Source organism: Pleurodeles waltl, chromosome 7, assembly GCF_031143425.1.
Source record: "Pleurodeles waltl isolate 20211129_DDA chromosome 7, aPleWal1.hap1.20221129, whole genome shotgun sequence".
NCBI lineage: Eukaryota > Metazoa > Chordata > Amphibia > Caudata > Salamandridae > Pleurodeles > Pleurodeles waltl.
Window position 1 is genome coordinate 1,457,341,842 of NC_090446.1, and position 121,896 is coordinate 1,457,463,737.

Here is a 121,896-nt window from a genome sequence, read left to right on the forward strand (position 1 = left end):
TAAAAGTACTCACTTTTGAGAATGGTGTTACATGTTATATAATGTTGTAATTTTTGGCTTGTCTCTTGAACTTCAGATCTTTTGAAGGGGTCAGAAGGGGTCTTTTTCTTCATGTATACCTTCAGTTTTAAGCCAGATGCATGGTTGTTGGCCATGTTTGGTAAGGGTCGTGTCACGCTTTTATAATATTTTCATACCCTATTGTGCCTGGAACAAGGGAAACGGTTATCCTGTGGAGATTTGCATGATTGGTTCAAATCTGGGAACGTTAAATCTAAAGATCTATGTAACAAGTGTTAGCGCGTCTGACTCTAATAAGTAAACTTACAAGGGGACGCAAATAGGTCGATGAACCTTTTGACTCGCAATTAAGATGTTCCCACCATAATTCCAGTACATGCAGATCAATAATCAATAACCAATACACAATATCAATAATCAACAATAATCAATTACATTGTTAATCAATAGAGCCATTAGTTGTTATGTGCCATGACCTTTCAGTCATGAATAACCACACCTTTCAGTAAAAGTTAGAAAATTTCTTTCCCTATTTTAACAATGCTAAAGTCATGTAAATTAACCTCAAAATCAAATGATGCACACACACAGAAACAACACTGGCTGTCCAAAGCGACAGGAAAACGTAATCTAATCAAAGCATGAACTATTACACATTCTAAGGTTACAGTGCAGTTAATAACAAGAACAATTCCACAACGAGATCACATAAAATTAGACTCGGCAAAGAAACTCATCAAGCATTATTCCCTATTAGCAGATTTTCATTAGTGAGGATCCTTAACTTACACCAGATTAGCATCAGCATGTTGGGCTTCATGCAAAACAATTTAGTAACACAAATTTGGAAAAACATCTAACTATGGCTCTGTCAAAACAGAAAGAAAAAGCAAATATGCATAACAGACACATAGGTACGATTTATACCTCTCCTCAATTGGATCGGCAACACAAGATAGTTTTCGTCATCAGGACATCAGTCGATCAGCAAGGCATCCGGATTCAGCATCAAAGTTCAAGAAAGGCAAAGTCTGTAAGCAATAAAGTTAAGCACGTCTCTGGTCAAGACGCATAAGAAATTATTGACCTTTTGGACCGCAAGAAAATGGGCAATGACGGTGTCTTTTCCCGGTTCAGTCTTGTTAAATTAAATTCACTAAAGCTATTTCCCAAATCCCTATTGGTCAGGGAATTGCATGTTCACACTTTGTCAAATATCACTAAAACTCCAAATCCATGAATTCTACTATTATTCCATTCACATGTCATTGAATGGTTGTCCTGCAATGTCCTCATCATCTGCTCGTCAGGTAACAATATTGTTGCAGTTTCTGCTCCAGTCAGTGTCTCCATTGTTCCCCTCCTGAGAAAGTCAGTCTTACACACATTACACACAAAATGTTACATTAGCAAGAACAGCATATTCTAGCAGTTGATTCTAACGAGAAAAAGATTTTCAGCTGTGAGCACATTTCACAATACAATGGAAAATCACAGTTTAACTCTCCAGGGCAGCCATTTATTAAATGTTAAGAAATACAGCTTGACATAATACCTGGTAAGTAGGCCAAGACCTTCGCTAAGTTAAGGCCTACAACTAATAAAGATAATACAAATGCATAACCCTTAATATGACATGTTACCACATTAGTCAAACATATGCTCGAAATTTCATAGTATTAGACTATTAATAAGTACACTTTGTGAACATTGGCGGCCACTCATCGTAATCACATTTTCAAATACGTGCATCATTTTTCTATGTTATAATATTTTCTACACAAATCCATTATTTAGAATATATTAACACTCATTGATAATTTTTATTAAAACACCTGCGCTAGCACATGCATGAAATTCGCCAACATTTCCTGGGTTATCAGGGGTGACTGGTGTTTATTGGCAGAAGGGGCATTGCCCTCCTACCCTGGGAGAGAGGCAAGAACAGGGAAAATAAACACAGAGCTGCTGAAAAGAAATTACCGCTCCAAGGTAGTGCTGACTCTCCTGGGTGAATGTGAATAAACTTTGCAGATGTCGTATTGCGCAAGGCTACCTGCAGGCACAATCTACAGTACTTCCATCATCGGAGACGGAGTGCTGATTTAGAAAGCCATGGTTCCAGTTGCTTTTAGGGCACATAAGCAGTGACCTGGGAGGAAATAGCAAAGCACCTTTCACTTCAATGGCTGGGGTGGGGCAGGCCATTAAGACAAGAAGGGAGTGGGTGGCAACCATTTGTTGGTCATCACAGAGGAGCAGGCTGTAGGAGGGGTGAGGGGTCTGCTCTCCTGCAGTAACACGTGTTTAGAACTGCATTTGGTTTCACTTTGAAAAAACATTATGGAGCTGAGTATGACAGAGTGCTACTTATCTGGAGTGTAGAGGCCCAAGAGAAGGAAGGAACCATGTGGTATCTTAGCAATGTGATGAATGTTCTAGGTTCGGATTCTGGTGATGTGATTGAGAACTCTGGGAGAAGGATCGTGAGACAAGGATAGTTGAAACGAGGAACAGAGTTGGTGGATGGCGTAGGGCTGTATTATGATCTTATCTTTACACTAAACACTTCTTTCACCACAACGCTGACTCGCTGGACTTTCGAGTGTTCTCTTGTATTACACGGATGCAGCACCTTTTACATTGGCGACGAGCGATGTGCAGGCGGCAGAAACGGAGACAAGCCCTAACAACACAACACTCCTTTGGCAATCGCTGACTTGGGAGATATCTCCGCCCGCAGAAACCCTTGTTAACTTGAAGGTACTTTAATTTTATAAGTTGGATTACCTCTGTATTGGTGAGCGCTCTGCAGAGAACAGTTTCTGCACGAGCGCACATAGCTGGAACGCGAGCTCTGGAGACACGAGCTCTGGCGGCTGCACGTTGCGCACGCTTGGTCTCCTTGGCAACGGAAATCAACAAGGCGTGCACAATGTGTGTGGGCTGAACGCATTGTGCGCGCTTGGTCTCCTTAGCAACAGAGGATCTACAAGGCATGTAGACTGGACACCTTCAGCACACAGTAAGTATTTACAGCACGTGTCTTGCGATGATGCGCACACCTCCGCCCTAACCATTTGCTCTGCGTGTCTTGCGGTGATATGCACACCTTACTATTTAAAGTGCGTGTCTTGCCCTACTTTACAGTACTTTCGCACTATCTGGATTTACGTTTCATTCAGTGATATGCACACCGTATAGAACGCACCTTGTAAAGTAACGGAATCACTGGACAATTCATCTTTGGTCCTGCCAGCATGCAAAATGTACCGGCTGCTCCATTTTTCCTGTCATCTCCTGGTGATCTGCCAATTCCATGGCAGAAGTGGAAAAAGGTTTTTAACAATTATGCCAGGGTGTGTGGAACTTCGCTCAGCGCAGAAAGGAAAACATCTCTTTTAATGCACTGCCTGGGCACCGAGGGCCAAGAGGTCTTTGAAAATTTACTGGATTTATCGGATGGAGACTCTACAGGTCTCAATGAATTTGAAATATGTGTAAAACAACTTGACTTGCACTACTTACCCAAACTGAGCACTGTTCTCAAACGGTATCAGTTTGGGAAAAGAATGCAACTTCAAGGTGGGACAACGGAGCAATACATAACAGAGATCTGGAAACTTGTGTCTACCTGCATGTTTGGGAACTCTTACGAGGAACGATTAAGAGGCCAGTTTATGTTAGGCTGCTCTCTAGAGAAGGCAAAAGAGAGTATGTGGCAAAAAGACAACCCATCCTTGGAAGAAGTTTTAGTTGTAGCAAAGCCTGTGAACACTTGAGAAAATCTGTTGATGTACTTCGTAAAGACACTGTCATGACTGACACGGGAAAGGAAGAAGGCTCTACTATAAAAATAGTACAGAGCGGCTCAATGCTGTATAGTGAAAATAGAAGTAGTAGTGAATCTGTGAAGTTAAGAAAATAATTTGCTGGGAAATGTTTTAGGTGTGGGAGTGTTGGCCATATGGCCAACAACAAAGAAAGTCCTGCTTGGCGGATGACCTGTAAAAATTGTGGTAAGACAGGTCATCTTGCAAAGTGTTGCAGGACAAAGAGCAACACTAAAAAAATAAGGAAGGTAATGTGCGATTGTGACGCAAGTGATACAGGGGCTGTAAGTGAGGTGCAGATTTTGCAAACGGGATATGGGTCTTTCGATGGTCCTGTAGAAGCAATCTTAGTTAATGGGAAACCAGTCAAGATTCTTTTTGATTCTGGGGCAAAGATCACATTGGTACCAAAATCATTCAATGATCAGCATCTGACGGGGACAGTTGACTTATTGAAACCGGATGTGAGACCTAAAGGTTATGGTGGTGAGCCAATCAAATTGCTTGGTTACTTTTTGAGTAGTATAGAATTTAAGGAGCGCCTCATTCCAGCAAACGTGTATATCTCAGTGAAGGGAGACTCTTTGATTAGTTTGTTTCATCAACGTGATGTGAGAATTCTATTAGATCCAATTGAAGATCCACCTGTTAGACTTAAATAAGCCCCTGCGGTTCAAGCTGTGTCAGAGGATGTAAGTGAGTGGATGAACGAGTTCCCTGAGGTGTTCAGCAAGGATTTAGGCTGCCTCAAGAACTATGTGCATGAGATTAGACTCAAGCCTGGAGTGCTACCCAAAGCAGCAAAGCTGAGAAATGTCCCATTGATGGTTAGAGACAAAATGAAAATTAAGATTGATAAACTCATTATGAATGGGATTATTCAGGAAGTTGAAGCTTCAGAATGGGTGGCACTGGTGGTTATGGCAAGGAAGGCCAGTGGGGAGGCCAGGATTTGTGTTGATCTCAGAGATTTAAACACGTCGATTATAATAGATCACTATCCTCTTCCAAATATTACGGAGATGTTGTGCTCCCTTGGTGGAGCAAAGAACTTCTCGTCACTTGATTTGACGTCTGCCTACCACCAGATAAAATTACACAGTTCTTCTCAAGAGCTAACCACCTTTATAAATCCTTTTGGCACATTTAAGTTTCTCAGGATACCGTTTGGCTTGATATCCGTGGCCTCAGTGTTTCAGAGAGCCATGGAGAAAATATTGAAGGGTGCAAGGGGAGTGAAGGTATACCAGGATGATCTGTTGATCACTGGGGGCAATTTAGAAGAGCATAATGAAAGTTTAAGGGAGGTTTTGGAGAGGTTGCGAATCAATGGTCTAACGTTAAAAGTTGAGAAGTGCAGAATCAACATTCCAAATATTGAGTATTTAGGTCATGAAATTTCAGTGGAGGGGATTCGTCCCAAGGCGGGCCTAGTTGATACAATCAAAAAATGACCTAGTCCACAAAATAAAGAAGAGCTAGTGAAGGTTCTTGGGATGGCAGAATTTTATAATAAATTTGTTCCACGGTTTGCAGAAAGGACAAATTAAATGAGACTGTTGTTAAAGAAAGGTTCAGAGTTTAGGTGGAATCAGGAATGTGAAAGGGAGTTTCTGGACATCAAGGATAGTCTGGATAAGGCAGCTGATCTGGGAAGTTTTGATACACATGATGAGATTGTGTTGATGACTGATGACTGATGCTAGCTCTAAGGGTCTTGGCACTGTTTTGTTACAAAGAAGGCAAGGGCAAATCAGAACTATACTCTTTCCATCAAGATGTTTGAGAGGGGCAGAGTTTAACTATTTGGAGTATTTTGGGCTGTGAGAAAGCTAAGGAAGTTTTTGTAGGGACACAAATTTGAGATAATAACGGACCTCAAGCCGCTCAGAGAGGTGTTTTCCAGGAAAGGGATTGATATGGTCTCGCGTAGAATCAGGAAGTGGGGAGTGGCCTTACAAGAGTTTGATTCTGTGATTTCCTATGTGCCTGGGGCGTTGAATGTTCAGGCTGACTGCCTTTCAAGACTGTGTGTAGAAACAGGAGAGGAAGAAGAAACAGTTGGAGGAGGTTGTTTTGCTGATATTGTGTCTGACGAAGATATAAAAGTCTCTTTGGTAACTGAAGGAACGATACAAGAGTCGGTGTGGATGGAAGAGATGTCAAGGGACATCATTTTGCAGGAAATACCAAGCAAGGATAAGAATGGTTGGGGTGTGAGGGAAGAACATGATTAAAATATCTTGGCTTATTGGCAGGTCAGGAATGAATTATCAGTTATGGATGGAGTGTAGATGAGAGGCAGCAAATTAGTTCCACCTATTAGCTTGAGAAAAAAACTTGTTGATCAAGCTCACGCAAGTCATATGGGCATCTCTAAGACGAAAGAAAGGATAAGGAATGCCTACTGGTGGACTGCCATAGATATAATGCTTGAGAGAGAGGTGAGGAATTGCCATGTGTGTGCGCGATCGGACAAAGTGTTGAAACATATGACGCAACCCATGGTCACAAGAGAAGAAGTGTCTGGGCCCTGGGTTGACATAGCTTTGGACATTTTGGGTCTAGTTAGGATAAAATCTGTTGATCGATATGTTGTAGTCTGTATTGATATGTATTTGAGATGGCCTGAGATTAAGATTGTAAATTCGGTTGAGTCAAAGGACAAAGTCAACTTTCTTGAGGAGTTATTTGAGAGGGAGAGTTTTCCCTCTTTGTTGCTAACTGACAATGGGGTGCAGTTTGTCTCTGAATCAACAGACTCTTTCTTAAAAGAAAGAAACATTGTGCATAAAAGAACAGCTCTGTATCATCGAGAATCTAATGGAGTTGTTGAACGCTTCATAAAAGTTCTGAAGGAGAGTTTACAGTTAGCGCACGTTATTGGTGCAGAGTAGGAAAGTGAGTTGAGGAAGAAAGTCCGTGAGTATCGAATGACAACGCATTCCACCACAGGGGTGACTCCTTTTCAACTGTTCAAGGGTAGAGTACCATGTAGTGAGATCGAGCCCAGGTGGGTACTAGAGAAAAGGAAAGTAGTTGATGATCAGGTCGATACTATTGAAGGTTGGAGAGAGAGAGAAAGGGAAGTGAAAGATAAAAGGAAGATTCGGTATGACATAGGGAAGGCTGTGAAAGAAACTGTGTTATGTGAGGGGCATTGTGTTAAAATACGGTCTCCAAGAAAGGAGGGAAAAAACGTCTAAATTCAGGGGTCCTTTTGAGGTTATAAAGCTGTTTAGGAATGCAGTGAAGACGAGTGATCACAAAATATGGAATTTGAATAGGGTGGCCAAGTGTGTCAAGCCTAATGTTGATGCCCAAGACACAAAACACATTCCACTTGATTCAGGGTTACAAAGTATGGAAGGTTCTCGGCCAAAGAGAAATGTAACGAGGCCGTTGCGGTTTAAGGACTATGTATAGCAGTACTTATTTATGTTATGTTTAAGCATGAAGGTTGATATGGGGGAGCTGGTGTGGTATCTTACCAATGTGATGAATGTTCTAGGCTGGGATTCTGGTGATGTGACTGAGAACTCTGGGAGAAGGATCGTGAGACAAGGACGGTTGAAACGAGGAATGGAGTTGGTGGATGGCGTAGGGCTGTATTATGAACTGCATTTGGTTTCACTTTGAAAAAAACATTATGGAGCTGAGTATGACAGAGTGCTACTTATCTGGAGTCTAGCGGCCCAAGAGAAAGAAGGAACCACCTGTGGACAACAATTGCACTAGTGGACTAAAAGGTAGGTGTGCATTAAAGCTTTTGCTGAAGGGGCATTGTCAACCCCCTTCCCAAACCCTCTTTAGCAGCTACAGTGGTGTGGCATTGTTAATGGGCCTCTTCTGTCTGCAGCTCTGCAGACAAAGGCTCATAATTAACTTGGGAGGGTGAGGGAGCTGAATGGAAAGGTGGGTAGATGGATGGATGGATGGATGAAATGGTAGATGGATAGATGGATGGATGAATGAGTGAAAGGATGGATGTAAGAATGGAAGAGGGAAAGAGAAAGGATGTATGAGTGAAAGGGAGAGAGGATGGATGGAAGGAAGGATGGAAGGATGGATGGATGGATGGATGGATGGATGAGAGAAAGGAAAGATGGAAGAATGAGTGAAAGAATGAATGGGTGAGTTGAACTGTACATGGATGGATGAGTGGATGGATCTATGGAGTAAAAGTATGGATGGATGAGCGAAAGGATGAATGAGTGAAAGGATGTATATACACATGGATAAGTAAAACAATGGATGGATGAATGAAAGGCAGAGTAGATGGATGATTGAGTGAAAGGATGGATGGGTGGATGAGTGAAAGGATGAATTGATGGATGGATGAATAGATGGATGAGTGAGTGAAAGGATGGAATGCTGAGTGAAAGGTTGAATGGAGGGATGTATGATTAGATGGAAGGATGGATGGATGGAGGAATGAAAGGGTGAATGGATGGAGGAGTGAAAGAATGGATTGATGGATGATGAGAGAAAGGACAGATGGAAGAATGAGTGAAAAGATGGACGGATGAGTGAACGTGTAAATGGATGGATGAGTGGATCGATGAATGGATGGTTGGATAGGACAAAGGGTGGAGTGGTAGGTGTGAGGATGGATAGCTGAGTGAACAGGTAGACAGATGGATGAGCCAAAGGGAGGATGATGGATGGAGTGAAAGGATGGAGCAAAAGGGTGCATGGATGAGTCAAAGGATGGATGATTGAAATAATGCATGAATGGATGGATGAAAGGGGTGGATAAGTGAAAGAATGGATGATTGAGTGGATAGATAGGTGTCCCTGGACCTTATGGGCACCACCGCTGGAGTACACCCTCCTTGTTTAAAATGCAGACCTGCTTCGGGTCCAGCAGCAAACTGAGGCAGCTACTGACAATGTTTGATTGCTAACACAGGTGCAAGAAGGTGTCTGGATCATTCCAGCACTGTGAGCATTTCTGTGTGACTATTTGGGTGAGTCAAAGTGAGAAAGAGTCAGTGAGTGAGAGTTAGTGAGTATGAGTGACAGTAAGGATGAGTATGTGTGATAATGAATGTGAGTGACAGAGAATGACAGTGAGTGTTACCATGTGTGAGACAGTAAGACTAAGTAATTCACAATGAGTGAGATTGAGTCAGACTGACTGAGACAGAATGGGTCACAATAGAACGAGTCAGACTGCGTAAATTAGTGAGATTGAGTGAGACTGAGTGAGCCAAAGTGAGACAGTAAACTTAGGGCAAGAAAGTGTGAGAGAACCCTTCAAGAAAAGCTAATTAGACTTCGAGCCAATGATTAGGTCCCACCACCCTGAAAGGTCACCATCTGTCACTGTGGGTCATGTGGCAATAGAACATGGGCAGTACTGCATTTTCTTATCTGATCAGTAGCAAGATCCTGTTTTACACAAATCACGAGCTATGTGAGGAGTATTGATAAGATTAAGGGCCACATTTACAAGGAACTGGCTCAGCGCTGCACCAAAGTTGGCAGCGCTGCGCTGTGTCAGTTCTCAAACACAGGGATGTGCCGTATTTTCAAAAATACAGCGCACCCCTGTGTTTCCCCTGGCACTAAATTTAGCTGCCAGAGCCAAGCAGGCATCCTTGCACCAAAGGGAATGCTTGTTTATGTGCAGGATGGTGCCCCTTCCTGCACATAAACAATCTACAATGGTGATTTTCGTCGTTATTGAATGATTGCTGCACATAATCATTCATGGTATATTGCTCTTTCTATGTGTGATGCAGAATAATGCACACATGGGAAAATGCAAAAACTAGGAGAAATAAGAGTATTTCTCCTCATTGCGCCATGCTAACATCACCTCACCCATAGGGTGGCGTTAGTTTTTGGCTCTGCCTCAAATTTACGATTCCTTGTAAATCTTTGGCAGCGTCAAAAGCAGTGGGTGTTCAGGTGGACCGCCCACAGGAATACCCATTGTACGCCCCTCTGCCGCAGAAAATTGCCTCGGAGAGGCCCAAATTTACAAGGAGGCGCTAAGCCACAAAAATGTGGCTTAGCGCCACCTTGTAAAGATCGAGCAGTGCACAGTGCCACCAAAGCATCACAAAAAGTGCTAGGGGCTTGTAAATATGCCCCCTTAATTCCCACATAAGCAATCCCTGGATTCAGATGCCTCTAGGTTCACGATCCTCGAGTTCTACATTGACCATTTAAGATATTCAGAAACATTGTGTTGTCCACAATCTTAATGTATTCCATTTCCATCCCTGTCAGTATCAAGTGTGTTTGCGTAGTTTGTTTTCGGTTGAACTTTGTCTCTCCTGCAGGTTAGCCCAAGGCCCTTCTTATGCTTGCAGGAGTTTGCCTCAGTCAGCATTTGGCTTATGATACAGCTGTTTTTGATGATTTTTTTAATGATTCTCCAAGATGGGTATCCTTTGGGCTCATTATGCTGGGGTCAGCCTGCATCTGGGGCGTCTGTGGCCTGTAATTTCGAACTGCATTGATTTACTCTGTCTATTCCAGTTGCGTCATTTAGAGACCTTTTTATTTCCAGATCCCTTAATATTGCTCTAGGAGGCTAGCAGTTTACATTGTGTGATGAGCCTGGGTTTTCAGTAATTGTTGAAATTTCGATGACTTTACTGAGTTATTTAGGTAGTCAAATTAAAAAGACTTGCTTTTGTCCATGGAGGTTCCACGTTCACAGGAGAAAGCCTATGGTTGTGCATGCAGATAAAATAGGAATAGTACAGCAATTTAAACACATTTTTTACTTGAGAACTTTTGCCAGTTTAATATTTTCTTACAGATGTCAGGGAGAGTTCCTCTTTTGAACTAGTTCACTTCAGAAGTGATGATGATCTATAAATCGGACACGGATAAGGCTAGTATCTTGAGAAGCCCCTAGTTTTGTTTTGTTATCCTCTGCAGGGAGTCTTGAGGTTGGACACCATTCTCTTATGATCTGCTACCTATTTTGTTCCCTTTTTCCCTCTTACCCAGAGTTCAACAGGGTAATGTCTTACTTATAGAAGATTCAGACTTCACAGAAGCCTACATTGAGTCGAGTGTTTAATTACCCTGCAACTCCTACTGTGACTGATGTTTACGCCTTTTTTGTGGCTTTCTTTCTGGGTGTACCTAACCTATTTCCTCGGTTCTATTGAAGTCTTATTCAAAGTGAAGACAATTAGAGACTTCTTTGAGATTATGCTCCTCGGGTGACCTCTCCTTGCTTGCCTCCAAATGCATTTCTCTTGAGGATTTTTTTCATTGTGATTTTCGAAGGATTTGGCCTCTTTCTTCCTCGAGTGGTCTGCTTTTGTTTGTTGTCTGTCTGCCTTATGGTTTTCTCTCTTGTAGCATTCGAGAAAGTTCCTATTTCATTTTCTCCTGTACGTTTGTTTTCAGTTATTATCACCCTGCCCATTCTTTGAACGAGATAATATAAATTTCTATGTCGTTTTCGGAAGGGTCTCAATACCTCTTCTTCTACTTTAGTATATTGAATACATTCCAGAATCTATTTGGATGATTAAGCTGGGTTGTCTTTCTCCTGGTATTGTTCGCAAGCAATACGAAGGCAAGTTGGCACCTTCATGAGTTCAGAGACTGCGCCTGCACGTTCAGTTTCCACTACAGTTTTGATTTGGTTCTGGTGGCCGGGCAATGTTTTTGCAATAGTTGCTCTATTATGTATTATTAAGTATGGCACTGTATTACTTTGGATTTCTGCATATCCTATGATCAGTCTGGTTGATCTCAGCATCGTATGTCTGTGTGATGAATGGGTTGAAGGACCAGCATGGCTAGCAGCTCGTTGTGCCAGGAATGCAGTGCCCACAAATGGACCTGCCTTTTCATGCCAGTCGTGCCCCTTGAGACTAAGGCTGATTCGCCAGGCCACTTATGAACCGCCCTTGGTGAACGATCTGGCTCTTTTTGGTGCTGTGGATAGTGCCGCCCCTGCAGAAGGTTCTGCACAAGTGACTGACACACACTACAGCTCCGTGGATCCGTCTGCCTATCCTGTCATCGATCTAACATCTGACGATTTGGCCTCCTTTCTGAGGGCTTTCCATTTAATGGCTTCGGAGACACTCTTTATGATCATGACTACTGTTAAATAGATTCAATGATTCGCTTATCTCACCAAATTCAAAGATTGTCTTTTACTTTAGCCTGCTGTTCTCATCATGGTCAACATTATGGGGGTCATTCTGACCCCGGCGGGCAGCGGGAGCCGCCCGCCTGGAGGGAACCGCCAGAATACCGCTGCGCGGTCAAAAGACCGCCGCGGGTATTCTGGGTTTCCCACTGGGCTGGCGGGCGACCGCCAAAAGGCCGCCCGCCAGCCCAGTGGGAAACACCCCTCCATGAGGATGCCGGCTCCGAATGGAGCCGGCGGAGTGGAGGATGTGCGACGGGTGCAGTAGCACCTGTCGCGAATTTCAGTGTCTGCTAAGCAGACACTGAAATTCAGGGTGGGGCCCTCTTACGGGGGCCCCTGCAGTGCCCATGCCAGGGGCCCCACGACACCCCATACCGCCATCCTGTTCCTGGCGGCCGAAGCCGCTAGGAACAGGATGGCGGTATGGGGGTCAGAATCCCCATGGCGGCGCAGCAAGCTGCACCGCCATGGAGGATTCTACAGGGCAGCGGAAAACCGGCGGGAGACCGCCGGTTTTCCCTTTCTGGCCGCGGCTGAACCGCCACAGTCAGAATACCCTGGGGAGCACCGCCAGCCTGTTGGCGGTGCTCCCGCCGACCCCGGCCCCGGCGGTCCTTGACCGCCGGGGTCGGAATCAGGCCCTATATCTCTTTGTATGTTTTTAGCTATTTTTTAACATGTTTCTTAATTTGATTTTTCAGCAAGTTTTTAATGATTTTTAGCTTGTTTTAGTCCAGAGCTTTTTTAGCTTGGATTCATTCACCTTCGGTGGCGTCCTCTTATGGCGTCATACTTCTTCTGGCAATAGGGAGGGTGTAGTGTATCCTATCTTGTTTTAATGGGAAGCAGGAGTTAGCCTAGCCTTCTGGCTTGTAGACTCGTGCCCCCGTCACCCAGTGACTTTTACCCTACTTAGTTTGCTCTGTGTTAGCACAATTAGGTCCTAATTTATTAAAAGTTAGTGCCGCCTTTGCTTCATTTGAAGCAAAAGTGGCGCAAACTTGCTAAATATAATCTGGGTGTAGAAAGCTGGCCTGGTGTTGGTGGGAATTAGCGAATCAGAGTGTTTTTAGTCACGTGTGTACACAAGAATAAAATACATGTGTATTGGTTTTCTTTTCTCATCCTACTGCAAAATTAGCCTGTCGCTGTACCCAAGATTAAAAGGCCCGATGAAGCCTCATTTTTAGGTCTAGCGTAAGCGTTCGCCGTACTGTATACTTATAAGTATACTTATACTGTGGGTTCCAGTGATTTCATTTGTTGGTTCCAGTGTCCTTTAAAAAGCCTTGCATGGTAGTGGTCAGTTCTGCCTCTTTGTCCTGCCTTTTTCACTTTGGGAGCAGTACCAACTACTGTATAATTGCGCTATGTCCTGTTTATGTCTTCTGTAGGTAGCTTTTTTTTTTACTATTTGCCTGTTGGTCTTACACTGTGGGTGTGCGTCAGTCCCTCCTCCCCACCAGCTCCCTCTGCAAACATAAAACCAACAGCAGAGGGAGGCTTTTCCATTCGCCCTCATTTATCTTAGCTCCCATGTTTGGCTTGAAATGGAGAGCTTTAAGTTCCTTATTGCCCCTGCCATACCTGGAAAAGACTAGCTTCTGTGCTCCGATCGGAGCTGCTTCAAGGGTGTGCCCTCCTGATTAGTGACTCAAAGTGCGATATTTTTATGAGTATGATCCGACAAGCTTGCATTTAAATACAGCGAAAATGCAACTTACAATTTATTTAGAAAACTAAATAAACTGTAAAAAATGAGAAACAGGCACAAAAACGTACAGAAAACACTGCGAGGGCAGCTCTGGGCCCCACAAGGCTATAACTGGCATTGCCTCTTTAAGGGGTCCCTGGAAACTGCCCTCGCTTTCTACATGTTGTCCTTCCTGCCCTCCCGTCCCTGCTAGTTTTTCCTTTTGGCATGCTCCCATTTAAACCCAACTGCCTCATACAAAAATACATCAGCTAGGAATTGTAATGGATTTTACTTATATAAGTTGTGCAAGAAGCCGTTTCTATTTATATTTAAAGTAAAGGGAAACCTTTGTTTTGATTCACCATGGATGTTTCTTGGAAGGATTCCCATGTCAGACAGAGCCTCTTTTACCAGCGGTGATCTCCACATTAGATTGAAAAAATCCCTTCTTAGTGGTAAAATATGGAAACCTGTAGTAGGGTTATACTACTTTTGAGTTAAGGTAGGCAAAGATGCAACGTAGCACAAAAAACCTTATAGACTTAATTCCAATTACAGAAAATGATAACACGCCACAGAAATATGGGATGTAACCTTGGAGGCGCATGCACACATATTTGCATGCATGACCTCACGTGCACTGGTTAACATTTTTTATACCGCTCAACTGTCCAAACAACTCTTTCTATGGCCCAGGTCAGTTCCAGCAGCAAATCAGACCTTCCTCCTCCTCTCCATGGCTCAGACAGTCCCAGCAGCTCTCTTGCTCACCCTATTCCTTTGCCTGACTCACTGCAGTCCCAAAAGCTTCTATTACAAGTCACGGCAAATTGAAGGTCTTCTTTCTTTAATATAGATTCAAGCTACCCTGGGTGAAGGGGTGATACCCTGAAACCGGTCCTAGGATGCTTGTTTCTGGTCCAGGGAGGAACTGGCCTTGCAGTTGAGGCTGGACTGTTTCCATGGGGATCAAGGTCAAGACTGATTTGCACATGGCTGGGTCCAAACTGGAATGGCATTGTGAGCAACAAAACTGATGGATTAAACCCAGATCTGTGACAGGGGGAGAAGGTTTTATTTGGTCTACATTCCGTCCATCAACTGTTCTTTTTGCATTTCTTGCCCCAAGTGGGAAGGGTATTCCCAAACGTGGGTCCCATGCTCACTATGCCACTGGATTCAAGCTAGCCTGGTGGAAGAGGGGTGATACCCGAAACCGGTCCTAGGATGCTTGTTTGTGGTCCAGGGAGGACCTGGCCTGGCAGTTCGGGTGGACTCTTTCTATGGGGAACAGGGTCAAGACTGACTTGCATATGGCTGAGTCCAAACTAGAATGGCATGGTAAACAAAACAACTGATGGATTAAACCCAGATCTGTGACTGGGGATGAATGTTTGATTTGGTCTACATTTCGTCCATCGACTGTTCCTTTTTCACTTTCTAAAAGTGGCATTTTCAGAATTGTGACTTAAATTCCAACTTTACCATGAAAGAGGATTTTAAACTACTATTCTTTAGACACAAAACGTGATATTTTGACCTGCTCCCAAACAAACATTTTCACTTATTAAATGTAATAAACAACATCAGGAGTTTTTCACTACCAAGAAATGTAAAACTCAAAAGTACATGTTCAACTTTTCATATACACTGCACAGTGCCCTATGGCCTATTGAGGGTCTACTCTTGGGGTAACATATATGTACTAAAAAGGACAGTTTAGACCTGACAAAGGGTTTATTTTGCCAAGTCGAGATAGAAGTTTAAAGCTGTGCACAGGCTGCAATGCCAGGGTTGGGACTTGTTTATAAAGTCAAGTTGAGTAGGTGGCACAATAAGTGCGGCAGGCTTATTAGTACTATTTAATTTACCATCCTCTGATATATAGTATACTCCTTTACTAGGGACTTATAAGTAAATTAAATATGCCAATTAGGTGTAAGCCAATTGTAACATGTTTTAGGGAGAGCACAAGCTCTTTAGCACTGGTTAGCAGTGGTAAAGTGCACAGAGTCCTAAAGCCAACAAAAACAAATTCAGTAACACTTGAGGGCCGAAGGTAAAAGATTTGTGGGTGATACCTCAGAGGCATCTAGGTTCAACAGTCCCTTGTCCTCTCAGGGATAAGAGGATGAAGACTGATGACACCTGGGTTAATTGTACTGAAGAGGAGGGTGATAAATGCCACCCTAATCTGGATGACCTGAAATGTGTACCTCCAGCGTTGTTGTGCCTTCTGTTATTCTTCATTGTCTTCTGTTGCTAGGTTTAGCATGAATGCAGCGCCAGCATGGCTGGGGAGCCTGTGCTGGTGTCCCAGTGAATTCTGGGACACCACAAAAGGAGTGACGAGCAAGGCGGCAGGCGTCATTGTTGGCTAGAGCGGTCGTAAAGGTAAGTGTTTCATTGCTCCCCCCCTCCCAGTCATCCCTTCTGCCCCCCACCACTGACATTTGCAGCATCTGCCACTGCTCCTCTGGCTGCTACACCGTTGTGTTATGAATGCATACTGCTGACTTACCTCAACTTTCTGCTGTGATCATTTGAAACAATCTAAAACTGGATATTTGTCCTGTCTCAGATCTTATCTCCTGATGTCTGCTATAAATTGAGATCTTCTCTAAGTGCTACCTTTCCTGATTCCTTCATCTCTGTACATCCTTACATCATGGAATAAGTTCAACTAAGCACTCATTGTCATAGTTTTGTATCTTTTCTAAAACTCTTTAAACATTTTATCATCATATTTGTAAGCTTTCTTTCCTACTATTGTTTGATTACTTCATTCTCAAAGTGCAGTATAAATTTTTAAATAAAATGCAGACACATACACAGAATTAAGAGATATGTTACTACTTGACCTCTCCGATCCTCTCTTGACAACCAGTTTAATGATTCTTATAACCAGTTTAATGATAGTTTAAGCAACAGAGTGCAGGGGGAAGGAGCTTCTCTGTATTTTCAGACCGTGGCAGTTTAGGCAAGCTTTTCATTAGCCTGAACTCTCTCTCCAGGAAGTCACATTGCCAAGAAACCCTAGGGTGTACATGCACTCTATAAATCTTCTTAACATAACATAATATAACATTATTTATTAATCATTTGGAAACTCTCTGGACATACATGTTGCCATCAATATATGCAGCTCATAGGAATTAATCACCCAATTAACAATGCATCTATAGACTGATAAGAGGGATGTGGAAAATCCTGGTCCAGCACACCATGCTCAAACTCCTCAATTTACAATGTTCCCGACAACTCCCATCCGTGGGTGTTGGTAACACCCACATTGCATTTCTAAAAGTAACAGAATTATTACCCCCACCATTAATAATGATCAATCCTTAGTGCATAGATGATGGCCCTAAATCCACACTGTCGGCAATGCTAAATTATTCCCCCTTTAAGAAATTGGGTTATTAGTTGAGGGTAGTAGAAACCTCACTCAGGCAACAACCACAATCTTTGTGAGGGTGAACCACAAAAGTCACTAAATTAACCTGTGCTTAACCCGCTAGTATCGTGGCAAAAAGCAGTCAGGCCTAACTTATGAGCAATGTGTAAGGAAGGTATGCAGAACACAAATAGTAATAAAGTGAAAATCTGACATGGAAAAATCCAAAACCAACTTAGGAAAATGGAGTAAATTTTAATAATGAAAATGAGCCAAAAACGACAAAAATCCAATCAGTAGAACTGGAACATGTAGCTTTAAAGTTTATGTAAGTGTAACATGTAAAAACAGAAAGCTGTACTTGCAGTTATCTGGTCGTGCTAGATCAGGGCAAAGTCACAAGCTCAGACCAATTGCTAAGGTGTGCAGGCCGGATACAGGGACCAGGTCAGTCTAGCTGAAAATGTTACCTTCTCAAAGTCTGGCGTAAAAAGTCCAGTTTACGGTGGAGGAGGCCATGGAGTTGGAAGAGCATCGTGGATGGTCATCACTGTAGCTTGAAGAGCAGGCTGAGTGTTGCAGGCTGCCATCACTGTAGCTAGATGAGCCGGCCGGGCATTGCATTGCTTTATGTTCGCGGTCAGCGTGGCCCATCGTTGCTGCAGCATGAATTGTGGATGTTGCATTGCTGGTTGTTGCTGGTGATCGCAAGCAACAAACAAAGTAGAATGGGGTAAGCAACAAACAATGTGAGATGGGGGCAAGCCACAAACAATGTCGGACAGAAGGAGGTGGGCAAGCAACAAAACAAAACAGGACAGTCCCAGAGGCATATCAAGTTCAGTTGTTCTGTTGGTTGATTGAAGTTGTGAACCCGACTGTTAAAAAATAAAGAGATTATAGCACATCCTGTAACTCAAACAGCGTTGATTTCTGAGAGCACTGTCAATGTGTTGGTACTGGGCTGTCAGTGGTTTCTTCAATCAGGATAGATGTGCACTGAAAGAGCTCCATGGTGTCGGTCTACAGAGGTGCATCATAAGAGTACTGTGAATGTCTCTTGACCTGAATCAGTGAATGATGCAAATCAGAGTAGGACATTGTTAGAGCTCTGTGGATATCCTAGCATTGGTACCCCTATGTATGTAGCAGGTTAGTATAGGTATGCATTATGAAAGTTCTACTGATGTCAACAGAGGGATACCAGTGTGTAGCGCAAGACACAACAGATGGGCATTGTTAATCTACTCCGTGGCTTGAAGTTTGATAGTGAAAGCAACAGATGTATTGTAACTGGTAAATGCCATTGTTTCATTTTAAAACACTTAAACCAACATTACAGCAGCACTAATTGTGATGCAGTAACTTCACACCCAGAATTACAGACTGCTAATTGAATGATGCATAATTACCTCATGATTACAAGAAATGCCATATGCCGCTCTCATGCAGTGTGGAATAACACAGGATATCTTTGTTAATTCGCCAATGTCTGGGCCTTTTCTTGTGGACAAGTTAAACAATAATGTTTATTTTTCAGAATAACGTCTTCCCTCCCCTTGGCACCCCCAAACCCTCTAGCTTCTGGCTTCACCGTCTCCTTACCCCTAGTCATTACATCATATTTTTCAATTGGCTACCGCTACCCTGCGGAATTTTAGAATCGTACACCAAACATCCCACTAAAACAAGACCCTGGCCATTCACCCTGGTCAGAGCAGGAAGTGGAAGCTCCTTTAAGCACCAGAGGGCGTAAGTGATACAGAGAGACTGGAAGGAAGCCAAGAACTGAGCTTTGGAAAGGGAATAAATCGGATGGGGGGTGTAGCAGGAGAACGTGTGAAAACAAAGACAGGTTAAAAACTGCTGAGCTCCCAGGAGCTTCCACCCATTTTCTCTACTACTGCGACCATTTCCACTTCTGAATGCTTTGGAAACTCCAGGGGCCAGATTTACAAGGCCCTTGCGCCTCCTTCCACCACACTAGTGTAATTTAGTTTTTTACGCTAATGTGGAGGCCATTCACAAAGTGGTGTAATGCTTTCATTGCGCCGCATTGCGCCACATTGCGCCACTTGTAACCCCTTGTGCCACATTATGCCTGTGCCAGGCATAATGAATGCAAAGGGGCGTTCCCATGCAGGGAGGCTGCAAAAAATGGCGCATTGAAATCTACAAGATTTCACAACAACATTTTTTGCATCATTTTGAATGTCTGCTCGGGGCAGGCGTGAAGGTGACGGGCCCATGGTAACTTTGCTGCACTAGTATGACGCTAATCGAGCAAAGCACCACAATAGCGCCATGAATTATGACTATTGTGGAAACAACTACCATGGTGCTTTGTATTGTAAATACGGCAAAGCAATGGTGTCATTAGGTAGGGTAGAGGCGACGCAAGAAAAGTGTCACATGGGGACCGATGCACCACTTTCTTGTAAATCTGGCCCTAAGTCTCTTTTAATATCAGGTAGTCTCATTGACAGCTTAAACCCTATGGAAATAAATTTTATTTGATGGCTTATAAGGTGCTCCACGTGACTTCAGGATGCAGCTACTGAGAGAAGGAAAGCAATATCATTAATGCTTTATAGCATTGATGGGTTTACAAGCATTACCGATTCATAGGTATCTATAGTTTCACAGTTGGCACAGGTAATTAGTCCAGGCGTTTTTAGGGCATCAGTGGGCCATAAATGGTAAATATCACAGCCATCTGAGAGGCGCTAAAACAACGCCCCTGATCTCTATATGATGTGCATGGCAAAGGCCAATATAATATCAACTTATGAAACTTTAAATGCATGTATTAAATCCAGCAGATTGGGGAGAAACCTACATTTAAAAGCTCTCAGAGACACAACGCCAACGCCTTAAAAACGAATTTTAATCATCATAATCCACCTGCATCTGATGCCACTAAGACCAAATTGTACTCAGCTTTGTAGTTGCAATTATCACATATGAGGGTGACTGCTGGTCACGTTTGAGTTGTTGCATGAACACACATCGTTGCTAAGGGGCCACATGTCATTTTCAACACTTTCAGTAATTTCTAGTATTTTTGCCAAAATCACTGCATTCTAGGGTTTCTGGTTTTGTTTATAAAGGAGAAGCTGAAAGTGACACAAATGATACTGTGACACTTGGTTGCTGTTCAACTGAGAAACATTCCATAAGCCACTCAATGATTAAAATGAGGGATATGAAGGGAAGATTCCGGACTCCAGGACTTTACAGCTGCAGTGTTGAGGCTTCAGGAACAAGCGGATGACATGGCAGACAGCTCACATCGAAATAACCTTCGGATAATAGAGCTCCCCAAGGAAACTGAGGGCCAATCAGCGGAGCTCTTCTTTGAACAATGGCTCATGAATTATATCTATGATGGCACTTACTCTGCCCTATTCTCTCTGTGGAGGGTACACTGTGTGCCCCAGATGCCCCCTAGCTCTGGGGACCAATCCGAGACCGATGGCCACACAGGTGTTGAATTTCAGGGACCAAGAGAGATCCTGATATATTCCCTGATTTTACGATACTGTTCCACAGACAGAGGAACTCCTTCCTTGAGATGATAGTGAAGCTGAGACAATTAGGCTTGCACTATGCTCTCTCTTATATCCTGCTAAACTGCGGGTCATCAAGGATGGTACAGTCCATTTTTTCACATTGCCGGGAGATGCTTGGCACTGGATTGAATATGAGGGAGTAGCGGTTGGAGAAGGCACTCGCCAGCTGACTGACAGGACAAGATGCAGGCAATGGAAAAGGGCGGCCCCTCTGTTGGACAGCCACCCTTCAATGTCGCAGGCAACAATTGGAGAGAACCAAGGTGGTGGCAGCTTTGGTGATTATCCACGATTCCCAAAACTCAATGCTGGCCCCCAGCCCGGTGACTCCAGAGGCAATCTCTGAATCTGAGGTGGACTCCACACTGGATCGCTTTGGCCCAGGTCCAAACATGACTGTTATGATTGCTCAGGTGCGACTCTGAACTGGGTGTATCCAATTCTCTGTTCTAAGGAGGATAGCCAGTGGGGGTTCAAATGATTCATGACACTGAAAGCTGTCACAGGGGAGAGCTGGGTTAGTTCTCTCACAAATGAAATGGAATGAGGATGGGTGGCAGACGGAGTCCCACTGGTAGGTATATTATGTAGGAGGTCTTCCCCACCCCCGACAGGGAGAACAGAAGACCTGTCTGCTTGATTGTTTTCCAGTGCCCAGATTACAATACTTTCTTGTTATTGACTTTCTTGTTTGTTGGGGGGAGGGTGGGGACAGATCTTTCCTGTGCTAGGGATAAGCATGTTCTTATTTTTTGCTAGGAAATGTAGCATGGGGGAATAGAAGGAAAGTAGGGGTTTGTTTGTTTTTTTGAGCAGGCATTTGAACCTTAGAATGGACATGAAACTCACTGTGGCGAATTGGGATGCTGGGGGGCAGGGGGGCTTGAAAGAATATTGATGACATATCATTGCATTGGGCTACCTTAGGGTAGACCACCACAAGCTTTTATCCTGGAATGTGAATGGGCTAGGGAACAAGATAAACAGGGGTGGTTTCCCAATATATTCAATGACTCGCCCCAGATCGTAACTTCTTACAAGAGACGCATCTCCTGGGCACAGAATGCAGATTTCTAGGGAGGTACCATTATGTCTCATTGGGTCATGCTGAGTTCCTCAGGTGCTCCGGGGGTGGGAGATACTGGGCAAAAACACCCCACCCCTTTTAGATTCATGCGAAAAAAGCATGTATGGTGCTTGGGATACAAGGGACCAGGGGCACCCAGGCCTACAACATTAATGTTTATGCCCTCCTTCGACTGCAGTGGTTGGCAATGGCAAAAGTTGGTCCAATACCCCACTGGTGGGGAGGGATGGGAACAATATGCTGATGCTGACCCTCGACAAATCATAACCCATGAGGGGAGTGATGCCCCATGACATGCCACTAATGCAGTTTGCCAGGGCACTGGGGCTGATGCACCCTATCACAATAGCATCCTCCCATTACTCAGGTGCCCACGGATCAGTCTCAAGATTGGACTACTTATTTACACTTGTTGGGGCAGGATTGTCGACAGATGGGTCACTATTAGAAATGGGGTCTTTGGTTGACAGTCAGGTTACCCCCGTTCAAGCAAGGACCCTCACTATAGTCAGGGTAAAAGAGAATCTCCCTCAGCTAATCTCTGCTAACCCCCTTGGTAGCTTGGCAGAGCAGTAGGCTTAACTTCAGAGTGCTAGGTGTAAAGTATTTGTACCAACACACAAAGTAACTTAATGAAATCACTACAAAATGACACAACACAGGTTTATAAAAATAGGAAATATTTATCTAAACAAAACAAGACCAAAACTAAAAAAATCCACAATACATAAGCCAAGTTATCAATTAAAAAGCAAAAAGAGTCTTTTTGCAGTTTAAAACACACGCTAACACTGTTAGCGTGAAAATGTACCATGGGTGAGTCAAAAATAACCCCACACGGGCGACTGTGCGTCAAAAAGGGCTTGTGATGTGTCAATTCCACTCACGAGCGGGACCTAGCGTCGGTTCTCCTTTCGTCGGATCGGGGCGCATCGTTCCTTCTCTCCGCATGAGAGCGATGCATTGATTCAGTCAGCACTCTCGGGTCCGGGCAGGGCTTGTGTTGTTTTTACATGCTCAGCGGTACGTGCGTCGGAAATCCAGCCTCACGATGATCCGAAAACCACGCAGCGTGGGTTGCGATCTCCCAACTACCGTCAGCGATGCTGCGTGTTGTTTCTCCAGCTCCGTGTGTCGATTCTTCGGTCGCATTGCAGGCGAGCGTTGATTTTCTGCAGCGGCGCGCCATTTCTTCAGCCGCTGATCGGAGTTGCTTCAATCTTTTCCCCGCACGGCGTTCTGTGCGTGGATTTCTTCCTCTTAGGCTGCCAGCTTCTCCTTTCACGGTCCCAGGATCTAGATGAGCACCACAGGGCAGAGTAGGAGTCTCTCCAGAGACTCCATGTGCTGGCAGAGAGAAGTCTTTGCTGTCCCTGGGGCTTCAAACAACAGGAGGCAAGCTCTAAATCAAGCCCTTGGAGAGTTCTTCTCAAGATGGAAGGCACACAAAGTCCATTCTTTGCCCTTTTACTCTGACAGAAGCAGCAACTGCAGGAGAGCTCCACAAAGCACAGTCACAGGCAGGGCATTTCTTCTTCCTCAGCTCTTCTCCAGGCAGAGGTTCCTCTTGTTTCCAGAAGTGTTCTAAAGTCTGTGGTTTTGGGTGCCCTTCTTATACCCAATTTCTCCTTTGAAGTAGGCCTACTTCAAAGTAAAATCTGTTTTGAATGTGAAATCCTGCCTTGCCCAGGCCAGACCCCAGACACTCACCAGGTGGTTGGAGACTGCATTGTGTGAGGGGAGACACAGCCCTTTCAGGTGTGAGTGACCATTCCTCCCCTCCCTCCTAGCACAGGTGGCTCATCAGGATATGCAGGCTACACCCCCAACACCATTTGTATCACTGTCTAGTGTGAGGTGCAACCAGCCCAACTGTCAAACTGACCCAGACAGGGAATCCACAAACAGGCAGAGTCACAGAAATGGTATAAGTAACAAAATGCTCTACTTTCTAACAGTGGCATTTTCAAACACACAATCTTAAAATCAACTTTACTAAAATATGTATTTTTAAATTGTGAGCTCATAGACCGCAAACTCCACATGTCCATGCGCTCCCAAAGGTAATCTACACTTTAATCTGATTTAAAGGTAGCCCCCATGTTAGCCTATGAGAGGGACAGGCCTTGCAACAGTGAAAAACGAATTTAGCAATATTTCACTTTCAGGACATATAAAACACATTACTATGGCCCTCATTACAACCCTGGCGGTAAATCCCGCTTACCGCCGTGCTGAAGGCCGCCAACATACCGTGGCGGCGGCGGAAATCCGCTACCCATATTACGACCCACATCTCGGAATCCACCACAATACAGACACTCACACAAGTCTGCCACACCATAGGTCAGTGATAAACTGGTGATATCAAAACCTACACCGGCATGCCAAAAAGAATACGCCCACACTATCACGACCCACGAATCAACGCAACGGTCTTTCAGTTGCAGTAATCCATTGGCGGTACACACCGCCGCGCTCAAAATGCACACTCACTTACAAAACACAACCACATACACACACCACACCCACACACTCACACCACTATAAAAAACACACACCCACATTACCCACAAACCCTTACAACGACAATTTTGTGAAGAAGCACAGAGAGAGAGAATAGCAAACACAACACCAGCACCCACAGGCACACCACAACATCACTCATACAACATCCACGCACCTCTAAGAACACACCCCAACACAACACACACACAGCACAACAAACATCACCTCACACATCACCCACACCACACCATGGCACCTCAAAGACACCCCAGGTTTTCTGAGGAGGAGCTCAGGGTCATGGTGAAGGAAATCATCCGGGTAGAGCCACAGCTATTCGGATCACAGGTGCAGCAGACCTCCATTGCTAGGAAGATGGAGCTATGACAGAGAATCGTCGACAGGGTCAACGCAATGGGACAGCACCCTAGAACACGGGATGACATCAGGAAGAGGTGGAACGACCTAAGGGGGAAGGTGTGTTCTGTGGTATCCAGACACCAGATTGCTGTACAGAGGACTGGCGGTGGGCCCCCACATCCTCCCCCACAACTAACAACATGGGAGGAGCAAGTCTTGGCAATAATGCATCCTGAGGGCCTCGCAGGAGTAGCAGGAGGAATGGATTCTGGTAAGTCAAATATTTACTATTATATCCCCCCCACCCTACCTGCATGCCATCACATACCCCCACCCACCCACTCACCGCCATCACTCCAACACCTCACATATGCCCCACTATCTCAACCCAAACATCCCAATACCAAGCCCTGCATGCAAGGCTAAAGCATGGACACCCATTGGCAAAGCATGCCCAGTACAGATACCCACACAGACCCCAAAACACTAATCACACAAGGGCAAACACAATAATGCAAGCACAGGAGTAGAGGCTAACTCACCCAATGCACAAGATGGCACACACAGATACTAAAACTCTGCATTTAAACCACAACAGGACCTATACCCAATGTCACCAGACAGGAGGTGCCAGACATATCCAGTCCCCCCACAGAGGAGGCCCACAGTGATGACAGCAGCTCTGCACGCCTGGATCACGTTGATCTGCCCGGCCCATCAGGGACCTTGGGACAGTTGGTTCCCCTGCCACAGTCACAAGCCACCACAGACCCTCCCCCCTCAGGAAACACCACCACAGCACCCACCCGGTGGGCCCATGCCACTGTCCCCAGGACACGTCAATCAGTAGTGTGTCCACCACTACAGGGACACCAGGCAACCCCACAAACCCAGGACAATCAGGGACCTGGGTTCAGTGGCAGTGGGCACACGGTTCAGGGCCCAGGACAACAGGGAAGCTGGGAGGACTGCTGCGCGACAGGGCGAGGACAGGCCCAGGGAACCCACTCTCCACGAGGCACTCTCCAACATCATGGGAGCATACCACCATTCCCAGGAGACCATGGGCACGGTACTGGCCGAGTTTCAGGAGACCCAGCGGCTGCAGGAGGAACACTATCTTGGGATCAGGGAGGACTTGAAGTCCATTAACAACAGGATGGTCACCATTGCAGTGGTGCTGGCAGACCTGGCCAACACCATGAGGGACACAGTGGCACACAAACGGGCCCCTGACACTAGCCTGGACGATGAACAGTCCTCCGCCTCCGCTGGCACTAGTGGACAGGAGGCACCGCCACAGCAACAACAGGCCACCAGCACCCCACCCCCTGCAGAAGGAGAACCACCACGCAAACGGTCCCTAAAATCCAGGAACAAGACAGAGAACATTGCCAAGACCCCACCAGGAAATAAGACCCTCCTGATTGTCCCCCTTCTGTCCCTCTTTGTCACCCTGTCCACCTTAAACTGCCATTGCTCCACTTCCTATGCCCCCATTACAATGCACCTGTGAGACCAAGAAACTGAACTCTACCATGGACATTCCTCCACCATCACCCCAGCCCATTGCACATTCCACTCCACTTATTAGCACAGAATTAAACACCCTAGAATCACAAATCAATCTGGAGTCAGTCTATACTTTCACAAATGTGTAATTGCAACCTCTCTGAAATATAGCAATGTCAATGTTCATGTTGACATACCAGTGTCACACAGTTGTTGGGCAGCAGTAAACATAGCAGAGGGCCCAAAGTGGGACCCAGATCTGTGAAATGGAAAGGCAAAGTGACATGTCAGGGTCCATACACAGAGGTAAAAAGACAGATTTATGCCATGTCCTACAGTAGTATGAGATGTGTGAAGCAGTGCCATCCTCTTACCTGTGTCTCACTGGAAGTATTGCATGATGATGTTGTTTCGGTTGTCTATATCTTCTTCTTCTGCCTCCTCTTCTTCACTGTCCACAGGCTCCACAGCTGCCACAACACCAGCATCAGGCCCATCCTCTTGCAGAAAAGGCACCTGGCGGCGCAATGCCAGGTTGTGCAACAAACAGCATGCCACGATGATCCGGCACACCTTCTTCGGTGAGTAGTATAGGGAGCCACCTGTCAGATGGAGGCACCGGAATCTGGCCTTTAGGAGGCTGAAAGTGCGCTCTATTATGCTCCTAGTTCACCCATGTGCCTCAATGTAGCGTTCCCCTGCCCTTGTCCTGGGATTCCTCACTGGGGTCAGTAGCCATGATAGGTTGGGGTAACCAGAGTCACCTGCAAATATCGAGGGACAACTGTTAGACATCCTCCAAACAGTATGGAATCTCCCATACCCAGACACCTTATTAAAATGCGTGGGGACCTTGGGCTCACCTATTAGCCACACAACGGTGCCTCTGGAGTTGCCCCATCACATAAGTGATGCTGCTGTTCCTCAAAATGTAAGTGTCATGCACTACTGGTCTGCCAAACACACCATCTGCACATTCACAGAATGGTAGCTTTTGCGCTTTCTGTACACCTGTTCATTCCTGCGGGGGGGGACAAATGCCACATGTGTACCATCAATGGCACCAATGATGTTGGGGATATGTCCCAGGGCATAAAAGTCATCTTTCACTATGTGCAGATCCTCCACCTGAGGGAAAACGATGTAGCTGCGCATGTGTTTCAGCAGGGCAGATAACACTCTGGACAACACGTTAGAGAACATTGGCTGTGACATCCCTGATGCCATGGCCACTGTTTTTTTAAAGGAACCACTTGCCAGGAAATGGAGCACTGACAGGACCTGCACTAGAGGGGGGATTCCTGTGGGATGGCGGATAGCTGACATCAGGTCTGTCTCCAACTGGGTACACAGTTCCTGGATTGTGGCACAATCAAGTCTGTAAGTTATAATGATGTGTCTGTCTTCCATTGTCGACAGGTCCACCAGGGGTCTGTACACTGGAGGATGCCGCCATATCATCACCTGCCCCAGCAGACGTGCCCTATGGAGGAGAAGGGTGAGTAGAGGGTCATACACCACATAGGTTTCACAAGGTTGTTTAGGACAATCATTAAATTATCTCTGTGTGCCTTTGTCTGTCCGTATTCCTGGCTAAAATAGCTGTGACGCAGTTAGTTGGCCTGCCATGTGGCCCCCTGAAATGGCAGCTGCCTGACCTGTAAGGAGGGACAAGGGGAAATGAGGTAAGTGCGTTGGCCAGCGTCGCAGTAGGTGGTCGAAGACCGCTGCACAATTCAGCATTGGTTATCATTGGGACCTATGGGTTCCAGGAGCCAATGACAATGTACGACGGCGGTGACGGTACTCACCTCCCCGGACGTGACCGCCATTTTCTATCAGTTCCCTCACTTGATACCTGACTATAAACAGGAGAGGACCTACATTCCAGGTGCTGCTGTGCCCTGCGTCAAGAAGCAACAATGGCTACAGTGTCTGGGGAAAGGGCCCCTCCCTTCACTGCGGAGGAGTTGGAGAAACTGGTGCATGGGGTCCTCCCCCAGTACACGTTACTCTACGGTCCTCCAGACAAACAGGTGAGTGAACCGTATGCATGGTGGATAGGACATGATTGTATGGAGAGTCGTGGATGGAAGAGACAGGGAGGGGGCACAGGCCAGCATGTGAGGATGGTGAGTGTATGTTTTCCTGGGACAGGGTGGGAGGTCTGTGGCCAATGTGTGAGAAGAACTGTACGGGGGAGTAACATCCTTTTTAACTTCACTCTTCCTATAGGTCAGCGCCCACCAGAAGAAGGGTATTTAGCGTGCCATCGCCAAGGGGCCTACCATAGACGGAGCACCCACTGCCACAAAAGATGGGAGGACCTGCGCCGCTGGAGCAAGAAGACGGCAGAGGCCCAGCTAGGGGTGGCCTCCCAACGTTGAAGGAGTGCCCGTCGCACCATGACCCCCCTGATGTACTGGATCCTGGCGGTGGCATATCCTGAGTTAGATGGGCGCTTGAGGGCATCACAGCAGCCACAAGGGTGTGAGTACACTCTCATTCAGCTGACTCTGTGCGCTTGAGGAGGTGTCTGGGGGGGCCGGGCTGTGGGTTCCCCTAGGCCAGGGCCGACGCGCAAAGGTAGATACATTGATTTGCAGGCTCAGTCCCACTCCAACCCCAAAGGTGGTATTTGCCCTCTACACCTAGTCAGGCTCCTATGGGTTCCAGCTGTGAATGAAATGGGTCTAGACAGAGTCCCCCATGGGCATGTGCTTTTCCCCTGCACTGTTAGTGCATGGCTTAGTGCATAGGGCTGCTTCCTGTGTTCTGTGTCTGCCAACGGTAGTGGTGTTGCAGGCACTGACCATGTGTCTCCTCTGTCTTTCCCCCCTTTTTGTTTTGTCACGCTGTCCTCGTGTGCATTAGCATCATCTGGCGGAGGAGCATTGGCACCGGAGCAGGAGGGAGCTGCAACCCACATGGCCCCTGGAGGGTGAATTTACGGAGTCAGAAGGCACCAGTGGGACGGAGGGCGAGGGGAGCTCCACGACAGGGACCGGAGCAGATGCCAGCAACAGCGACTCCTCCACTGATGGGAGCTCCCTTGCGGTGGCGATCACCTTTGTGCCCACCGCAACAACAGGTACAGCGCCACCCCCCCACCAGCGCCACCCTCCCAGCAGCCCCTTATCGAGTTTCCCGTGCCCGCTCACCCAGGAGGGTGGGCATCTCCTTCGCCCCAGGCACCTCAGGCCCTGCCCCAGTCAGCCCTGCTGCCCTCAGTGAGGAGGCTGTTGACCTCCTGAGATCCCTCACTGTTGGGCAATCAACCATTCTGAATGCCATCCAGGGTGTTGAGAGGCAATTGCAGCAAACAAATGCAAACAAATGCATACCTGGAGGGCATTTCATTCTGGCGTGGTGGCCCAACAGAGAACCTTTCAGGCTCTGGCCTATGCACTGATGGCAGACAATGTCCCTGTGCCCCCCACCCCTCTCCAACTTCCTCTACCCAGACCCAATCCCCTGTACCTTAGCCTATCCCAAGCACACCATCGGACCAGCATGCACACTCATCAACACACAAGAGAGTACATGGCAAACATAAGCACCACACATCCCACAGGCACTCACACAAGTACCATCCCCATGCAGACACACCAACATCCACTGCCTCCACTGTGTCCCCCTCCTTCATGTTCTCCTCCTCCCTCCGTCTCGTCTCCACTCACACCTGCATCCACTACCTCCATCACCAGCAGGCCCATCACCACACACCGCTCACGTGCAATCACCACCCCCACTACCATTCACACATCCCATGTGTCCTCTCCCAGTGTGTCTGTGAGCCCTCCTCCAAAAGTACACAAATGCAGGCAAACACCCACCCAACAGCCATCCACCTCACAGCAGCCTCCGACCCATGCACCTTCACCCAAATTCACCAGACGTACACCTCCTACAACCACTACCTCTTCCTCCATCCCAAACCCCCTCCATCTTCCCGTTCCAGTGTGTCTAAGAAACTCTTCCTGGCTAACGATGACCTCTTCCCTACACCTCACCCCCAGACCTTCCCCTAGGGCCAGGATGTCCAGGTCCCAGCCCAGCACCTCAGCCACCAAATCGTCCAGCACTGTGGTATCAGAAAGTTCGGTCACATCGCATGCGGCAGCCATCAGGGCTGCCAGTGTGCCACCTATCGAGGCCAAGGATCAGCCCATCCCGCCACCTGCCAAGGTGATGAAGGTGTCCACATGCCGTAGGGAGAAGCTGCGCCAACCACCCAGCAAGGGCTCCTCCAAGCCAAAATGGGACAGTGCCAAGGGACCAGCAGCGACATCAAAGGTGGGGAAGGGACACAAGGCGAAGGGCAAGTCAGGACAGGGCACGGAGCCTCCGGCTGAGGGACTAGAGTCACCCCTTCTGGAAACCAGATCAGCAACCTGTACGGCAGTGGACACCGCCACCTGCAAGTCTGCTGCCTGAGAAACAGTCCCCAGGATCATCCCCAGTGGGCAGCCGTCCGAGGATGCAGGAGACATCCTGCTGTGTCCCTCCATGCTCCATGGAGTATCATGCTACCTGTTCCCAGGCAATGTCGTGGCACAGACACCCAGGTGAGGGAATGTGACCTGCCACACTGCATGTGACGCACTCTGGGCACAATGCCCCCTCCAGAACCAGTGGAGAAAGCATCCACTGCCCCAGTCCTTGGCAGGATAAAGCACTATGGGCACAATGCCCCCTCCAGAACCAGTGGAGAAAAGCATCCAGTACCCCAGTCCTTGGCAGGATGAAGCACTCTGGGCACAATGCCCCCTCCTGAACCAGTGGAGAAAAGCATCCACTTGAGAGACTGTGGCTTTGCACTCCCCAGGCTACAGCAGTGGGCAAACCACCCACTGGAGAGACTTGAGAGACTGTGGCTTTGCACTCCCCAGGACCAAACAGTGGGCATGGAGCCCCCTCGTGGAGCAGTGGTGTCATCCGGCTGAGGTACCCCCCTCCACCTCCCCGTGAGGTGCCTGTTTATTTTCGATCTGATGCCCAGCAGTGTTCTCTCCGTTTCGAGTCAGGTATCATGTATGGGCTTCACCCATGCATTTTGGGACCTCTGGACCACTGGTCCACAGACAATGATTTCATTACTATCCAGACTTGTGTAGTTGGTGTACATATTTGTATATACTGATGATTTTAATTTTGGCCTATCTGATTTTTCGATGATTACACTAGTTACAATCATATGTGCCTATATGTCCTACCTTAACCATCACTGCACCCTGCCCTTGGGGCTACCTAGAGCCACCTTATGGGTGTCTGACAGGTAAGAAAAGTGAATGTTTAGGCCTGGCAAGTGGGTACACTTGCCAAGATGAATTTACAGTTCAAACTGCACACCCCAACACTGCAATGGCAGGTATGAGACATGATTACAGAGCTACTTATGTGGGAGGCACAACCAGTGCTGCAGGCCCACTAGTAGCATTTGATTTACAGGCCCTGGCACCTCTAGTGCACTTTACTAGGGACTTACTAGTAAACCAAATATACCAATCATGGATAAACCAATTACCTACACATTTTGTAAAGGAGCACTTGCACTTTAGCACTGGTTAGCAGTGGTAAAGTGCCCAGAGTACCAAAAACAGTCAAATCTGAGTTCAGCAAACATCAACAACCTGGGGAACAGAGGCAAAAAGTTAAGGGAGACCACGCCAAGGATGAAAAGTGTAACAGCCACAGTACCTGGCGAAAGGGATCTTCGACTATTCCCCGTTACCTTGTGAGGGAATAGGTGACAAAACAGTCCCCAGTGGTGCCTCAATCCATGGGAACCACAAGATTCTAACACAATGACTCAGGTGCTTGCTGTCTCCATGGCAACTTTTCAGTAAATAAGGATTCAATTGACTCTCCCGGGTGGTATGGAAAGCCTATAAGGTGGTCTTGCAGGATAGGCTACAACCCTTAATAGCTCACAAGAAAAAGGCCCAGAAGGCACAAATCCTAACCTCAGAATGCTGTGTGTCACTTCTGGAGCAAGAGATGTCACTACAACTTATGGGCAAGATGGCTCGCCTCCTAGAACAAGCTAGAAGTGAATATCGAGATGCTGTAGAAGATAATGCCTGCCAGCATTACCTTTTGATACAGAGGAAGCTGTACCATGTTGGGGACAAAGCCTGATGCCTGTTGGTGTGGTTGAGCCGCAGGAAGGAGGAAACAAGATGGGTAGGTGAGATCACCAGAGTTACTGAGGAGCAGATCACCCAGGCGATGAACATTGCTAGGGAGGTTGCCCAATATTACAGTGATTTCTATGCCTCCAGTATGCAGAGAGATAAGGCGGGCATAACAAGGTTTCTAGACTTCTTGAGCCTCCTGTGTCTTGAGGCAGAGGCAGTTGAAAGATTGTAGGGCGATCTTACCCTGGAGTACTGTTCAGGAAAATGCCAACCTGGGCCAGGCCTGGTTACAGGTGCGTAGTACAGGGCGCCAGGGCCAAGTGACATAGTGTATGCAGTATGGGACTAACCCTGAGCGGTTAGCTCCCCATTTATCAGCTTGGCCACGCCGGCCGAGCTGTTGAATGGTGACATCACCCAAGTACCCTTGGAGCCGGGTGGCTGACTACATCCCATCCAACCTCAAATGCTTGCTGGAACCTGCAGCTGTGCACACAGTCTCCTGATGGGTCCCAGGCCACATCTCTGACCAGTGCCCTGCTGAGATATCAGTGGCCCGTCATTGGGCTATTCATGGAGTGCAGAATCTCTGACTGTCGGGCCATCTCTTTTCCAGGTGGTCGGCCTTCTCCAACATTGCCTTCTGCAGGACTTTACTCTCCTCATCAGGGGCCATATGTACAAACACTTTTTTCCATAGGCACAGAATGGGTAAAAACCTTTGCTACATCTGGCCCTAGGAGTGGAAATCACAGGACGCCTCCATCTTGCGTCCTCTCATTGGCCAACCCCTGCAACTTGACAGAATCATGACACATTTCTTGTCACCACTTCTTGGGCCTTCTGGGAGAATTTCCCTTGACTGCTGTCACTTTGTAAGACCCACTTTCATAAGGAGTGCGAAACTTCCATCCAGGGTGGCGGTCACACAGGAGGACCAAGTCACTAACCCTCAGTTGGCGGTTAAAGGCATGCTGGGCCCTCATTGAGGGTTGGAGGTTGCCACCCAGGTCCTGTGGGGAGGCTGTCCCAGGCAGGTCGCTGGAACATCAAGTCCACTGGGGTGCACTTGTCTGTGGAATGCGGCGGGTTGCTGTAAGCTCACAGAAACCACTGTAGCTCCGTCTTGCAATCCTGGCCTCTACCAACAGCTGCTCGAAGTGCCTTGTCCAGCGTTCTCATGAATCTCTCCACAGTGCCATTGGCCTGGGGCCATTATGGTGTCATCTTCTGGTGTCTGATGCCCAGCATAGTGAGGTGCTGGACAAACTCAGTGTCCTGGAACGCAGGTCCATTGTCCATCTTGATGACAGACAGCAGTCCATAGGCCGAGAAGGTCTTGTCCAGTAGCTGTTTGACATGTGACGACTCCGTGGTGGCCACTAACTCCACAATGGGGTATTTTGATCGGTTGTCAATGATAACCAGGGTCAGCCCCCCACCTGGGAAGCTGCCAAAGTCCATACTCACTTGCTCTCAGGTGGTCTTTGGTGCAGCTTCGACCAGTATCGGAGCCGGGGCCTCCCAGTAGTTGGCAGGTGAAGCAGGTGTGCATGACCTCCTCTATCTTGCTGTCCATTTGGGGAAACCAGACTTTACTCTGGATCCTGGCTTTGGTTTTCTCTACCCCTTGGTGCCCTTCAGAGGCTAGGGCAACCATGCGGCCCTCCAGTTCTCTGGGGATGACAATGCGCTGGCCTCTCATGGCTATCCCTTCCACCACTCGACTGAGCACATCCCTCACCTTCCAGACTTCCTAGAGTCTGGCCTCTTCACCCAGGTCCCACTGATTCACATCCTTCAGGAACAGTCACCCTGGGTGCCCTTCATAGGCTAGGGCAACCATGCGGTCCTCCAGTTCTCTGGGGATGACAATGCGCTGGCCTCTCATGGCTATCCCTTCCACCACTCGACTGAGCACATCCCTCACCATCCAGACTTCCTAGAGTCTGGCCTCTTCACCCAGGTCCCACTGATTCACATCCTTCAGGAACAGTCACCAGGGATTGCTCAGGATTGCTTCTTCGACGTGCTTCTGTCCCTCGTCTATAGTCCCAGCTAGCCTAATTTCCTAAATTGTTAGTGCCTTCTGGGATGCTGCCAAGGCCATCATGTTCACAAACTCTTCCACTCCTGCGTCCTCAGATACTGCCCACTTTTGGGCCACTGCCAGGTGTCGTGATAAAAATTCCATGGGGTTCCCTGCCCCTGGCTGGTAGACGACAGTGAAGCGGTAGGGTAGCAGTTGTACTGCTCAGTACTCGATCCATGGGGAGGAGGAGGGTCAGTTCCCACAAATAGGCTCACCAGCGGTTTGTGGTTAGTGACCACCCCAAAGTCACGGCCTTATACGTACAGATGAAAATGGTGGCACACCCACGTTATGGCCAGGGCTATATGCTCAATTTGTGCAACAATTCCTCTGCTGATGAGATGACGAAGTTTAGCCTTTTATAGCGGCCTAGTCCCAAGTGAGTTGAAAAGGTGGTTATGTATCGACTGTTTGGGTGGAGTACCGGCTGGTGATACCTTGCATTCAGGTCCAGCTTAGAGAACCATTTGGCACTATTTAAGTCTGCGATTATCTCATCCATCGTTGGTGTTATGTGGTGCTCAAGGTGGATTGCCTTGTTGGGCAGCCTCGTGTCTATTCACAGTCTGATAGCTACTGGTTCATTGGGCTTTTCAGTGATCATCAGCAGAGAACTTTTTCAATTACACCTATTTTCTCCAGTTTGTCCCGTTCCTGCTCCACCTGCTGGAATAAGTGAAACGGTATCTGCCTGTGCCATAATGCTATCAGTTGGATTGCTTTGTTGATGTGCAGTCTGATGGTTTGATCTTTTCTGCAGCCGAGCCCTGCAAACAATTCTGGGAACTGTTCAAGTGTGCCATTAATTTGCAGTACGTGTATCTCCTTTGCGAAAAACACAAGGTCTAGGTCCTCAAGCATATGGCATCCAATCAAAGTGCCTTCTCCTACTCTGTGATGTGGAAGCATGCATTGAGTTACTGGTCTCCATTTTGTACCATCACCTCCATGGCACCAACTAGGGCCAGTGGTTCTTTTCCTCCATAGGCAAATACCCGGGTTCGCAGTGGAGAGAGAGGAGGATGGGGCATAATGACATGTATTGCCACAGGTCATTACATTCACTGACACTCCAGTGTCAATTAGTGCTGGTATGGGCAACACCCATGATCATCACAATGCAATGGGGCTGGGGCCTCTGGCCTTTGCTGGATGGAGCGGTGTAGGATATGAGAAATACTTTTTCCTCTTCATCTGATTCCTCCCTGTGCCCATCTCCGGTGTACAGCTCTTTGCTCCTGGTGGTGACAGAGGGCCTGTCTGTGAGCAATAGCTCTCTGAGTGTTCGGGTTGGTGGCCGACATCCCCGACCTCTGCGTCCTCTTTCAGTGCTTCTGCAGACCCTAGCAAAATGGTTTGGCTTGTTGCACACTGAGCAAGGGTGGCCTGCTCAGTGTGGTTCTCCAGCGCACAGTTTCTGCATGATGAGCCATTCACTGTGGACGCTCCTGCTCTGTGGGTTAGGGGTCTGCTGCTGACTGCGTCCACTACCACCGCTTTCCTAGCACTCTGTTTGTGTGATGCCCATCCTTTGGTTCCATTTGGGCTTCCTCCATCTCCACCACTGGGGCGCTCGACAGGTCATAGGTGCGGGCCAAGATTAGCATATCCTCCATTGTGATTCCTGGCTGCCGCAATATGAAGAGCCTGAGTTGTGTGAACCAACACCCTTGTATTATCTGGGACCTAACTTCCTTGGCCTGATCATCATCTGTGCAGGTGCTTGCTAGTGCTCTCAGGCAAGTGTAGGATGCATACACCGAGTCCCCTTCATTCTGCCTCGCTTCTCATAGCTTGAACATTTTGAAAACTGGGTTGAGTTGGGGGTCAAAGTGTGTATTGAGAGCTGTAATGGCAGCATTGTAATCACCAACCCCTCCTGTGCTGGGAAGGTGCTGGAAAAGCCGGTAGATTTTGTCACCCCCCAAGTGTAGTATCAGGGATCGTTTGACCACATAATTTGCTTCTCTTGTTGCTCTAAAGTAGTTCTCCAGTCTGCCCACCCAGATCCTCCACCTAGGGGCAGTGGTTGTGGGTCCTCTAGTTCACTAAATTGCACTATGGTGCTGACAGCAGTGTGTACTGGCACTGGATTTGTGCCTGGTGCGCCTGCTGCTGGTGCGTTGTCTACCATAGTGGTGATTGGAGTACAGATGCTGTGAGCCCTTTTCTGTAACCTCTTGTTCCACTTGTCTAGGTGCAGGAAGCTATCCTGTTGTGTGGTGGGTACCTAAAGTACTTACACCTTATACCAGGTCCAGGTGCCCTATTAGTGAAATGTAGGCAATGTCTAGGAGACAGGCTCTCTAGAGGTAGCTGTGGATAAGCAGTCAAGGCTTATGTAGGAGACATGCAAAGCTCGTGCAAAACCACTGTAGTCACACAGCACTTACACACCTGTAAGAAAACACTAAGTTGTACAATAATAAAGGTACTTTATTTTCGGTCACACAATACCACAAAATACTAGAAGGGCAAGCCTCCAATAGGAGGTAAGTAATACACTAATCATATAAACTAGTAAACAGCAATAGGCATAGAAAAGGTTAGAAAAAACTGCAAATTTAGTTAGACAATAGTGACCCTAGGGGGAGCCCAAACCATATACTAAAAACTGGAATGCGAACACAGGCCCCCCACCTAGGTAAGTGGAATGTGTAGAGGGGAGCTGGAAGTACTTGAAAACCACAGAGGTAAGTAACACAATACCCCCAGCGACCAGGAAAGCAGGAGTAAATCACTGGAATCACTGGAATTTATCCAAACTATCATTAAGAAAGGAAAAGAAGAAAAGAAGACACCCAGACAAGACTGCAAGAAACCAGTGGTGGATTCCTGGAGAGGAAGACCAGTGGAGAGAGGGGACCAAGTCCAAGAGTCACAGTGGAGTCCAGGAGGAGTAGGAGCTACTACCCACCCAGCTGTACTTGCAGGAGTTGGTCAATGATGATGAAGAGAAGGTCAGCACTGCAGCCATGGAACCGGAGAAGAGTTCCTGAGGAATGCAGAAGTTGTCCCATGCTGGAAGGAACATTACAGATGGGTGTCAGTGCAGGAATTCCACCAACAAGCCTTGGCAAAGACAAATATCACAGTTGGCAGAAAGTGGTGCTGACGGGGACGAGCAAGGCCCAGGAGGACTCAACCCAGGAGGGGGAGCCAGAGGGGGCCCTCAGTGATACGGAGAGCCCACAGGAGCAAAGGCAATGCTCACAGGAGTCCCACAGGACGGGTACACAGGAATTGCAGAAGAGCCCAGCAGCACGACTGAAGAAGGGTCCCACGCCACAGGAGAACCACGCAGAGGGCTGTGAGTCACATGAAGGAGTGCTGGGGGCTGGAGCTATATGTAGCGTGAAGATCCCTTGGAGGAGATGCAAACATGCCTTGGCAGCTGCAAGAGACACGGTGCACAGGGGTTACTGTCCTGTGTGGGAAGGCAAGGGCTTACCTCCACCAAATTTGGAGAACTGTCAGAGAGGACCAAGAGGACTACTCCGGACCACCACCCGTGCTGCAGAATCCATGCAGGTCAGGATGAGAGGAGATCCACGCAGCCAGTCGTCGTTGCAGCAGGTGCCTGCAGATGCAGGGGAGTGACTCCTTCACTCCAAGGGAGATTCCTTCTTCCTTCTCGTGCAGACTGAAGACTTGCCGCCCTACGAGAATGCACAGCTGGAGAAATGTTGCAGAAGCTGGAAGGAGCTGTGGAAACAATGTTGCTAGAAGAGACTTCTTCGTGGATGCAGATTGTTGGTTCCTGGAGGGTCCAGTAGCAGTTCCAGTGGGTAGAAGTCGAAGTGGAGGTTGCAGAGGAGTCTTGCTGGAATCTTGCAAGCGGAATCTGTGGACCCACCCACAAGAGAGACCCTAAATAGCCCTGAAAGGTGTTTGGTCACCTAGCCAGGTGACCACCTATCAGGATGGGGCTCTGACGTCACCTGCCTGGCCTCTCCACTCAGATGCTCCTAGATGTCCCTGCCAACCTTGGAAACAAGATGGCAGAACGCAGGGACCCTCTGGAGGAGCTCCCAGCACCACCCCTGGGTGGTGATGGACAGGGAAGTGGTCATTCCCCTTTCCATTGTCCAGTTTCACGCCAGATCAGGAACTGGAGTTCCCTGAACCGGTGTAGACTGGTTTATGCACAGAGGGCACAAAATGTGCCCTTTAAAGCATACCAGTGGCTTGGGGAGGGTACCCTTGGGGAGGGTACCCCACCCAAGCCAGTCACACCTATTCCCAAAGGGAGAGGGTGTTACCTCCCTCTTCCAAAGGGAATCCTTTGTTCTGCCTTCCTGGGCTTGATCAGATCAAGAAGCAGGAGGGCTAAAAGAACCCTGTCTGAGGGGTGGCAGCAGCTGGGCCTGCCTGGAAACCCTAGAAGACTGGTAGGAGCAATGCTGGGGGTCCTCTAAGAAGCCCCCAGAGTGCATGTGATCATTATTCCAATATTGGCAACAGTATTGGGGTATGATTCCGACATGTTTGATACCAAACATGCCTAGGTTCGGAGTTACCATTATACAGCTGGACATAGATAGTGATCTATGTCCGGTACACACATAAAATGGCATCCCCGCACTCATGAAGTCCATGAAAATGGTATTAAAGTTTGTGGAGGCACCTCTGCTAGTGCAAGGGTGCCCTCACACACAGGTACTTGCACCCTGCCCTCTGGGCTAGAAGGGCCTGCCTTAGAGGTGACTTATAGTGACCTGGTGCAGTGACTTAAGGTGAAAAAAAGGATGCATGCCCCCTTTCACGCAGGCTGCAATGGCAGGCCTGCAGAACACTTTTCATGGGCTCCCTGTGGATGGTATAATACATGCTGCAACCCATGGGGATCCCCTGGTACCCCAATGCCCTTGGTACCTATGTACAATATACTAGGGACTTACATGGGGGTACCAGTATGCCAAATGTGGGGTGAAAATGGTACAAGTTACCAAGTTAGAAGGGAGAGATCGAAATCACTGGGGTCCTGGTTAGCAGGATCCCAGTGAACACAGTCAAACACACTGACAAACAGGCAAAAAGTGGGGGTAATCATGCTAAAAAGAGGCTACTTTCCTACATAACTCCCCCCCCCCAAACAAAGGACAATAAGGCTAACCTTGGACAGATGAGTCTTTATTCTCTAAGTGGTGATAGCTGGAGAGTAGCTCTGCATTAGAGTGGTTACTCCCAGTATCATCCACTGTGTGGCCTCTTCCCTGTGGGGAGGTGGACCACCCTTTCCATTTAAGATTTTCCATTGAAATGGTTTTAAACTGTGGGCCCTGTGGTTCCCTATGTTTAGGTTGTGGATTAAAGGGTATCATTGCAGGGCAGGAGAGCTCTCCCTGTGGCTCTGTGGTAGGGCAGGGCTGCTGCCCTAATGGGTTCAGAGCAGGACTGAGTTGCTGTCCTAAAGGCTCCAACGGAGAACAGGGCTGCTGTCCTATCAGGGGTAGAGCAGGACAGGGTTGTTGTCCTAGAAGCTCTAAAGGAGGACAGTTTTTCTGTCCTAAGTTATCAGGGGAGGTGCAGTGTTGCGGATCCAAAGTTTCCCTGGCAGGGCAGGAGGGCTGCTCCACGTTTTCTAAGATAGGGCAGGTTTGCTTTTCTGTCTTAGGTTCCTTCCAGAGGGGTTATTTTACCCCTGGGAGCTCAGCTTTGGTAGCCAGTGCCACCCTGAGAGACAGAAGTTGTCTTAGGGGTCTCTGTACCTACCCCAGATCCCACTACAGACCCAAAGGTGAACCCAACTACACATTTGGGCTGACTACCGCTACCACTGTTGTTGCTACTACTAGGGGAGCTAGGGTTACTAGTGGTAGTGGGGGTAGTAGTAGTGGTAACAGGTTTGGTGCTATTTTAGGGCAAGTGGTCTCACCTGCCCCGTGACCTGTTTGTCTACATATGTAGCACCAAGATTTCTTGTTTTTAGAGGGAGTAGAAGAGGACTTAGACCCACCCCCAGAAGAGTTTTGTCGGCCTGAGGAGGAATATTTTTGTTTGTCTCTTTCCCCGCACTTGACTTGATACTTACCTGTATCCTTATTTTTGTCTTTGTCATCCCCTGTACGAGCTTTTCCGCTCACCCTAGTTCTGACCCATTTGTCTGCCTTCTTTCCTTATTCTTTGGGAGAGGTCAGATCTGAGTCAACTAAGTACTGTTGCAACAAACCAGACACACAATTGTTCAAAATGTGCTCTCTCAGAATTAGATTATACAAGCCCTCATAATCACTGACTTTGCTGCCATGTAACCAGCCTTCCAAAGCATTAACAGAGCAGTTCACAAAATCAACCCAATCCTGGGAGGAATAGCAAACAGGAAGATAGTCATAGGATTAGGGCGCTCACAGTGAGTTCACATAGTAACATTTACAACCCATTTGTGGCACGGTGCTCCTGGCAAGAGGATCTTCCTTATTCCTCTAATGTTTCAAGGGAAACTAGCAGTGAGAAAACAGCTGTCAGGGCACTCATGAATCCATGATTAGAAGTTAGTGATGTATCCAATCTTCAGTATATAGTGACAATAACACCATGTAGAGTTCGAGCCCAATTTATTCTTGAAGCATAAAATTCATCATAGCAATAAGAGGCCGTCCTTGAAATCAATATTCATGTAGCAACCACAGCCAATATTCATTTAGCAACCACAGCCAACACGTGTTTCATCCTATGAGATAATAATCTCTTAAGGACTTCATCAGGGCTGAAAATAAATGAGAACAATGACTACATATGTAGTATATAGTCAAAAACTGTTGAGAGCAGAACACGAACAACTCATATCGTGATATTTGTGAGAATAAAACCATGCCATTCGTGACTTATGTGACATCAAATCCAAAAGAAATTAATCTGTAACACATCAAACAAATACAGAAAGTCACCTACAGAAGAATACCCAAGTCAGTCATACAATAAAGCCACCAAAAGGGAACCCCATATGCAACGTCTATATGTGCAAAAGGTTATCACAACATGAATGTGCAGGTCTCCATTTTAAAGAAATTATTAAACAAACACCCGAGTGAAAAAAGAATGCGAGAGAACCGAAATACTGTGAAACCTATCAAGAAGTACTCAAACCTACGCAAAATTCCCTTACAGGAAATCTTTGATAACCAATAATAAACCCCCGATAACATCCAGGACATACCTTAGCTCAAGTATGCATTATAAGTGAAAACAGTCTTCTCATAACACTCGCAATGTCTGCGGAAACAACAATAAGCAAACTCTGTAGCTATCCAAGTATCCTGAAATGCCCGAGATAAAAACCGCCACCAATTAAATAAATAAACATATGGCCAATGAGCCCAGACTGACCTTAATAGGCATAATCAGTCCAAAGTAAGTAGTTTTTTTAAGTAGTCTCAAATCGTATCCTAAATGTAAAATAGATGTAAGATAAACATCAGTATGGTGAGCCTAAAACGTAAAATTTCAAAGTTGGACCCAAATAGCGCAAAAGGAAGTAACAAGTTCTATATAACTCCTTAGGTCACTCACCTATCCTTAGAGGATAATATCTGTATTGTGGGGAAACACACCGCGATCAAGTAATCCCGCGGCGTTCCCAGTATCGGAAAACAAAGTCGAAGCCGACCGACCGGGGAAGATTCTATTTAAAGCATCCTCACGTTAGCGACAAGAACATGGAAAAGGGACTAACCCACAAACCACGGGCGCCATCTTGGAAAGGTGTAAATACTTAGCCACGAAGTAAAATACCAAACCGGTACGATCACCGAGCGGAAAACATGTCCCAAAGTTCATATCATTGTATAAGGAAATCGACCATAACCTGCCGGGGAAAGCTCTAATAGAGCGTCCCCATATTTAAAGGCAGGGTAATGACACCAGGAGATAACGGAAACACAGGGGCTCCATATTTCTAATATTAACTGCAAATGTCAGAAATCTGACATTCAGTACAAAAGTATACGGATCCTAATTGCAATGTCAATCCAACGTCCCAACAAGATAAATAGATATAACCTTAGCAATAGGGTTACTAAGTAGCTCTCTAAAGTAATACAGAAAGGGAAGATACACAAAAAGTAAATGGGACGTGCCACATTCATATCATATGTAAACCTTAAATGGCAAGTATAGACACAAAACCAGATATACAAAAATATACATTATTGATATACCACTGAAGTGCTGATGGTAATTATATATTACAATGAATATAAAACAATGCATACAGCGAAATGTGTGTGAATAATAAGTCTATAGAATATGTAAAAACATAGGTAAAGCATCACTCAATATAATCAGAACAATTATCAGTGTATAAAACATCATAAGGTAACTAAGTCACAATATAATACAGAGGCTACTTGGAATGAGCTAATGCTCAATGCAGTATTGATGTACTTTATAAGTCTACATAAGTAGAGAACAAGATACAACAAATATTTCAATAATTATTTCCAAAATTTCATTAATCTCCCAAGTAGTATTTAATTTCAAAATTGTGTTAAGACCATCTTCCACCGCTCTGAGTTTTAGGATCCAGTAGCATTCTTTTCTCCTGAGGGCTAACTCTCTGTTACCTCCCCTAGGGTCTCTATTTATAAGATCAAATCCCAAAAATTCGAAACCACACGTGTAGTTTCGTTTTGGCCAATGCCGCATATGGCTTACTATAGGGTATCTCTCATCCTCCTGTCTCAGGGCTCTGAAATGTTCACTCGCCCTAATTTTGAGTGGTGTAATAGTGCTACCTATATAATACAGGCCACATTTGCATATAATCATATAGAGGACAAAGTTACTATCGCATGTAATATTATGATGAATGTTAAATTGCACCCCAGTAGAGCTCATGAATGTGGAGATACCTGACTTGGCCCATCTACACATTCCACAATGTCCACACTTGAAAAAACCTTTGCCATGGCTAGTAAGCCAGTTATCTTGGTTTTGTTTACTGCGAAAATTGGGGCATAGAATATTCTTAAGAGTTCTACCTCTTCTAAAGGTAAAAACTGGGGTATCCGGGATCACCTTCCTAAGAATAGGATCAGCTGTTAAAATATACCAATATCTGTTCATACATTTACGTAGTAAAGTAGCTGTTTTCGTATAATTGACTATACAACGAATAGCATTGTCTCTTGGTCTAGATTTTTGACACAGTGTGTCTGGCCTTTTTAAATGCATCGCCCTCGTACGGGCTCTGTCAATCACATTAGAGGAATATCCCCGTGCTTTAAATCTATTGCTCATGTCCTCAATACATAGTCCAAAATCTTCTTCAAGGCTACAGTTACGTCTTGCCCTCACCATCTCACCATATGGTATTGAGTTGATTTGATGGACTGGATGTGCGCTCTTTGCATGTAAAATAGAGTTACAAGAAGTACTTTTTCTGTATAACCGACTCTCTATTTTATTGTCGCGGATAAGAAGTTCCACATCTAGGAAGGCAATGTTAGTCACACTGTGTTCCGAAGTGAAATGAATATTAAACTCATTCATGTTTAAATAGTTTATAAAATCGTCAAGTTTTTGTAAGTCACCCGTCCAGATCATCAAACAATCATCTATATATCTGCCCCAATAGAGTATATCTGAAATCCAAATACTACTCTCTTAACTCCAGATCTTATTTTGCTCGAACAATCCCATAAAGAGATTAGCATAAGCTGGTGAGAATTTAGATCCCATAGCGACACCTTGTTTTTGGCGATACCAGTCATTTTTAAATAAAAAAACATTGTTGTTCAAGATCAGATCTACCATATTTATTAACATTTTAGTGTGGCCATATAGGCTCGCTGGTCTCATGTGAAGAAAATGATACAGTGCTTCCTTTCCTTGTTCATGGTTAATACTAGTATACAGGGAGGTAACGTCTAGTGTAACTAAGATCATTCCTGGTTCCCAAGTAATGTCCGTTAATATGCTAAGGATATGTATGGTATCCTTAATATAAGATGGTAAGTTTCCTACAAATGGCTGTAAAAAGATGTCAACATATTCTGAAAGTCTCTCTGTAGGACCACCTATACCTGAAACAATGGGCCTATCAGGTGGGGAAGTAGGATTCTTATGTATTTTTGGTAGTGCATAGATACAAGGATTCCTGGGTCTGTGAACACGAAGGTACATATATTCTTCCTCTTTCAAAAGCAAGTGATCCAAACAATCATGTAAGAATTTATTGATTTTATTTGCAAGTGCGGGGATAGGGTCTGAAGAAATCTTCTCATAGCAGGTAACATCTCCTAGTTGTCTATATATCTCTTGATCATAATCTGAAGTATTCATAATCACGATGTTTCCCCCTTTATCTGCCTCCCTTATGGTAATATCCTTATTAGTTCGTAATTGTCTCATGTTAACGACCGACCGCCACTTCCCCACTCCGACAGCCACGGCGGTCATGACCGACGGGCTGGAGTCTGCGCACTCCAGTCCGGCGGTCGACCCAAGACCGCCAACGGTATCATGACCCTGCTTACCGCCGCGGTTTCTGGCGTCCGGGAACCGCCATGCGAACCATGGCGGTAGGCACTATCGGGGCCAGGGAATTCCTTCCCTGGCACTGATAGGGGTCTCCCCCACCCCCCACTGCCCCCCGAGGGATTAATTTACTGAGACCTAACTGTACCTATGTGGAGGTTAGTGGCTTGTTGCTAGGTTTAGGAACCTACCTGCCCTACCAATAACCCATTTTCCAACACTTGGGAACCAGGAATGATCTTAGTTACACTAGACGTTACCTCCCTGTATACTAGTATTAACCATGAACAAGGAAAGGAAGCACTGTGTCATTTTCTTCACATGAGACCAGCGAGCCTATATGGCCACACTAAAATGTTAATAAATATGGTAGATCTGATCTTGAACAACAATGTTTTTTTATTTAAAAATGACTGGTATCGCCAAAAACAAGGTGTCGCTATGGGATCTAAATTCTCACCAGCTTATGCTAATCTCTTTATGGGGTTGTTCGAGCAAAATAAGATCTGGAGTAAAGAGGGTAGTATTTGGATTTTGGATATACTCTATTGGGGCAGATATATCGATGATTGTTTGATGATCTGGACGGGTGACTTACAAAAACTTGACGATTTTATAAACTATTTAAACATGAATGAGTTTAATATTAATTTCACTTCAGAACACAGTGTGACTAACATTGCCTTCCTAGATGTGGAACTTCTTATCCGCGACAATAAAATAGAGAGTCGGTTATACAGAAAAAGTACTTCTTGTAACTCTATTTTACATGCAAAGAGCGCACATCCAGTCCATCAAATCAACTCAATACCATATGGTGAGATGGTGAGGGCAAGACGTAACTGTAGCCTTGAAGAAGATTTTGGACTATGTATTGAGGACATGAGCAATAGATTTAAAGCACGGGGATATTCCTCTAATGTGATTGACAGAGCTCGTATGAGGGCGATGCGTTTAAAAAGGCCAGACACACTGTGTCAAAAATCTAGACCAAGAGACAATGCTATTCGTTGTATAGTCAATTATACGAAAACAGCTACTTTACTACGTAAATGTATGAACAGATATTGGTATATTTTAACAGCTGATCCTATTCTTAGGAAGGTGATCCCGGATACCCCGGTTTTTACCTTTAGAAGAGGTAGAACTCTTAAGAATATTCTATGCCCAACTTTTCGCAGTAAACAAAACCAAGATAACTGGCTTACTAGCCGTGGCAAAGGTTTTTTCAAGTGTGGACATTGTGGAATGTGTAGATGGGCCAAGTCAGGTATCTCCACATTCATGAGCTCTACTGGGGTGCAATTTAACATTCATCATAATATTACATGCAATAGTAACTTTGTCATCTATATGATTATATGCAAATGTGGCCTGTATTATATAGGTAGCACTATTAGACCACTCAAAATTAGGGCGAGTGAACATTTCAGAGCCCTGAGACAGGAGGATGAGAGATACCCTATAGTAAGCCATATGCGGCATTGCCCAAAACGAAACAACACGTGTGGTTTAAATTTTTTTGAATTTGATCTTATAAATAGAGACCCTAGGGGAGGTAACAGAGAGTTAGCCCTCAGGAAAAAAGAATGCTACTGGATCCTAAAACTCAGAGCGGTGGAAGATGGTCTTAACACCAATTTCGAAATGGAATACTACTTGGGAGATTAATGAAATTTTGGAAATAAATATTGAAATATTTGTTGTATCTTGTTCTCTACTTATGTAGACTTATAAAGTACATCAATACTGCATTGAGCATTAGCTCATTCCAAGTAGCCTCTGTATTATATTGTGACTTAGTTACCTTATGATGTTTTTTACACTGATAATTGTTCTGATTATATTGAGTGATGCTTTACCTATGTTTTTACATATTCTATAGACTTATTATTCACACACATTTCGCTGTATGCATTGTTTTATATTCATTGTAATATATAATTACCATCAGCACTTCAGTGGTATATCAATAATGTATATTTTCGTATATCTGGTTTTGTGTCTATACTTGCCATTTAAGGTTTACATATGATATGAATGTGGCACGTCCCATTTACTTTTTGTGTATCTTCCCTTTCTGTATTACTTTAGAGAGCTACTTAGTAACCCTATTGCTAAGGTTATATCTATTTATCTTGTTGGGACGTTGGATTGACATTGCAATTAGGATCCATATACTTTTGTAATGAATGTCAGATTTCTGACATTTGCAGTTAATGTTAGAAATATGGAGCCCCTGTGTTTCCGTTATCTCCTGGTGTCATTACCCTGCCTTTAAATATGGGGACGCTCTATTAGAGCTTTCCCCGGCAGGTTATGGTCGATTTCCTTATACAATGATATGAACTTTGGGACATGTTTTCCGCTCGGTGATCGTACCGGTTTGGTATTTTACTTCGTGGCTAAGTATTTACACCTTTCCAAGATGGCGCCCGTGGTTTGTGGGTTAGTCCCTTTTCCATTTTCTTGTCGCTAACGTGAGGATGCTTTAAATAGAATCTTCCCCGGTCGGTCGGCTTCGACTTTGTTTTCCGATACTGGGAACGCTGCGGGATTACTTGATCGCGGTGTGTTTCCCCACAATACAGATATTATCCTCTAAGGATAGGTGAGTGACCTAAGGAGTTATATAGAACTTGTTACTTCCTTTTGTGCTATTTGGGTTCAACTTTGAAATTTTACGTTTTAGGCTCACCATACTGATGTTTATCTTACATCTATTTTACATTTAGGATACGATTTGAGACTACTTCAAAATACTACTTACTTTAGACTGATTATGCCTATTAAGGTCAGTCTGGGCTCATTGGCCATACGTTTATTAAATTAATTGGTGGCGGTTTTTATCTCAGGCATTTCAGGATACTTGGATAACTACAGAGTTTGCTTATTGTTGTTTCCGCAGACATTGCGAGTGTTATGAGAAGACTGTTTTCACTTATAATGCATACTTGAGCTAAGGTATGTCCTGGATGTTATCGGGGGTTTATTATTGGTTATCAAAGATTTCCTGTAAGGGAATTTTGCGTAGGTTTGAGTACTTCTTGATAGGTTTCACAGTATTTCGGTTCTCTCGCATTCTTTTTTCACTCGGGTGTTTGTTTAATAATTTCTTTAAAATGGAGACCTGCACATTCATGTTGTGATAACCTTTTGCACATATAGACGTTGCATATGGGGTTCCCTTTTGGTGGCTTTATTGTATAACTGACTTGGGTACTCTTCTGTAGGTGACTTTCTGTATTAGTTTGATGTGTTACAGATTAATTTCTTTTGGATTTGATGTCACATAAGTCACAAATGGCATGGTTTTTTATTCTCACAAATATCACAATATGAGTTGTTCGTGTTCTGCTCTCAACAGTTTTTGAATATATACTACATATGTAGTCATTGTTCTCATTTATTTTCAGCCCTGATGAAGTCCTTAAGAGATTATTATCTCATAGGATGAAACACGTGTTGGCTGTGGTTGCTACATGAATATTGGCTGTGGTTGCTACATGAATATTGATTTCAAGGACGGCCTTTTTATTGCTATGATGAATTTTATGCTTCACGAATAAATTGGGCTCGAACTCTACATGGTGTTATTGTCACTATATACTGAAGATTGGATACATCACTAACTTCTAATCATGGATTCATGAGTGCCCTGACAGCTGTTTTCTCAATCCTGGGAGGACTCTTCCTGGTCTCCCTGAACTTGATCCTATATTGTTCAGTGGTGAGACCAAACCCATCTAAGAGTACAGATTTCAGAACTGTATAGTTATCAGCATCTTCCTCCCTGACAGTGAGAAGTCTATCCCTCCCTTTGTCAGAGAAGGAGAGCCAAAGGATAGCAGCCCATCGGGGTACCCGTATGCCAAATGTGGGGTGAAAATGTTACAAGTTACCAAGTTAGAAGGGAGAGAACATAATCACTGGGGTCCTGGTTAGCAGGATATCAGTGAACACAGTCATATACACTGACAAACAGGCAAAAAGTGGGGGTTAACCATGCTGAAAAGAGGCTACTTTCCTACACATAGTATCACCAGGTTCATAATATGTGGACACCCCTGAGGAGTTCCTGCAGCATGGCCTAACTCAGTCCGAGCAAGGCGTTGAGGGTGCATAGCCCTAAAATGTCACCACATCTTGTGGTGCTCATGCTGTATTGGTTGTTCATGCTGCCCCTGCTGGACTCCCTTTTGTATAGTTTACAAATCCTCAAAGATACATAATAATTTGTAAAGGTTGTTTTTAGTGTTGTTGTTGAAGTTTACTAATGTTGTTATTGTTTGTTATGTTGTTAAATAGTTTTTAAAAAAGTCTTGAAGCTACTACTGATTTCTTTACTTAAAAGCTTTTAAAGGTTTGAAAAGTAATACAATCTTCTAATATTGACGTGGGGCCAAATGTACCAAAGCATTTTCCCATTGACACAGAATGGGTAAAACCTTTTGCTACATCTGGCCCTTAATGTGGCATCTCATTCTTCAAGAAATGTAACTGTTCTCCTGCATGTACATGTATGTTTAAGGTACTACAGAGAGATTAGTGTTTCTTCCCTCTGTAGAAAAAATATTTGAATACAAGAGTCAGGTTTTGGTGCAGAGGCAATGCATTCTCACAGTATACAGCACACTGCTGTCTGCTGGTGGAGAGGGCAGTTCTTTTGCACATCTTAGTATATATGCTTGTCACTCTGGAGAGACGTTTCTTTCACAGGTCTGTCTTTTCTTTACAGTGTACTACACATTCCTGTCCCCATAACGAGAGGTGAGTGTGTCCTTACATTCAAATGTGCACACTGGTTGTGCAAGACACAGTTGTCAACAAAGAGGATACTCCATTATACACTCTACTAATTACATTCATTATCATGTAGCGAGATATGAATAGAGATTGCAGTCTCTACCCACATTGTATTGTGCGTGTTCGACTTGGCATCCTTGGTGTGGTCTCACCCAACTTTTTGTCTCTGTTTCCCAGGCTGTTGATGTGTGCTGGACTCTGGCCCTCATTCTGACCTTGGCGGGCGGCGGAGGCCGCCCGCCAAAGTCCCGCCGTCAGGTTACCGTTCCGCGGTCGAAAGACCGCGGCGGTAATTCTGACTTTCCCGCTGGGCTGGCGGGCGGTCGCCTTCAGACCGCCAGCCAGCCCAGCGGGAAAGAGGCTTCCACGATGAAGCCGGCTCGGAATCGAGCCGGCGGAGTGGAAGCTGTGCGACGGGTGCAGTTGCACCCGTCGCGTATTTCACTGTCTGCTCAGCAGACAGTGAAATACATGTAGGGGCCCTCTTACGGGGGCCCCTGCAATGCCCATGCCAGTGGCATGGGCACTGCAGGGGCCCCCAGGGGCCCCGCGACCCCCCCTACCGCCATCCGGATCTCGGCGGTCCGACCGCCGGGATCTGGATGGCGGTAGGGGGGGTCGGAATCCCCGCGGCGGTGCAGCAAGCTGCGCCGCCGCGGAGGATTCAATGGGGCGGCGGTACACTGGCGGGACCCCGCCAGTGGTGCCGGTCCGACCGCGGCTTTACCGCCGCGGTCGGAATCCCCATTGGAGCACCGCCGGCCTGTCGGCGGTGCTCCCGCGGTCCTCCGCCCTGGCGGTCAAAGACCGCCAGGGTCAGAATGACCACCTCTGTCTTTGCTGTTTTTGGTTACTCAGGGCACTTTGCCACTGCTATCCTGTGCTAAAGTGCAAGTGTTCCTATGTAAAATGTATGTGTAATTGGCTTTCCATGATTGGCATATATGATTTACTAGTAAGTCCTGAGTACAGTGCACTAGATGTGCCCAGGGCCTGCAAATCAAATGCTACTAGTGGGCCTGCAGCACTGGTTGTGCCACCCACATTAGCCCTGTAAACGTGGCTCAGACCTGCCACTGTAGTGTCTGTGAGTGCAGTTTTAAACTGCCAATTCCACTTGGCAAGTGTACCCACTTGCCAGGCCTACACCTTCCCTTTTCTTACTTAAGACACCCCTAAGGTTGGCCCGAGGTAGCCTCATGGGCAGGGTGCGGTGTACGTTTAAGGTAGGACATATACTAATGTGTTTTATATGTCCTGACAGTAAAATACTGCCAAATTCAGTTTTCACTTTTGCAAGGCCTATCTCTCTCATAGATTAACATTGGGTCTGCCTTTAAATATGATTAAAGTGATTAAAGTGTAGATTGCCTTTGGGAGCAAATAGACCTCTGGAGTTTGGGGTCTCTGCACTCACAACTTAAAAAAACATCTTTTAGTGAAGTTGGTTTTTAGATTGTGTGTTTGAAAATGCCACTTTTAGAAAGTATGCATTTTCTTACTTAAACCATTCTGTGACTCTGCTTGTTTGTGGATTCCCTGTCTGGGTCAGTTTGGCAGTTGGGCTGTTTGCACCTCTCCTCTAGACAGTGACACAAAGGGAGCTGGGGTGTAGCTTGCATATCCTGATGGGCCATCTGGGCTGAGGGGAGGGGAGGTGTAGTCACTCACCCCTGAAAGGGCTGTGCCTGCCCTCACACAATGCAGTCTCCAACCCCCTGGAGTGTGTCTGGGGCCTGGCCTGGGCAAGGAAGGATCTTACAAGCAAGAGAGACTTTCCTTTGAAGTTTGCCTACTTCAAAGACAGAAAGTGGTATAAGAAGAGCACCCCAAACCTCTGAAATTAGATCACTTATGGAATCAAGATGAAACTCTGCCAATGAGAAGAGCTGAAGAGAAGTGCTACCCCTGCCTGTGACTGTGCTTTGTTGGCCTATCCTGCCGTTGCTGCTTCTGCCTGTGAAAGGGGACAAAGACTGGACTTTGTTGTGCATTCCTGCTTGAGAAGAATCTCCAAGGGCTTGAACTGAGCTTGCCTCCTGTTGTTGAAGTCTTAGGGCCATCAGAGACTTCCCCTGTCAGCACCTGGACTCTCTGCTGAGACTCCTACCCTGCCAAGTGGTGCCCTATCCAGTATTGGGCCCTTGAAAGGTGAAGCTGGCGGACAAAGACTGAAAATCCACGCACAGACTGCTGTGTAGGGAAATTTTTGACGCACCTTCCGTGATGCGCCTTTTAAGCGACACGCCGCCGGCTTTGGAGCTGAAATCAAAGCTCCACCTGCATCACGGCTGGAACATCGACGCAACGCAGCTGGAGAAACAACGCACAACACCTGCTAACGGAGGCTGATAATGATGGAAATCCCTTGCAGCACGTTTTGTGATACCGTGTGACTGGATTTTCGACGTAGCGTCACTGGGTGTGGAAAAACAACGCAAAGCCTGCCCGGACCCGAGGTGCCCGTCTGGATCGACACATCACTCTCTTGCGGGAGAGATGAAACGACGCACGTCGTCCGACTTGCGGAGGAACGACGCATGGTCTCGCTTGACAAGTGCAACATCGATGTATCGCTGGCCTTGTCTGACGCACACTCGCCTGCAGTGTTATTTTGATGCTACCCAGGTACTTTTGTGCACTAACAACGTTTTCACTGTTTTCTAAAGGATTCAGGCCCTCATTATGAGATTGGTGGCAAATGCCGCCTACCGCCACGGCAACGGCCACCAAGATACCACCACCGTGGCTACCGACCATCCATGGCATTATGACCGTAGCTGGAATTCCGCCAGCAGGCCTGCAGAATTCCGGCTACGGTCATGGCGGCGGACGATGGTAAGGTGGCGCTGCTGCCAGCAGCAGAGCCACGCCAGCAAAACACTGCCTATCGTATCATGTTCCTGGCGGTGTTTTGCTGGCAGACGCTGCTCCAGGCAGGAGCGCCGCATCCCGTCTCCTGCTGGAGGGCCCCCTGCAAGCAGGTATGTCCGGTTCTCCAACAGGAGAGGGGGGTGGAGGGTGTTGTGTGCGTGTGTGGGGGTGTGCGTGACTGTGTTTGAATGCGTGCATGCGTGTGTAATAAGTGTGTGCATGAGTGGGTGTGTGTGTGTACGTGCATGTTGTGTCGTGTGATTGCGTGTGTGCCTGGATGTATGTTTGTGAGTGTTGCTGTGAGTGTGTATGAATGTATGCATGCATGTGTATGCATGTGTGTATGGGTGTGTATGTATGTGCGTGTATGTGTGTGCATGTATGTGTGTATATGTGGGGGGTAAGAGGGGGAGGTCTCTGGGGAGGCGGAGGGGGCAGGGGAGACCACTCTCAGTGCCAGGGAAGGAAGTCCTTCGTACTGATAGTGCCTACCGCCATGGTTTCCGTGGCAGTACAAAACCCACGGAAACCATGGTGGTGGGCGGGGTCAAAATGTCATGGGCGGCCTAGTGACGCTGTGGCAGTTGGTGTGCTAACTTGGAGGTTTTGATTTGGCCAAACCACCAATGTCAGAATAGTGGAGGTATGTACCGCCAGCCTGTTGGCAGTAATACCTCCACTATAACACTGACCACCGGGTTCATAATGACCCCCTAAGACTCATTATTTTAAAAATTCATATCTTGACTTGTGTATGTTGGATTTTTGTTGTTTTGGTCTTATGTTGTTTAGATAAATATTGCCTATTTTGGTAAACCTGTGTTTTGTCAGTTTGTAGTGTTTTCACTGAGTTACTGTGTGTGTTGGGTACAAAAACTTTACACATTGCTTATTGTTAGAAATTGGGTCTTTGGTTGGCAGTCAGGTTACCACTCTAGTCAGGATAAGTCACACACAATCCAAATTATCCTGTGCCCACCCTCTGGTAGCTTGGCACTGAGCAGTTGGGCTTAACTTGGAAGGCAATGTGTAAAGTATTTGTGCAATAAATCATACAATGACACAATATAGCACCACAAAAATACACCAGTGTTTAGAAAAATTTATAATATTTATCTGGATATTTGCAGGTCAAAACGATCAAGGATGCAATAAGAAAATGTAAAGATATCACTGAAAAGTGATATAAAGTGTCTTAAGTCTTTTAAAAGCAAACAAAGGCCCTCATTACAACATTTGCGGTAAAAGCCGCTTACCACCGTGCAGAAGACTGCCAACACACCGCTGCGGCAGCGGAATTCCGCCACGGTCATTGTGAACCACTGCTTGGAATCCAACAAAATTCAGACACCCACACAAGTCTGCCACACCAACGGTCAGTGATAAACTGGCAAAAACAAAACCTCCACCGTCACACCACCAGAAATACCCCCACACTATCACTACCCACGAATCCACGCGGCGGTCTTTCAACCCCGGTATTCCATTGGCGGTACACACCTCTGCGCTCAAAATACACACACATTTACAAAACACTGCCACATTGGACAATTCCAAATACACACACCTGATACACATACACACACCACTCCCACAGACTCACTACAATATAAAACACACGCCCACATCACCCACAAACCCCTACGACAAAATTACCGAGAGAAGGCCAGAGAGAGACACTACAAACAACTACCAAGCATCCACAGGCACACAATACCATCACCCACATAACTTCCACGCACATCACACAACACAACACTACATATCACCCCACTTATCACTACACACACCATCCCACACATCACTCACACCACCCCATGGCACGGCAAGGACACCCCAGGTTCTCTGATGAGGAGCTCAGGGTCATGGTGGAGGAAATCGTCCGGGTAGAGCCACAGCTATTCGGATCACAGGTGCAGCACACTTCTATAGCTAGGAAGATGGAGCTATGGCGAAGAATAGGGGACAGGGTCAACGCAGTGGGACAGCACCCAAGAAATAGGTATGACATCAGGAAGAGGTGGAACGACCTACGGGGGAATGTGAGTTCCGTGGTCTCAAGACACCACCTTGCGGTTCAGCGGACTGGCTGCGGACCCCCACCTCCTCCCCCACAACTAACAACATGGGAGGAGCAGGTCTTGGCTATACTGCATCCTGAGGCCCTCGCAGGAGTAGCAGGAGGAATGGACTCTGGTAAGTCAAATCTTAACTATTACATCCCCCACCCTACCTGCATGCTATCACATACCCCCACCCTCACCCCCACCCCCATCACTCCAACTCCTCACAAATGTCCCACTATCACAACCCACCCATCCCAACACCAACCTCTGCATGCAACTACAAAGCATGGACACCCATCACCAATGCATGGCCACTGCACATATCCACACACACCCTTAAAAAATGATCACACAAGGTCCCACACAAGAATGCAAGTACTGGGGTACACGGTCACCCACCCATTGCACACCATGCCACACACAGATGTAATAAACATCCTTTTATACCCCTGCAGGACCCTTACCCAACGTCACCGGACAGGAGGGTCCACACATGTCCACACCACCAACAGAAGAGGCCCACAGTGATGACAGCAGCTCTGTCCAACTGGATCTAGATGACCAGCCCAGCCCATCGGGGACCTCTGGACAGTCGGTTCCCCTGACACAGTCACAGGCCACCACAGAGCTTCCCACCCCTGGAAACACCAGCACAGCACCCACCAAGCTGGCCCATACCTCTGTCCCCAGGACACGTCAATCAGCAGTGTGTCCACCACTACAGGGAACCCAGGCTAACCCACCACCCCAACAACAACAGGGACCTGGGGGCAGTGGCAGTGGGCACACGGTCCAGGGGACGGAGGCCCAGGAACACAGGGGAACTGGGAGGGCTACTGTGCGACAGGGGGAGGACAGGCCAAGGGAACCCACTCTCCACGAGGCCCTCTCCAACATCATGGGAGCCTACCACTATTCCCAGGAGACGATGGCAACGGTACTGGCCAAATTTCAGGAGACCCAGCGCCTGCAGGAGGAACAGTATTTGGGCTTCAGGGAGGAACTCAGATCCATCAATTCCACCCTGGGCACCATCGTAGGGGTGCTGAAGGAAGTCCTCAACACCAGGAGGGAGACTGTGGCACAACAAGGGGCCCCTGACACTAGCCTGGATGATGAACTGCCCACCACCTCTGCTGGCGCTAGTGGACAGGAGGCACCGCCACAGGACCACCACACCAGCACCCCACCCCCTGCAGAGGGTGAACCACCCCGCAAACGGTCCCTGAGATCCAGGACAAAGACAGAGAACGATGCCAAGACCCCCACCAAGAAATGAGACCACCCTGAATGTCATCCATCTGTCCCACTTTGTCACCCTGTCCATCCTCAAACTGCCCCAGCTCCACGTCCTATGCCCATTTGGGCAATGCACCTGTGAGACTAATAGACTGGACTCTGCCATGGACATTCCTCAACCATCACCCCTCACCATTTTACAACCCCCTCCAATATTGAGCACTTACATAAACACCCTTGAAGCACAAAACTATCTGGAGTCAGTCTGTGATTTCGAAATAGTGTATTAGCAATTACAGTGTCAAAATGTCCTTTTAAATGTAATGTCAACATACCTATGTCACACAGCTCTAGTCCATGAGGAAACAAAGCAGATGTCACACAGTGGAAACCACATCTGTGAAATCGTAAGGGAAAGTGACAACTCAGTGACCATACACTGGGTGAAAACGACAGACAGTTGAGAGGTAGTAGTGTTAAAGTACATGTAGTAAGCAGGTTTGTATTCTTACCTGTTTCTCACTGGAAATATTGCAGGATCACCGAGTTCCTGTTGTCGATGTCCTCTTCTTCTGCTTCCTCGTCTTCACTGTCCACAGTCTCCACAGCTGCAACAACACCGCCATCTGGACCATCCTTCTGCAGAAAAGGCACCTGTCATTGCAAAGCTAAGTTGTGAAGCATACAGCAGGCCTCGATGATCTGGCACACCTTCTTTGGTGAGTAGAATAGGGATCCACCTGTCATATGGAGGCACCTGAACCTGGCCTTCAGGAGGCCAAAGGTCCGCTCTATAATCCGCCGAGTTCGCCCATGGGCCTCATTGTAGCGTTCCTCTGCCCTTGTCCTGGGATTCCTCACTGGGGTCAGTAGTCATGACAGGTTGGGGTAACCAGAGTCACCTGCAAATGGTGAGGGACAACTGTTAGACACACACTAACCTGTAGGGATATCCCCAGACCCAGACAACCATTCCCACTGACTTGCTTCCAGGTGCTCACCTAATAGCCACACACGGTGCCTCTGGAGTTGACCCATCACAGAAGGGATGCTGCTATTCCGCAGGATGTAAGCGTCATGCACTGAGCCAGGGAATTTGCCATTCACATGGGAGATGTACTGGTCTGCCAAACACACCATCTGCACATTCATGGAATGATAACTCTTCCGGTTTCTGTACACCTGTTCACTCCTGCGGCAGGGTACCAAAGCCACATGTGTCCCATCAATGGCACCTATGATGTTGGGGATATGTCCCAGGGCATAGAAGTCACCTTTCACTGTAGGAAAATCCTCCACTTGAGGGAAAACGATGTAGCTCTGCATGTGTTTCAGCAGGGCAGACAACACTCTGGACAACACGTTGGAAAACATAGGCTGGGACATCCCTGATGCTATGGCCACTGTTGTTTGAAATTACCCACTTGCAAGGAAATGGAGTACTGACAGCACCTGCACTTGGGGGGGGGATTCCTGTGGGATGGCGGATAGCTGACATCAGGTCTGGCTCCAGCTGGGTACACAGTTCCTGGATTGTGGCACAATCAAGCCTGTAGGTGATGATCACATGTCTTTCCTCTATTGTCGACAGGTCCACCAGCGATCTGTACACCGGTAGATGCCGCCATCTCCTCCCATGTCCCAGCGGACGGTGCCTATGAAGGACAACAGCGAGCACAGAGTCAACCAACTCAGAGGTACATACCCACAGCTTACACAGTACACCATTCATAATCCGAAATAAGCATGTATGAGTGTTGAGGCAAGGCCTAGGTATGTGTGACGCAGTTAGAAATTAAGCCATGTGGGCCCCTGAAATGGCGGCTGCCTGACCTGTAAACTGGGACAATGGGATGTGAGGTAACTGCGCTGGCGTTGTACACTGTCGCAGTAGGCGGTCGAAGACCGCGGCGCAATTCTGCATTGGTTAACATTGGACCCTATGGGTCCCAGGGGCCAATGAGGATGTACGCCGGCAGTGACGGTACGCACCGCCGCAGACGTGACCGCCATTTTCTATCTGTTCAATTACTCGATACCTGATCTTCGACAGGAGAGGACCTACACTGCAAGTGCTGCTGTGACCTCAGTCTGGAAGAGACAATGGCTTGTGCGTTTGGGGAAAGGGCCCCTGCCTTCACATCGGAGAAGTTGGAGAAACTCGTGGATGGGGTCCTCCTCCAGTACACGCTACTCTACGGTCCTCCAGACAAACAGGTAAGTACACTGGGAGCATGCTGTATGGGCTATGCCTGTGTGGAGTGGGGTGGATGAAAGATGGGGTGGGGGGAGATTGTGGCGTGCATGAAACAACGGTGAGTGCATGTGCCACATGGCAAGGGTAGGGATGGGGGCCAATGACTGTGACGGTGCAGTTGTTAATAACTTTTCTTTTCCCCCTGTACAATTCATGTAGGTCAGCGCCCACCAGAAAAAGGATATTTGGCGTGCCATCGCCAAGGACGTCCGGACCCTGGGGGTCTACCACAGACAGAGCACCCACTGCTGTAAGAGATGGGAGGACATTTGCCGCTGGAGCAAGAAGACGGCGGAGGCCCAGCTAGGGATGGCCTCCCAACGTGGGAGGGGTGCCCGTCGCACCATGACCCCCCTGATGTTCAGGATCCAGGCGGTGGCGTACCCGGAGCTGGATGGGTGCTTGAGGGCATCACAGCAGCCACAAGGGGGTGAGTACACTCTCATTCTGCTGATTTTGCGCGCAGTGGAGGTGTCTGGGTGGGGGAGGTGGGCTGTGGGTTTCCCTAGGCCAGGGCGTGTGTGCTAGTTAGGTCCCCTTCTTCTGGCAGACCCTGTGGCACCCCACCCCACCTGTGTACACTGCCAAGTACACCTAGTCAGGCTCCTGTGTCATCCATGTGTGCAGATGTCGGCCATAGCCTTGTAGGCCATGTCCCAGGGATTGAACAGTAGACTCCAAGTGCGCGGCGGAGTGCAGGGGGCTTCTGTGTCTGTCGTGTCTGCCAACGGTAGCGGTAATGCATGCACTCAACATGTCTTTCTTCTGTCGTCCCCCCCTTTTTGTGATCTCCCTGTTCTTGTGTGCATTAACATCATCAGGCGGAAGAGCAGTGGCACTGGAGCAGGAGGGAGCTGCATCCCACATGGCCCTGGAGGGCGAGACAACGGACTCGAAGTTCACCAGTGGGACGGAGGATGAGGGGAGCTCCACGGCGGGGACAGGAGCTGAGACCAGTGATACGGACTCGTCCTCTGATGGGAGCGCCCTTGTGATGGCGACAACATCTGTGCCCCCTGCATCTACAGGAACAGCCGCCACCCCTCCTACCAGCACTGCCCTCCCAGCAGCCCCTCAGCCTTTGCCCCATGCCCGCTCACCCAGGAGGGTGGGCATCACCTTCGCCCCAGGCACCTCAGGCCCTGCCCCAGTCACCCCTGCTGCCTCAGTGAAGAGGCCATTGACCTCCTCAGGTCCCTCACTGTTGGGCAGTCTACCATTTTGAATGCCATCCAGGGTGTAGAGAGGCAGTTACAACAGACAAATGCATTCCTGGAGGGCATTTATTCTGGTCAGGCGGCCCTTCAGCGAGCTTTTCAGACTCTGGCCTCAGCACTGATGGCAGCTATTGTCCCTGTGTCTAGCCTTCCCCCTCCAACTTCCTCCTCACAGACCCAATCCCCTCTACCTCAGCCTATCCCAAGCACACCTTCAGACCAGCATGCACACACCTCAACACACAAGGGAAGCTCTGGCAAACATAAGGACCACACATCCCACAGGCACTCACGCCAGCATCACACACATGCAGACACACCAACATCCACTGCCTCCACTGTGTCCCCCTCCTCCTCATCTCCCTTCACCCTCCCAGTCTCGCCTACACTCACACCTGCATGCACTACATCTACAGCCACTACTTCCATCACCAGCACGCACACCACCACACCCCGCTCATGTGCAGTCACCACCCCCACTGCCATTCACAAGTCCCCTGTGTCCTCTCCCAATGTGTCTGTGATGCCACCTCCGAAGACACACAAACGCAGGCACAGACCCACCCAACAGCCATCCACCTCACGACAGCCTCCAGCGCATGCACCTTCACCCAAAGTCACCAAACGAACACCTCCTACAACCACAACCTCTTCCTCCACTCCCAAACCCCCTCCAGCTACCCGTCCCAGTATTCCCAAGAACCTTTTCCTGTCCAACCTTGACCTCTTTCCCTCACCTCCCCAACCCCGTCAGTCTCCTAGGGCCCGACTCTCCAGGTCCCAACCTAGCACCTCAGCCACAACATCTCCGGGACCAGTGGTGCCTGTAGTCACCGGAATCTGGAGTGCACCGGCCACCAGGGCAGCCAGTGTGGCACATAGCCAGAGCACGGACAGTCCCCCACCTGTAAAACATCAAAAGTTGGCCAGTGCCCGGCGGGAGAGGGGGAAGACTCCAGCCACCAAAGCCGCTCCCAGGGGTACAGGTGGGAGTGTGGAGTCAGCTGCCACACCTTCCAAGGTGGGGAAGGGCCACAAGAAAGTCTGCAAGTCTGGGAAGAGCAGCACGGCGGAGAAGACCGCCATCATCCCCACTGCCCAGGAGGCCACCTCCAGCACCAGCCCAGCTGCCCAGGAGGCCACCACAATCATACCCGCTGCCCAGGAGGCCACCGCCATCATCCCCGCTGCCCAGGAGGCCACCGCCATCATCCCCGCTGCCCAGGAGGCCACCGCCATCATCCCCGCTGCCCAGGAGGCCACCGCCATCATGCCCGCTGCCCAGGAGGCCACCGCCATCATCCCTGCTGTCCAGGAGGCCACCAGCAGCCCTGCTGCCCAGGAGGCCACCGCCAGCTCCAGCCCAGCTGCCCAGGAGGCCACTGCCAGCACCAGCCCCGCTGGTCGCCAGCACCAGTCCCACTGGGCCAGACAGGACCGCCAGCACCAGCCCCGCTGGGCCAGACAAGAGCGCCAGCACCAGCCCCGCTGGGCCAGACAGGACCGCCAGCACCAGCCCCGCTGGGCCATGAAGGACCGCCATCAGCTGAGTCACTGCCAAGGACCACGCAGCCACAAGCACCGCTGAACAGGACACTGCTGGCACAAGCACCACTGAACAGGACACCGCCGCCACAAGCACCGCTGAACAGGACACCGCCGCAACAATCACCGCTGCCAAGGACACCGCCGCAACAGGCACCGCTGGCCCATGAGCGCCAAGGGCACTGATGCTACTGAGTCCGTCACAAGCAGGATGAAGCACTCTGGGCACAAGGCCCCCTCCAGAACCAGTGGAGAGATACATCCACTACCTCTGTCCTTGGCAGGAAGAAGCACTCTGGGCACAAGGCCCCCTCCAGAACCAGTGGAGAATCACATCCACTACCTCTGTCCTTGGCAGGAAGAAGCACTCTGGGCACAAAGCCCCCTCCGGAACCAGTGGAGAATGACATCCACTACCTCTGTCCTTGGCAGGATGAAGCACTCTGGGCACAAGGCCCCCTCCGGAACCAGTGGAGAGATACATCCACTACCTCTGTCCTTTGCAGGATAAAGCACTCTGGGCACAAGGCCCCCGCCAGAACCAGTGGAGAAAGGCATCCACCTGAGAGACAGGATGGAACAGTGGGCAACCCACCCACTGTAGAGTCTTGAGAGACTGTAGCTTTGCACTCCCCAGGATAATGCAGTGGGCAACCCACCCACTGTAGAGACTTGAGAGACTGTGGCTTTGCACTCCCGAAGATGGAACAGTGGGCAACCCACCCACTGTAGAGACTTGAGAGACTGTGGCTTTGCACTCCCCAGGATAAAGCAGTGGGCAACCCACCCACTGTAGAGACTTGAGAGACTGTGGCTTTGCACTCCCCATGATAAAGCAGTGGGCAACCCACCCACTGTAGAGACTTGAGAGACTGTGGCTTTGCACTCCCCAGGATAAAGCAGTGGGTAACCCACACACTGTAGAGACTTGAGAGACTGTGGCTTTGCACTCCCCAGGATAAAGCAGTGGGCAACCCACCCACAGTAGATTCTTGAGAGACTGAGGCTTTGCACTCCCCAGGATGGAACAGTGGGCATGTGGCCCCCTCATGGATTTGGCGTTGTGCACTCAACCGGCTGTTGTGCCCCCCTTTCCCTTCCCCCTGAGATGCCTGTTTTATTGCTATCTGATGCCCCTGCAGTGTTCTATCCGTCATGTTCGGGGATTGAGTGTGGGCCTCGCCCATGCCATGTGGGCCCAGTGTTCCACGGACTTCAATGGAGCAGTACCTGGACTACTCTTCTTGGTGTATATATTGGTTAATGGTGTATATATATTTTTGCGTCCTGGATTTTAATAGATTACATTGGTTCCACTCATTTGCTTTTGTCTTTGAATTCTTCCTGGGGGTTTGGGGGGTGTAACTGTAATGTATCATGCTGTATTAGTGTGTGTGTTGTAGTGGGTGAGGGTGGGGGTGGGGGTGTTGCGTGTGTGTGTGTCCCTTTTTTAACTCCCCCTCTCCTGTGTCGTAGGTGCAGTACTCACCGTTGTCTCCGCTGCCGGCGTTCGTGCTCCTGGTAGAGGAGCAAGAAGATGAGGGCTGGCAGGATGTGGAGCTCGGGTTCCATGGCGTCCGGATTCCTCTTGGGGTATGTAGAGGTGAGCGTTTTCCCTTCGGATTCCTGTTTCCGCCGTGTTTTTGTCCACGGTGAATCCGCCCCGGAAAAGGTGGCGGATTGGTAGGTTGTGATACTGTGGGCGGTACATTATCCTCCGCCTGTCTGTTGGCGGTGACCGCCAAGCTGTTTGTTTGTACCGCCGTGGCGGTCGAAGTGTTAAAGTGGCTGTCTTTGTTGGCGGTTTCCGCCACGGTCGTAACTGCAATTTTTTTACCACCGGCCTGTTGGCGGTCTCACTGCCGCTTTAACACTGACCGCCAGGGTTGTAATGACCACCAAAGTTTCTTTCAAGCACAAAGTATCTGCTTTGATTGAAATATCTCCGCAAAGGGCCGCAGAGGAGGAGAAGTGTGGAAACAAAGGCGTGTGCCTTGATTTCTTGGGCTGCACACGGTCGATGCGTCATTTAGTTTACATGCAGGGACGGCTGGGCGTCGATTTGCAGCGCTTGGTCGTGGATCCTCTTCAGGTTGCGAGGTTTTCAGACGTCCCAGGGGCTGTGTGTGGAATCCTGGGCTTGTGACAAGCTCTGCGTCGTTCTGGTGGGCGGTGTGGGGAAATTTCTCCCTCACGGCAGGCACTGCGTCGATTTCCTCTCTGGAGGTCGGGTGTCATCGTCCCAGGTCAGCTGTGTGTCGATCTGGTGGGCCGTGCGTTGAAGTTCCGGTCGCACCGCAGGTGCCGCGTCGATCTTTTCCTTGCGAAGTCGAGCGGTGTCGTCCCGGTTCGGCGTGCAGTGAACTATTCACCGTAGAACAGGCTGTGCGTCGTTTTTAGCAAGCTGTACATCGAATTTTCGCCGCACAAGGAGTCCAGTTGCAAGAGAGAAATCTTTTTGGTCCTGAGACTTCAGGGAACAGGAGGCAAGCTCTATCCAAGCCCTTCTTCACCACAGCCAGGGAACAGCAAGGCAGCAGGGCAACAGCAAGGCAGCAGTCCTTCACAGAAAGCAGTCAGGTGAGTCCTTTGGGCAGCCACGCAGTTCTTCTTGGCAGGATGCAGGTTCTGGTTACAAGTTTATTCTCCAGGAAGTGTCTGTGAGGTAGAGTCTCTACCCCAATAAGTGTCTAAAGTCTGTGGTTTTGGGTCCTCTTCTTATACCCATTTTAGCCTTTAAAGTAGGCTTGCTTGAAAGGAAAGTCTCACTTGATTGTGAAATCCTGCCTTGCCCAGGCAAGGCCCGAGACACACACCAGGGGGTTGGAGTCTGCATTGTCTGAGGGCAGGCACAGCCCTTTCAGGTGCGAGTGACCACCCCTCCCCTCCCTCCTAGCACAGATGGCTCATTGGAATATGCAGGCTACACCCTAGCCCCCTTTGTGTCACTGTCTGGAGAGAGGTGCAAACAGCCCAACTGTCAAAGTAACCCAGGCAGGGAATCCACAAAAAGTCAGAGTCACAAAAATGATTCAAGCAAGAAAATGCCCACTTTCTAAAAGTGGCATTTTCAAACACACAATCTTAAAACCAACTTTACTAAAAGGTGTATTTTTAAACTGTGAGTTCAGAGGTCCCAAACTCCACATGTCTATCTTCTCTCAAAGGGAAGCTATGCTTTAATCATATTTAAAGGCGGCCCCCAGGTTAACCTATGCAGAGAGATAGGCCTTGCAACAGTGAAAACCGAATTTGGCAGTATTTCACTGTCAGGACATATAAAACACATATTATATGTCCTACCGTAACCATACACTGCACCATGCCCATGGGGCTACCTAGGGGCTACCTTAGGGGTGTCTTACATGTAGGAAAAGTGAAGGGTTAGGCCTGGCTAGTGGGGACACTTGCCAAGTCGAATTTACAGTTTAAAACTGCACACACAGACACTGCACTGACCTGTCGCTGTTGGCTTTTGAACTCTGAGCACTTTACCACTGCTAACCAGTGCTAAAGTGCATATGCTCTCCGTGTAAATTGTATGTAATTGGTTTATCCATGATTGGCCTATTTGATTTACTAGTAAGTCCCTAGAAAGGTGCACTAGACGTGCCAGGGCCTGTAAATCAAATGCTACTAGTGGGCCTGCAGCACTGGTTGTGCCACCCACATAAGTAGCTCTGTAATCATGTCTCAGACCTGCCACTGCAGTGTCTGTAAGTGTATTTTTACACTGTAAATTCGACTTGGCAAGTGTACCCACTTGCCAGGCCTAAACCTTCCCTTTTCTTCCATGTAAGGCACCCCTAAGGTAGGCCCTAGGTAGCCCCAAGGGCAGGGTGCAGTGTATGGATAAGGTGGGACATATAGTAATGTGGTTTATATGTCCTGACAGTGAAATACTGCCAATTTCGTTTTTCACTGTTGCAAGGCCTGTCTCTCTCATAGGAGTTTGGGGTCCCTGAACTCACAATTTAAAAATACATCTTTTAGTAAAGTTGATTTTGAGATTGTGCGTTTGAAAATGCCACTTTTAGAAAGTGGGCATTTTCTTGCTTAAACCATTCTGTGACTCTGCCGTGTTTGTGGATTCCCTGTCTGGGTCAGTTTGACAGTTGGGTTGTTTTTCACCTCACACCAGACAGTGACACAAAGGGAGCTGGGGTGTAACCTGCATTTCCTGATTAGCCATCTCTGCTAGGAGGGAGGGGTGGAGTGGTCACTCTCATCTGAAAGGACTGTGCCTGCCTCTGACAATGCCGGCTCCAACCCCCTGCTGTGTGTCTGATGCCTTGCCTGGGCAAGGCAGGATTTCACAAGTAGGTGTGAGTCCCCTTTGAAGAAAGGTGACTTCAAAGACCAAAATGGGTATAAGAAGGGCACCCAAATCTACAGACTTTAGAAACACTTCTGGAACCAAGAGGAACCTCTGTCTGGAGAAGAGCTGATAGCTGAGGAAGAAGAGCTGCCCTGCCTATGACTGTGCTTTGTGGAGCTATCCTGCAGTTGCTGCTTCTGCCAGAGTAAGAGGGCAAAGACTGGACTTTGTGTGCCTTCCATCTTGTGAAGAAATCTCCAAGGGCTTGATTTAGAGCTTGCCTCCTGTTGTTTGAAGTCTCAGGGACAGCAAAGACTTCTCTTTGCCAGCACCTGGAGTCTCTGGAGAGACTCCTGCTCTGACAAGTGGTGCCCTATCCAGTCCCTGGGCCCTTGAAAGGAAAGCTGGTGGAATCCAAGGAAATCGACTTCAGACCGACGCCAATGCTGAATCCGGTAACGCGCCTGCACCTGACGCCGTGACCTTCGCTGGAACGCAACGCTCTTCGCAGGCCCGACGCCGCAGCAGCCCAGCTGAAGTCCGCGACTCCGTGGAAGTTGCCGCACCACGTCGTGACCGATGCTGCTTGAAGTGCGCGGATTCAACGTTTTGCACAGACGCCGCGATCCCCGACTTCGCGCATCGGCTTGTTTTCACTCTTCACCAAGGGTACTGTACTTGGGGGTCTACACGACTCCGTGTCCAGCGCCGCTGGTGTCGGCTTGTTGGGAACGACTCCGTCACGACGCCGTGCTAACATCTCATCGAAGCATTTTTGTTTCTAAGCGCTATTTTTGAGTTTAATCTTTAAAAATTCATAACTTGACTTGTGTATGTCGGATTTTTGTCGTTTTTGTCTTGTTTTGTTTAGATAAATATTTCCTATTTTTCTAAACTGGTGTTGTGTCATTTTGTAGTGTTTTAATTAAGCTACTGTGTGTGTTGGTACAAATACTTTACACCTAGCGCTCTGAAGTTAAGCCTACTGCTCTGCCAAGCTACCAAGGGGGTAAGCAGGGGTTAGCTGAGGGTGATTCTCTTTTACCCTGACTAGAGTGAGGGTCCTTGCTTGAAGAGGGGGTAACCTGACTGTCAACCAAAGACCCCATTTCTAACAGATATGTTCTGTGAAAATGCAAATTCGATTATTAAAGTACGGTCTTGAAAGACACTTGCAAACACTGCCCCTCGCAGTGGATGCGCAGGCCTGTGCGCCTGACTCTTGCAAGAGGCTCGCAAGAATCACCCATGCAATGTATGGGAGCATCATGGCTCTCGCAAGTTTCTCTTAAGAGTCATCAAGAGGGGAAAGAAGGGGCATTTAGTACAAACAACATAATGAAACTATAGGGTATCTCTGAAATGAGCTTTTTTGGTAACACGTTGAACAACTGTTTTTGTGTTGTTTTACATTTTTTACTTTTTTATATATTTTTTTTAAACTGAGAGTGAAAAACAGCATCTCCTTCAAAACAAAGAGGAAAAAATGTAGAAAAAAATGTTTTAAAAAACTACTACCAAGGTGGGCATTTATGATACTGAACAAGCCTGTCCTCTGCACCCCTGCTTGTTTCAGAAGAAAAAATAATCTCCTTGCATAAACAGCAAAAAAGGGCTTCGTTCAGATAAGCCGGGTTGTTATCTGCTTGCTCAGTGAGTACCTGGGCATGCACTCTGTCACCAGGTTAAAAATATATGGATGTCCCTGAGGAGTTATTAATCTCCACAGCACTGTCTAACACAGCCCGAGCAAGGCTTTCAGGGTGTATTGGTCCCAAATGTCACCACATCTGAGTCGTATCAATGGAATATTGCCAGTTCCACCTGCCCATGCAGAACTCTTTTTTGCATATTTTAAAAATTACATATTTGCAGACATTTTCTTCCCACCAGGCCTCATCCGAAACAATTGCCAGACCAAGGAACACCTGGGTGACTGAGGTAGCTGATTTGTAGGAACAGGAGTAGGGTTCTCATCTGAATCAGATGATGAACACAGAAAATATGCAAAGTCAGAGGTAGCCAAAATGGTGTAATCAGAGAAAAACCCAAAAGGCAAATGATGCTACAAGCAAATAATCTTTCTTTGCTAAACAAAGACATCCATTTGAACCAATCACAACCTTTTCTTGGGATGTCTTTCCTTTCCTGGGCATCTTGCAGGTGTTGCAAGATGCCCGCAAGATCTTTAAAAAACAGAGAACTTTCTTGATATCTCAAATGCAACAATACATCAACTGTTTTTGTACTTTAAACAGCACTTCTCATGTCTTACTGCCTTAAAAAAACAACAGAAATACACTGTTATGAACTTAATTCCAAATGTATAAACTCACAAGCGGATCACGAGAGCCGGACAGAAAGTACAGCCCCTTCGCAGTCCACGCAAAGGAGTGTGTGTTTGGCTCCTGTGATCATCTTGGAAGCCGTAAGTTTGGATATATGTGTATATATATGTGCTCGAGTTATGATATGTTTTGACCAACAACTATAACTGTAAGTTATGCCTATAAATGTAGAATTTCTAATGTTTGTGTAGGTTAATTTGGTTTTGTATAGAAAAAAATTAATAAAGTTTTCCTAAAATTGAAATGGGTCTGCTGGTTGAGGGGGGTGAAACCCTTCTCAAGCAGCAACCACAATCCTTGTCAGGATGAAGGCACAGGCAAACCCTAAATCAACCTGTGCTAAACCTTCTGCACAGAGCAGTCAGGCTTAACTTAGAGGCAACGTGTAAAGTATTTGTGCAAAACGTCAAACAGTAACACAGTGAAAACACACAACAAAGGTGTCCCACACCAGATTGGAAAATAGAGTCATTTTTATTAAAATGACAAAAGTCCAATCAGTAGAACCAGGGATATTCAGCTTTAAAGAGTTTAGTCACAATATTGCCAAAAAGCACAAATTATCAACTGTAGATATCTGATTGCACTAGACAGGGACAAAGTCACATGTTCAGGTCGACTGCGATGGAGCGCAAGCCATCTACAGGTTTGCAGCTAGGCCAGATGAACAAAGTACCCTAAATCCTGGTGTGTGGAGCATTTTGAGACACCATGTCGAAGATTCGTCGAGCAACCAAAGGGATGCATCGGTTCTGAGACGCAGGTAGGCTGAAGTGCGAAGTCCCACATTATTGTTGACAATCCTGATGATGAGGGTTTGCGATGTGAAGGCCAGCGTTGAGGATGTGTTGCACATTATAGGTGGAGCCTCAGTTCCAAGTAGCTATGAGGCTGCAATGCAGAATCTGGTGTTATTATCGAGGCTTCTGTCAACACAGGATGCTAGAGCCTGCACAAGGATATCTCACGCAGTAGTGGTTCTAATGAGGTGACAGGCTTGGATGCGGTGCAGGTCTTTGCAAAGGAGAAGATGCATGCAGCAGCAATGGCAAATGGGGTTTGCTTGTGCAGCAGAGGAGATGAGTTGGTGTTACTGGATCCACAGAGGCTGGTAAAACAAATTAGGTCCAATTCCAAAGGTCTAGGACTTGGATGGCACCACTTGTCAGGGTAGACTCACAGATGTAAGAATCCAGATGCAGGGATCAAGATTGTTATAGACTTTTGTCACTGAGGCTAGTCAGTGGGCCATATAACTACCCCTTGGTGTCATTCACATGGTCCTGGGTTCAACAGATGAATGCCCAGTCCATTGTACCCAGACAGAAGGTCAGCAGGCAGCAGGTCAACACAGCAGGGCAGCAGCACTTCAGAGCAGCAATCTAGCAGAGTGACAGTCCTTTCAGCAGCAGAGCAGTCCTTCCTGTCAGACTATCCACAGGTCCATAAGTGTACTGAAGAGTTGGTGTCTGAGGTCCAATATATAAACCCAGTCATGCTTTTGAAGTGGGAGAATCTTCTGAAGGTTCCCCTTCGAAATACGCAGAAGTCCTGCCTTCCTGGTCCTGGCTCCAGATTAACTACAGGGGTATGCAGCCTTTGTATGGAGGCAGGACACAGCCTAATCAACTGTAAGTAGGGCTGTGCCAATTTCCTCTCTCCCATCCTACCAGCGATGGCCCAACCAGTATAAAGACGTGGAATCCTGTTCAGGTAAGGTCTTTATTTTGTTAATCTCAACAGGACACAGCGACTGCCACAATCTTCTTCCTTTACCATGTCCACCTGTCCCTTCAGCAGTTCCCCAACTGCATTCAGGCCCATCACCACATTCCTTCTCCACGGTTACCCCGTGTGATGAAGCCTGCACCATACACAAACATCATATAATGTCCACAAACTGAGACCCAACACATTGTCCCATATATATATATTGCATCAACTTCCGCCTTAAACGCCTCCTGCTCTTCTGACCCCGGGACTAACTACAAGGTAAAGAGAAGTGGCACTGTGCCGGCGCTGTTCTTTGTATTGCACTTTCTTGCTACTTTGTGGCTGGGTAGTGCGTTGCTACAGAACGCTGTTATTGTGGATAATATCGTATTTGAACTTCTCCGGTTCTTTGTACATACGGTTGCGTCTTCGACGCTCAGCTCCTGTGTATTTCACTGCCGCGTTTGACATCTGCGGCGTGGTAATTGGATATCTCTACAATATACTTTTTTTGTGGAGCTGCACTTGAATCATAGCCGGGCATGGGAGATTGTCAAACGGAAATAGACTATTCAGACCCGCTTTTCTTTTCCTTCCGTGCGGAGCACTTATTTTGATCGTTTATCTTATATCGGCTTGTGTGGACCAAACAGTTGTGATTTCTTCTTTCACCGTTGTCGGAGGGACCCGGAAGGACGCATATGCAGGCTTGGGATATGTCATTTGCCTCGCTGGTGTTCAGAATTAGTTTTTGAATTAATACCCGATCGTGTGCAATACAGTTACATCTGCCACTTATTATTTTTACAGACAATAATTCCTGGCGTATCTGGGCAAGGGGAACTAGGAACCTTCCTAGGGGATTCACGGTTTCTGTGAATTTCAGTTTGATCTTACTCATTGCAGCAACCCTGCATGATGGATGATGATATAGAGAATGAGAGGCGGTAGGCAGCACAAACATTATTTTCTAAAGACACAGGGGGTCATTCTGACCCTGGCGACGGGAGCACCGCCAACAGGCTGGCGGTGCTCCCACGAGCATTCTGACCGCGGCGGTTCAGCCGCGGTCAGAAGCGGAAAGTCGGCGGTCTCCCGCCGACTTTCCGCTGCTCGGGGGAATCCTCCATGGCGGCGGAGCGCGCTCCGCCACCATGGGGATTCAGACACCCCCTACCGCCATCCTGTTCATGGCGGGAAACCCGCCATGAACAGGATGGCGGTAGGGGGTGCCGCGGGGCCCCCGTAAGAGGGCCCCAAAAAGAATTTCCGTGTCTGCCTAGCAGACACTGAAATTTGCGACGGGTGCTACTGCACCCGTCGCACTCCAGCAACTCCGCCGGCTCCATTCGGAGCCGGCTTCATCGTTGCTGGGTCTTTCCCGCTGTGCTGGCGGGCGGCCTTTTGGTGGTCGCCCGCCAGCACAGCGGGAAAGCCAGAATGGCCGCCGCGGTCTTGTGACCGCGGTGCGGTCATTTGGCGGTAACCGCATGGCGGGCGGCGACCGCCGCCCGCCGCGGTTAAAATCAGGCCCACAATGAGGAAGAATCCTCACATATTCTGTCAGGAAAGTAACAATGATTTAAATGTTGTACTACATAAATTGGAGAAATTGAGCAAAGCCGAAATATCTAAATGGTGGGATGCTACATCTTTGCAAAATTATGTAGATCAACAAATGGTCCCAAGGGACCTGCGTATTTTTATCACACCATCATATGAGACACCCAATCCAGAGATGCTAAAGGAATGGGCAGAAAACTCAGCTTTGAGCTCTAGACATATGCTTCAGTTACTTATAAAATATGCGTGGCAGGACCGGAAAACCCTATTAGGGGATATTAAGAGAATAAAAGACGATTTGGATTCACGGTCTGAGAAGGATATGATATCCAAATTTATGGAGACAATGAACACCAGATTTAAGAAATATGAGGAGGAAATTAAAATAAAAAAACAACTAAAATTACATAGAGATATAGGGGATTATGAAAGCGGAAGAATTCTGACTTTCAATAGAAAATATGATCATTTATACAAGTCATCCCCTGTCCGCCTCCCTACGATGGAGAGACAATCCTCTTTGGAAACTGATGTAGAAAGTGCAAAGGAATCTGATATCCCCAGTTCTACTGAGAGTGAGAAGTCTATTGAAAAGTCACCAACAAACCAGCAACTTTTTTAGACGAATATCGCCTGCTGCGACGCGGCAGGCAAATATCCAAGAACCAACAAGGACTAAGTTCCAATTACAAAGGCAGGACATCAGGCCGAAGAGGAAGACGAGGCGGAATCAGAAGAGGCGAGAGAGAGTCAGAAATCGTAACAAAAACAAATTTCGATATGGGGCAAGTAGGAAAAACAACAAAAAGCTCCAACCCACGAACATAATGGATGAAAATATGGTGAATAAAACTATTGTGAATTTATCTAACTTTGTGCTATCTGAAAGTGATAAATCTACATTATGTTTAGGCCTCTCTTTCTGCCCTATAGAACGTTTTAATTATGCCGAGACAAGGATTGACTTTTTTAAATTTATTAGGAAACTGAAGTTGAGAAAATGGTTCAAACAAAAGAATTCCCCTGTTGTGGGTGCTGAGGGCTCTCATAGGGATGTTTCCCATGATGTGCTCAATATCAGTGATGTTGATTCTTTGATTGCTTTGTATGAATTAGAGAATGATGTTGTTGACTCCACTACAACTAGAAGTGTTTGCCAAATTCTTGATGATCTAAATATTACGTATGATCTGTCTGTTCCCACTGGCTTTAAGCCCAGATCTACATTCTTTCCTATTATGAACCACGATAACATTGATACATTCTACGATTTGGTGGTTAAAGATTTGACACAATTTCGCCACAAAACATGGTTCAAACCTAAATGTAATTACAATCTAACACAATCCCAAAAGAAATTGATCACATCTCTGGCAAGTGATGCAGACACAATTGTCTGCCCGGCTGATAAAGGTGGGAATATTGTACTTATGGAAAAACATTGATGAAGTTGTGTCAACTTAATAACACCCAATTTTATAAAGTTACCACCAAAGAAGTATATACTAACAGTATTGTGGGGATTTGGCAGTTGCTTATGGAATGGAAAGATAAGGGCTTATTACTATGGGAAGAATATTGTTTTCTAAAAAGAAATTTTCCCAAACTACCGGTGCTGTATATTCTTCCCGAGATTCATAAAAATAGGACCAATCCACCAGGAAGACCTATCGTATCTTCTTGTGGTAGTGTTTTGGAAAATGTCTCTAAATATGTTGACCACTTTGTGAGGGAATTTGTTGTCAATCTTCCCTCTTATGTTCGTGACACTAAGGATTTTCTTGGGAAACTTGAGGGCAGATGATTTCTTGTTAATAACCTTGGATGTCAATTCCTTGTATACTATTATCGACCATGAAAAAGGCATTGCAGCCTGTAGACATTTCTTAGATGCCAGATCATTGAAATATCTGGCACACACTGGAATGATAATAGACATGATAAGATATTGCCTGATGAACAACTTCTTCTTGTTTAATGGGGTCCTTTACCAACAAATCCTTGGGACTGCGATGGGCACCTGCTTTGCTCCGAGTTTTGCCTGCCTATTTTGAGGCTGGTGGGAAGAGAATATTTTTAAAGATGAAGAAAAATATCCAGAAACCAGTCAGGCAATTCTATGGCTAAGATATATCGATGACCTTTTCATTATTTGGAAAGGTTCTGAGGAAGAAGCTTCCCACTTTGTTCGTAAATTAAACAACAATGATTTGAATATAGGTTTGACATACAAAATGAGTAGGTCTTCTATTGAGTTTCTGGATACATTGATAAAGATTGATGTAAACAAGGTTAATACTGAACTCTTCCGAAAGTGCACAGCAGGTAACAGCTTACTACATGCATCTAGTGGACACCCAGAGAGCCTTAAGTGGAATATCCCCTATGGAGAGTTGCTAAGGGCTAAAAGAGTTAGTAGTACTAATGAAGCCTTTGAAGCTGAGCAGAAAGAGATGATCTTGAGATTCAAACAACGGGGGTACCCTGACTGGGTTATCAAAAAAGCAATTGATAAAATCAAGGTTATACAAAGAACTGACATCCTTTTTGACAATACTCCCAAACAAAAGATGGACAGTAATGATGATATCAGACTTATCATGACTTATAGTGATGATACAAAACAAGTTAGGAATATCATTGGAAAAAATTGGAAGATATTAAAAAGTGATCCTGTTATTGGTGATTTGATATTAAATAGACCTCAGATCACGTACAGAAAAGGACGTAGTTTACAGGACATGTTAAGGTCTAATGATATTACCACCGTGTCACAACTTAAACAACATGGCTTACAGGTTTTTTTTCCCTGTGGGCATTGTAAAGCATGCCGTAACAGTGTGATGCGTAAACAATATGCACTATGTAAACCTGGTAAAAATAGGCCAATTAGCCAATTTATAACATGTAGTACTCCGTTTGTTATTTATGTATTGGAGTGCCCTTGTCAAAGATGGTATGTTGGCAGTACCAAACACAGTGTTAAGAAACGGATTATGGAACATATGCGAGCCATAACTGCAGTTGATGAACATTATCCTGTAGCGAGGCATTTTAAAGAAAAACATAATTCCGATTGGACTCAGTTGTCGTACTTTGGCATTAAACATGTCCCTCCATCTCATAGAGGGGGCAATAGGGAACTACCTCTGAGGAAAAAAGAGTCAAAGTATATTTTAGATTTAGAGACAAAGATACCCAAAGGATTGAACATTGGGGAGGAATTGAATACCCATTTACATGATAATTGAGAACTAACCATAATTGGGTTCTGTATTTTCAACAGGATAATGTGTAGTTGACCAACCTTAATGAATTTTAATGATTCCTAATGACTATAAAGTATTTATAAGAACTTAACATCTATTCTGGATACTAATATAGTGTGTTAACAAGGGATGTATTTTTCACTTTTGTAATTTTACTTTTATTTTTATATTTAATCTTCTATTTATTGGATTTGGGGATAAATGGTCATTTATTATATGTATTTATGTGTTTTTTCAGATTTAATGGGTCGGATGAAACTAATGCTGCTTTCTACCTGCTACCACGCTCTCTCTCTACATTGCACGTTGTTGGGTGTTGTCTATGCTGATTATCAGATAAGAAAATGTTATAGAATCTGTCCGATATTGCTGATCTGTCTTATTAACATCAACTGTATAAGCAGTGATATAGGGGTTTTACTATTGCAGTTAGTGTGGTTAAGGTTTTCAACTCATTTTTACATCGCTTGGTTGTAGTTCACCATTGGACCTATAAGTAATAATATTTAATTATAATATATGAGTCTGGTGGACTTTCAATCTATGATATAATTTTTTCCTTCCATCCATGCATGCCATTTTACCCCATTATATATCTATCTTTACGGTTCCATGATTGCAGAATTATGTATTTATATATTTATATATTTATATGTCTATATATCTATACATATTTATTTATCTATATATGTGATAATTGTGTATAGTGTTACAGATCTGATGAATTATTGTAACCTAGATATATTTTTCTATGAGGTTGTAAGTAATTTTTTATGAGGTATTGTATTTAAGGTTCTTTTTTTCTTCTCTTACCTGATATCTGCTGTTGTTTGTCTCATTTCTATGTCTATGACTGGTTAGTATTTAACAATGGTGGATGGGTGATTAATAACAGGTGACCAAGGCTGCCGTGTCAGCCGAAACGCGTTGTGTTTCGATTAAACTTGTCTTTCACTTTACCTGAATCCTGAGCGTGCTGATATACTTTTTTCTTTTGTTGTTGGATTTATTATACCGGCTTGCTCGTACCGGTCTCTGCACCACCCCTCTTGGGCCATTGAGTTCACTTCGAGCGTTTGAAGTTGACTATATATATATATGTATATATATATATATATCAATATATATATTTTTTTTTCTTAAACATGCTTGTGCAACAAAATTAAATACCTTGAACTAATCTACAAACATGACTGCACAGAATTACTTCTGTATCCCTTAACTGTGGAAAACAAATTCCTTCTGTTCAACTTAAATTATCTACTATATTGTCAATTAATAAAACCTGAATTGCATAAACAATAAACTTTATACATGTAGACAAAACCAAAATAAAAGAATAGTTTTACTTCTAGAGCAATTCCCCTTATAAAAATAAACAGAATAAACAAAATTAATTAAGAATATACTCCTGGAATCTGTTTGGTATTTTCTTCTGCCTTTCGGATATTTTTCGTAAAGGATTTTTGCTGACATGTTCTTCCAATTTGTTATCATCTTCTAAACTTTTTCCCCTTTGATCACTACTATTTTCTTCTTTCATGTCATGAACTTTAGACAGTTTCTCTTTGTTCCACCATTTACCCTCTTCTAATTCAATTCAAAGAAGCTTTATTGCGGCTACAAGAGCCAAAAAAGCGCGAGCAGTAATAAATACAAATAAATGCACATGATAAAATAAAATTGCAGGTAAATATGGTGATAAAAGGGAATGAAATATAAATAAAAATTAAAATGGAATAAAAATGAGATAGAATAAAATGGAATGAAATTAGAAAAAATGAAATGAAGTGAAATGCACTCTGCAGGATGTTGGGACAGTCTTATTTGGAGTCTTTGTCCAGGAGAGTTTTCCCTCTAATAAGCCAACTAGCTCCGAGGAATTTGGCGATAGCGATCACTAGCGTTGGTCTGGTGTCTGATCTAAGGATTCGCAGAGCTAGCGCAGAGCAGCGTGCTCCCAGTAGTCTGCATGCCGGGGCCAGCCATTTCCTACGGGGGGCAGTATACGCGGGGCATGCAAAAAGGAGGTGAGGGAGATTCTCCACGGGGGCTTTGCAAGCAGGGCATGCGGTGGATTCGTTGTGTGACCAGCTGCTGGTGAAAAGTCTTAATGGGAGTGTTCCAATGCGGAGCTGGAAGTACAGTTTCCTTTCCCTTGGGGCCGTGATTAGGTCCCAAAAAGTTTCGTACTTGCATGACTCTTTTAGGTTGGCAAAGTCACAAGATAATGTAGTGTGGAGTGCAGCCCGAGTGTCTTCGTTGTTGGCCCTTTGCCAGTAAAGTTTCTTTAGTTCGCTTTTCGAGGGAAAGACTGACGTGGCTGGTGAGTTCCAGAGATCATCGATCCCGATAGAGTGGAGTAAATCCTTGATGGATCGTAGCCAGGGGATTCTGTGCAGGTGATCGGCTTTTAGGATGACCTGTAGAGCTTCGGTGAAGATGACAAGTTCCGGAGTGGTCCAGAGACGCCGCCAGTACAGCAGAGGTCGCAGGCGGGCTTTGTGACCAATGCGTTTGATGCCGAGGTCCTTGAAAAGAGGGAACAGTGGGGTGCTTAGCGGAAGGGACACAAGGTTTCTTAAGAAGTTGTTTTCAGCGGTGGTTAGGTCTTGGGTTTTGGTATAACCCCAAAGTTCAGCCCCGTAGAGCGCTGAGGAAACTGCCTGGGCTTCGTATAATTGTAATGCTGGGCGAATTGGTTTTGTGTGTGAGAGGTGGAAGTTTTTTAGTAGAGCCCCAGTTGTATGTCTTAATTTAAGGGCTTGTTTTCCTATGTGTGGCTTCCAGGACATGTTGTCAGTGAGTGTTATGCCCAGGTAGCTAAAAATGCCCACCTTCTCGAGTGAGGAGCCCTCTAGAGTAAATTTCCCTTTGAAAGATCTGTGGGGATTAAGGGTCATTAGTTTGGTTTTCGTTGCATTGATTTCGAGTCCCTGGGATGAACAGAAATGCTCGAAGCACGCAAGGAGTTTCCTTAGACCACTAGGGGTCTTAGATATCAAGAGAGTGTCATCGGCAAAGAGTAAGACTGGGATTTTTTGTGTGCCAAGTGAAGGTGCGTCAGCCTGCAGACTGAGGAGGGAGGGGACAATTTCGTTGATGTACAGGGAAAAGAGGGTCGGGGCAAGTACGCAACCTTGCCGCACACCCCTAGAGACGTGGATTCTATCGGTAAGTTGGCCCTTGTTGCCCCACCTGACTTGTGCGTAGTTGTCCTCGTGGAGTCGTATCAAAATGGCAAGGATGTGTTCCGGGATTCCCATCCGAGAGAGAGTGACCCACAGTTTGTTGCGAGGTACTAGGTCAAAAGCAGATTTGAGATCCACGAAAGCTACATAAAGGCTGCCTTTACCGATGAACACTGTTTTCCAATATAATAATAGGAATCTGAGGGCTTGATCAGTGGTGGAAATCTTCTTTCGGAAACCGGCTTGGAGGGGGCTAAGGATATCGTGGTCAATTATCCATTCTTCTATCTTCCCTAGGAGGCAGTGGCAGAAGACTTTTTGGACACAGTCAATTAGACTAATGGGTCTATAGTTACAGGGAAGAGATCTGTCGCCCTTTTTAAAGATTGGAATAACAATGGCCGCTTTCCAAGAGTCGGGAATTGGCGCCCCAGATGCTATTGCGTTAGCTAGAATGGTGAGATATCTTGACCAGGATGCTAGGTCTGTTGAGAATAGGTCTGCTGGGACGCAGTCTGAACCAGGGGCCCTGCCGCGTTTTAGAGTGCTTAGAGAGTAAGTTATATCACTTTGGGAGAACAACAGGGGTGCTGCGGTGGTTGGTGCTAACGAGTGAAATAGGAGGGGGCCCGTACAAACAGAGGTGGGGCTATCATGATCAGGGGAGTACAGACTACTAAAGTGGGCTATCCAGTCTCTTGGGGCAATATTGGTTGTGATGTCCAAACCACTGGTTTCGGGGCCTCGCGCTGCCAGGGACCAGAACAGACTATAATTTCTCTTGCGCACAGCGTCGCTGAGTGATGTCCACCATTTGCTATCTTGATCACGCTTGGCTATGCATATTGCAGATTTATAGGACTTCCTAGCTACGCGGATGGCGATGGGGTCCTTGGATTTAATGGCTTGAACTAGGCGCTTGTTTAGGGACCGGCACGTTTTGTTGAACCAGCGGTGCCTGGCTTTGGGTCGTTTGTCGTCGTGGGCTGGGGGTGCTGAGAAGTGGGTTGCAATATCCCTAAAGCAGGAGGTGTGGATTGAGCTAATTTCCTGGTGGGGTGTTGCAGAACCTGCCTCTAGGTCCCTTAGTGTGGATTTTAGGGTGTTGTTGGCAGCATTGATGAGTGCGGGCCGGGCCACAATATTGACCCATTTTAGGTGTCTTTTGTTGTTGGCCAGGTTAATACCCTCGGGTGCTACTGCTGCGGGGTTAGACGTGGCTGGGAGGTTACCTAGGGCTAATGTGTGGACAGAAAGAGGGTTGTGATCACTTTCGGTCCTTTCGATGATTGTCATATCGATGACTAGAGGCCATAATCTTATATCGAATAGGCAATAATCGATTCTGCTGGTGTGGTTCGTTTTGTTGTATGTGTGACTACCGTTGGTGTCTGAATTAGTTCTGCCATTTAGCGCCCTGAGTCCAAACTCCATGGTCAATGATTTTACCTGAATCGCAACCGACGTCCACCTTTTGATGGGTGCAATGGACAGGGCGGGGATAGACCAGACTTGATCTTCCTCGCGGGTGGACCTGAGATCGTCCCAGTCAAGGGGTTCGAATGTGACGTTGAAGTCCCCAGCCACAATGGTTTTATGATGCCGGGGATAATTTTGTAAGAGGGCTACGAGGGCGCAGAGGGTTTTGGAGACTTGACCCCCCCTGACCCCTCGAGCGTAGATATTAAAGATGTTCACCACAGAGTCAGGCCCAAAGGATAGACGAAGGCCTAGCAGGTCGGGAGAGGGGGTAGGTAGCTGTGATATATGGCAGCTAAGTGATGTTTTGATCCAGATGGTCAGACCCCCTGAGGGCCTGCCTCTCGTGCTGGCCACAGCGGGGATGTGGAAATTTGAGTAGCCTGTTCGGAAGAGTGGGTCGAGTGACCATGTTTCCTGTAGGAGACATATGTCATGTTCGTCAATAAATGAGGAGAAGGATGGAAGGGGAAGAATAGGTTTCAGACCTGCCACGTTCCATGAGACAAGTCGTACCCCAGATTGTGACTGAGTTGTCCTACCTAAATGCCCGGGGTTTTTGAGGTTGGCTGTCAGGGGTTGGTTTGGCAGATGTGGCTGGGGGAGCAGGGATGGGTTGATGCCAATGTTTGCCCGTGAGGTTTGTGGTGGTTGGTGATGTTCCTCTGTTGGAACAGGCCTGGTCCTGATCAAGGAGATGCTTGCGGGCCTAGACAGCAGCTCTAGGTTTGGTGGGCAATGTGCCTGCAAGATGGGTGGAGCATCGTTGTCATGATTGCTCGGTGAGCCGGAAATGGTCGCGGTATCATGGGTAGGGGGGTGAATACATGGACAGACAGTGGTGGGGTAAAAGGAGGATCTGGGGGTGATGGATGTTGGAAGGTTGCAAGGTTTGCCTGCATAGATTTTAGGTGGGGCTGTGAGTCAATCATGTTTACCAAGAGGGGATAGGTTTTCTGCCGGGTGGTAACTCGGGCGTTCCTCGTGGAGCGTGGGTGACCTGGGCTGTTTAAACTGGATGCGTGAGTGTGCAGGTGGGCTTGTTCTTGCGTCTAGGGCCACCAGATTGTTCGCCATGGTCCTGTTCTTGAGTGTCAGTTTTAGGATATCAAAGTGAGTTCCCGGGTCTGGCCGTCGTACTACGGTAATTAGGTCCTCACGTATTATGGATCGGCAGCCTCTAACATGGCGAATCCAGTGGATTGCCTTGTTTTTGATAGAGTCTACCCCTTCCTTGCGCGCCAATGTGGTTAACTTGGGAACGTTAACCATTAGAACTATATTACCTAAATGGGACTGGTCAGTGGCAGGTTGCGTAGAGTATTTTGAGGCGGTGTTGCTCATGGGTTTGAGGGTATTATGATAGATGTCTAGTGAATTTCCTATGCCTAAATTGTGGAAGAGGGGAGACTGGTGGGAGTTCATGGTCTTTTCTTTGGTAGGGTGAGGGCCAGCGTGGCTAGAAGCAGAGGAGTTGGGCGAGTTTGTTGTGATGCCTGATAGGATTGGATTTTGGACAAGGTTACTGGTGGTCGTGTTATTTGCGTGGGTTAGCTGTTTTACTATTGCAAGTAATGAGTTAACCATATGCTTGAGTTCTGTGACTTCCTTCCTTAGAGCTTGTATGTATTCGATATGCTGTGGGGTTACATGAGGAGAGTGCGTGTTGGTTGCTGCTGGCCCATCTGCCAGGGTGTCTGGGTTGATGTCGTCGCGTGATTCAGGGAGGTTGGTTAGGGGATTGAAGCGGTTACTGAGCTGGATGGAATCGTTGATGGCAAGTGGTAGGTCTTCTGCTAGGGAGGGGGCCGCATGGGTGATAACGTTCCTACTTTCACCCGCCCCTGTAGTGACAGTAACTTGTTGCCCACGTTTCATGAAAATCTCAGCGATTTTCATGGAACCTTCCTTCCTGCTAGTTGAAGTGGGCCCCTCCCCAGTTGCAATAGAAATGTTTCCCTGGGGGCTAGTTAGTATTCCGTTGCATTCGCCCAGGAGAGAGTCGATTCTATCCATAACGCAATTGCTAGCAGCATGCTTATGCCTTTTTCGCTTGGCTTTTAGTACTGCCCCGGCCCCTGCCTCTATTGCTTTCCTTTTGCCCATCTGGTGTTAGTGTAGGTGCAGGGTTAAATGATAAGGTGTCAGATTAAATGGAGCAGCTGACTGGGGAGACAGAGTAGGAACTAGCAAAAGGGACTGAGTACAATATGGCCTTCTTGGGAGATAGATGTTAGGGGGGAGGCCCAGCCCAGCCTCTGTCAGCCGCTGACGGGCGCAGGACGGGCCCGCCCTTGGCCCGGGCTTCGCCCGGGCGCTGCCCGCTCGCGTCCCGCGCGGCGGGAGCGCGAACAAGTTTTAAAGGGCTCCTGCCCCGCCTCCAGAGATCACACAGCGCTTCCCGCGACGGCGGGAGCGCGAACAAGTTTTAAAGGGCTCCTGCCCCGCCTCCAGAGATCACACAGCGCTTCCCGCGACGGCGGGAGCGCGAACAAGTTTTAAAGGGCTCCTGCCCCGCCTCCAGAGATCACACAGCGCTTCCCGCGACGGCGGGAGCGCGAACAAGTTTTAAAGGGCTCCTGCCCCGCCTCCAGAGATCACACAGCGCTACCCTCTTCTAATCTCACCACAAATTTTGTTACTTCCATTACTTTATCTTTGTGCAGAAAATTAGGACTCCCCCTTTAATATTATTCTTGGAACTTTCACTCTTACATAATCACCTACTTCAATCCTTGTTACCCTTTTGCACTCCTCAACATACTTACTTTGAGCTTCTAATCTCTTCTTACTAACATTCCTTATTTTATCATCGCAGATAGGAAATTCTTTTATCCACTGTCTTGTTATTTTGCTAGCAGAAACCCTCCCCCTTAACAACATAAAAGGTGAAATACCTGTGTCTTCATTAGGAGTGGTTCAAACTGCCCACAATAGTTTCTTTAATTCTTATTTAACATTTAATCTGTTTATCTTGGACAATTGGACATGTTCCTTAATAACTCTGTTAAATCTTTCTTTTAAACCGTTACTCCTTGGATGATATAAGGAAGTCTTAGGCCCATATTTATACTTTTTGATGCACAACTGCGCCAACGCAATTGCGCGTAAAAAATGTTACCGCCGGCTAACGCCATTCCAACGCACCATGCAGACGCCTTATTAATGGAATGACATTAGCCGGCGCTGCGGACTGGTGTGCGTAAAAAAAAATGACTCACACCAGGCAGCGCCGGCGTATGGGAAAATGGGGGTTGTGCGTCAGAAAATGGTGCAAGTCAGGTCTGAGGCGAAATTCAGGCCTCAAACCGGATTTGCGCCTTTTTTTTTACGCCCAACCTCCATTGACATTACTCCTGTCTTAGCAAAGATAGGAGTCATGCCCCCTTGCCCAATGGCCATGCCCAGGGGACCTATGTCCCCTGGGCATGGTCATTGGGCATAGTGGCATGTAGGGGGGCCCAAATCAGGCTCCCCTATGCCACAAAAAAAATCGGAAAAAAATACTTACCCGAACTTACCTTTACTTCCCTGGGATGGGTCCCTCCATCCTGGGGTGTCCTCCTGGGGTGGGCAAGGGTGGCAGGGGGTGTCCCTGGGGGCAAGGGAGGGCACTTCTGGGCTCCTTCTGAGCCCACAGGTCCCTTAACGCCTGCCCTGACCCGGGAGTTAAAAAACGGTGCACATCAGGCTGTGCGCCGTTTTTTAAGGCCCACCCCCTCCTGTGTGTCAAAATGACGCCAGAGTATAAATAAGGGGCACAGGCCTTAAAGTCATTTTTTGGAAGGGAACGCCTACCTTGCATATAATTAACGCAAGGCTGGTTCCCCCTTCCAAAAAATGACGCACATGGTGGAATTTTGACGCCCGCAGGTCGGATGTCAAAGTATAAATATGGGGCAGGGTTTGCGCCGATTGTGCGTCAAAAACTTTGACGCACATTTGGCGCAAACAGAGTATAAATATGCCCCTTAGTATGTTTAATTCCTAGAAATTTCAGGAAACTAATAAATTGAGGCGAAGTGAACTGGCAACCATTAACAGTAAGAATTTCATCAGGAATGCCTTGCTTACCAAAATAGGAATCCAAAAATTATATGACCTTTAAACTATTAGGCACTCTTGTTAATTTAACTTCTGGGTACCGGCTACATTAGTCCACTACTACTATGCGATATTCAGCTTCACCTTCAGCCAAAACCATTGGACCAATAATGTCTTCTGCTAATTTGCTCCAAGTCTTATCAGGTACTTTTATAGCTTCCACTGCTCTGGGAGTAGTGACCTGGGACTTATCACTTACAGCGCAGTTCATGCAGTCTCTGTCTAATGCTCAATACTTCTATCTAAACCTGGCTGCCAACAAATTTTGCTGTTAGAAATGGGGTCTTTGGTTGTCAGCCAGGTTGCCCCCCTGTCCAAGCAAGGACCCTCACTCTAGTCAGGGCAAAGGAGAAACATACCAACATACCAGGTTAACCCCAGTTCACCCCATTGGTCGCTTGTCACAAGCAGAAAGGCTTAACCCAGAGTCAATTTGTGAAGAATGTTGTTGGAAGCAGGCCTGGTGTGTGGTGGGTACCTAAGGTACTTACACCTTTTACCAGGTCCAGGTATCCCCTATCAGTGAAGAGTAGGCAGTGTCTAGGAACCAGGCTCTCTAGTAGGTAACTGTGGATGAGCAGCCAAGGCTTATCTAGGAGACATGCAAAGCTCATGCAAAACCACTGTAGTCACACAGCACTTACACACATGAAAGAAAACACTCAGCTGTACAACAATAAAGGTACTTTATTTTTGAAACACAATACCACAAAATACTAGAGGGGCAATCCTCTAATAGGAGGTAATTAATACATTAAATATATACACTAGTAAATAGTACTAGGCATAGAAAAGGTTAGAAAACAGTGCAAATAGCAATAACCAATTGTGACCCTAGGAGTGTCGCGTAGGCTCTCAGAGTGGCAGAATCGCCTGCGGTGTGGGGAAACTGAGTCTAACCCACTACAGGTGACGTCTGTCGCCCCAATCCAGTTTTGCTCTGGCTAACTAGCAGTGCCTCATCTCTACCAGGAGGCAGGGATGATTGGGCAGCCGAGTGCATGACATGAGTGACTCCTCAAGGAAATCGTGGTGACTCGGGTCTCATCCGTTTCTCTCAATTATATTAGTCTCATGTACACAATGACAAACAGAGGCAGTATATGTTTCAATAAGGTTTTAATGGGGTGATTGCATCTTAGATAGCAAAGAGTGTACTGCAATAACCAGGACAAGATTAAAATTGTGACAAGGAGTGTAAAGCATAGAAATAACGCTACCATATTGTCACTAGAATCAATAGCCTAATTCCTACCTAGGCTACGATTGAGCACAGCATGTTAAGCTCTAATTTTGCCCTTCAGGTTCCCCTGGGAAGACATCATCCCCCATACCTGAGCAAAGGCCTGAAGTCTGCATAAGCAGATGTAGCGAAGCGATCAGCATACAGTCGTGGTCCTCTGGGTGGAATCTCCCTCTACAACAGTGGTCTTCAAACCTTTTAATGCCGAGCCCCTCCAGTGGAAAACTAAAAATCTTTGGGCCCCCCCTCAGAATTTTTCACAATTATTTTAGAAAGATGGCAATGTTTAAATATGTCTAAACCTATTTAAACATTGCAGTGAAGTACTGTTACCTTTTTAAATCTGCAATAATATGCTTCTGCTTAAAACAAAGGCATGTTATCTGTATAATATTTCTTTTGGCCAGGGTTTGGCGCCCCCCCGGGATCACTTGAGGGCCCCCTAGGGGGGCCCACCCCCCAGTGTGAAGACCTCTGCTCTAAAGTGTAAGGGACAAGGAAGTGTTTTTATAATAAAACAACTGATGTTCTGAGAAAATGTCTCTACATAAGGATGTACATGAATACCAGAGACTAAACTTTTACCACGTTCACCGGCAACCTATGTCACTACAGCCTTGAACGAAGCACAGAGTGAGCAAGAATGTCTTGTTTGAGAACGTAGCAAAACAGATAGATAGAGAGAAATTAAAACAAGACCGCAAAAGTGGCTTTTGTTAAAATAATAAATGAAGCTGAATAAAATATATCTAGGTTAAAGTGCACAGCGGCAGGCCTAGTGTGCTAAAACAACGTGCATGGAGCTTTAACTAAAATGGCTACACAACAGGAGGAGCCCAAACCATATACAAAAAAAATGGAATGCGAACACAGGACCCCCACCTAGGTAAGTGGAATGTGTGGAGGGGAGCTGGGAGTACTAGAAAGCCACAGAGGTAGGTAAGACAGTACCCCCTAGCAACCAAGAAAGCAGGAGTAAATCACTGGAATTTCCCCAAACCACCCAAAAGGAAGGTAAAGAAGAAAACAAGACACCCAGACAAGACTGCAAGAAACCAGTAGTGGATTCCTGGAGAAGAAGACCTGCTGAGAGGGAAGACCAAGTCCAAAATGCACAGTGGAATCCAGAAGAAGTAGGAGCTACTACCCAGCCAGTTGTACTTGCAGGAGTTGGTCGACAGTGAAGAAGAACAGGTCAGCACTGCTGCACTGGAGCAGGAGAAGAGTTTCTGATGGATGCAGAAGATGTCCCACGCTGGAATGAAGATTGCAGATGGGGGTCGGTGCAGGAATTCCACCAACAAACCTTGGCAAAGGCAAACCCACGATTAAGGGAAAAGTGGTGCTGCTGGGGACCAGCAAGGTGCAGAAGGACTCGACCCAGGAGAGAGAGTCTCAGGGGACCCTCACTGACACAGAGGACCCACAGAAGCAGAGGCAGAACTCACAGGAGTCCCACAGGACAGGGACACAAAAGTTGCAAAAGGAGCCCATGCACCACTACAGAAAGGGGTCCCACATCGCAGGAGAACCACAGAGAGGGCTGTGCGTCACAGGAAGGAGTGCTGGGAACGGGAGCTACACGTTGCCTGAAGATCCCTTGGAGGAGATGCAAACAGCCTTGGCAGCTTCAAGAGACGCGGTGCACAGGGGTACTGTCCTGTGTGGGAAGGCAAGGGCTTACCTCCACCAAAGTTGGACAGCTGGCAGAGAGGACCAAGAGGACTACTGTAGACTATGACCCGTGCTGTAGGATCCCTGCAGCTCAAGATGAGGGGAGATCCACACAGCCAGTTGTCGTTGCAGCAGGTGCTTGTGGATGCAGGGTAGTGACCCCTTCACTCCAAGGGAGATTCCTTCCTTCTTCTAGTGCAGACTGAACACACGCCACCCTCAGTGGATGCACAGGCGTTGGAAGTGTTGCAGTTGCTGGCAGGAGCCCTGGAAACAATGTTGCAGAAGAGTTCTTCTTGGAAGCAGCCTGTCGGGTCCTGGAGGTTCCAGCCGCAGTCCTGGAGGCCAGAAGGTGAAGTTGAGGTTGCAGAGGAGTCCTGCTGGAATCTTGTAAGCCGAATCTGAGGACCCACCCAAGTGAGAGACCCTAAATAGCCCTGAAAGGGGGATTGGTCACTTAGCCAGGTAAGCACCTATCAGGAGGGGACTGTGATGTCACCTGCCTAGCCTGGCCACTCAGATGCTCCCAATGTTCCCTGCCAACCTTGGAAACAAGATGGCAGAACCCAGGGACCCTCTGGAGGAGCTCTGAGCACCACCCTTGGGGTGGTGATGGACAGGGGAGTGGTCACTCCCCTTTCCATTGTCCAGTTTCATGCCAGAGTAGGGACTTGAGGTCCCTGAACTGGTGTGGACTTGTTTATGCACAGAGGGCACAAAATGTGCCCTTCAAAGCATATCAGTGGATTAGCGAGGCTACCCCACCCAAGCCAGTCACACCTATTTCAAAAGGGAGAGGGTGTTACCTCCCTCTTCCAAATGAAATCCTTTGTTCTGCCTTCCTAGGCTTGATCAGATCAAGCAGCAGGAGGGCAGAAACCTGTCTGAGGGGTGGCAGCAGCTTGGGCTGCCCAGAAAACCCTGTAAAACTGGTGGTAGCAATGCTGGGGGTCTCTAAGGAACCCCCAGAGTGCATGGAATCATACTTCCGATACGTGCAACAGTACTGGGGTATGATTCCGACATTTTTAATACCAAACAAGCCCAGTTTCGGAGTTACCAATATGTAGCTGGACATAGGTAGTGACCTATGTCCAGTACACGCATATAATGGCATCCCCGCACTCACAAAGTCCAGGAAAATGGGCCTGGAGTTTGTGGGGGCACCTCTGCTAGTGCAGGGGTGCCCTCACACACAGGTACCTTTACCCTGCCCTCTCGGCTGAGAGGGCCTACCATAGGGGTGACTTATAGGGACGCAATGCAGTGACCTGTAGTGAAAACGGGTTCATGCACCCATTTCACGCAGACTGCAATGGCAGACCAGCAGAACCCTTTGCATGGGCTCCCTATGGGTGTCAGAATAAATGCTGGAGCCCATAGGGATCCCCTGGTACCCAAATGCCCTGGGTACCAATACTAGGGACTTACATGGGGGGACCAGTATGCACATTGTGGGAAGAAAAAGGTACAGTTACCAAGTTAGAAGGAAGAGAGCATAATCACTGGGGTCCTGGTTAGCAGGATCCAAGTGAACACAGTCAAACACACTGACAACAGGCAGAAAATGGATGTAACCATGCCCAGAAAGAGGGCACTTTCCTACACATTTGCACCAACACACACAGTAATACAGTGAAACACTACAAAATGGACACCATACAAGTTTTGAAAAATAGTATCTATTTATTTAAATAAAACAAGAGCAAATACGCTAAAACTCCCAAATACACAATAAAAAATATGACTTTAGCAATTAAAACCACCAACAAAATAATGCCTGGAGCTCAAATGCTGCAATCTGATGTTAAAGTGGCATCGTGATGGAGTAGTTTCTCACAATGTGACGCCACTGGTGCCATTTACGGATTCACACCAACCCCCAGGTTCAGTACCTTATCAAAATGTGTGGAAAACAGGCCACTGCCGGAGTCAGGGAGAGAAGCATCGCTGGATCCGATGCGCGTCACTTCCGGTGCTGCGAGGCGAGGGAGCATGGGTGTCACGAAAAGGCGTCAGGACCTTGATACGGATCAGTGTAGGTAAGGCAGTGTCGGTTGCGAGGAGTCAGTCCCGTGGCACCTACTGCAAAGACAAAGTCTGGCGAAGTCATGATGCTGCGGGCAACCTCACTGTCTCACGGTCACAGGTGATGCGACAGAGTCCGGTGTCACGAACGTCGGGTGTACAACACTCCAATTCACAACTTTGTGCGGACGTCAGCGGCTGCAGCGACATTGGGCCTACGTTGACGGTGGCGTCATCGCGCCTTGGCGAGGTCCACGGATCAAGGTGTAGCCAGCATTGCGTCCTGCAGAGGCGTCCTTAGAGAAATTGCACGGAGTCGTCCAGCGTTGTTTCACAGGATCGTCTCCAGAAATTCACTTCCAGGGGCCCAGGAACTGGAATGGCACCCTCTGGCAAGCTAGAGTCTACCGCATGCAAACTCAGAGACTGGTTTGGTGAAGCCTTTGTTGTCCCTGATGTTTCAAAAATAGGAGGCAAGCTCATTCCAAGCCCTTGAAGATGCCTCTCAAGCAGGAATGTACCACAAAGTCCAGTCATTGTCCCCTTTCACAGGAAGAATCAGCAAATGCAGGTAATCCAAACAAAGCACAGTCACAGGCAGGGGCAGCACTTCTCCTCAGCTCTCCAGCTCTTCTCCTGGCAGAGGTTCCTCTTGAATCATTGAAGTAATCTAAAGTGTGGTGTTTTGGGTCCAATACTTATACCCCCTTCTGCCTTTGAAGTTGCCCAACTTCAAAGAAAAGTCTCTGTTGTTTACATGATCCTGCCTTGCCCAGGCATGGCTTCAGACACACACCAGGGGTTTGGAGACCGCATTGTGTGAGGGCAGGCACAGCCCATTGAGGTGTAAGAGTCAGCTTCTTTATCGACTGTGGCCCAGATGTCCCATCAGGATATGCAGGCTACACCCTAGCTCCCGTTGTGCCCCTGTCTAGTGGAGATTCACAAACAGCCCAACTGTCAGTTTGACCCAGACAGAAAAAACACAAGCAGAGTCACACAATGGTTTAAGCAAGAAAATGCCTACTTTCTGAAAGTGGCATTTCCAAACAGACAATTTAAAAAACTACTTTACCAAAAGATGCATTTTTTAATTGTGAGTTCAGAGATCCCAAACTCCAGATCTCTATCTGCTCCCAAAGGGAAACTGCACTTAAAAGTTATTTAAAGGCAGCCCCCATGTTAACCTATGACAGGGATAGGCCTTTCAACAGTGCAAACCAAATTTGGCAGTATTTCACTGTTAGGATATCAGTGCACACCCCACCTTTAACATACACTGCACCCTGCGCATGGGACTACCTAGGGCCTACCTTAGAGATGCCTTACACTTGCCAGGTTGAATTGGCAGTGCAAGACTGCACACACAGACACTGCAGTGGCAGGTCTGAAACATGTTTACAAGGCTACTCATGTGGGTGGCACAAACTTTTTAGGGCAGAACAACGCTGGATTTGGAGATTGCACACCGACATGGTTGGATTAAATGACGAGATACCGTGGTTCTCTCTTCACAATTAGAACCCCCTTTGTTCCCCACCCACTCACCTCTCTGGCGGTGCTGCTTCCCCTCCCTTCTTTTTTTCTGTTGCCTCTCAACTCTTTTGCTCTTCCCCTTCTCTCTTCCTTCCCTTTTTCCTTATCTTTCGCTCATACGTTCCTTTTTCCTCCACCCTTCCCCTCCCTCCTCCTCCTCGACCTGCAGTCTCTCCTTGAATCTTCCTTTTTCCTTTTCTCTATATCTCTTTCTTTCCCTGCCTCGCCCCTCCCCTCCCCCTCCCCTCTTCTCCCCTCCCCCCCCCTTTTTTCCTTTTGCTCTTCCTTTTTCTGCCGGTTCCTTCCTCCTCTTTCTCTTACTGTTTCCTCCTCTCCCAGATTGCCCTCTTCTCCTTATCCCCCTCTGTCCAATAACACCCCCACCCCCACTCCTCCCATTTTATCATTTATTAATTTTTGTGTTCCATCTTCATTCCTAATTTTCAATTTTTATTTTCCTTGCTATATAAACTAACGACTTTCAGGTCACTTTACCCAAGCGGTCCTGACAGAGAGGTCGGTATAGGCGCACAGAGAGCGCCCACCTTTGATGAGGTGAGTCTACCATCGATGGATACACAGATAAGAAGCCCTTCTCTTCTCTTCCTTTCTTTTCTTCTTTTACTTTGCCCACTTTCCTTTTTCCAAGCTGTCTCCCCTTTTTTCTTTTTTCATTTTCTTTTTCTCTTTCTTTTTCTTTTTCTTTTACTTTCTCTTCCATGTCGGTCTTATTCCTTCCTTATTCCTTTGCCCCCCCTTTTTTGCCCCCTCCCTCTTCTCTTCCCCTTTTTTTCCCCTTTGTTCCCCCTTCTCTTCTCCTTCTTTCTCTTTCTTTTTCTTTTTCCCTTTCCTATTCCTATTCTCTCATATATATTTCTTTACCTTTACTCCCCTTCTGCTCTCTCCCTTCTAACCCTAGAGTATGACTATAAGGGGACGCTCCCTCTCCAGGATACCAGAGACTAGTAGCCTTTATTGTTAGGGTAAGGAATTGTCTTCCCTCGCCACGCATAACCTGCAGTGCTGCGACCGTTTTATCTGCAACCAGTACTATTGTGTTATGCATGAAATTTTGTCACGTGTGCTGTGGTTTGCCGTGAATTAACTTCTCACCGCCAATTTTGGTCTGTTTATGTTATTGTATTTACCATAGGTCCTCCCCAGGTATTCCCTTGGCTAAGGTAGGCCCTTCCTTCCCTTCCCACTTTTTTCCTACTGCGATTTAAACTGCAGCGCGCTACAAGCATCTGCAACAGGGATCCAACGCCCTGATGAATGCCCAGAGACCCTCCATAGCTCAATCACAAGGGCAGAAACATGTCGGCTAGATAGGTGACCTTGCGAGTCATTGTTCTCACACTGGTCTCCCATTTCTTTTAATCACACCACACAGAACCTTCTATTAAAACTCACCCTGGTATCTGAGTAGGTGTTTTTATTCCCATAGCATAGCTGGATCCCTACTTTCCAGAAATCAAACTAATTTACGCACTCCTTCCTGTTCCTTTAACAGCGAGGTTGAGTCCGCCCAGGTGGTATTGTCCTACCTGGGTGGGGCTAGGTGGTCATATGATGAAGCATGACACTATATAGTGTGTGAGACCACCTAGTCCGTAAAGGAAATCCCCCTCCACAGACCTTAAACCACCCCTCGTTTTATCTTTAGTTGAGATTTAGGATTGGTATAGTGACGCAATTAGCACACTTTCAACCCATTTATAATTCCAAAAAACCCCGTACTCTCTTTTGTGACTTAGTATTGTGTTTGGGGAGTCGAGTACGATGGGTGTCTTTTCCTACTCCCTTATACTCTCCCTTTGTGTACTATTATATGCTTCACTCACCCTTCCTTTACATTCCCATTTTGACAGTTGAGTAAAATGCATTCCTTCACTTCCTTGATTTGTTCATCTGAGCTGTGTGCCGATTTCCACTCTTCTTCTGACAAGGCACCATCCGAGTGACTCTCCACAGTATATATTAACTGTGAATCATCATCATCTACTTCTTTTATACTTCCTTGACTATCTTGAAAGGGGAACTGAGAAAGGCAATCTACTAACATATTTTTAATACCAGCACTATATTCTGCCCGATAGTTGTATTTTTGGAGACTATACAACCATTTGAGAATTTTAGGCGTAGCACATTCTCCACCCTGTGTGGCAAATAATCACACCAAATGTTTGTGATCAACTTGCACTGTAAATCTAGTGCCCCATAAATATGGTTTAAAATATGTGATGCCCCACCAGCATGCCAGAAATTCTTTTTCTATTGATGAATAGTAAGATTCAACACCCTTGAGACCTCTTGATGCAAATGCTATCACCTCATTCTTACCATTCCTATGTTGCATTGAAGCAGCACCTAAACCCTTGTTACTGGCATCAGTAATAATGATGCTTTCATCATGGGCATCAAATGGTTTCAGATGCATAGCATGTACTACCTCGTCTTTGATTAATTCAAATTGCTGATTAAATTCCTTGCTCCATTCAAATTTAACATCCTTTTTTAACAAGTTCCTTAAATTGTATGATTTTTCAGCACATTTAGGAATAAACCTGGTATAAAACTCTATTAATCCCATAAACTATATCAATTCATTTTTATTCTCAGGTGGACAGAAATCGTCTATTGCCTTAACTAAACTTGCCTTAGGTTCAATGCTCTCTCCTGACAATTTGTTACCCAAATAACCAATACATGACAAACCAAATTTACATTTTAGTTACTCCTTTTTCTCTTAAAATGGATAAGGTTTAATGTAATCTTGAATCATGTTGCTCCTGACGTTTCCCAAAGATCAATACATCATCTTGGAAAGCTACTATACCTTCTTGTCCCTTGAATATAATTTCTATCACTCTTTGAAATACTAGTGAAGCAAATGGTAACCCGAAAGGCATACATTTAAACAGGTGTTAAAAAATGCAGATAAAAATGACACAAAGAAATCTCTTAGATTTCTTTGTGCCATTTTTTACCTCCCCTCCCCCCCAGTGCTAGAATGCCCCCCTTGAATACATTATGCCTGGTGCAGGCATAATGTGACACAAAGGGTATTAAAGTGGTGCAATGCAAGAATTGTGCCACTTTGTAAATATGGAGCTGCGTTTTTGGCCTTCTAATGCCACGTAAGGGTAAAAGAAATTACACTAACGTGGTGTTGGAATGGCGCTAGGCCCACAAACATCTGGGCCTGAGACCCAGCACAAGGCACAGCTAAGCACTCAATTGTGTGTGGATGTCTAGGAGGAATACACAAAGCCCAACTGTCAACTACACCCAGTTATGTGACCCGAGACAGGAGGCATGCATCAAAATCGCTAAAGCAGGAAAAGTGGAATATTTTTAATTGAAATTAAAAATCTGTCTTTACCATAACAGAGGATTTTCATTACAATTCCAAAGACACCAAACATGAACTGGTCACATCTGGAAGTTACAGCTCATTAAGTGTAATAAGTTATCGTCAATGTTATCCTATAAGAGAGGCAGTAGTGAAAAACAAATTTAAGAGTTTTTCAGTTCCAGAACTTATAAAACTTTAAACGATATATCCTACTTTTTAAATACACTGCATCCTTCAATATTGCCTGTGCGGGGCCTGTCCTATGGGTGACTCTGGAAAAATGCTTATCTTGCCAGGTTGAAATGGCTGTATTGGGAGGTCTGAGACAAGTTTAAAAGTGCTACCTAAGTGAGTGATACAATCGGTGCTGCAGTCCCATTGGTAGCATTTAATTTACAGGCCCTTGGACCATATAGTACCACTTTACTAGAGACTTACATGTAACTTAAATATGTCAATTGGGTATTAGCCAGTGGTAAGATGTTTTAAGGAGTGAGCACATGCACTTTAGAAATGGTTAGCAGTGTGCAGAGAGAAAATGGAAATAAAAGGCAAAAGGGTTGGGGGAAGACAGTCCAAGGCTGACAGGTCTGACATGTGCCCCTGCCCAGCTGAAAGCAGGGAGACCTACCCCTTGGGAATTCTCCTCACTAATGCGGAAAAACCTGGATAGACCATCAGCGTTGGAGTGGTCAGACCCAGGACTGTGTTCCACGTAAAGTCCGTTCTCTGTAGGGAGATGAACCACCTAAACAGTCTGGGATTTTATGTTAGACAGATCTAACATAACTATATAATACACCAGTTGCAGACACCACTGGGTAGTTTTAGTCAGGTCAGCATTTTCGTAGGAAATACCTTTTTTGTTTTGCTAATAGCTTTGGCCCCGTTTGACGAATCTCAGTGAAACTTTCTGAAAAGGTGCTCTATTTTTTGACTAGTGTGTGCATGAAAAGTTTCGGAATAATTGGTCTAGCGGGGGTCAAGAAAAAAAGGGGGGCCCAAAACACAAAATCCCCATACATTTGCCATAGACTTCTTTAGGCAGGGCTACAGCAAAAAGGAAATTACACCAAATTTAGCAGGAAGGTAGATCTTGGTCCACTGATTGTACTTTTTGTGATATGGTGTTAATCCGTTCAGTAGTTTTTAAGAAATGAAGGTTAAAAAATAATTGTACATTTGGACGGTTTACAAGAGCCTCGTGGGCATGCAGTTTAAAAATAGAGCGTCCTATTTGGCTAAGGGAGCTTATTTTTCCCTTGGACCATTTCGCTCCTGTGAGAGTCAGACAGAGCAAGCGCTCTGATTGGCTGCCAGCAACATGAGATAAATGTTGCTGCAAGCCATTAAATTACTCTGAATTTAGTCCATCTCCTGATGAATAAAAAAGATATATGGAGGCAAGGTAGAGACACCCTGCCCTTCTAGGCCCCAGAGGGACTGCTCCTATTTGCTGCAATCCTGTAGGATTGTTGCTGGATTGTAGAACAAAAATGGGCACCACCATTTCAAAATATAGGGAGAAAGGGGTGTCATTAGAGCCCTTTCCCCAAACCATTTCTATCCTGGGGGCTCCAACCCCGGGGTCAAATCCATTTATAAAGGTGAGGTGAGCACATGGCCTCCCAGCCAGAGATATTTTCTATTCTGTGGATCACATCACTGGGGTCCAATTAAATTTTTAAGAGGATGGAGGTTGTAGTCCTTTTCTCCAAGCCGTGTTCGGCTCCAGGGACCCCATCCCCCAGGGCACATTCTATTAATAAAGGGGAAGGGAGCATGCAGTTGCCCTCCCCGAGTCATATTCAGCCCCGGGGACCCAGCCCCATGGGGATCAATGTATTGAATGAGAGAAGGAGGGACCCATCCCTCAAGGCCACTACTGACAGTAAAAGGGAGTAGCCCCCCTCCCCAAGCCTTTATTGGCTGCTGGACCCCTTCCTCTGGGGCTGGCTCACTTGCTCTGTCCCAGGAAACCCACCTCTGGGACACAGTGTTTTCCCTGCCTGCACGGGCAGGGAAATTTGTGTTGTCTCCTACTTAGAGGGAGCAATTTTTAATCTCCCGCCAAACGGTAGTAAACACAAAGGCCCTCATTATGACCCTGTTGGTGAGTGATAAAGTGGCGGTAATACCCCCAACAGGCTGGCAGTAACTTACACCAATTTATGACCATGGCAGTGATAAATCCCATAGACAGCAAATGTACCACACAAACCGCCAGGGCAGAAACAACATTCACCACAGCGGTGCCCAACAACAGCCAGGCGGAAGACAAAGTACTGCCCACCATATTAAGACCACGAAACCGCCACCTTTTCCGGGGCGGTACCAACGCCAACAAAAGCCTGGTGGAAACAGAGCTCAGAAGTGAAAGGACTCACCACTGGAGACACAGGGAAGAACCATGCCGCCATGGAACCCGAACTGTAAGTTTTCCAGATGATCTTCTACGTCATGCTCCACCTGGAACACCAATGCCCGACGAAGACGACGTCATGAGTACAGCCATCTAGCACACAGGGGAGGGAGGGAGGAAAATGACAGTGACACACACACGCACGGCACACACCATTCACACACACACCATACACACAACCAGCTGCACACCTAAACCAATGGCACACAACACACAGCATAATAAAACACAGAGCACAATGCTGGAGTAATGACAATGTATTAGCATAGCAAAACCCACCACACGAACCAAAAATATACAAATGTTCATAAAGGGCCAATACCCAGTCCAAAGTCATGAGGGCACACAAGGCCACAGGGCACAGTCCAAGGCCCAACCTGTATCCTGACAAATCCGGAGAGAACACTGCAGGGGCATCCATTTTGCAAGTGGGAAGGCACTTCTGGGGGATTGGGGGGCACCTCAGCCGAATAGGGGAACGTCCCCACTGGTATTGGATGGGGGTCCATGCCCATTGCTTTGTCCTGGGGAGTGCAAGGCCACAGTCTCTGAAGTGGGTGACTTTCCCACTGGTTCTGGAGGGGGCTCCATGCCCATTGCTTTGTCCTGGGGAGTGCAAGGCCACAGTCTCTGAAATGGGTGACTTGCCCACTGGTTCTGGAGGGGGCACAATGCCCATTGCTTTGTCCTGGGGAGTGCAAGGTCACAGTCTCTGAAGAGGGTGACTTGCCCACTGGTTCTGGAGGGGGCAGCCCGCACAGCACCCCCTGGAGGGTGGTGGTTGGTGGAGCCGCCTGGGCAGCCTCTGCACTGTCCGATGGCTGCACTGCGGTGGTGGTTGGATGAACCTCCTGAGCAGCCTCTGCACTGTCCGATGGCTGCACTGTGGTGGTGGATTGAGTTTTATAGTTTACAGTTTACAGCCTCCTGGCAGCCTCTGCACTCACTGATGGATGCACTTCCACAGCTGGCGGTGGGGGCCCCGTGACAGCTGGTGGTGGTGGCAGTGTCAGCCTGACAGTTGCAGCTGGCGTAGAGTGCCTCATCTCCTCCTGTACATGGGTTGTGGATCCCTTACCGTTCCCCTCTCTGCCTGGTGGTGCAGGCTTCTTCCCCTTCTCCACAGGTGGTGCAGGCGCCTTCCCCTTCTTCACAGGTGGTGCAGGCCCCTTCCCCTTCTTCACAGGTGGTGCAGGCCCATTCACACTCTTCCCTGGTGGTGCAGCCCCCTTCCTCTTCTTCCTTGGTGATGTTGGCTCCTTCCCCTTTTGTGATGGAGGTTTGGTATCCACCACTAGTAGGTGGTGCTACCACTGTCCCCGTGGACTGTTTGGCTGAAGTGCTGGGCTGTGTCCTTGGTACCATGTCCATACTTGCAGGACAGGGGGGAGGGGTAGGGAAGAGGTCAAATTGGGAAAGGAAAAGCTTTTTAGGGATGGTGGGGTGGGAGGAGGGAGGAGTAATGGGAGTGGAGGATGAGGGCGTGGTTGTTGGAGGTGTATGTTGGCTGGACTTGAGTACAGGTGCATGGGCAGTATGCTGATGTGAGGTGGGTGGCTGTTGGGTGTGTGAATGCTTGTGTTTGTGTCTCTTAGGAGGGCGGGACAGACAGGATGGGAGAGGACAGAGGGGACGTGTGCATGGCTGTTGTGGTGTCTGCCAGTGAGCTGTGTGTTCTGCTTGGTTTGGTGATGCTGGTAGTGGATGTAGATGTAGTGCATGCAGGTGTGAGTGTGCGTGGAACTGGGAGGGAGGTAGAGGAGGAGGAGGAGAGGGAGACAGTGGAGGCAGTGGGTGTTGTTTGCTTGAGTGCCTGTGGGATGAAGTGTGGTGCTTGTGGTTGCCTGTGCCACTCTTTTGTGTTGCCTTGTGTGCATGCTCGTCTGTATCTGTGCCTGGGATGGGTTGGGATTGAGGGGAGTGGGACTGGGAAGTGGTAGTTGGAGGGGGGACGGTAGAAATATGGACAATGGCTGCCATCAGAGAGGAGGACAGAGCCTGAATCGATCTCTGTTGGGCCACCAATCCACCGTGAATGCCCTCCAGGAATGCATTGCATTGCTGCATCTGGGATGCCAGTCCCTGGATGGCATTCACAATGGTTGATTGCCCTACAGAGATGGATCTCAGGAGGTCAATAGCCTCCTCACTCAGGGCAGCAGGGCTTGGCTCGAGGTTCCTGTAGCCAAGGAGATGCCAACCCTCCTGGGTGAGCGGGCACAGGCAACTCGCTGAGGGGCTACTGAGAGGGACTGTTGGTACGGGGAGTGGCAGATGTACCTGCAGCTGGGGTGGTCACAGAGGTGTCTGCCACCACCAGGGAGCTCCCATCGGAGGAGGTATCTGAGTCTGTGTTGTCTCCTCCTGTCTCTGCCGTGGTGCTCCCCTCGCCCTCTGTCCCACTGGTTCCCTCAGCGTCAGTGGACTCTGCCTCCAGGGTCCTGTGGGATTCAACACCCTCTGTCACGGTGCCCCTGCTCCTCCGCCAGATGATGGTAATGCACACAAGGACAGGATGACAGAACACAAAAGGGGAGGAGAGAGAGAGACAAAGGAAACACTGGGTCAATTACTGCACCAACACCATCGTTGGCGTACACAGCACCCTCACACACAGGGAACAGGCCTAAGGAATATGCATTGCACTACCAGTCATATGTCTAGTCACCATGGCATGATGAGAAGCACACACCGCCAACTGCAGCACACCTGGGACCCACGATGGCCTGCCTGAAAGTGACTACTAACAAGCTAGATTACCTGTATTTGACAAGCAATCATTACCCTAGAGATGACCCACGCTGCAATGTCTGGCCTGGCCTTAGGGGCACCCACTAACACACAACCACCACCCGGATACCACCCCACTAGCCAAAAGATGTAATAATACCCACTGTACTCACCCCCTTGTGGCTGCTGTGATTCCCTCAAGCGTCCATCCAGCTCAGCGTACACCACCGCCAGTATGCGGGCCATCAGGGGGGTCAGGGTCAGGGTCCGATGGGCACCCCTTCCTCATTGGGAGGCCATCCCCAGCTGGGCCTCCACGGTCTTCCGTGCCCAGCGTCTCAGGTCCTCCCACCGTTTCCGACAGTGGGTGCTCCGTCTGCCATAGACGCCCCAGGGTCCGCACGTCCTTGGCAATGGCACGCCATAATCCCTTCTTTTGATGGGCGCTGACCTACAGAGGTGATACATACAGAAGAACTCCATTAAACTAACAGTCCAGTCTGTCACACACATGGCCCACCATACCTATTTCCATCACCATAGGCACACACATAGCCCAGCGCACAACATGTACACCGCCAACAGAGAATTCCCCCCCTTACACAATGCCTTCACACACATCTCCATGCATCCATGCCACATGCATCGTGCCCAAATGGCACTCACCTGTTGGTCTGGAGGCCCATACAGCAGTCCGTACTGGGGTAGGACCCCATCCACCAGTCGCTCCAACTCCTCCAAAGTGAAGGCTGGGGCCCCTTCCCCGGTCGCCCGGGCCATGGTAGGTTCCAGACACAGGTCACAGCAGCACACGCAGTGTAGGTCTTCTCCTGTTGAAGGTCAGGAAACAAGTGAGGAATCAGATAGAAATGACGGTCACGTCCGGGGTGGTGTACACCGTCACCTCTGGCGTACATCCCCATTGGGCACTGCACTCCATAGGTCCCAATATTATCCAATGAGGAATTGCTCGGCGGTGCACAACCGCCTCCCCCCACGACGCCCAACGTCGGCGGAATTGCCTCACTTCCACCTGTCCCTCCACACAGGACAGGTGGTCGCCATTTCAGGGGGGGTGAACAGGCCTATTGAGAATTGCTACATCACAGGTTAAATAGGCACATACTTCGAAATTTACACTGTCCCAATACATAAGTGCAACATGTGGACTGCTGTTGTGGTTTAGTTCAAATTGTGACAGCCTACTCACTCTTGTGTCCCTTAGATAGCTACTGCTGCACATGAATAGGAGATGGAGACATACCCCCGTGTACAGACCACTGGTGGACTTAGCTACACTGGAGGACAGGCACATTATCCTCACCTATAGACTGGACAGGTCCAGAATCACAGAGCTGTGTGCCCAGTTGGAGCCAGACCTGATCTCATCTATCCGTCATCCGACTGGGATCCTCCTCTTGTGCAAGTGCTATCAGTTCTCCATTTCCGGGCAACTGGTTCTTTTCAAGTGACAGTGGGCTTGGCAGCAGGAATGTCACAGCCAATGTTCTCAATTGTGCTAGCAAGAGTGTTGTCTGCCCTGGTAAAACACATGTGCAGCTACATAGCTTTCCCCCAGGTGGAAGATTTGGCCACTATGAAGGCCGGATTCTATCCAATGGGACATATCCCCAATATTATTGGGGCGATTGATGGGGCATATATTGCTTTTGCCCCCCCACCCCACCAGAATGAACAGGTGTACAGGAATCATAAGAGTTTTCACTCCATGAATGTGCAGAAGGTGTGCCCGGCGGACCAGTACTTCTCCCACGTCAATGCTAAGTATCCTGGGTCGGTGCATGATGCCTTTGTCCTGAAGAATATCAGCATCTCAAATGTGATGGCCCAACTACAGAGGCACAGGGTGTGGCTTATAGGTGAGCCTTGGTCCCCACCCAGTATATGTTAGTGTATGCCTCTGATGTTAACCTCACAGGATAGTGTTTGGCTAAATGTTGTCCCTCAATACCTGCAGGTGGCTCTGGCTACCCAAACCTATTGTGGCTGCTGATCCCTGTGAGGGATGCAAGGACAAGTGCTGAAGAACGTTATAATGAGGTCATGGGCGAACCAGAAGCGTCCTTGAGAGGACCTTCGGCCTCCTGAAGGCCAGGTTCAGGTGCCTCCATCTGACAGGTGGATCCCTGTGCTACTCACCCGAGAAGGTCTGCCAGATAGTATTGGCATGCTGCATGTTGCACAACCTGGCCTGCAGATGGCATGTACCTTTTCTCCAGGAGGAGGAGACTGGAGATGCCCCTATGGCAGCAGTAGACCCTGATGACAGTGAGGATGGAGAGGCTGAGAATGAGGGTGAGGATGAGGACAACAGAACTTCAGTTATCCATCAGTACTTCCAATGACACACAGGTGAGACAGTCCAACTTAACATTTCTATTATTATTTGTGTATTCTGTGTGCCTGTGGCATGATGGCATTACCCACTTTTTACCTCTACTTAATGCCCCATATTTCACCAACATAGCACCCTGCCCTATGAGTTACCTAGGGCCTACCTTAGGGGTGCCTTATTTGTAGAAAAAAGGGAGTTTAAGGCTTGGCAAGTACTTTTAAATGCCAAGTCGAAGTGGCAGTGAAACTGCACACACAGGCCTTGCAATGGCAGGCCTAAGACATGGTTAAGGGGCTACTTATGTGGGTGGCACAATCAGTGCTGCCAAGCCACTAGTGGCTTTTAATTTACAGGTCCTGGGCACATGTAGTGCACTTTACTAGAGACTTATAAGTAAACCAAATATGCCAATTTAGAGTGAACCCATGTTACCATGTTTAAGGGAGAGAGCATATGCACTTTAGCACTGGTTACTAGTCCTAAAACCAGCAAAAACAGTGGCGGAAAAGAGAAGGGAGGCAGGCAAAAATTTGAGAGAAGACCACCCTAAGGCTGTCAGGTCTAACACCATATGTAAGTAAATATGGTGCTGCCCTCTCAATTTGATGTAGCACAACACAGCAAGTTGTCTTGTTGCGTTGTGTTACAGGAAATTTTGGTAAATCTGTCCCTTGATGTGGTAGACTCTATGGTTTAGTAGATGATATGCTCAATGGAGTAAATAGGGGTGTTGGTGTGCTAAAGAGAGCTTCTGCATGAAAATCAGGTGTTGCTTTTCAAATGAAATCGTTACTTAATATCTTCAAAATTAACGCACTTTAATAAAGTTACGGCTAGTCTTTGATGGTAACACCCTTCAGGTCTGGGCTTTTAATAAGTAAGTTGTAGCCTTGACATTGTCTGTTGCAGGAGCTGCTCGTGGCCATTGAAAGCAGCATGACAGCAACATTGAAATTGGCTGGAGAATTCTGGTTTGGTGATCTGAGGAAAAGTAGGAGTCTCTGCCTGCTGTCTTCAACCCAGCACCAAAGTGCCTTGTTGGAGAGAACACAGTGCGCATGTGTGTTTGGCCGGCCAGAGACAGCTGGCCAAAAATACATGCGCACTGAGGGAAGTGCCCTCTGTGCTCGTCATAGCCCGTGGCCCCGTCTCTTTTACAATAAAACGATAATAAACATAGTTTATTATCGTTTTATTGTAAAAGGTTTGCAGTTGTTGCTGGTGGAGGGACGCTCCTCCACCGCTGGGGAGGAGCCGCGCCAGGTCTGTTGCCTCTGACGCCCTCCCTCTACTCTCTGCCTTTCTCCCACCAGAGAAGATTCCCAATGGCATTAAGAGGAAATGCTAGGGACAAACAGTTTCTAAATAAAGGGAGATACTGCAGGTCCTGGAGGTCAAAGGTTGACTACTTTTTGAATTATGACTGGCATTAGCTAGACTTTGAGGCCCAATTCGATATTCTACTAATATTTAAAGTAAAGATAAAGTGCATTTCTCATCCCCATCGGTTTTAGCGAGCGAATAACGCCTGGGGCCTAGAGCTCCGCACCCACAAAACCGAAGCGCGAGCTGCGGATTGCTGCCAGCAAACAAGGTAGTTGTTTTCCAATCCGGTCTGGTTCTGAGCCAGCGTCAGCCCCTGCTCTGACAGAATCGTGGCTTCTGGGAAAGTTTTTGCACTCTGCAAAGAATAACTGAGCACACATACGACCATGTGCAAACTTCTGCTTGCAGGGTCCGCTCTTTACCATACTCTCCTTCACTGGTTGGGGGCCACGTCCGCATTTTGAGGACCCTCCACTTCTGTATGAAGCTTTATATTGCACTTTCCTAACAGCTATTGGAGGGTGATTCCTAAATCTCTCTGCTCTCTTTTAATATAATTAGATAGTCGCCACAGAGCAAGACACCATTGTGTTGTTCCAGGTGAACTGACACAAAGATACGGCACTAGCAATAACATGGATGTTAGATTGTGATGAGAGGACATGTTTGTTTGGTTGGCTGTTTGTGATGGGGCAATGGAGTATTCCAGAGAGCCCAATGGGACTTTTCAGCACTTTGGGCTGTGTAGTAGGTCCTACCTTAATTGCTGTTTGACTGATAAAAATCTCTGTCTGCGAACCCTCAAACACTCTATTCGTCTCTGTGAAATACCTAATTGATACCTCTATTGATTAGCTGCGATCAGAATGACTGCAATGCTTTGTAAACATAAAGGTAACCCAGATCTCGAATTTGCCTGCCATGACCCTTGGACAGTGATAAGCCACAAGTACAACAGTTAACTAATATGTTTGCCTCCCATTAATATCTTTAGAACACGTAGTGATACAATAATCATGTTTGTGCATTGATTTTATTAATGCAGTTCTTAAAAGACTGAATTGGTACAGAACAAATTTAAACACCAGCATATTCTGCCTCGTCCACTGTTGGCTGCGGCTTGTTGTCTCTCAATTATATGCAATATGATGTGTATCTCATGGTTGTGGAGATGTTCATGTCTTATTATCTGCTTAAGATGGAAGGAATCCAGACCAAATGGGATGAAAATGTCAATCTGTATGACAGCAACAAGTAACCCATTCCCCTTGCCTCCTATGGAACTATGTTGCATCTCTGAAGAGTGCCTAGAAGCAAATAGGTTACACAGTGCGTACTATACAAACATATGTGAGAATAAACAAAAACATCTGGCGGGTGGGTGGACTGCCTTCATAATAGGAAGAATTTGCAATTGCCTTAGAGACAAAGAATTACACCCTGAGTGCAGCTACCATTCTTAGGAAAAGCAGGAATCTCAAGGCAGAAGGTACTTGCACCCAGTTGTGAAGCTCTTAAAGAGACCCCCCTCATCCAAGATGAAATTAAACATGATTGTGATCAATGGGAGTGCCTTGCAAGGAACAGCAAACATCAGTGCAAGTGTGCAGGACTGGTGTGAGGGTGCCTACTAACTGAGGCACACAGTGGCGGTGGGCAAGTACTAGAGCCTACCCAAGCACAGACTTGCAGATGAAGTGCAGCAACACCATTGACAACATATCTCTCTCCAAATCGCTGGGTACAGATCTGGGTGTTCTAACAAAAGGGTGAGTTTTTTATATTGACTTGCACTTATATCGACTCCCCAATATAAACCATCAACATATGTTCAAGGTAATGTTGGTGGTCAATTTTCTGGCATTGGAATAGGTGAAGGTTAATGTTATTGCCCTTCATATTTTGATGTGACTCCTAGTGAACTGTGTAATCTCCCTATGGGAAGATATAGGGAAAAGTAAAAAAGTTTAACTAGAACAAATTACTAATTGTGTCAAATATGCATGTAAATTAATGTTATATATTTATGTTAAATGTAAAACCAAATACATAATGCTTCTGCACTACTCGCATAACTTAGATTTCAATCTTATATTAATTGAAATACATTAAATAAAAATAAAAAATTTTTCTGAAAAAGGTATTAAAAATATTTTCCCACCTAATGTAAAATAAATGCTTGTTTTATTATGTATTACCAATTCATCAAAGTAATTATTTAATTAAAAATATTTTAGTTTAATTATACTACATTTTAATAAAAAAGAATGTTACAGTAATTTATTAATTTAAAAAGTTGATAATATATTTTATAAATACATAATAAATGTTTTACATTGCATTATATTTTTCAGTATTTACAATAATTTATTTTAATTTAATTTAACATTATTTCCCATAGGGTTTGATTTTAAGTCCCTATTTTCAATATTTTCAATGGAACGGTGTTGCAGAACCATTGGTTGCTGTGTATGGTGCCAGACTTTCTACAACTCTGAGCTTGAATAATTTACTACTGTTTTGGATCCCTTTTTGCTGTAGTAACTTTAGAAGTGAAGCTTGTGATTAGCAATGGGCACACTCTTTTGTGGGCGGGTCCATTTCCCTCCCTAAGTGCCTCCCTTACCCTCCCATATTCTCCCTGAACTCCACCTAATTCCTCCCTATTGATGTCCCATTTACTAGTATGAATGCCAATTTTTTTCCAGGCACTCTCCCGGTCTCTCCCAAACTTATATGTGGGAGAATCGTCCTACAGAAAAGATAGGACAGGTGAAGATTTACAGTCATAGGTTTGTGAACAGCATTTTCCTATATTTTAGAAGTACTATTGTAGTATTACTAAATATACTACAAAGTGCAGTTTGGGAATCAGCCCCAGTATGTAAAATTTGAGCAGCCAGCCATGCAAACAGCAAGTAATCTTCATTATTTACCTGGCTGTTGGCCAGATGTTATGCATTATTTAGCTGGTGAAACTGTAAATAGGAAAAAAACATAATTGTTTACCTGGTGGGTGGCTAAATAGCATACCGTTAACAAAATCTAGTCAGAAGACTTGCATATAGTAGAGAAACTTTACTACTTACCCGTCCACTGTCTACGAAACACCTGAAAATATATATTTTTATGGCAATGATAAATTTAAATAGGCTCTTACCACCAGGTAGGTCAGCAAAAAGAGGTGAACACAGCATCAACACTAAATCGTAGGTCTAAATGTCTCAGTCACCATTAAAGTGAAATATTTGAATGTTTCCAAGTTAATTTGAAACACACAGCACAGAATGTCACTCTATTATACCAAGGGCCTAGATACAGTGACTTGGGGTGGGGTCCATTATGGAGCTGTTACTTACGCTGTAACACCTCCTTTAAATTGATCTAAAGGGGTGGCTAATGAAAAAGATGATTAGATCCTTTGCAAGACTAAGGCCCATATTATGGGAAAATGATGGAGCGCGACACTGTGCCAAAATTGGCAGCACCGCGCTCCATCATTTTGAAAATGCAGGGATGCGCCATATTTAATTGTTGTCTCCTGCACTGGCACTAAATTTATCTGCCAGTGCCAATGCAGGCATCCTTGCACCATCGATGTTCCTTCCCGCACATAAACAATCACTAATGGCACGTTGGCACTTCTGTGTGTGCTGCAGAATGCAGAACACATAGTAAAAGCAAAAAACAAGGAGGAATAAAAGTATTTCTCCTCGTTGCGCATTGCTAACACCACCCCTGGGGTATATCGTAAATCTGAGGCAGAGTCAAAATGCAATGGGTGTTGCTGTGGCATGCCCACAGCAACACCCATTGCACGCCCCTCTGATGCAGAAAACTGCGTCGGAGGGGCCCATATTTACAGGGAGGCGTAACGCCACAAAAAGTGGCGTTACACTTCCTTGTAAATATGGAGCAGAGGTTAGCGCCACTGGAGCATCACGTAAAGTGTTGCACCAGTGGTGCTAGGGGCTCTTAAATATGCCCCTATGTGCATCTGAAATTTAGGTTTGGTCTTTTAATAAATGCATAGGGTCCCTTATGCCAGTCATTAACACAATATATTTAAGAGGCTTCATTTCAATTTCATGACAACAAAATAGAAAACACACATATCTTTAAGAAAAAAATAGAGCCTATGCCCCATATTTATACTTCAATTGCGCCAACTTTGCGTCATTTTTTTACACAAATTTGGCGCAAACCTAACTCCATATTTATATTATGATGTTAGGCACGGTCTAGCGTAAAAATATAGGAGTTTACACCATTTTTTGGATGCGTGCACCTACCTTGTGTCAAAAAAATGGTGCTATCCCCATAGCCCCATATTTATCCCCCCTGTGCTAAAATGACACACGGGTGGGAGATGGGGCTAAATAATGGTGCAAAGCTTGCTTTGCACCGTTATTTAACGCCTGGGTCAGACCAGGCTTTAGGGGACCTGTTGACCCATTTCCATCGTTAAACACCATGGAATGGGTCCACAGGTGCCCTCCCCAAGCCCCAGGAACCCCCCCCCACACACACCAGAGGGACACCAGAGGATGGGGGACCCCGTCCCAGGTGAGTAGGTTAAGTGTAGATAAGTATTTTGTAATTTATTTTTAAAGTGCCATCGGGGGCCCTAATTTGGGGCACCCTGCATGGTACATGGTGCAGTGGCCATGCCCAGGGGACACTTGTCCCCTGAGCTGGCCATTGGGGTGGTGGGCATGACTCCTGTCTTTCCTAAGACAGGAGACATGATTTTAGTGGTTGTGCGCCAGGAAATGGCGCTAGTCTGGTTAGAGGCATTTTTTTTGCCTCTAACCAGGCTAGCGTCATTTTGTGATGCACAACCCCCTCCTTCCCTACCACCACCCCAGCCGACTAGCGTCTTTTTGTTAGACGCTAGCTCAATTTTAGCCCTGGCTTGTGCCATTCCTTTAATATGGTGCCTGGCTCGCGTTGTGGATTGGTGCAAGCCGGCGCTACACTTTTTGCGGCAAAACTGCGTTTGTCAGATGTCTTAGTAGTTATGTTCAGCGAGTAAGTACTACAAATGACTCAATCACTGCATGGTTGTTAATGCCATTGTGATTCAAGTCTAATTCCTTTAAAAGAAGTGACAGGGACAGTGAATTAAGGATATAACCTGAGTAACGTCCTAATATGTAATTCTTAAAAGGCAGCCCCAATTCATTGCCCTTATGGACCTGATGACTTAGTTGACGTTCTGTACCCATAGGTATTCATTTTCCACTTATTGAATGGTTTATAGGTTTTTAACAAAACAAATTTAACAAGTACAGCCAGTACTCAGGCTACAGAGTCAATAAATATAGGGCCAGATGTATCAAGCCTTTTGCATTCGCAAACGGTGCGAATGCTCGTTTGCGAATGCAAAAATGCCTTTCAGTATTTATGAAAGGCATTCGCAATGCAAATTTAAGGAATCGCTAAAATAGCCATTCCTTAAGTTTGCGAGCCCATTTAGAGAATCGCAAATTGCGATTCTCTAAATAAGAAATCGCAAATAAGGAATCCTTGTTTGCGATTTCTAAACCACATGGATCAAGCAATTCCTTAATGCGAATTTGGCATTAAGGAATCGCAATTACCACCAAGTAAAACTTGGTGGTAACTATGTGCAAATTTTAACAATGCATTAAGAATGCATTTTTAAAATTGACATGTAACGCACACATGCCCCTTTGGCATGTGTGCACCTTACATGTCCAAAAAAACCTTTTGGGGTGCAGCAGGTAGGGCCTTAGGCACCCAGCACCCTGGGGTTTTGTATTTCCAAAATTGCGAATTCCAGTTAGGAATTCGCTATTTGGGAAATGCAAAAAAATCGCAAATATGGGCCTACAGGTCCCGAGGGGTGGGAATGGGGGCTGTATCGCTATTTGCGATTCGGTAATAGCATTTGCGATTTTTAAGACACCGCTATTACCGAATCGCAAATATGATACATGGCATTTTGCGAATCAGAAATAGCGATTTCTTAAAATTCGCTATTACCGATTCGCAAAAGGCTTTTTTGATACATTGGCCCATAGGCACTTAGGTGTGCTGCTGTTGAGTCTCAGTACATTTTCTGCAATTAAATATTATGCAAGCAGTCTTTCAACAGGCCGCATTCTGTGTCCTATCCCATGCACCAACAAAGAAATGATTCTTCTTTGTCTATGTAAGTGCTGTGGTACTTGTGGTATTAATAAAGAATGTTAAGGAGAAACCTATAGTAACATTTGTAATGTTCTCAGAGTAATCATCACATGAGGTTGAGATATTGCAGGAGTGTGATTATTTTCTTATTTCATTGCACTTCCAAGACTAGAACAGTTTAACTAAATTATTTGGAGAAATGTCATCTCCATGTCAATTATTCTGGCTATCCCTGTGTTTCACCCTGCTTAACCGAACAATCAGGCCTGTCCTCTGAAAGTACTCTATGATTTTGCTTTTCTGTTTGGCGGGGCTCTGATGAATAAGGGACACACAAATTGTATGCATTATAAGTGATATTAACTACTGTTATGTTAACCCAGCCTATATGGTGGTAGGTTGTAGTAGCAACAGATGAATATTGCATGGGCACAAAATGTTTCATCTGTCTGCTGTGTGATCCAAAAACTGTGGTTTCCTGCCTTCTTCATGTATGGAAGCCTGGTATATGTGGTTTACTAATGCTGAATGAACAGAGGTACATTTGAGCCCATTGGCAGTTGCACAAGTTTGTGGTTTTGCCACAGTAGGTTGTTTCAGTCCATGGTGGATATACTAGCATGCATATATCGCTTCATAAGCTCACCTCCCTGAAACCAGTTGTAGTTGGTAATTGAGGAGAAACCTGCCAATCTATTTCCTTGGTAACATTAGGTTTCCTCATGTTCTAGTAAAACCAGCATATCCCCCTGCCTCGTGTTCTAGTAAAACCCACGTATCCCTCTTTGTAGGTTGCTGTTAGTTTCAAAAGCAATGAGACCAGATGGAGAGGGGTTGCTGGCCTGGTATCAACAAAACAACTTTGATTAATCCATGCTAGTCTGACCAGTCATTCTTAGCTTCAGAATCCAGCAAAAGTTGAACAATAAAAGAAAGAGACACTTCTCCAGGATTGTACTGCTTTGTATGGAAAAATGTGTACAGTACTTCTTGTCCCTGATAAAGCCTCAAAGTGCTTCTGGGTCATCAGCAAAAAAATAGACCTATTTGTTGTGCATGGTAGATGTGTTGCTTATGTGGGAGATGCTGGATATCATAAGTAAGAGTAACAAATGTGCGCCAATCATTTCATTAATAAACTGTGGTTTTGCTGAAGCATGACATGAAGAAGAGAGTTTTAACAGAGAGAGAATTGCATGTTCAGATCAGCATTATCTTCTTGGTGGTTGTGCTTCATTTGTAATTTGTGAGTTTGTATCCTGTCATATATGAAACTTATTAGGTATCAAAGGAATGCTCCACTTGTGATAGCAATCTTGAATTAGTGCTTATGCATGAGGTTGGGAGTCAAGCTTAAGGATATGCACCATTGTGCTTTAACCTGCCTTATGTATGAGAATCGGTGTCAGAACAGCAGAGGTTATTGCTCCAATAATACCTAGAGCTGCATCATGCTGTATTCCAGAATCCTTTACTGTAGACATAAAACAGAAAGCCTTCAACAACATAAATGGTATGATCTGACCAAAGGTACCCTCCCCATGACTCGGGCACCATATAGTCATATGAAGTATGGAATGGGTAGCAAAGTAGCTTGGTTCTAAAACATTTGCATTGCTCGTATAAATTAAGATGACTGACTCAGCCAGTACCTCAGCTCACTGTTGTTTTACCCATATAGGGAGAATGAGTCAATATTAAATAATAAAACTCTGAAGCTACTTTCTTAGAAAAGGTTGATATTCTAATGACTGCTCTCAGTGTATTAACATATGTATGCAGCATATTACACTTGAGTTCTTCTGTGAGAACTTTGGAAATATCAACATAGTTCATGTGGCATTCATAGATCAAGGTATATTGTGCATAATCTTCTAAAGTGGAATTAAACACTTTTTAAAATATTTAGCTTTTTATTGTGAGTAGTAATAGTGTAATTAGTTTACTAGTCCTCTGGTTCTCCTGCTTTGTACATGTCACCTTGTTCTAGTCTTTCTTTCCCTGGTCCCTGCTGTCATCGTCATCCCAATAATGGTCTTCCTAGGGGTATTCTTCCTTGTCCTTGTCCCCCTGGCCCTCCTAGCTCCTGTATTGTGGGTCACCCTGGCCCATGTAGTCCTTGTCAACCTGTTTTAGGGCCCTACTGCGTTTAATCATTATGGACCTCCTGATTCTAGTCTCACCGGGCCTGGACCTCCTTTACCTTTCCCCGGGCCTTGGTGATCTAGGGTCTTCCCGTGCTGCTAGCTGTGGTCCTTCCTAGTTGTGTTCTTTCCGGTCGTGGTCCTTCTGCTTGTGGCCGATTAGTCCTCCTTGATCTGCTTTGTTTCCTGCTACTGGTTATTTTGGGTCTGTTCACTTGAGTCTGCTACTGCTGGCCCAGATGATTCTCCTCCCTCTGGTCCTGGTTGGTGCTCTTGGGCCCTCCCAGACATGTAGGTAATGCTGGTTATTCTGTTCCTATTGGCACTGGTCCACTTTCTCCTGATCCCCCTGTTCCACATCCTTCCGGTACTCCTGATCCTTCTAACCTTGGTCCACGGGCCCGTAGTCCTCTTTATACTGGTACTGTCCTCATCAGTTCGCTCCTGGTCCCTTTATGCCTGGGTCACCCTGGTCCTGGTTCTTCTTGTACTGTTCCTCATATGGTCTTCCTAGCCCTTCTGGTAGTCCACCACCTGGTTCTTATCCTCCTACTGGTCATCAAATCTTTCCTACTGGTTCTCCTCCTTCCTTCCACTGGTCCTGTCCACAATGACATTAGCTAGGAACAACCAACGAGCCTGTCACTCACACTTTTTTTGGGAGCTTTTGTTGAGACAACATTGTCAAGATCAGAAACAAGGACCCAGTGGGGACAGGACCCAGGCCACTTTAAACACTGCTCAGCGTGTTAAAAACTAAATTACCATTCCCAAGATACACTGGGTGGGTGACTAAAATGTTAGTGTGACTTAAGAGGCCACTCTTGGCATGGGGCCAATGCACATCTACACTTAAAACCCACTCGGCTTGGTGAATAGTGTGAAAATGTGTGTTTATTCAGCTAGAAGCTGAATGAATAGACACATTCCTCATGAATTACACAGATGCTTTCCTTCACTATCTCTTGCTTTCACTTCCCTTGTTCCACAGAAGCCCCATTACTGTCTCACCCAGTGTATGTCCTGCACGTGCCCCCAAAGCACTGTTCGTCCTAGCACCAATTGCCCTATGCAAGTGCCCCTGCCTCCATGGCACAGTACCACCTATCTCTCTGCTGCTTCTTGTTGACTTTGTGTTGCCAGGCTGAAATACTAAGCACAATCTCTGTTAAAAAAGAAGGTCAAAACTAACAAAAGACCATCTATAGAAGCCCAAAAGAAGGACCATGTACAAAAACAATTCAGTCTCACCAGCAAAGAAAACATTTTTGTAATGTGCATTACAGCTGTACTCATTATTCTTTGCAGACAAATACTCCTTGACTGCATCATAAAATAACTGTGTGCCATATCCTCACGCTCCACAAACAGAAGTTGATCCCTACCTTTCTTATTTTAATATTATATAATTGTAAATGTTTTTATTCAAAAATGATTTTACTGTGTTGTTGTTGAGTCTGTAAACAACTTAGCTTTATTCCTTTATTTACCTTCATATGTACATCAGTAGATTTGCATATACATTTACTTTCAAATGCTTCACACTCTTTCCTGCATCCTCTTTACAAGGTGGCCACCATCCTGCTTTGCCTGGAGTCCTTTTTTTCTTCATGTTTGGCTAAATAACGACCTCTTTGACACTACTTATTTGACTGCCAGTCAAACAGTACATGATCTCTACTATTTGACTTGCAGCAGGTTAAACATTGAAATTTAAGCTCTTTAGCTGGCTGCGGGCTAATTAGCAAAGATTAAATACTATTGGGTATCTAGCAGATATTATGTATTATTTGGCCAGAAGCCGCTTCTCAAATGTAACCTTCACGGAAGGGATAGCAGGAGAAATGGGCAATATATTACAAATATTCTCAGTAGCTCTTAAAGGGCATCCAGGTTAATATCCAGAGATCCAGGATGTGTAGGCCAAAGGTCTACAAGCTTTTCTGCAATGAGGGATACTTATTTTAAATGGAAATCGTCCCCAGCTACTAATATTTTTAGAGATGTAATAGTTCCCACGTCAGGCAAGATTACATGAGTGGTCACCATGTGCAAATATTACCAGCAGTGATCACTATAGTGCACCAGGCACGGATGCTAGCAATAATGTAAAAATTCTTTGTCAATGTGGAATGCATCTACATGGGTAATACATAACAGCCAAAGGTTCAATGCCCTCGTACCAAGTTAACAATATTAGTAATAATAGTCCCCAATACTGTTTGATTTTTCTCACTCAAATATCAGCTTTGAATATATTTTAGAAATGCGTCCATTTTTCCCCACACATAAGCATACGTGCTCTGAAAATATAACCATTTTGTCTCCAATACATGCTTTCCGACTTTGGTATACATATACTGATTGAACCATGCACAAGCTTCTAATTTAGTTGACTATGCTGCACACAGGAAAACTACTTACTGGTATTTGGACAGCTACCAGTAGCTCATGAGCTACTAGCTGGAGAAGCCTGGCATAGGCTATGTCACAGCACCAAGGACAGAATCCTGTTAAACATTAACAAAAGGCTGGATGAAAAGAACAACAAAGTCACCTCGTCAAGACCCACTATACCTTGCATTAGTCAGTGCCCCAGCTTTAAGGATCTCCAGGCAATCTGATGATGCCTCCGTTTGTATAAAGACTGAGGGACATATTCTAACAAAGTGGCACAAGGCAGAGCAGCAAGTGAGCTTGCTGTGCTGCCCTGCACCAAAAGGAAAGGGCAGAAATGCACCATATTTAAAGAATATGGTGCATTTCTGTCCCTTCCCCCGAGGTGGCACACAATTCACCGCCCAGCACCATCACGGGCACCCTTGCACCATGATGCAAGGGTGCCTGCAAAGTATGCAGGATTGTTTTTTGGGCAGGAAAGGACACCTTCCTGCACAAAAACAATGCATGAAGGTGCGTTCCTCTTTTATGTGTGCTGCAGAACGCACCACACATAGAAAGAGTTAAAAACGAGGAGAAGTGATAATATTTTGCCTTGTTACACCTGCCCTGGAGAAGAGTACTGTTTTGACGCATTCTCAGGTTTATATGTCCTTGTAAATCTGGGAATGGGTCAAAACCCATGGCTGTTGCGTGGGAAAACTCATCACAATGCCCATGAAACACCCCCGATGCAGAATAAGGCAACGCAGCAACTTGTGCACCCTTGCCTTACTCCATTTTAACGAGGCCATGAAAGGCCGCCCAAAGTGGCTTTGCGTTGTCTTGTAGATATTGGTCTTCACTCTGCGCCGCAGGAGTGTCAAAAAAAGTGACGCACCGGTGGTGCAGGGGGTTTGTTAACTGCCCCTGAAACTTTAATTCCCAGTATTACTCTCAGTCTAGCCAGGGACTGTACGCTTACTTCAGCTAGGATGCCACCTGGCTGTGCTTTTTGCCAGCATTTTAGTGTGTTGACTGGTACAAATATTAGTAAGACCAACTAAAGCCGGTAATTTTCCCCTTATCAGTAGATACTATAAACTGTAAATATGAGAAGAAAGCAATTTAAAAGCGTTCCAGAGCTGCATTATTGGTCTCTGACTGATAAGTCGAGTGAACAAAGACAGAAAGACCATGTTAAAAATAAAAACAGACGCTTTTCTGAAAAGGTCTATTTATGTATCACGTCTGGACCACTGCAGAATCTAAAATATGAACAAAATTTGGTATTTCTCCCTGGGGAAGGTGGACACTCTAGCTTCAGCCCATGGGTGACCACAACCCAGTAATGAATATTGCAAGAAAATACAAAAGTGTCAAAACTGTTCTGTGAAAATACACAATGGTAACAAGGATCCAGATTTTCCTAGAAATCATTTTAAAGTATGGTTTTACAGCACTTTTCAAGGGGCTCATTTCAACCCAGTGCAAGCTCTGGAGATAAATGGTACATACTGATACTGCCAAGTGTGGTACTTACTGGGGGGTGTTATTATTTCATCATTTCATTTCCACAGTGCTGATTTTGTATATAAAAAGTGTGGGTGCCCAAAGCCCTCCTCTGAAACACACGGCTGCTACAAGTAAATGTGCGAGCACGGAATACTGAGGCAGTGTAATCTTAAAGCCATCTTGGGCCTCTTTACTCTATTTACTGCCACTCCCTGCCCCTTCAGCTCACTCTTGCGGCTTTCTCCTTTCTCTCTTTGTGAAGCTTTTTCTTCTTTATCTTCCTCCGTCTTTCCCATATGTGTCTTTTGCTCGCAGTAAATGCTTGAGGCAAAAAAATAAGTGCTGGCCCTCAAAAATAAGTGCTGGTGCCCGCATCGGAAACCACTAGCTCAAATTAAGCACTGAATGTTGTCTCCTGCAAAAAATTGGAGGATAATGCAATAATACCATCGGTAATCCTCATCTGAGGCAAGTATGTTTTGGTACTTGGTACTTCTAAAGCCTAAACCTAGTGGGTTAGCAACGGAGCACTGTACAGGGATGTGAGGAAGGAGGTAGGGTTAGTGGAAGGAGTGAGAAATCAGCCTATTTGAAGTAGTTTTCCTTGAAGAGGTGACTTTTTCGTGCAGTTCTGATTTCAATGTGGGTGTTGTTCTATCTCCTGTAGGCATAAGCTAACAGGTTTTGTTTTCTTGATTTCTCCTTGCTACAGAGTTTACCCTCTCATCCAGCAATGTTGGAGCTCCTTCTCCGGCATCAAACTCCAGATAATGCTAGATTGTCAGCTTGACAGTCATGGTGTAGAGAACCTTGTAGGTAATGCAGTTGATTTTGAAGACTAATTTTGAAGTTCTGGGCTTGTGAGATAGTGGCATGGTTTCTTCAGCCTCTTGATGAATACTGATAATGAATAAAGCATGCCTTGGTCTCTGGCATGCACTTGAGCAGAATGCTGCCTTTGTCTCATGGGAAAAAATTATGGCTCAATCAATCGTTTTGATATCTTCTGAGAAAAGGTTTCATATTTTCAAGAGAGCAAGTCAAAATTATGCTGTTTTGGTCTTCTTGCCAATGTGTTCTTTGGATGGGAGGTTTGAGTCAAGAGTGAATCCAAGGAACTTGACCTGTTCTGTCAGTTGTAGTCTGAAACCACTTAGATTTAGGTTGGCGAGGCATGACTGAAACAGATAATGTTTGGCATTCTCACCAAACATAGGGGCTCATTTACGAACCCCTAGTGCCACCGGAGCATCACTTTTTGTGACCCTCCTGTGGTGCTGTATTTACAAGGCGGCGTTAAGCCACTTTTTGTGGCTTAATGCAACTTTGTAAATTCGGCACTTTCACAAGCAGCACTTTGCGTGGAAGGGGAATGCAATGGTTTTTGCTGTAGGCATTCCACAACAACACCCATTGCATTTTGACACTGCTCCAGATTTACGAGTTTTCGTAAACCTGAGGCAGCACCAAAATCTAACACCACATCAGCAGTGACGTTAGAATGAAGCAACAAGGAAAAATGCTTTCTTTTCTTCTTGGTTTTTTGCTCTTTGTATGTGTGCTGCGTTCTGCAACACACATAGAAAGAGCAAATCACCATTGAAGATTGTTTTTGTGCAGGAAGGTGACCCTTCCTGCACAAAAACGATCTCCCCTGCAATGCAGCCATGCTTACACAATGGCGCAAGGGTGGCTGCGTTGGCACTCAGCAGCAAATTTAACGCTGGCACAGGGGGAAACAAAAGAGTGCACCATGTCTTTGTTTATATGGTGCTTCCCTGCGTTTTGAAAATGACAGTGCGCAGAGCTGACACATTTGGCACAGCATTGTGCTCCGTCATTTTCTTGCAAATGAGGACCATAGACTTTTACCTTCATGGGGTTTAGCATTATGTAGTTTGTTAACATCCAGTTTCCGATCTGTTCAAGGCAGGCTTTGAATCGCTGTATGTTGCACACTTTGAAAGTGAGGTTTGTCTCACACAATTTGCTGTAGGTAATACCTGGCGCCCAGAGCAAATCTTGTTGCTGTCCTTTTTCCCCGTCTTTTAGATGTTGCATTCAAATAGAAGTTGATGAAGGGTTGTAAAATTCAGTAGATATAGAGTGACTTGGGGTCAGCAAAGTCCTCTTGATTTACTGGCTTTCTTACCTATCTTTTTCTCCTTATTCTGTGGCTTTCTTCCCTAATAATATATTTGTCTCACCTCTGTTGTATTTAATCTTTAACTTGTGTCTGATTAGAAGACCTGTATTGTTCCACTGCAGATGTGAGGGGACATTTTTTTCTTTTTCTTTCAGCAATCCTTGGGAGTGCATTACTGTCCTCTTGCTTTTCCCTGCTCTATTCTTTTTTTATTTATTCTTTTTTCTTTTTTTGTGATGGCATGATAGCTGATAGCTGTAAATGTGCTGCTTATTTTTGTTATTTGCCCCAGCTGTCAACAAACGCTCCCCCAACCCTGCTCATATTCATAATTTTTTTACTTTTTAAAATAAATTGTATGTGCTCTGAAGTGTCACATTGCTAATGGACTGCTCACTTGTTCGCATTTGAGTGGCATCCCACACTTATTTTTTATCTAATTTATTACTGCCTAATTAAAAAAAATATATATATTTTTTAAATCTAAGACGGTTACAATGTGTGAGCATGCATTTGCATGCACCAGTGACCATTTTGGAATTATTTTTTGTTATAACTGGAAAACAAAACATTCCAAGGTGTCCAACCACTCACCTGTATGACTGCAAATGCATGTGCAGCTGTCTTGTAATCTTTTTAGACTTAAACTATGCCAAAAAACATTAACTTTGACAAGGTTTGTTTATTTTCCTAAGTGCAGCTTCATCCAAAGCTAAGGATAAGTGATTCCTTCCATTCCAGAGGGCTAGCTGCAGAGTGCTCGATTGATTCTGCTCATTGTTGCTGTTGGCAAATGCTTATTTATCTCCAAGTGCAGCTCAATCCAAAAGTTAAAGAAAAGTAATCTCTGCCACTGCAAGAGGACTAGCTGCATACTGCTGAGTAAACTGTTCATCTGGAGCTTTGTTGCTGTTGGCCTTAGAGTATGCAGCCTATGCATCATCTTCTGCCGCCTTCTCTTATTTAATGTTAACTTTTTTGGAGCTAGCACCACATATAGGGCCATATTTATACTCCGTTTGCGCCGAAATTGCGTCGTTTTTTTTGACGCAATTTCGACGCAAAACTAACGCCAACTAACGCCATATTTATACTATGGCGTTAGAGGCGAATAGCGCCAAAGTTCCCGGAATGTGCGTCATTTTTTAGCGTGAACCCCTTCCTTGCGTTAATGATATGCAAGGGAGGCGTTCCCGTCTAAAAAATGACTCCCAGGCCTTTACGTGGGATTTATACTCCCGGGCAAAAGCGACGCCCGGGAGTGGGCGTGGCTAAAAACGGCGCATTTGCGCCGCTTTTTAACGCCTGGGTCAGGCATGGCGTTAAGGGACAAGTGGGCTCAAAATGAGCCCAGAGTGCCCTCCCCTGCCCCCAGGGACCCCCCCTGCCACCCTTGGCCACCCCAGGAGGACACCCAAGGCTGGAGGGACCCACCCCAGGGACATTCAGGTAAGTTCAGGTAAGTTTTTTTTTTTTTTTTTTTAATAATATTTTGTGGCATAGGGGGGCCTGATTTGTGCCCCCCTACATGCCACTATGCCCAATGACCATGCCCAGGGGACAGAAGTCCCCTGGGCATGGCCATTGGGCAAGGGGGCATGACTCCTATCTTTACAATGATAGGAGTCATGTTGATGGGGGATGGGCGTCGTTAAAAAATGGCGCAAGTCGGGTTAAGACGATTTTTTCGACGTAACCTGACTTGCCCCATTTTAAGACGCCCATGCGCCATTTTCCCCCTACGCCGGCGCTGTCTGGTCTACGTGGTTTTTTCCCACGCAAACCAGGCAGCGCCGGTCTGATTGCGCCGTCTAACGCCATTCCATAAATACGGCGCCCGCATGGCGCTTCAGAATGGCGTTAGACGGCGCAAAACTTTTTGACGCTAAACTGCGTTAGCGCAGTTTAGCGTCAAAAAGTATAAATATGGGCCATAGTTTACAACCTTTTGTAGGCACCAAAATACTGTACTTGGAAAAGTATCCATGTTAAAAACTTCTCAACAACTTCCCCTAAATGGGTAGGCATACTTCTCCTTAAAAAGACAGTCCTAAACCATTCCTGAACATAGGTAGGTCAAGCTCCCCCCAGTGGACGGTTGTAAGTGCATACCACCACCTCGCAGTAGTGTCAAGAAGCATTAGCCTTGCAATCCAGATCTAACAGGGGGATGAGAGTTTTCCACACTTCACAGAACTCACAGTCTTGAAACTGTGTTGGGTTACAGGGAAATATAGCCTAGTGCCCTTGCCTTTGAGAGAGCGTAATCTAAACATTACTTATTTTAAATGTGAAATGCTTATACTTAACAATGCTGCATTAATAATATTATTCATTGAAATGTATTTTAAACATGGAGAATTATCGTATGCATATATTAATATCAACTATAAGAAATGATTGCTTGTATTATAATTAATTGAATATGTTAACACGTACGAAGATTGCATTTATTAGAATCCATAAGCCTTAAGTTAGAGTGAGTCGAAGAATTAGCTGTGTAGCTCTCATATTAAAGCATATTTTTCTGTTTCTCCAGAGTGCTGACTTGCAAAAGGGCCATGACCCAGCATTTGTTCTCTTCTTCGTTTTTGCAACAATGCTAGTTTTTCTCATCCGCATGCTAGCTGCTTTAGTATAAATTTTATACGCTTTGCAACAAAATATGGAAACTTCCAAGGACATTCTACCATGGAAAAGAGAACTTTTGACCTGATGAAAGTGCCAGAAAATGAAGTAACCCCGGATGTGCCACCTACGAAAAACGTCAATTATGAAGACCAATCAAAATGTTATAAACTATCGTGAAATGACAAGTGCATTACTTAATGTATAATTTGATAGGTTCAAGATAGTGGGGTGAAGTGACTATCCAATAGAATTTTGGGGGAATGTATTATGAAAAAGGGATAAAAACTCACGACACAGGAGACTCGAGAGCATTAGGTAGGGAATGATATCGATTGCATCCAGAAACTCTGCCACTCTATTTGGTGATTTGAGACTTCAGACAAAACCATCCTCGTCCATAGACTGCCCCATTTACACTTTCCCTCCTTATGAGGGAAGTGTCCCCTGTCCTTAGATGAGTTAGACTGTTGGCGCTCTTACTGATGTCCTGAAGACGAAGACTGATCCTGTATGCTGACTCATTCCGAGGAGGGTAACTATGCCAACTGCTATTGTAATTTGTCTAAATGCTTTTCCTTTCTAGGTACCAGCTGCTGTATTTTTGGTTAGAAACCCTAGATAGATGTTTTTCAAATTGGTGTTCTAAATTGTTTTGCATGAAGTCCAACATGCTGATGCCAATTAGCGGTTAGATTAGGTATTCACCTTGACTGACACCAACGGAGGTGACTGACATTGTACTATGCTGAACTGGGCTTATATGATGATCTATGAATTCTGACTTGTGTATCTCTTATGTTAGTGTCTCAATGGTTCTGATCTTTACATTGTCAAAATCTTATCACAGTTGCCATATAGTGACTATGCTTCTTTGCTTCTTGGTTTTGAGATTAATACATCTGCTGTTAGATTGTAATCAATAGAGAATAAAATTCACAAAACTTCAACAAAGGTGTGGTTATTCGTGACTGAAAGGTCATGATTGCGTCGACAGCTAACTAAATGTCTAAACTGAAATATATTGCGGTGATATATGTTGATAACATTTTTGACATATTGCTTGACATATTGATCAGTTATCTCGTTCTACGGTGTCTCACCACTGGGTCAAAAGATTCATCGGCCTAAAACGAGTCCTAATGTGTATAAATTAACATAGAAGGACGCGTTAACAGCTTCAACACCAAACCCCAATGGTGTGCATTCAGTCAATTATGTCCTAGAAGAGGTTCACATTCATAGTAGGTTTTCTTGAAACGTGTGTTAGCCATTCTGCTATGCCATGCACGAACAAACTTTAAAAAGTTATGAGTAGAGAAGGTTTAAAATTTATTGGAGTATGATATGGTAGTGACATTTCATAAATTACTGTTGATTCTTGATTGGGGCGAGCGTATTGGCACAGGTGTTGACCCATTGCCTGAAGTTGCGGGCAGCTGCATCAGTGTCGGTGGTGTTGATGGGTGGGTTCTGGGAGAGGGTCGCGATAAGTTGGTCTTCGGTGACCTTGTTCCAACTGCAGTGGGGGATCCGTTGTGGGTGATGGTGTGTTGTGGGTTTCTTGAAGAAAAAGTGTATGCAGCGGTGGTCTGTCCAGTGGAGTTCGGTGGTGTGGCTGAAAGAGACGTGATTGCTGGCAGAGAAAATAGGGTCGAGTGCGTGTCCTGCAAAGTGGTTTTGTGTCGTGACGAGATGTTTGAGGCCGAGGTTGGAGAGGTTGTCGAGCAGGGTAGCGGTGTTGTTGTCGTTGGTGTTCTCGAGGTGGAAGTTTAAGTCCCTGAGGAGTATGTAATCAGTGGATGCGAGAGCATGCATGCTGATGATAATGGAGTCACTGAACTGCTGTTGTGGGTCGGGGGCCTGTTGACGAGGGTCCCTGGTAGGGTAGTGTTTGGGTCAGTGTGGATTTGGAAGTGCAGGTGTTTGACGGTGCTGAGGGTGTCTTCGGTGTTGGTCGTGATCCTGAGGGTGTTCTTGTGGATGATGGTGATGCCTCCTCCTGGTTTGCTGGAGCGGTCGCTGCGGGTGATCTTGTAGCAGTCCGGGATGGCTACGGCGATGTCAGGCTCTGAGGAGCGGTTCCTCCAGGTCTCGGTCAGGAGGGAAACTTCTGGGAGGCTGAGTCAAATAGATTCCATAGCTCTACTGGGGGTGCTTGTGGACGGAGCGGGTGTTGAGGAGGATACATCTGAGATGGTTGCGTCATGCCTTGGTGGGTGGGTCGTTGGCGTGGAGGCTGGTGAAGGTGCAGTTCCAGCAGGAGAAGGGTCCCCGGGTGGTCTGCGGGGAGGCTTAAAGGCAGGTGGGAGAGCGGCCGGTGTTGAGGGCGTGGAGGGTGGCGCCGTCGTAGTAAAGATGTCCGTGGTGGCGGTGGGGAGGACGAGAGCCAGGGGTTCTGGCGCTGGGCACTGGGATGCGGTCCCGGCGCAGATGGGCTTGCCTTTGGCGCGCCTTCAGTGTGCCAGCGGCATGGCCATGCATCGGCCGCCATTAAGTAGGGAGGTGGGGGGGAGGAGAGGACAGCTGGGAGGAGAGCACAGCTGGGAGGCGGGAAGGGGATGAAAAATGGCACGAAAACGGGGTGAAGCCGAAAAGCGGGCAGTCCGCGGGGCAGCAGCAGCAGGAATGCAGTGTGGGAGAGAGAGAAGGGGTGGGCCACAAGGGCAGCAGTGGCGGGGGAGAGAGAGAGGTGGAGAGTGAACGTGAGAGAGAGAGAGAGCAGAGTAAGAGAGAAGCGAGGAAGAGTGTAGCACAAAGCAAAAAGAGCACTAAGGGACAGTAGTGAAGCAGAGCAGAGAGCAAAGCAAAAGAAGCACTAAGGGACAGAAGTGAAGCAGAGCAAAGAGCAAAGCAAAACAAAAGGAGGAGCTCTCCCACTAGACACCAGGGATGAGGCGCAGGCAGAAGCCTGCGGGTGGAGTAGGGCCTCGAACTCCTGACAGGGGTCAGGAGTTCAGAGGAGCCAGGGAAAGGGCTCTACTTTCAGAGTGGAGCCACGGGAGGCAGAACAGTGCACTGACCAGGTCTCTCAACTATAAGACTGACTTATAGATTATATTTCTCTAAAGAGACATACTTTCAATGTTATGTAATAACCGTCTGTGGTTCAGTAATCATATACTTGTTCTTATTAATATCATAATATCATACTTGTTTCAAGAACAATAATAATCATCTGTACAATTCCACTGCCTTCCTCTTTTAGAGGCTAAGCTTTTATTGTTGATTTCTTAATCCTAACAGTCGATTCCTGGATAATAACAATTGCAGATAGATTTTGTTATCCTAATTGATGACTTGGCTCCTTGTGATAACTAACTAGTGCAAAACAGAATTTGCATCCCTAATGGATGACAAGAAAGACCGCACCCACTTCTTGGCCAAGCTTACCACCAGAACTGCACTTGTTAAGCATTAAGACTGCAACTG

General features: G+C 46.4%; 1 long non-coding RNA gene across 1 annotated transcript; it reads left to right on the top strand.

Annotated features, from left to right (window-relative positions):
- The first annotated feature begins 47,330 nt into the window (after positions 1–47,330).
- LOC138247434 (uncharacterized) lies at positions 47,331–119,406 on the top strand. Its single transcript, XR_011194503.1, has 3 exons — positions 47,331–47,445; positions 68,517–68,615; positions 118,376–119,406. It is a non-coding gene; the product is annotated as an uncharacterized lncRNA (long non-coding RNA).
- Positions 119,407–121,896: the final 2,490 nt, after the last annotated feature.